General features: G+C 47.2%; 35 protein-coding genes across 35 annotated transcripts; 16 read left to right on the top strand and 19 right to left on the bottom strand.

Moving 5' to 3' along the window:
- Nucleotides 1-1,060: 1,060 nt before the first annotated feature.
- F4813DRAFT_378676 (uncharacterized protein) lies at nt 1,061-9,066 on the bottom strand (the record flags this gene model as incomplete). Its single annotated transcript, XM_049245359.1, has 9 exons — nt 1,061-1,143; nt 1,199-1,255; nt 1,324-3,449; nt 3,503-3,554; nt 3,604-4,998; nt 5,049-5,412; nt 5,462-8,159; nt 8,219-8,381; nt 8,430-9,066. The coding sequence occupies 9 exons, from the start codon at nt 9,064-9,066 to the stop codon at nt 1,061-1,063; spliced, it is 7,575 nt and encodes a 2,524-aa protein (XP_049103543.1).
- A 1,704-nt stretch (nt 9,067-10,770) lies between these two features.
- On the top strand, nt 10,771-12,453 carry F4813DRAFT_344927 (uncharacterized protein). The gene is made up of 4 exons (XM_049241703.1): nt 10,771-11,254; nt 11,313-11,435; nt 11,537-12,018; nt 12,074-12,453. The coding sequence occupies exons 2-4, from the start codon at nt 11,365-11,367 to the stop codon at nt 12,349-12,351; spliced, it is 831 nt and encodes a 276-aa protein (XP_049103542.1). The 5' UTR covers nt 10,771-11,254; nt 11,313-11,364; the 3' UTR covers nt 12,352-12,453.
- A 103-nt stretch (nt 12,454-12,556) lies between these two features.
- F4813DRAFT_164176 (uncharacterized protein) lies at nt 12,557-13,673 on the top strand. The gene is made up of 3 exons (XM_049239124.1): nt 12,557-12,765; nt 12,836-12,886; nt 13,001-13,673. Exons 1-3 carry the CDS (start codon nt 12,707-12,709, stop codon nt 13,623-13,625), a joined length of 735 nt encoding a protein of 244 aa, XP_049103541.1. The 5' UTR covers nt 12,557-12,706; the 3' UTR covers nt 13,626-13,673.
- An 899-nt stretch (nt 13,674-14,572) lies between these two features.
- Nucleotides 14,573-15,658, top strand: F4813DRAFT_398188 (uncharacterized protein; the record flags this gene model as incomplete). Its single annotated transcript, XM_049248019.1, has 1 exon — nt 14,573-15,658. The coding sequence occupies one exon, from the start codon at nt 14,573-14,575 to the stop codon at nt 15,656-15,658; it is 1,086 nt and encodes a 361-aa protein (XP_049103540.1).
- Nucleotides 15,659-16,286: 628 nt separating this feature from the next.
- On the bottom strand, nt 16,287-18,843 carry F4813DRAFT_344923 (nucleolar complex-associated protein 3). The gene has a single exon (XM_049241702.1). The coding sequence runs from the start codon at nt 18,807-18,809 to the stop codon at nt 16,770-16,772; it is 2,040 nt and encodes a 679-aa protein (XP_049103539.1). The 5' UTR covers nt 18,810-18,843; the 3' UTR covers nt 16,287-16,769.
- A 261-nt stretch (nt 18,844-19,104) lies between these two features.
- On the top strand, nt 19,105-19,762 carry F4813DRAFT_385252 (60S ribosome subunit biogenesis protein NIP7; the record flags this gene model as incomplete). The annotated part of the gene is made up of 2 exons (XM_049246226.1): nt 19,105-19,330; nt 19,425-19,762. The coding sequence occupies 2 exons, from the start codon at nt 19,105-19,107 to the stop codon at nt 19,760-19,762; spliced, it is 564 nt and encodes a 187-aa protein (XP_049103538.1).
- Nucleotides 19,763-19,924: 162 nt separating this feature from the next.
- Nucleotides 19,925-21,860, bottom strand: F4813DRAFT_164116 (glutamate 5-kinase). The gene is made up of 5 exons (XM_049239123.1): nt 21,759-21,860; nt 21,605-21,646; nt 21,197-21,495; nt 20,870-21,140; nt 19,925-20,814 (listed from the first exon to the last, which is right to left on the bottom strand). The coding sequence occupies exons 1-5, from the start codon at nt 21,784-21,786 to the stop codon at nt 20,069-20,071; spliced, it is 1,386 nt and encodes a 461-aa protein (XP_049103537.1). The 5' UTR covers nt 21,787-21,860; the 3' UTR covers nt 19,925-20,068.
- A 291-nt stretch (nt 21,861-22,151) lies between these two features.
- F4813DRAFT_378675 (peptidase M76 family-domain-containing protein) lies at nt 22,152-23,028 on the top strand (the record flags this gene model as incomplete). The annotated part of the gene is made up of 2 exons (XM_049245358.1): nt 22,152-22,718; nt 22,801-23,028. 2 exons carry the CDS (start codon nt 22,152-22,154, stop codon nt 23,026-23,028), a joined length of 795 nt encoding a protein of 264 aa, XP_049103536.1.
- A 242-nt stretch (nt 23,029-23,270) lies between these two features.
- On the bottom strand, nt 23,271-24,597 carry F4813DRAFT_385249 (Pkinase-domain-containing protein; the record flags this gene model as incomplete). Its single annotated transcript, XM_049246225.1, has 3 exons — nt 23,271-23,402; nt 23,467-24,447; nt 24,523-24,597. 3 exons carry the CDS (start codon nt 24,595-24,597, stop codon nt 23,271-23,273), a joined length of 1,188 nt encoding a protein of 395 aa, XP_049103535.1.
- A 578-nt stretch (nt 24,598-25,175) lies between these two features.
- F4813DRAFT_164036 (Tim10/DDP family zinc finger-domain-containing protein) lies at nt 25,176-25,974 on the top strand. Its single transcript, XM_049239122.1, has 2 exons — nt 25,176-25,605; nt 25,712-25,974. The coding sequence occupies exons 1-2, from the start codon at nt 25,519-25,521 to the stop codon at nt 25,868-25,870; spliced, it is 246 nt and encodes an 81-aa protein (XP_049103534.1). The 5' UTR covers nt 25,176-25,518; the 3' UTR covers nt 25,871-25,974.
- Nucleotides 25,975-27,519, bottom strand: F4813DRAFT_164029 (coiled-coil domain-containing protein 55-domain containing protein). Its single transcript, XM_049239121.1, has one exon. The coding sequence runs from the start codon at nt 27,321-27,323 to the stop codon at nt 26,103-26,105; it is 1,221 nt and encodes a 406-aa protein (XP_049103533.1). The 5' UTR covers nt 27,324-27,519; the 3' UTR covers nt 25,975-26,102.
- Nucleotides 27,520-27,522: 3 nt separating this feature from the next.
- Nucleotides 27,523-29,125, top strand: F4813DRAFT_344905 (uncharacterized protein). Its single transcript, XM_049241701.1, has 2 exons — nt 27,523-27,969; nt 28,055-29,125. Exons 1-2 carry the CDS (start codon nt 27,768-27,770, stop codon nt 28,825-28,827), a joined length of 975 nt encoding a protein of 324 aa, XP_049103532.1. The 5' UTR covers nt 27,523-27,767; the 3' UTR covers nt 28,828-29,125.
- Nucleotides 29,126-29,127: 2 nt separating this feature from the next.
- Nucleotides 29,128-30,595, top strand: F4813DRAFT_344903 (uncharacterized protein). The gene is made up of 3 exons (XM_049241700.1): nt 29,128-29,652; nt 29,732-29,940; nt 30,031-30,595. The coding sequence occupies exons 1-3, from the start codon at nt 29,426-29,428 to the stop codon at nt 30,519-30,521; spliced, it is 927 nt and encodes a 308-aa protein (XP_049103531.1). The 5' UTR covers nt 29,128-29,425; the 3' UTR covers nt 30,522-30,595.
- A 351-nt stretch (nt 30,596-30,946) lies between these two features.
- F4813DRAFT_385244 (KptA family-domain-containing protein) lies at nt 30,947-32,039 on the bottom strand (the record flags this gene model as incomplete). Its single annotated transcript, XM_049246224.1, has 2 exons — nt 30,947-31,684; nt 31,812-32,039. The coding sequence occupies 2 exons, from the start codon at nt 32,037-32,039 to the stop codon at nt 30,947-30,949; spliced, it is 966 nt and encodes a 321-aa protein (XP_049103530.1).
- Nucleotides 32,040-33,153: 1,114 nt separating this feature from the next.
- Nucleotides 33,154-36,564, bottom strand: F4813DRAFT_385243 (uncharacterized protein; the record flags this gene model as incomplete). The annotated part of the gene is made up of 3 exons (XM_049246223.1): nt 33,154-35,007; nt 35,214-36,424; nt 36,495-36,564. The coding sequence occupies 3 exons, from the start codon at nt 36,562-36,564 to the stop codon at nt 33,154-33,156; spliced, it is 3,135 nt and encodes a 1,044-aa protein (XP_049103529.1).
- Nucleotides 36,565-42,757: 6,193 nt separating this feature from the next.
- On the top strand, nt 42,758-45,687 carry F4813DRAFT_163757 (DSPc-domain-containing protein). Its single transcript, XM_049239118.1, has one exon. The coding sequence runs from the start codon at nt 43,232-43,234 to the stop codon at nt 45,620-45,622; it is 2,391 nt and encodes a 796-aa protein (XP_049103528.1). The 5' UTR covers nt 42,758-43,231; the 3' UTR covers nt 45,623-45,687.
- Nucleotides 45,688-46,555: 868 nt separating this feature from the next.
- F4813DRAFT_344888 (UAA transporter) lies at nt 46,556-48,807 on the bottom strand. Its single transcript, XM_049241699.1, has 3 exons — nt 48,266-48,807; nt 47,378-48,171; nt 46,556-47,299 (listed from the first exon to the last, which is right to left on the bottom strand). Exons 1-3 carry the CDS (start codon nt 48,475-48,477, stop codon nt 47,058-47,060), a joined length of 1,248 nt encoding a protein of 415 aa, XP_049103527.1. The 5' UTR covers nt 48,478-48,807; the 3' UTR covers nt 46,556-47,057.
- A 1,222-nt stretch (nt 48,808-50,029) lies between these two features.
- Nucleotides 50,030-51,287, bottom strand: F4813DRAFT_385240 (uncharacterized protein; the record flags this gene model as incomplete). The annotated part of the gene is made up of 2 exons (XM_049246222.1): nt 50,030-50,167; nt 50,220-51,287. The coding sequence occupies 2 exons, from the start codon at nt 51,285-51,287 to the stop codon at nt 50,030-50,032; spliced, it is 1,206 nt and encodes a 401-aa protein (XP_049103526.1).
- Nucleotides 51,288-55,736: 4,449 nt separating this feature from the next.
- On the bottom strand, nt 55,737-57,959 carry F4813DRAFT_163623 (uncharacterized protein). The gene has a single exon (XM_049239117.1). It carries the CDS (start codon nt 57,815-57,817, stop codon nt 55,964-55,966), a length of 1,854 nt encoding a protein of 617 aa, XP_049103525.1. The 5' UTR covers nt 57,818-57,959; the 3' UTR covers nt 55,737-55,963.
- A 537-nt stretch (nt 57,960-58,496) lies between these two features.
- On the top strand, nt 58,497-61,338 carry F4813DRAFT_163600 (RabGAP/TBC). Its single transcript, XM_049239116.1, has 6 exons — nt 58,497-58,689; nt 58,742-58,859; nt 58,914-59,075; nt 59,132-59,658; nt 59,738-59,880; nt 59,933-61,338. Exons 1-6 carry the CDS (start codon nt 58,667-58,669, stop codon nt 61,126-61,128), a joined length of 2,169 nt encoding a protein of 722 aa, XP_049103524.1. The 5' UTR covers nt 58,497-58,666; the 3' UTR covers nt 61,129-61,338.
- A 1,325-nt stretch (nt 61,339-62,663) lies between these two features.
- Nucleotides 62,664-66,669, bottom strand: F4813DRAFT_385237 (Pkinase-domain-containing protein; the record flags this gene model as incomplete). Its single annotated transcript, XM_049246221.1, has 3 exons — nt 62,664-62,929; nt 62,986-66,107; nt 66,425-66,669. The coding sequence occupies 3 exons, from the start codon at nt 66,667-66,669 to the stop codon at nt 62,664-62,666; spliced, it is 3,633 nt and encodes a 1,210-aa protein (XP_049103523.1).
- A 2,394-nt stretch (nt 66,670-69,063) lies between these two features.
- On the bottom strand, nt 69,064-71,754 carry F4813DRAFT_378670 (3',5'-cyclic-nucleotide phosphodiesterase regA; the record flags this gene model as incomplete). The annotated part of the gene is made up of 4 exons (XM_049245357.1): nt 69,064-69,996; nt 70,054-70,646; nt 70,707-71,558; nt 71,613-71,754. 4 exons carry the CDS (start codon nt 71,752-71,754, stop codon nt 69,064-69,066), a joined length of 2,520 nt encoding a protein of 839 aa, XP_049103522.1.
- Nucleotides 71,755-74,145: 2,391 nt separating this feature from the next.
- On the bottom strand, nt 74,146-74,820 carry F4813DRAFT_344874 (uncharacterized protein). The gene has a single exon (XM_049241698.1). It carries the CDS (start codon nt 74,529-74,531, stop codon nt 74,319-74,321), a length of 213 nt encoding a protein of 70 aa, XP_049103521.1. The 5' UTR covers nt 74,532-74,820; the 3' UTR covers nt 74,146-74,318.
- An 842-nt stretch (nt 74,821-75,662) lies between these two features.
- Nucleotides 75,663-76,169, top strand: F4813DRAFT_163461 (uncharacterized protein). Its single transcript, XM_049239115.1, has one exon. It carries the CDS (start codon nt 75,833-75,835, stop codon nt 76,085-76,087), a length of 255 nt encoding a protein of 84 aa, XP_049103520.1. The 5' UTR covers nt 75,663-75,832; the 3' UTR covers nt 76,088-76,169.
- A 2,946-nt stretch (nt 76,170-79,115) lies between these two features.
- On the bottom strand, nt 79,116-89,480 carry F4813DRAFT_385235 (ubiquitin carboxyl-terminal hydrolase-like protein; the record flags this gene model as incomplete). The annotated part of the gene is made up of 9 exons (XM_049246220.1): nt 79,116-79,960; nt 80,010-80,766; nt 80,854-81,199; nt 81,254-83,606; nt 83,661-84,384; nt 86,290-86,555; nt 86,616-88,251; nt 88,303-89,157; nt 89,214-89,480. 9 exons carry the CDS (start codon nt 89,478-89,480, stop codon nt 79,116-79,118), a joined length of 8,049 nt encoding a protein of 2,682 aa, XP_049103519.1.
- Nucleotides 89,481-94,416: 4,936 nt separating this feature from the next.
- On the bottom strand, nt 94,417-95,995 carry F4813DRAFT_344866 (uncharacterized protein). Its single transcript, XM_049241697.1, has 2 exons — nt 95,319-95,995; nt 94,417-95,242 (listed from the first exon to the last, which is right to left on the bottom strand). The coding sequence occupies exons 1-2, from the start codon at nt 95,799-95,801 to the stop codon at nt 94,865-94,867; spliced, it is 861 nt and encodes a 286-aa protein (XP_049103518.1). The 5' UTR covers nt 95,802-95,995; the 3' UTR covers nt 94,417-94,864.
- Nucleotides 95,996-96,135: 140 nt separating this feature from the next.
- Nucleotides 96,136-97,216, top strand: F4813DRAFT_163315 (zinc-finger domain-containing protein). Its single transcript, XM_049239114.1, has 3 exons — nt 96,136-96,530; nt 96,589-96,756; nt 96,860-97,216. The coding sequence occupies exons 1-3, from the start codon at nt 96,237-96,239 to the stop codon at nt 96,920-96,922; spliced, it is 525 nt and encodes a 174-aa protein (XP_049103517.1). The 5' UTR covers nt 96,136-96,236; the 3' UTR covers nt 96,923-97,216.
- Nucleotides 97,217-97,406: 190 nt separating this feature from the next.
- Nucleotides 97,407-98,642, top strand: F4813DRAFT_398164 (UPF0047-domain-containing protein; the record flags this gene model as incomplete). Its single annotated transcript, XM_049248018.1, has 3 exons — nt 97,407-97,874; nt 97,930-97,992; nt 98,052-98,642. 3 exons carry the CDS (start codon nt 97,407-97,409, stop codon nt 98,145-98,147), a joined length of 627 nt encoding a protein of 208 aa, XP_049103516.1. The 3' UTR covers nt 98,148-98,642.
- Nucleotides 98,187-99,701, bottom strand: F4813DRAFT_344861 (cleavage and polyadenylation specific factor 5). Its single transcript, XM_049241696.1, has 2 exons — nt 98,848-99,701; nt 98,187-98,790 (listed from the first exon to the last, which is right to left on the bottom strand). Exons 1-2 carry the CDS (start codon nt 99,383-99,385, stop codon nt 98,528-98,530), a joined length of 801 nt encoding a protein of 266 aa, XP_049103515.1. The 5' UTR covers nt 99,386-99,701; the 3' UTR covers nt 98,187-98,527.
- A 1,126-nt stretch (nt 99,702-100,827) lies between these two features.
- On the top strand, nt 100,828-101,828 carry F4813DRAFT_385230 (uncharacterized protein; the record flags this gene model as incomplete). The annotated part of the gene is made up of 2 exons (XM_049246219.1): nt 100,828-101,183; nt 101,234-101,828. The coding sequence occupies 2 exons, from the start codon at nt 100,828-100,830 to the stop codon at nt 101,826-101,828; spliced, it is 951 nt and encodes a 316-aa protein (XP_049103514.1).
- Nucleotides 101,829-102,442: 614 nt separating this feature from the next.
- On the bottom strand, nt 102,443-103,931 carry F4813DRAFT_344857 (uncharacterized protein). The gene is made up of 2 exons (XM_049241695.1): nt 103,149-103,931; nt 102,443-102,931 (listed from the first exon to the last, which is right to left on the bottom strand). The coding sequence occupies exons 1-2, from the start codon at nt 103,697-103,699 to the stop codon at nt 102,805-102,807; spliced, it is 678 nt and encodes a 225-aa protein (XP_049103513.1). The 5' UTR covers nt 103,700-103,931; the 3' UTR covers nt 102,443-102,804.
- A 2,834-nt stretch (nt 103,932-106,765) lies between these two features.
- Nucleotides 106,766-108,904, bottom strand: F4813DRAFT_163147 (uncharacterized protein). The gene is made up of 4 exons (XM_049239111.1): nt 108,542-108,904; nt 108,321-108,459; nt 108,041-108,258; nt 106,766-107,991 (listed from the first exon to the last, which is right to left on the bottom strand). Exons 1-4 carry the CDS (start codon nt 108,644-108,646, stop codon nt 107,188-107,190), a joined length of 1,266 nt encoding a protein of 421 aa, XP_049103512.1. The 5' UTR covers nt 108,647-108,904; the 3' UTR covers nt 106,766-107,187.
- A 960-nt stretch (nt 108,905-109,864) lies between these two features.
- Nucleotides 109,865-112,441, bottom strand: F4813DRAFT_163291 (uncharacterized protein). The gene is made up of 4 exons (XM_049239113.1): nt 111,924-112,441; nt 110,949-111,802; nt 109,972-110,897; nt 109,865-109,899 (listed from the first exon to the last, which is right to left on the bottom strand). The coding sequence occupies exons 1-3, from the start codon at nt 111,946-111,948 to the stop codon at nt 110,202-110,204; spliced, it is 1,575 nt and encodes a 524-aa protein (XP_049103511.1). The 5' UTR covers nt 111,949-112,441; the 3' UTR covers nt 109,865-109,899; nt 109,972-110,201.
- Nucleotides 112,442-112,465: 24 nt separating this feature from the next.
- On the top strand, nt 112,466-115,034 carry F4813DRAFT_344842 (molybdenum cofactor biosynthesis prote). Its single transcript, XM_049241694.1, has 2 exons — nt 112,466-114,025; nt 114,140-115,034. Exons 1-2 carry the CDS (start codon nt 112,711-112,713, stop codon nt 114,847-114,849), a joined length of 2,025 nt encoding a protein of 674 aa, XP_049103510.1. The 5' UTR covers nt 112,466-112,710; the 3' UTR covers nt 114,850-115,034.
- Nucleotides 115,035-117,754: 2,720 nt separating this feature from the next.
- F4813DRAFT_163114 (FYVE-domain-containing protein) lies at nt 117,755-119,466 on the top strand. Its single transcript, XM_049239110.1, has 2 exons — nt 117,755-118,438; nt 118,561-119,466. The coding sequence occupies exons 1-2, from the start codon at nt 117,983-117,985 to the stop codon at nt 118,942-118,944; spliced, it is 840 nt and encodes a 279-aa protein (XP_049103509.1). The 5' UTR covers nt 117,755-117,982; the 3' UTR covers nt 118,945-119,466.
- Nucleotides 119,467-122,152: the final 2,686 nt, after the last annotated feature.

Here is a 122,152-nt window from a genome sequence, read left to right as displayed (position 1 = left end):
ACTCGGTACCCGACCATTAAAGCCCCTGCTAGATATATCAGCTAGACCTACATTAGTTAGATTCCCAAAGATTCTAGCAAGGGGTTCGATCCAAAAATAGATCCCATGTCTGCCCCATGTCCACCCCATGTCCTGGACGCTAACATCGGTCCATTGTTGACGGGCAGTCGGGTCCAAGGTCTAAGGTCCAAGGTCCAAAGAGAAGCACGCGGTAATAGCTATAGCTATACACCACCAAGGTAGCATTTACCTAGTCTTGCACTTACATATACTTAGGCCTACTTACATCTCCTTCATGAACGTGAACAACCAATCATACCTGAATCATGCATGATCCTTATTACTGCACCTTTAACGGATAGCTGTGATTCCGAGAGAAGAGCTCGAGCCTCTATTATTATTATATCACTTCAACCTGATGGCTAACCATTCGAGTACTTCGTCATGTGTTTGGTCAACCGACGACATATTTTTAGCACCAGTTGTTTCAAACAAGAGAGACTTTTTCTGCATAACTCTGCTTTAACGGCTCAGTGGCTAATTGCAATCAAATCATCATATTGCTCCTTTTTTTTCGCCTTACTGTAACAAACTCACGTAAACTCACGTAACGTGAATAAGCTGGGTATTCCGTGCTGAAAAGTAAGCAAAACAGCAAACCAGCAAACCTACGAACTCTACCCCTCCTGGCTAGGACATCATCCATCGCAACGAAACGCAACGCACCGCACTATCTTGTGACGATTGCCATGTAATAAACCATAACTCGTACAATTAGACGTCCTAATCGTGCATGACTAGAATCGTCTGCCTCTCTTCCTGCTTACTCCAGAAGAATGTCCTTGTGTAAAGCATCATTCTGTCCATCCCTTAAGACGCCTACCACGCCAGTGCTATGCATTGTCTCTAGTTTACCTTTCCGTTTATCCGACCGGCCTGTCATCGCATTTTATATCATCAGCCGTATGTTACAACAACCCGTTCGTCGTAGCTACTTCTAATCGCTGCATTAACTTAAACGGTGGCTAAAGGGAATGTTTCGTAGTAACCCCAGCTTTACTTATACTAGATCACGGTCGATTTGCATGCTGAGATCTGTCAAGTTATCCATCTGTTCCGAAGAGCCGACCGACTGTTCCCAATCTTGGGCTTTGTCAGTCATAGTCCATGGTGGCGGTGGTAGAGTCGCTCCACATACCGGAACCGTCCTCTTCAATTTCGTCGACTGTCAGTCTAACCATCGGTTCCAAAACAACTATTCCAGAGTTAGCACGCAATAGGCCTAGCGGGCGACCTGCCGCCTTCCAGCATAGGAATTCGTACCTTGACGGAGTTCCATATACTGTGCCCTAAGACCATCATCAATCTCCTCGTTGAGACTAAAGTATGGCTCACACTTCTTGAGCACTCGGTCCAAAGGATCTATCGTGTATTTGGCTGCCTGCGCTGCCCGGGAAACGTACGTATCCCGTAGATACTCTAGACATGAGACAGCCAAACGCCTGACCACGGAAATTATTGCCTGCGACCTTTCAAGCCCCCCGCTGACCTCCCCGAATGTAGGTGAGGGTCCGTACCTGAACAGCTTCTCCTGTAGAAAGCTGTCTACATCATCGCTAACTGCATGGTCGATGTATCCGAGAAGTCCCGGAGCCCATTTCGGGATGTTCTCTAAGCTATGTAATCGGATGATGTCGCTTGTCTCACCCGTGTTTCTTGCCGCATTAAAGATATCTCGTTGGAAGTCAAAAAAGGCTCGGCCTTCTGCGTTCTGCAGGCTCCTGCACTGGTTGGATATATAGCCAATTAGGCGATAGACGCTGTCGTATTGAGTACTGTAGCGGCAGTATGTTACAGCAACGCGAAGGAAAGGCGACACAATATGAGAAGTCAAGTCTCCAGTGATATTAAATCGCAATGTCAGGTATACCCTGAAATCCATTGGCGGGGCAAAGCCCATGAGGCGTCTGATAATAGAATCGGTAGCCGCTGGATTCTGGTTGAGAGAGATGAGCTTTTCCGTAAAAACGTTTGCTTGACCTCTAGCCCAATCCCGGTATAGAATATTACACTCTTCGACGGTGAACGGAACCGGTTCATCTTGGAGGCCTAGTGATAATCGACCATGAGCATCCTCCGGGAACCTTCCCGGGCCAGGTACCAGATCTATGACTGCCATAAGCTCATCAATAAGGGCGATAATGTTGTCATAGTTGGGTGGTCTCGCCGACCTTCTTGATACTGTATTGAGCAGCCTAGCATATTGTGAGGGAAGATCAAAAACCTGGTCAACCGCAATCACCATGATAAGTCTGACCAGGAAGTCCCTATCTAGGAATGCCAATGATTCGTAGCGTCCCATTCGGGCGAATTCAAGCATGGTTCCAAAGTATTCCGACCAGGAATTAAGGCGTATGTGGAAGCTGTCCCAAAAGTATAGGAAGATATCTAAGGTCATATCCACTATACTCAAACTCCGGTCCACTGTGCTGGAAAGTATTATATCATCGTCGTCATCGAACGGGCCGTACTCCTCCGGAAAGGCGGGTTTGAGGGTTGAAATGACAAACATGAACATTTTCCCTATATCTTGACGCACGCCGAGATCTGAGTTCCTCTGTAGGAGCATGCGTAACGCTTCCTTGTGTTGGTTGAAATAATCGAAGAACGAGTAACAGCACATAGTACACCGTTGACAGACTTTGATTAAAAGATGTTTAAGCTGGTCGTAATCCGGCAAGTCCTTAGCTCGCGATGCGATTTGGTCTAGATGACCGAGCGCCGTCTGCATCGCTAGGTTTTCTTTTGTGTGTTCCTTTGAGCATGTGGTACCCCACGTATTGATGAGGACTTCGCACACAAAAGGCATGTGAGACGGATCATAGAGGCAATGGCGCTGAACTATTGACCAGTTATCTTCCTTGACTTGAGTCTCGAGGCTCCTAGGAAGATTGCACCGGAAAGGACCGACTTGACCAGATGCCCTTAAAATATCTTGCTCCTTCTGAAGCGAGGTAGAGCGCTGGTAGAATAACATATAAGCACTATATACCTTCTCGTAGGCAGCACCAGCCTCGAATTGTGGGCGGTAGTCTGGTCCTCCAAAGCAAGCGCTTTCCATCTGTGAGGGATCCCACGACGTAACTATTTCGTCGTTGAATTCAACCCAAGATGGCGTGCTACTTGCAGTTGGCCGTTCTCGAATATACGAATAGTAGTGACCGGACTCCGCGGTCCCTGAGTGCACGAGAATCCCTACTAGTTCGAACATGTCTGGCTCGGTACTACCAGAAGGATCACTTAAATGCTCAATAGTATAGGGCTGCATGTTTATCTTGTCTGGAAATGGAAAATAGTCGTTGATCTTGCTTCGTGTTAGAGTCCTCAGGCTAAAGTCAAATCTCTTCAGGTGAAAAATCAAGTTGTCGGGAATATCCTTGAGGCACGCTCTGCTTATATAGTTAGTGGTGTCGGTAATGAATATATACCACGCTAGACTTGCCTTTTGACTGCATCCACATGTTTGTCGCAATCGGAACACTTGTATTTGTTATCTAGAATTGTTAGACCAGTGCACGTTAATTAGGAACGGTAAAAACATACCTCCTTCCATGATCTCGCCGTCTACGTAGGCTTGGAGACTTTCCTCGAGACCCGCTTTGCCTTTGATGTCGCACTGGATCGCAGAGAAGGGCTCGATACGTTCCGAGATATGTTCGCATTCTTTAGACTTCACTTGCTGGACCAACTCACCACCATAAATCGACCTGAGCTTTTTCTTGTCGGCTTCCAAAGGCAGCTGTGCCTCCCATCGATCAAAAAGAAGACTATAAAATTCGTCCACGTCCATTTGGCTGTGTATATCAATAGGCGCCTCGTCGTAAGTCATGATCTGGCTAACACAGCCCGAAGGTTCTACGAAGCGTCGTCGGCTATCCTGGAGAAACGCGAAGAGTGTCTGGGTCTCGTGAAGTAATGAGTGCGGGTTTCGCACTCGCCTCTCAAGTATAAAGCGGCGGAATCCAACGTTCATAAAGAGTTGTGTGAAGAGCGAGTTCAAATAGCAAGTATTCGAAAGGTTTCGTAGCCCGGAATATCCACATGACGATCTAATAGCATTCGACCTTTCAAAAAGCTGCGGGAGGTCATACTTGTACGTCTCCATGCCATCCTCGGTAGGACGGAAAGACGTTAGTGTATCCAGGTCTTGGAGTAAACGGGTAGATAGTGCCACATCCTCTTTGATCAAGACGAGTATAATATCGTAGAGTATAGTTCGCGAAGGGGTGTGGAGAATCACCTTAGGCACCAGTTCCATATCTTCATCTTCAGGTGGAAAGAGATGCCGAGAAAATAACTCTGATGCGAAGCTAGGAGGGAACTGGATTCGTTCCCTTCTGGCTGATGCTTCCCTGATACCGACAATTAAGATCATGACAAGCCCATGTGCCACAATGTCCGTGTCCGGATGGGCTATATCCTCTGTAGTCGTGTGCGAGAGCAGGAGTTCCCCACATTGCCTGAGACAAGTGGGCAAGTCAACAATGCTGGAGTGCTGCTCGTTGAGCTTTTGAAACAGCTGAAAAGAGGTAGTAAACGTTTCTTCGCATTTGTTCGGTTCTTTAACAGCGAGATGTACCAGCTGGAATATAATAGGCCAGAACAGCTCGGCAAAATCCAACGCCCGCGCGCCAGGTACGGCACGTCCGTGTAGGCTCTTAGCAGTAATCAGCCCAGCGATGCTCCTCCTCACAATAGGACGGGGATCGTTAAGCACAAGGCGCTGGACTACCTTTTGCAACCCAATCTGATCCCGAAACCCCTTCCAGAACGCCCTACTCTTCGCACAGGATTCAAGCAGGGCTTCAAATGATCGGCTAATCAGTTCTATGCTGAGCTGGTTTGTTTGAGCTGAGGCAGCGCCCATAAGGATTGCTAAAAGCCTCTCCTGAAGGGTTGGGCTCAAGAGTTGTACCACCGTTCCAGTATCCGTGATTTCTTAGCATAGTTAGCCAGTAGTCCAGTAGCAGATTCACAATATTACGTACCTTCCAAGAGATGAATAAAATTGTCCACCAGCTCAAGACTTAGCTTGAGCTGAAGAGCCTCACTCGAACCTCGTTCGACAACCTCGGAATCACAAATTGCTGCAATGACTAGGGACATCGCCCTCGCCGAAGCATCGTGCTGGTCATTTGTCGATTTTAAATGGGTCTCACAATCCTGCGAAGATACCTGCATCACGTTGCTCTTGAGCCGTCGAGTACTAAGATATTCACGAAGAGCATGTAGTGCATATAGCGATTTGAAAGGCTGTCCAAGTGGGAAGACATCTCGATAAGAAGTCGCGGGATCTTCAAACGCCGTCAGGATTGAATCATCAGCCGGGAGCGAAACTAAAAAGTGATAGATCTAACGATATGTGAGCACGTTCCTAAATACTACGCAAAAAAGAGCTTACCTCTCTTGCTAGCTTCTCTTCCATGCTTAAATATTCCCATAGGTCCTTGAAGTGACTCAAGATCTCGATATCGAGTGGCGAGGCTCCTGGTTTTATGCGTCTAGGAGAAGTCGTAACGCCAGTCTCTTTCTTGACAAGGATCAGCCCGGTTTTTATGTCAAGTTCTTCTATCGACTTGCATATTGCGCTTTCTGACGGTGCTAGAGGTTGTCCACGATAATACAGCCGGTAGTTGTCAAATCCTGTAGCTTCGCGCAAACTAGCGAGTAGTGAAGCCGCTGTATTTCTGAGCCCGATATCTAAAGACTTTATATCTGTTTGATCATTACCATCAAATGATTGATACTTCAAGTCTGCAGATTCGCCATCGACCGGGCTAGGAGCCTGCAGCATGAGAGACCGCAAATCTGGCGCCGCAAAATGGGGCCTGGTTTGTAGCGCCTTCAGAAGCGCTATAAGAACCTGCAGGGATCTTGTGAATTGTAACTCATGTTCCTTATGTTGTTCTTTAGACGGTACGATCGCCGTGAGCTCGCTATCTCCATTCGAGTCGCCATCGCTAAATTCCTTTAACCTTTGGGCTGCACATTTGAGCTGCTGTAGGCACCTTTGCACTAGGGCAAAATGAACCCTCCTTGCGCGGTGAAGTGGATACGATAAAATTATCTTGCTGTCGACATAGATATCATCAACTAGCGTAGAAATGGCCGTTTCTTCAATGGTGTGACATGGAGCCGTCAATATCATCTGCCAAAGTAGTTCGAGCCCAGAAGACTTAACACTGTCTTCGTCATCAAGGACCATACCATTGACATCGTTTGCAAGAGGAATAATAGCTTCTCTAACGAACGCGAGAGAGCCCCCGCAGTAACAGCTAGGTGGTAGTTGAGGTAAATACTCTCGCAAGCAAGCATTGAGAAAAGGGTTATCTATGCGTGTTCTCTTGAGTGCCGCATTTAAGTCGTCCCAGGCAGCTTTTCTATCGTCCTGACATGCTGCGCCATTCCCGACCAAAAGATCCCAGAGGCGCCGGCCGAGCTCCGAATCGATGGTGGAACCATGGTTGATAATAATGGCGGAAATAATCCTTCGACGAGCATGGCCTATTGGATTTGCATAAACCGGAGAAAATCCAAGGTCTTTCGCATTAGCAATTGTAGATTCTAGTTCGTCAACCAGAAGCCGCGTCAGGTCGTGATCAGATATCAACATCTGCAGTGCCGGGGAATTACCCAAAAGTGTACTTAGTACATGGAGACTCCCCGACGTGCTTCGAGATTTGGCCGCAATATCATGCACACAACTCATCCATATGTTTTCACGTCCTGCCGGGTCGGGGCCTGAGTGTAAAAGAGCACTGAACTTCGACAAAGCAAAGTGGTGTATTTCTGGGTATAATACGGAGCCTTGGGGTCCAAGGATAGACGACTCTTGAAGTAACCGAACACATATTTTGTAAGGCGAAAGAGGGACCAATTGGTAAGGCAGTATCTTCTCCTGCATTTGCTTTGTAACCTGGTCGAAAAGATCACGCATGCAAGAAGAGAAAGACTCTATCGGTAGACTATAGAATTTCTCACACATATAGCTGAGACTTTCCGGCTCGAGGAGACCAACTACCTTAGACATCATGCGAACTATGGCATCAGAGATTCGGGGATCCTGGGTTGATGTCAAAGTTTGCCAAAGTAATTCTGTCTGCGTGGCAGTGTAAGTTTTAGTGACGGCTAGGAACCCAACAATGTTAAAGCTTGTTTGGGTAATCTCTGGGTGACACGTTGGTCCAAGAAGATAGTCGACGATCCCAGTTTTAACCAGATAACTAGATAAATATCGAAGGTAGGCCAAGTAGGGAATATCATCTCCTAATTCCTGACGTTCCATATACGTCCTCCATTGCACAACGAGATCTTCGCATAGGTGCGATGTTGCTGCGACTCTAAGTTGCATCTGACGTGATCTCACCAGCTTGCAGCATATGCGCATTTTCCATTCTAATGAGAGAGCCTCTTGTCTGAATCTGTCTTGAAGATCAGGATGCGTTTTTCGGTGGTCCCCGAGTATTTCGGCGGTTTCGATAGTGTCACCGAACAAGCTAAATTTAAAAATTGAGGTGAGACAACTAATGAGATCCATAGCCGTTCCAGAACCCAGATTGTTGGTAGACTTCTCGATCACGACGTCCATAGCCTCCGAGACCGTCGCGAAAAATTTGAGACCGAAGATCATGTTTCTCCTTGAGCGGTCAAGTACTGATGGAGAATAAAAGTTGGGAGGTGACAGCTTTCGATAGCTATCACGCACAAGGCTGTCCGTGAGGGAAGTGATTCCGGTAAGATTATCCATTACTTTCTTAGGACACCGCGTGAGGTTAGTCGTAATTAATTCAGTAAAACGGCTCAATTGAACCTGCAGGCCATCAATACTTGCTTGAAGTACGTCAAGAGGCTCTAAGATTCCCGGATGGTTCGCAGGGATGTATCCGTTAATAACGGTATGGCTTTCTTCCTTACCCGCAAGGCTGCCAAATAACCGAAGGAAGCTTGGAGATATCAAGTCAAAGTCGCTACTCTCCTTCTTTATGACTTGCAGTAGTGTTCGGCAGTCAACTAGGAGAAGGAATCCGGTTAGTCTAGCAATCTGCATAAACATCTGACTGACGATCTCCCGAGTGTGACTGGATTTCGACGAGCCGTGCCTAAAGAGGGAGCATCGTTAGTCAAGGTTATATTAGTAGCACGCTTGGATTATGCATACCGATGGCCTATAGAACAAAAAAGCTCAGGAAGAGCCTGCCAAAACTGTCTATTTTCCTGGTACGCCTCTACGACCATAGGGTAGAATTCGATGTGTGCGCATGATAGGTATGAATTTAGCCAATTATTTAGTTCGTGTAGGGCATCGTCTACATGCGAGGATTCTAGTTTAAAGTTAGAGCATTGACGGAAATTGGGAAATCTCGACGCACGTTGTCGAAAATAATCTGCGAGACGAACAACCGTCTCGTGATATGACTCCCCATCAGTATGATATGGAAAATCAAGCATGACAGCACTAAATTTTGTGACTCTTTCGACTGGCAGAAGCGTTATGTTGGGTTCCACATCGTAGAGCGAGAGGTCATCCTCGATTGGTGCTTCTGGACTATCAAGCTCGGACGTTGGTGACGATGCATCTTCGGCCGAAGGTACCTGTATCATATTCACCTCCGGTTCTTCGACGCTAACTTTTATACTATCTTTGCGGAATTGCGCAGGTGTGGGAGATGGAGGGGAGGAAGGCGTATTCTCAAGGCTGTCAGCATTCCTAAGGTTGATAGTGACCTTACTAGAAACAGGTTCGGCAGCAGGCTCTGAACGAGCCGGCGTACTCGGGGGAAGTTGCTCTGGCGAGTCGACCCTCATGATGTTAGAGTCGGAAGGGGTTCTTTCGTCGTCTGGGGATGGAATGGTTTCGACTGACGAGCTCCTAGAACCAGAAAGGGAGGTCCTACGACGTTTTCGGGAAGAAGAATCACCGTCGTCAAAAGGGTTAGGTCGAGTTGAGCAGGGCTCAGAGGAGACGGCTCGTTCTCGCGGCTCGGATGATCTCGAATCCTGATCCATCTGTACCTTGCTGACAGGGTCGGGAATGGTGGAAATCGTGGAGCTCCAGACAAAGCTTAAGGCGTTCGCGCGAGAAGGCTCGGCGGCTGCTGCTGGACTCCAGAATTAGCATGTGGGTTGAGGAAAGATAGGCGGGGTAAAACACTGGGAAAATAAACACAATAGAATAGACAGTAAGGGAAGAAAGAAAAGAATAAAAGACAATCAAAGGTCTATAAGGGGTATCATCAAAGTGTTGAAAGAAGGGAAAATGATTCTCGTAAACTGCAAGAACGATAATGAGAATTCTCTTAGTGTCAAGAAGCGGCCGGGGAATAAAACAGATAGGCACCTGTAATAGTTTGTGACGATAGAAGATAGAAGATAGACGATAGACGTTGGAGAAGCTCCAGTTACTTTGTTAGTGACGGGGACTTTTCTTTGGGACTCTGGCGTCAGCGGTGCGAGTGTGAGGGAAGCTAATGGTGGGGGAGGGGCATGTGGAGAACTTGGTTAGGAAGGCAGCCCTGGCAAAGTGGGAAACAAGAGCTCAGCTACCCGCTACAGTAGCAGCATTACCTGGGACTAGCTAAGAAATTGCTAATCCTAGGCAGGTGGGAGGTAGGGGTTCTTTGTCCATCTTTCCCCGGCGGCCAATCTCTATTGTGCATCGCGCGATCTCTCTCGAAGATTTCCAAAATCGAAAATTTCCAATGACGAAGCTTGAAATGTGACGCAAGGCGGGTTAGCCACTTACCTCACATGAGAAAAACAGGGACCAGCTCGAGGAGTGTTGTAATGCTTTAATCACCGTTGGAAGCTCTAATCATATAGATGACTGCCTGGGCAGGTTCGATGAATAGATGTAGGTATGCAATACGAACGCGAACAAGAGCCCCCTCGATGTACCTGATTGAATGATCAGAGTTCTCAATGAAGAGACGGGATGTGACACTGAACCAAGTGAATAGTGTAAATAATCGGGCAAGGCTGTGAGTTGAAGATTGCCTTGGGATGGTTTTGTCTCGAAAGAATACCTGGGTATATCACAATAGCTGTTGGATGATTAATGAAAAGTGCCAGAATTATTAGGCGACGCTAGTGTATCCTTGAAGTGGGGAAGATGTGCAAAAAGATGTACGTACGCTGTGCTACAATAGAAGTATTAACGTATCAGTGTGAATTAGGTAAGTACGAAATGTTGAGATAAGTGCTTTATACTACCTTAGGTACGCAACTTCTAATCTCTCAACAATAGGTAACAAACGTCCGGGAGGCCTGCGACCAGCTATGGGTAGGGCGTCCAATATCCGGATATGATGCAAGATTGGAAGACGTATGCACAACGGAATACGATGTAATTATTTTCCAAGCTAATCGTAACAAATTGTACATTGGGACATATATGTCGGTAGGGAAAGTCAACTTACTTTAGCGGGTCTAGGCTGCAGGGCCAGGCTAGATACCGAGGTTCTGGTCTGTTGTGTTGCCAGGCTGCTAGGGCAAGCAATTACATGTAACCTACATAGGTATGTAGGCGACGTCCTCCACTTAAATACCATGGATGTAATACCTTAGGTTAGGTACCTAGGTAGGTACCTAGTTAAAGTTCTAGAAATGCCTGCTTTTTAGGCAAATATTGATATGTACCTACACATGTGCACGCACGTAAGTGTATCAAGTGAAATCACCCAGATGTCTTTGCTTTTGGGGATTGTTTTTCTGACTTATAAAAAGCTATATCCTTCTTTTCACTGTTTTAGATGGTATTAAAATCAATACGAAAGATGCTTGAACATGGTCGCAAATATATATCTTTTGCCTACATAGGTACCTTAGGTATCTAGCTAAAGTACTTACATGCATACTACATACATGTAGGTACCTGAATGTATACAATGCATTTAATCATCCCCAGCTTAAATGATTTAGAGTTCCTCGGCTGTTCCTACACTATATAGTAGCCTAAAGTCTTCATAAGCTTGTAATGTTGAAGGGCGCATACGCATTTTGATGGGATAGCATATTCTAATATTTAACCGACATCAAACTACCTAACGCAAGGCACACGGTGAGTGTGCATAATATAGCTGCAAGCAGGGCCAATGGGTTTACTATCTTAGCTGGCCGAGTTAACCGTATTACATGTAGTGTACCCCCTATGCACAACAAAAGCGGAACAGGTGGGCTGTGAGGGACTTGGTTGCAGGTATTTAAAACACATATGGAAATATTGAAATACATACCTACTTACTTATCTTACCTAGGCAAATAATGGTGCCTAAGGATATCTGCATACCCAAGTCCTGAACATTAGAAATGGGATTCGATGCCCTATCAAGGCTAAAAAGTGCTCGAGTAGCCACGGAAGAGTATCTTAAAGAGAAATGGTAACTTTTCCATATTTCCCCTCCATCCCTTAAACGCCGCTTATTCAAAGGTCCTTACTATTTCCAATATTCGGGCGTCTAACACACGGTTTCCTTAACAGGGAACACAGAAAATCGCAAAGTTCTTCGGAGATAGAGGAGGATGTAGTCAAAGCCGAAAAAGAACGGCGTCGGCGGGAAAAGAGCGAGTTCCTCAACCTGGTTTTGGCGAAGATTACTAGGGACTCAGCTATCGGGATGCCGCCGTTGCAGTGGAATCTGATCGCGTCTCGTAGGGCCGTTTTTTTAATCACCACACTTATCGAGTTCGGCAGATTTGAATTGTCCAAAAATACGTACAAGTTGCTTGCTAAACATGTCGGCATGAGCCAAAATAGTGTCAGCCACTGGGCATTATGCGTGATTGATCGCGGCTTTAACCCTTCTTACTGTTACGACTTGATGAGTGATCAGATGGCACTTAATGCTATTGGTAAAAGCTACTTTCGAGTAGCCGAGATTACCCCAGAATTCATCCAAACATGGAGCTCATGTTATTATATCGGAGAGACGACGAAATCTCATGAAGAAATACAAAGAATAGGTAAGTAGGCGCTGAGACGAAGGCGCCTAATTCTTTTGCTAATATCGAGCTCTAGGAGCTGATCACATGTCGGTTCACCCACGATACAACCTCTTAACAAGCAATTGTCAGGACATGGCAGAAAACCTTGTAAGAGAGTTATGCGACGGCAAGATAATCAGTCAAGCCAAACTAAGCGAAGAGCTATCATTGGTGTCTCCGAAGATAGCCCTGGACTTGATGGTAGCGCGGTTGAGGTCCAAGATAGAAGTTTTAGATGAGCATGAGGATAGTGATACTGTGAAAGCAGATATGGATACTATCAAAGGACTATGGCAGAAAGTCCATCGATAATCAATATTGGATTTTTACTAATAACGACTAGTAAGATAGAGAAATATATCATACTAAATATCATACTAAATGTATAACCTGTAGAGTAAAAATAAGCATGCAATTTTCTACGACGACGACGACGACTTACAGCTAAAAATTTGTCTATTTGATATTATTTTAAGAGCTTAGACTCGTGCACAGACCAACAAACCCATATTAGGTTCAATAGGTGCAACGCGATTCCACTAACCTACATAGTAAGAAACTTATTTCAGTTTCTAAAACAGTACGAATATACTTCGCACAACAGCAGAACAGTATGGATCGGAAATGAATTGAACACTTTTTACGTTGATTCAGACTATATGTAAAGATGGAAAGGAGAAAGAAAATCGTCTATCAGCTAGACACGCCTTATTCAGCTGTATCATGGTAGGAAACACAAGCCTCCGGCTTTTCCACCCCAACATGTTGTTTAACACACCAATGCTAACGATGCCAGGCCTAGCGTGGCTATCGACGACCAAGAAACCATCTTAGAACTTCTATGCAAGTGAGTCAAGAGTCCCTCAGACCCTTCTCTCAGTCCATTCTCTCAGTCCATTCTCTCAGTCCAAGAATCTAGAAGAGTCATCTCTATGTCCCCCATGCTAACATATTAGAGTAGCTTGCTTACACCTCTGGGTCAGTACCGCTCAGAGTATGTTGAGTTGTCGAAAGGCAAACGCGATAAGAAACGGAAACGCAAAGTTTCAACTACACATTCTAAAAACGGCTCGCCTCCTCCTTCTCCGGGGTTAAAGTCGTATGTAGACGTCGGACTTACAACTGTCACGCGTCATCTACAGGAGTTGGCATCTAAAGCACAAGCTGTGGAGGCCAATTCGGACGACAAACTCCCTACTCAGGATATTTCTCACCACCCCTATTCAGCCATCTTCGTAGCCCGGTCTGGACAACCAAACGTTCTTAATGGACATCTCCCGCAAATGGTAGCGATTGCTTCAAAATCACATCCTGAACAGATGTCTACCAGGCTAGTAGGATTATCAAAGTCATGTGAGGATCGTCTATCTGAGTCGCTGGGTATACCCCGTGTTTCCTGCATTGGAATCCGCGAAGGTGCCCCTGATTCTAAGGCATTGATTGAATTCATAGCCAAGCATGTTCCTAACATTGATATACAGTGGATGGAAGAGGCGAAGAAAGCGGAATACAAGCCAACTAATATTAACACGATTGAGACGTTCGTTGGTACTAAGAAGCAGCATAACCGTAGACTGCCTGAGTAATGATATTATTTAGATATACATATATTTAAACAAGAGTCCTATCTTTTACTAGACGCTGGCCACGTTCAACAGCTAAATGTACCCGTCTAGAGAACGTCTTACTTTGGATATAGAGTTCCTTGCCTGGGTAAGATATGGAAATCAAAGTGATTATGTCCCCGTATGCCATACCAGATTTACAAGACCCTAATGATATAGATATCCGTTTCTATCAAACCATACCTTTCTGCTCGTCCAGACAGCCTTTGTCTAGTCGATTTCGTTTGCACCTGCGTGGGTGCCTGCATCTGCAAACACAAGTCTGAACCAGAGTACGTTGCTATATGCGTATCCTACTGATGCATTCAGAGCTAATCGCGTTTTAAATAAACATGTAGTAGTGACAACAGAAAGGGAACTAGTAGATACAAATGTACGATACTATTAAAAACATAGGTAGATTGCCTTAAAGGGGAGGAGCAAGTGAAATCTTAAGGTTCCTGCCTAGGTACCTAAGTAACCTAGGGATTTAAATAGTTGAATGCATCTAAGGAAGGAACCATATGGCTATCTTTCCTATTGTTTCCGAGGCGACGGCATTCATGTACAGGTTCGATTACCTATAGGTAGGTACCTAGAGGTGCATGAGGCAAGAACTACCTTTACATTATCCTCTGCCTGCACACATCCAACCCCATGTTTTTACAAGTCCTTAAACACCTTACGAGGTTTTGTTTTGACTTTCCCGTCCTTATCTTCTTCTACCGACCTTAGCAACTCTCTGTTGTTGAGCAAGTCAATCCCCCCAAACCCACCATTCTGTATTTTACCCCTTGCACACTTCTACTTCTTAACAACTCTCTGAGGCTGTCATAACCTAGTTCCTACAATTTGACCGAGTTACTTGGACTTTTTGTTTGTGATTACAAAAGAGCCCAAAGAAGAGACGAATTCTACCTACCATCAAGATGTTTGGACGTGGGAATATAGAGGACGCGAAACAGCTACAGGCTTCTTTCACACGCGCAAAATCACCTCGGCGCAATAAACGAAACCAGGATAGGAGAAATGGAATCAACACACGACAGGGAGGTGCCTTAGTGAACCATCGCCAGCAGCATAACCAATATGGTCAAGGCAGTAGTGTACAGGGACGTGCTCAACTGGGCTCAAGTTTAATAATTCACCCTCGAGGAAATGTGATGCAGCATCACCCTGTACGATCAACTCAGGAAGGTATTACCCCAACATCTCGTCCTCATGACATGTCTATGTCCCTCGGCACTATAGAGCCACAAGCTATTCTCACTGAGGGTATACTCCCTCTACAAGGTCCCTCCGTCTCGCAGAATGTAGCTCTTACGATTCCTGCTCCGCAAGAGACATGGCAAAAACGCCTTGCGTCCTCTAATGAAGAGGGAAATATTGCATCGAAGCGTCTTAAGGGCGGACCTACGGGGGGTTCGGCTCAACTGCAAATGCCAACAGCCAACAGCCCTCCTCCACCGCAGTTTTGTGGACAAAATTTTGGCCCACAGGGTGTAGATGGTCATTTCCAGACTGCTAAAGCATCGACTCCATCTCGCGATCAGCTGCAACTTGCTTATCCGACTCAATCCAATAATAATTTGGTGGACCCTACTTTAGCATACAGCTCCGATGCCTCTACCTTAGTCTCTCAGCGAGCCCCTTGGCACCATTACTCGGATTCTATACAATCCGAGATATCGATCCTTGATGAAGGGGGTGAGCCGATTAGCCAAGACGTGATGCAATTCACTACTAGGAACGAGGCTCGCCAAGATGATGATGTGGCCATGGGTGGCGTGGAAACAAGCAGCAAAGTCAAAGTAGGCCTCAAAGCTTCACGATGGAATCCCGACAATCCTAATCGTTATCCCGAGAAACATTTTCCTGAGCACTTCTGGGGAGAGCCCATGCGTGTTGATCCGCCAACTCAGGAAAAACGTGGTCCTTCCGTTCCAACCGGCCAAACTGTGATCAGTGGTATCTCCAAAGGACCCGGTCTCGCAGACTCTCGCTGGGCCTCATAAAGTCAACTAAGAGAGTCACTAGACCGAACCTCAGGTCTCTATTGTGGTTGTACCTATGTTATCACCAGCCTCATTTTATTTAGGGCTTCCAGCTATAATACCTCGAGTATTCCGTACTTCTGTTCATCTTTACGCGTATGTGAAAGCTTCTTTTCGGATTAATTCAGAACATCGACTATGAGGGCTTAATGATAACGACGACATGTAATTTTATGTATTTGAACTTGCGACCAACACCCTCGACTACCTACTCAGATATTAATGTTTTATTAACCGCTACTGCGAGACCCCAAAGCAATGACGAACGAACGACCACAGGCCAACCCCAGCAACCTTCCCGACACATCACTCAAACCCGGAACCCCTTTCTGCAAAGGCGAGCATACGATCATGGAATATCAGTTTCTTTTCTATTGACTCGACTCAACATATCTTCTACCAAGTTGGTAATAGGTAGCTCTCCAGTCGAAGCTAGCCGTGTTGTTTTCTTATTTTTACGTTGTTACGCAGATCATGAACTCGTGTAGTTTAGCAAGTCGCTTGTGTTGTTCGTATTTATGTGTGGTACTAATCAGGGGCTTGGGAGCACACACTGGACTTAGAGATGTCTACGTCTATTATATCACGCCTTAGCTCGACGGCCTTGTACCCAGAGAGTTAATAATAATATGTTATGAGCCACGATGCCAACTTATTTCCAACAGTGAAATTACAAGAATTGGCACTTTAAGCTAATAGGTAGAACGACATGGCGAGGGTAATAACGAAGACTATGAGCAACAGCAACCTCCTAACATGAGTGTTCAAAGTAAACTGTAAGCCTCATCGACGGAATCAATCGATCTTATCATCCATAATTCTCATACTCCTAAGTGGCAGATTTCACGCTAACTACCTAGGTAGGTAGGTAGGTAAAACGTAAAACGAGAATATTGAAGCCGTGCCACATGAGTAATGTTGTTACCTCCGATATCCACGTTTAAGAGGCCAAGATATACATCCGTAGGTATATATGCAATAAAAACGAGATTCATAGACGGCATTAGAGGCTCGACTTCACTTCGTACAAGGTATGTGGTATGTATTAACCCTCATCCTCTAACAACCCACCCTACTTCTCCGCCATACTCAAACTCTTCTCCACAATCCCCACGCCCCGTCTAACAGCAGGACAGTAATGCCGACGCAATATCTCCCCCTCCCAGACCGTCGCCGCAAACGGATTGCTCGCCTCGGCACTATCAGCCAGCGGGTTGAACGCACCGTCGCCCTTGCGCTCCTCCGTGTTCCACAGCGCAGCTATGCGGCGGCCATGCGTCCCCGCCACATCGGCGAGAAGCGCGAGTAAAGCCTGCGCCGACTTCTCCGGCACGTGCAGGGCGGCTGTCGCGAGCTGCTTTGCGAAAGCTGCTAGGCGGACGGGAGGGACCGAGCGCAGGTTCCAGTGGGGCAGGAGGACGGCTGTTAAACAGCGGATTAGTAGGACGGTGGTCGTCTGCAGGTTGACTTTGTTGTCGGATTTCCGGCTCTTGTCGCGAGCCTGGGACGGCTTGTCTGGGTCGGGGAGATGGAGGGATCGCGCGCCTAGCTCGAGGTCGGGGTGTAGGCTTAGGGGGTAGAGGGTCTGGTAGAGGTGTGTTGTGAAGAAAGAGAGGTCGAGATGTAGGTCCGCGCGAGCGTTATGTGCATCCTGGCCCGCAAGTAATGCGAATGCCGTCGTAGTGCAGAGGAGAGCTTCGCGGGAGGGGTTGCGTATGGGCGTGTCGTCGTCTTCTGCCTCGTCACCCTCTTTGTCTTCCGTGTCATCTTCCTCAGACGCGTTGCTGTGTCGGATAAGGTCCTTCAGCGCCTCGAGGAGGTCACCGAAGAAATTTTGGTTGATTAAGTGCGCGTATTTAGATAGACCTTCTAGGACGGCGCCCATGAGATGTGGCACTCGCATCTTAAGGATCCGGAAGTATGTACCAAATACGAGTTTTAAAGTTTCTCCCTCCATGCGATCCCGTTCTTCGTGCTGAACGAGTGCGTCGGCTGTGGCCATATCCTTTTGCAGCGATTTCTGTTCCTTCACGCGTTTTCGCTCCCGCTTGGTCCGGAATGCCCACTTCGACTTCGGGGTTTTGCTTGTAGGGCCGTCGTCCATACGTTCCACCGAGTCTTTCGACCCCTTTCCTGAAAAATCTGATAATAGATGTAGGTGGAGGAATAGGTTAACAACATTCTCATTCACTTGGTAGTCCTTGGCTTTCATCATCTTGGAGAGAAGCGAGACTGCTTCCATAGATGGACGACCCTCCTCATCTTCTTCGAATAGGGTTTCAAGTGCTTGAAGACACTTATTAAAGTCGTCATCGACACGCTTCGTACTCAGCTTCCCGACTAGTATCTTGACTAAGTCGGAACGGAAGTTGAAATGGGGCACGGCGGTTAACAGATTGCAAGCACAAGTGATAGCGACACTCGCAACGCCTTGTGCATGGCTGGTCTTCGCATGTTTGGTGAGTTCCTTTACATATGCCTGATAGCCCGAGATGAGACATGTCTCGTAGGTCCGCAACTTCCTCACGTCCTTTGAAAGCTTCTCCTCTGGCCCATCCTCGGCCACGGGTCGTATTCGATAACCAGGGATAACATCCTTATATACTGTGAGCTGTGTGGCCAAGGCAAGCTTCTGTATCGTTGGAATTCTGGACTGTCCAATCTTGGCTAGGGCCTTGAAGGCGCCAGTATTTTCATCAGGAGTCTCGTTGAGAATCAGAGCTATCTTAGCCAGCTCTTCTTTAGCTTCTAAGATTTGTTGATGCTCGGGTATTTGAGGCTCTTCGGGGGCCTTTCTCTCCTTAGCTTCTTCGTCCTCAGACACATCCTCGGCACCATCTAACCAATCCTCGTCGCTTTCAATGGTTTGGAAATTACTTTCTGGCGCTGACATATGCTGCACGCGCCCACCTGGTAGTTTTAGAGGAAGTCGAGTATTCTCTTTCTCCTTTTTCTTCCCTTTCCTTGCTTTAGTTTCATAGTCTTGCTCCAGGTCCCAATTTGATGCATTTGTTAAGAATGCTTTCTGGATCTTTGCACCAGACTTCCGAGACGAACGCTCATCATCTCCGGGCGGAGTAAGCTTCCTTTTCTTTACAGGTCTAGATGTCATTGTGAAATGTGAAATGTGAAATATTGAAAAATGTTGAAGTAAGATGTTCGCAACTTGTGAGATGCGATGCAGAAACTCAAAAATTCAAAGATTCGCAGCGGACCCCTGTCTATCGGGCCCACTATTTACGCAGGTACACCAATAGGAATATTTCCGCGGTATCTATAGTCTTTCACCGCCAAAATTTCCAAGCGGCAGAATATTTTCCTATGTCTACAATTCTGAAGTACGCCCCGCGCTCTCTTGTGTATAGCATTATCCAATTTACTTGGCGCATACATAAAATACCGTCAAGATGCGACAGCTTACAGAGCAAGAAACGAAAACGCTTTTCGAGAAGCTAGCCAACTATACAGGAAACTCGCTAAAGAATCTAATTGCGCCGCTCGACGACTCGCCCGACGCCGATCGCTATGTCTTTCGTCTGAATCGCGACAGAGTATACTATGTCCTACTCTCCGTCGCCAACTTAGCTACATCGATATCAAGGGATCACCTTGGGTCACTGGGTATCTGCTTAGGTATGCCAACAATGTTTACTTATAAACTTACCTCTTTCCATACGACACAAACCTAGTCAAGTATAGCTCGCTAACAAGAAATCGTCACGAACAGGCAAGTTCAGCAAGACCGGAAAGTTCAGGTTACACATAACAGCGCTGCCTATCCTAGCCGAGCATGCGCGGTACAAGCTGTGGATCAAGCCCAATGGCGAGATGCCCTTCCTTTACGGTGGCAATGTCGTCAAGGCCCACGTCGGCCGCTGGTCTGACGACTGCCCTAGCCACCAAGGTATCGTCGTCTACAATATGTCCGACACGCCCCTCGGCTTCGGTGTCACTGCCCGTAGCACCGCCGAGGCCCGACGCCTCGACCCAACCGGCATCGTATGTTTCAGGCAGGCCGACTGTGGCGAGTATCTCCGAGACGAAGACACCCTATTTGCGAGCTGAGCAGGCAAAAACTAGGTAGGGTGACGGATGTATGTATATACGAGGAGAGAGAAAGAAAAAAGGACGATCGGTGGCTTTTGGCACTAGAAGATGGCCTGGAGTTCGGAATTGGCTTGAGCTTTGTGCATTCAGGGGCGTTTGCGGCTGTCTACAAGTAACTCTCTATGTGACTTTGGTCTTTTCTACGAGACAATATAAAAAAGTTCTTGCGGCGGCCGATGATCTATCCCTTATTAAAATTTCTTTTTTGTGACCGTGTAACTCCTTATCTCCCTGCGCCGTCGGTCTATGCGAAGTAGCCAGCTTCTATAAGCTAATGTCGTTTTCGTAAGCGGCCACCCCTACGCTCTCGTTCACTTTGTCAAGCACGGGTGTTACTGGCCGACTCTCTCTGAGGAGCAAACTGATGCTGTCTCGATCGGCTATGTACTCGCTGTCAGCGTAGCCTAGCAGGGTCTCGATCTGCGTGCTTCGGTGCCCCTTAATTCGGGCGATCTCGGGCGCCGCATAGTTAACCAGTGCTCTCCCGATCTCGACCCCCGGACCCTCCCAGATTTTGCCGTCTAGTCCCGGTTCTGATCGCCTCTCTACGACCACGATGCGAACGGCTTCATGCTGCGCAAAGTTTCCCTCTACGTCTAAAACGCCCACCGGGAGAAGGCCGGCTTTGTCTGAAAGGGCGCGGTGAGCGCCAATATCGATGTAAATCGTGCCATGCGGTGCTAGGCCGTGAAGGATCCAGAAGTAGCGATCTCTGATCGGCTGAGAGAGTGGGATAAATCGCGTGTGCAACGGTGGTTTCTCTAGTGAGTTGAGGGCTAGAGATGCTGTAGACCTTGATAGAGGATCTTCGGCATCGTCATCTACCACGGGCGTATGTACAGACGATGTGCATTTCTTGCTAGCTTGTAAATAACGAACAATTTTAACAATGTTTCCCGGCGAGGATGATCGAGTGATGACTGTAGTGACGCCAGCAGACGTTGCGAGCCTAGCAGCAACGATCTTTGTGCTCATACCACCGGTTCCCAGGGAAGATCCAGCACTAGATACTGAGATCGCATTAATAATAAGATTCACCAATGTTCTACATGATTATAGCCTTACCATCCGCGCGGATTTCCCCAATATCTTCCACCACCTCTATGGGTTTAGCATCGGGATTTGTCCGTGGATTCTTGTCGTACAAGCAGTCGACATCCGTCATTAGAAAGAGGAAGTTGGCGTGTACCATAGCTGCAGTGATGGCTGATAACGTGTCATTGTCGCCAAACTTGATCTCAGAAACTGCTAAAGTGTCGTTCTCATTTACAATGGGTATAACACCCATCTCTAAGAGCTCCATGATAGTATTCTGGGCGTTTAGATACTTTGTCCGCTGGAGAGTACTATTAGTTGGAACACTTTCCTTGACCGCAAGTCTTCTTTACTTACATCAGCAATATCATTTCTCGTCAAGAGAATCTGAGAGATAGGCTGACGTAGATGTCCGAATAGACTATCCCATAGACTCATCAAGCGACATTGGCCAATAGCTGCGAGTGCTCGTAGCTTAGTTAGGTGCTTTGGTCTCTTGTCGATGTCCATCCGCTGAAGACCGACGCCAATAGCACCAGAGGACACGATGATGACCTTATGGCCATCTTTCCGGAGCTTCACAGCTGTCTCGACAATAAGAGTCAAAATCGACAACAGAGGTTCGTGTGTCTTCTCATCAACGATGGAACTGGTTCCTACGTGTAAGTTAGTTCAATATCGACCTATCCGCTTATGCATTGTTACATAAAGTCATTGTTCGGGGAATAAGAACTGAACCCCAAGACTTTGACGGCTTTGACTCACCAAGTTTGATAACCACTATAAGTGGCTTAGGGCCCTTCATATCTAATAGCACATTAGTGATGGCAGCTTCGAAACATGAGACTTGGGGAAACAACAGGTCGTTGAACAACCAATATCCTTTCTTAACAAATAAAAAATAAAAAGCATGACTTACAAGGCGTTGGCCCCCCTGGATCTGCCATGGCTGTCAAGGGCGTGTTGACGACTTACAGGGAATAATTCTTGTGGGGAATTATACGATTTACGGGTTTTGCTATGTAATAACTGTAATCATTGGACGGCAACCACAAGCTGAGAGGTCCTTTCCGCTTACACTTCGGTGGAACCCCCAGCCGAGATCGGAAATTCTAAAAAGGTATCTATGTAAAAGTACCTACCTGGTACCTATCTATTCCGTTATTCCGCGCTAGATCCAACGGACCGCAAAAAGATCGCGAGTTAAGGTAGCTGCTACCTACCCGGACCTGGAAATCGACAGCCGCCATTCCAACAAAGTTCACACACACCTTGTCTGAACTTCCAACGGCAGCAGCAAATCCATTCCACAATGCCGTCACAACCGCAACCGTCCGAACCCTCAAACCCCCCTCCGTCCCCCTCCCCACCCGCGTCCTCAGGCGCGCTCCCGCGCAACGTCGAGAACGACCCAGCACGAACCGGCTTCGACCCGCAGACGGCATGGTGGGTCAACTACTTCAAGATCCTGACGGGCGGCGTGACCGACGAAGGCATGTTCCACTACCGCGAGTGGCGGTACCGGGTGCACGAGGAGCGCGACTGCAAGCGGTGCGAGGAGTTCCGCGACTGGGCCTTTGCGCAATCGCCGACCGTGCGCTTCATGCGCGAGAAGGTCGAGGCTCTGAACGGACGTCTCGACAAGGACAACGTCGTGTGCCGCCGCTGTCCCGCCCGCCTCACAGACGACGGCCAGGTCCATCGGTCTTCGGGCGGGTTTAGCCCCGACCATGGCATTTTGATATGTGCCAATGAGGTCCGGAATCGTGGCCACTTGGAAGATACCCTGGCTCATGAGATGGTGCATGCTTGGGACCATTTGAGGTGGAAGGTCGACTGGAAGGGCGATAAGGACTTGAAGCATTCGGCTTGTACAGAGGTATAGTGCTTCTCTTTCCCTTTCCCTTTCCTTTCCGTGTTTGGTATGAAAACACGCGAGTTTTACTGACATTGTACTTTAGATCCGAGCAGCAATGCTGAGCGGCGAGTGTAGATGGGCTAGAGAGGCCTGGACGAGAGGGAACTGGAAGTTAACGCAGCAGTTCCAAGACTGTGTGAGGAAGCGGGCAGCACAATCCGTATTAGCTCGGCCGCGATGTAAAGACGATGTACAAGCAGTCAAAGTGGTGAACCAAGTATGGGACTCATGTTTCTCGGACACCCGGCCCTTCGACGAGGTTTACAGATGAGCGAAACCAATCGAAAAGCTCGCTTTCAAGCAAACGCTGTATTTATCACCTGTACTATAATTACCCTCCCGTCGGGAGTATAGCCAGGCGGCGAACAAGATCTGCGTCTGTAACTTCAAATAATGGTACGCAATAGTTCCCGACTCCCCTAAACATGCAAATTCCCCAACCCGATTAATCCATCGCCTAAACGCCTCGCCTTGCCTAAATAGGTATACATGTGAATTCATTCCATTAATTCGTCATTTTTCGCTAGAACGATCCTTCTTTTCCCTGTTTGAGGCGCGCTCTCCCCTGATGCAGTGCTTGACAATCCATGGATGCGTCTGGACCTGTTCCAACGGTATCCTTTTCTGAGGGTCAAGAACCAGTAGCTGTATTCCTGTGTTAGTGGAAATGTTTGTGCGTTTGAGGAGTTTGTGTTTAGGTAACACTCACCTTTTTAATAAGGTCCCTTGCCTCGGGACTAACAAACGAGGGGATAGTCATGTCTGCCTTCGCAATTCTCCTCTGCGTCATGACTGGTGTGTCCTCGAACGGTGCTTCTCCCACCAGAAACTCGTATGTCAACACACCTAAACTCCATAGGTCCACCTTCTCGTCGTAGTAGTTGTCCGAGCTGCCAGGCTTGATCATCTCGGGCGGGAGGTAATCAAGAGTACCACACATGGTCTGGCGACGACTATTTGGTGCGTGTACGCTCCAGCCAAAATCGGAGATCTTAATCTCGCCGTGAATCCCCATAAGAATGTTCTCCGGCTTGATGTCCCGATGGATGACATGCTTGCGGTGCAGGTATCTGAGGGCGCTCGCCATCTGGGCGATGTACTGAGAAGCCTTCCACTCGGGGAATCGCTGCTCCCTCCTAAGGTGCTTATACAGCTCGCCCTTACCCGCAAACTCCAGAATCAAGAAGACCCGCTTGCTATCGTGAAAGTGGCCAAATAGCTGTAGGATGTTGGGGTGCCTCAAGTTGCTCTGGATCTCGATTTCTCGCCGCACCTGCTTCTCAACCCGACCCTGCTCTAGCTCTTTCTTGTGGAGGACTTTCAAGGCACAGATATAGCCGCTCGTCCGCTCTCGTGCTAGATAAACTCTTCCAAATTTACCTTTCCCTAATGGCTTCCCAATCTCAAACATGCCAAGGTGGAACTCTTTTGGCAGAAATGGCTGATCAATAAGAGACGGCGACTTCCGCTCAACCAGTTCCTTTTCATCGGACGATGTCTTTGATACTGTACTGGCAGTGGGAAGTGGTTTTCTAGTAGGCGAGGGAGGTGGTGCAGCTTTATTACGTTGTGCAGCCTGTGATGGGAGAGTGACCGTGGTAACGGTATTTGCGCTCTGCGCTTGAAGAGCGACCTTAAAGAGGTTTGGACGGCTTGAGCTATGTGCTACTTGTGTTGTACTCCCAATAGTCTATACACACGATCACAATCACAAGTTAGTTGTCTAGTTTACACACCTAGGGAATATAGCGGTGATGGGACAAACCTTGGGTTTTTGATAATCATTCTCGTCATTGACGGATAAACGCCCAAATTGGGACTCCAGTGTTCGAGCTGCCATGGTTTCCAGCTTAGTAGGCCGCTCTATCATTGAATCAAAAGGTTTAGGGATGTATGAGGCTATTCGCTTGTCAATCGGATGACTTTCAAGAAATAGGAAACGGGGTTGATAATTGGAGAAATAAATGCTGGCATTGTTATTAGCAAATATCCGCTTGTTGACGCAGCAACCATTGAGATCCATAAGATCCATAATTAACCCCCCAAAATTACTGTGGTTAAATCCCTGTCTGGCAGGTACGTCCTAGACAAGGTAACCTAGGTGCTTATCAATATTATGTAGCAACAGCTATCCGTACCTAATGCAAGGTGCAACTCATTCATTTTTGGGAAAGTTTAGAGTCAATCAATTGATTGAATTGTCTTTCTGTCTTTATAATAACTCTACGTGCCTACCTACCTAGGTAAGTATTTTATACAACTTCTATTTGGCAATTCTGAGTCAGGTACGAGATAATTACAACACTGTTACAGCTGTGAATAAGCCAAACAAGGACCCTGTACGTACATAAGGACCGCTATCCAAAAAGTAGCCAATTAAATCTAACCAATACGGATTTACTGCCAGTAGAGCCCCACCAAGCTAAGAGGTGAAGGAACCTCTTTCGTTGGCGTTGGCGGTATATACCTATGTACTGGAGGTATTCAAATAGCGAAGCCACGTCTATATACGTCATAAGTGCTTAAAGATAAGGACCTAAGCCACAATCAATTGCCCACCACTACGAATACCTATGCCAAGACCTTTAGCACACCTGCAGTTACCTACTTCAATACCTAGTGTACCGTGCAAAATAATCAACGAAGCTTCAACTTTTTTGAGAAGCTTTAATCCCACCAAGATAATCCGGGACTCGCCACCGGCCACAACCGCGTCCGTATAATATACTTAGGCTACATAATCAAAGAATACATAGCCGCCATGGACTCCTCCGAATCTATCAAGGCCGAGGTCATCAAGCAAGTCAAGACGCAATACGCCTTAGAAAACGCAAGACTACTAATCGAGGTACGTATTGGACATTAGAAATACTCGCCCATCCACACCACATATGCCAATCCCGAAACCCCGTCTGAGATGGAAGTGAACTAAAACCCGATATGCCACCGTGCAGAAGATCAACGAGCACTGCTTCGAGAGGTGCGTGCCCAAGCCGGGCCCCTCGATTTCGAGCAGCGAGTCGACCTGCTTCACCCAGTGCATGGAGAAGTACATGTCGGCGTGGAACTCAGTAAGCTCGACATACATCGACCGACTGCGGCGGGAGCAGTGAGCTAGACGTCCGGTCTGAAGGCTGCATCGCACATGTCAACTCGCCCCTACTCGATGTACATTAGAATCCGCCATGTTGCGAACCGCAGCCGGCAATGGGAGGAAATGGAGGGGCATTCTCACGGTAGGGTCGGGACAGCGGATGCATAGAATGTACAATATTATCAAGGCCACTATATCATGACGGAGGATATCCCATTTCGAATAGGATAATGTGGACACGGGCACTCTGCTCACGACGTTTCTGCGGCAGCTTTCTTCTTGGCTTCTTCGGCCTCTCTCTTACGTGCCAGATATCTCTCGCGCGCGCTCGAGACGTCGGTCTCTGTCTTGCGGCTCTTGGACGCGCGTTCGACCTTTTGCCTCTCCTCTTCCTCCTCGGCTAGAGATCTCTTAAGAGATTGTTCCAATTGCGCCTCGAGCATGCGAGATTGCCTTTCGCGCATCGCTTGCTTGCCGCCAGAACCGACAAAGTTGCGAGATTGGCCCCGGTCGTCCCTGCGATCTAAGCCCTTGCCCGTCTCTTTTCGGGGATCTTGTCGCTTTGGTGCGCCCAGATTGAGACCTCCCTTCAACAGCTCGCGTTTATCCACCACTTGGCCATCTTCGTTGATAGCAATTTTACCGCCTTTCTCGTTGATTTCTCTTGCCACATCTGCGTCCGTCTTGACTTTCTCTTCTGACACGTCTTTGTCCTCTTTTGGCCCGGTCTTTGCGCGCTCTTCCGCCGCCTTGATAACTTCAGCGTGTCGTTTATCGCCCCTTTCTAGTAGATCCTTGTAGAATGCAGTCATGCCACCACCTTTATTTTTCTTAGCTTCCTCCTCCTCGCGCCTGCGCTCCTCTTCCTCGATGCGCCTGTTCTCCTCTTGTTGTTTCTTGTATGCTTCCGTGACAAACTTCTCCTTGTCCGCGTACTCTTCGCCCTCTTCCGCCCGTTCTCGTGCGATCTTCTTCTCTTCGGCAATTAGGGCGTCGCGTTTCCGTACGGCGGCAGATGCCATCAAGTTCTTCATGTACTTGGGCTTGCGCTCAATATCTTCTTCTGTAGCCTTCTTCTCCGGCTTTAGGGAATCGTAGACCGCATCGTAATCGTATATCGATGGATCCAACTCCTCAGCGGCTTGTTGGTGTTTACGCGACTCTAAGGAGCTCGACAGATCTCCAAACATGGAAATTTGGGGTTTTTTGCTCTTGCCGTTCAAAGATTTGGTAGGTAGACCATTTTTCAACTTTGGAGGGGGCTTCTTATTTGATTGATGGCCAGATGATACTGTTGTAAAGTCGTCTAGCTCTGATATCTCGGTAGCTTGAGGACCATCGGCTGAACCGTTCGCATCGTCGTCTGATCCATCATCATCGCCAAACATTGGTTTCCTTTTCGGGAGAGCAGGTTTCGAAGCGCCAGGCTTCTTAGCGAGGTTTAAGCCAAATGATAGCCCTGGTTTACTCATATTTGCGATGTCCAACCTTTGTGTATGAAAGGGTATTCCAGTCGGTGGTGAAGCTGCCTTTAGAAAGGTGGCGCGGAGGGTCCACTAAGGTATTACCTACCAGCTATGTACCTATGTACAAAGTAGACGCTAGGTTAAAGGATAGCAATTCGGATTAGATAAGATTACCTACCTCCATTCAAACGATAAATACATGTAGCGCATAATAATATAATATTCAGTATACTTCAGTATGTCGTATAATATCCCAAATAAGCCCCCTCCATTAATGGCAGTATCGACCCCGCCAATCATAAAGACATAAACCGAAAGTGGCATGTATCTTGTTGTATTTTCAAACGCTGCCTCCTTCTATTCTTCGTAGCTCATACTTTGCTGTATATTTCACCCACATTTTTTTGGTTTCTATGCATATATCATATATCTACGGTAGCACGCAAAGCTATGGCGCTATCAGAGACATACCGGTCCATCCAAAGCTGGATCACTCAACAGCTGGAGTACGAGGCCACACACGGTTCTCCCGCACCGCTGACAGACACCCAACGGAAGCTACTTGAGAAGCTTCAGATTGCGCTACCTCCTGCTACACCACTTCAACCCGAACCGGAGCTTGGAGATGCTAATTGGGTCGGTCTCCTATTAGGTATATTTCATTTTCATTTTCATTTTCATTTTCATTTTCATAGTTCAGCCCCGTCAAGTTACTTATAATACTAATGTCATTATAGAATACCGAGCTGCCCGTCAACGAATACCCACTTCCGTTCCCGGAGGTGACTTTAGTGAGAAACCAGGCCCAACTATATATGGGGTTCAGAGGTGGTATTGTCAAGTGCGCATCGATGAGCACTCGGAACCCTTTCCCGGACCTGATGGTGGCTCGTTCCCAGACGGAACGCTGCCGTCTTTCGTACGCAAGAAGGACGCCAAAAAGTATGCAGCAAAATGTGCTGTTGAGTGGCTCGGCGTAAACGGGTATATGCATCGACTTAACGTCGACGGCGTAAAATCCCCTCCAGTCCAAAAACAACCAGCTACACCACAACCTTCACCAGCTAGGAAGAAGCAGAAAATTATGCCATCTTCACCTGAGAATCCCGAGGCTTCTACTCCTAGCCCTCGGTCAAACAAAGACCCGGAGAGCCTTTTACCCAAGGGAATTGCCTCCACTTTCAACGGTGACGAGGTCTCGGCTGTTTTCGAAGTCGAGCGGCTTTGCACTCGACTCGGGTACTCTGGCTTTCCTCACTTTAAAGTCACAGAGGGCAAGATGGCCGGTTTCTATAGCGGCCTCCCAGAGCTAGGGACTCTAGCTCCAAAACTGCCCCCAGACATCGGTCACGTAAAGGATATCTACGGCAAAAAGGCAGTTAAGGAGAAGATCGCAGAGGAGTTGCTTGAGCCTCTACGCAAGCTAGCTGCACAATCTGGGAAGGCAGATGGGCAACCCAAAACAGGTTCGTTGCCAGTTAGAGATACAGAACCGCAGGTTCCGGCCTAGTTAGGTGCGAATCTGGCGAACTTGGTTGCTAATGTGACTGCATAGTGTGACCGGCGTCAGGACTAGAGTGTTGAAGAACATACATCTCATAGAGGGATCACGAATGTACCTAGCTACAATAAATTCAGCTTCTTCTGGCTACACATTGGAGTAGAACTATGGGCTGTGTGTTACGACTCTTGGGCCAAGACGATTCGGCATGACTAGCTAGGTTAGTTCAGACTCTCCTTTAAGGATAAATAAATGATGCCCTACCCCGTCATGAGCTTCTACAATTCTAGAATTTCTGACTTACACAACATTGCGTATATGTGAATACATTGACCCCTTTAACCTAGTTCGTCACTTGTTTAGTGATGTGAGTGAGTGGTATCTATGAACCATTGTCTAACTAAATACAAGAGAACTTATATATTTAATCCCCTTTTCCCAACTCGAGCGAAGCTCTCATCACATCATCAATCTTCTACTCCTATCCTCCCATCTCTACTGCCACCGCCGCAGGCACTATACTATTAAAGCCGGATCATCCGTATTCACAACCCCCCTAGGATCACGATACCTACCTTCCCAGAGACGTAACTTGGCAGATAGTACGATGAAGATCCCCAAATGCCTCACCCTCGGTGTTTTCTCTTGCCTGCAGGGCCTGTCCCTCGCCAGCGTTCAGCCGCAAATGTTCGATAGCTCTATCTGCCCGTGGTACTACATCCGCCAGAACTATCATAACAGCATGGATGTTTATACCATGGAGCTCATCGCTACCTGTGGTGTTACCGTAAATTCCGCATTGGAGTACCACACGAGCCTCCTGGATTTGGATAAGTAAGCTTATACTCTATAAATCCGGCATAGTTTGGAGAGACTTCGCTAACGGAGGTCTTTTTCCTCTTCGTTTATATAGGTGCTTCGTCAATAAAGACGGGAATATCAAGCTAGCTACCGTGGATATGGCACCCCTGGGGGGGTTCTCCAAGACGTGCTGGAGCTGCGGTCTCATGAACATCGGACCTCACGACATTACCCCTGATACGTCCAAGCCTATTATAGCTTGTCAGTGCAAACCCGAACAACCCAGCACTGATCGCTCGCGTGATGCGTCTTTTGAGTTCGGTAAGTCGGTCTATACTACCTCTTCCCCCGTATCATGCCAAAGCAGTCCGAATATGAACACGGGCATTCTAACCTCTCCCCTAATTATAGACGACGGAATTTGGGTCGACCCGAATGGCGTTATAGGATGTCTCGACCACACCGCCGACATCATCCCCTACTCCAACTCGAGCACGCCAAAAATGATCCCCCCGAACCTACTAGCGCCGCCTGCAACGGTAACCACAACGGTGATGTCCACGGTAGTGCAGAACAACACGCTCACCGACACCGCTATGGCGACGAACAACGCCACGGTCGTGAGCACTGCAACCGCAACCGCTACCATCACTGCCACCACCACTCTATTCAACACCGACAATCCCTCCTGCCCACCGGGGACCCAGGCCACAGTGACGAAGACGAAGAGGAGGAAGGCTAAGACGGTAACTAAGGTAGTCACCACGCCCTCCGTGAGCACGTATTTACTCACGGTTCTCGTTACGCCCCCGCCGCCTCCGCCTACGGGCAACATCGTCGCTACTATAAAGACGGAGACGACCGCGAAGGTATCTTTCACAACGGTCTATCCGAGGCCTTAAACAGAACGAGGTAGTCAGCCGTTCGGCATTGTGGCTTGGCTGTTTTGTGAATAGCAATGCAGCTCGGAACGGGAGGGGAGAGTAGGGTCTGCATTTGGGGGGGGGGGGGGGGGGGTCTGGCGTTTTATTCGGTTTTCGTTACTAGAGGAGGTATTTGGTTATCCACCGCGTGCCTCGGACGTAAGTTAGGTAGTGGCTAGCTTTACTTTGACAATTATGATGAGTACACATACGATCGTAATATCATTAATATCTTTTTTTACTTGAGACGACGAATCGATGTTAGCAATACGGTGAATGTAACAGCCGAGTCACAATAAGGAGGAATTAAATCCCAGGGCTTAGCATCATGATTATTTCTACGTGTACTTGACCTGAGTAACACATACTTTTCACGCGCTCATATTCTTTGCGTTGTCGAACATTCACTTTACCTCCCCCTGACCTCCCCCCCTTCCACCTCTCCGTCCTCCTCTCCCACCCCTTCCCGCGCCCGCGCCCGCGCCCCCACCCCCTCTCCCCTTGCCCACAGGCGCCCTCGCAACAACATCCAGCGGCAAATCCGCCACCTTCTCGCCATCGCGCCACAAGACGCCCACACCCTGCTTGCGCCCCCTAACTTCCTTGATATACTTCAGCGGCACCAGACCATCCTCGTTCCCATCCGTCAGCACGACCCCGTTCGCGCTAACCCACCACTTCATCCCGCTGTCCTCTCTCAGGCTCTTCTGCACGTCCGCAAACACAAGCAGCTCCGCATCGGACCGCATGCCGCTGACCACTCCCCTGCTAATACCCCCGCCAGCCTCGCCGTCCTCGGGCAGCAACCCCGTCCCGAAGTGCACGTGCTGCCGGCCCATGCGCTTCAGCCCCCCGGACGCCACGATCGCGGGCCAGAAGGCGAAGTAAGTGCCGTGGACGACGATCGGCGGCACGTTAGCGTCTTCCAGGGTTACGGGCGTATGGATGGCCTCGGCCTCGAGCGCGATGCTGTGGCCCTGGTTGGCGCGGATCAGCCACGCGGCCGGGTCGGCCGGCGCGCTCTCCGGATCCGTAGATGGGTCCTTGGGCTTCATGGCGAAGCGCTGCTTGGCGTTGTCCGCGACCGAGGAGCGGATCTCGTCGAAAGACGGGTTGAGCGAGCGGATGCGCGGCCATTGGATCTGGGCGTGTTAGCGGGTTGGACGGTTAGACTCGAATGGAATTATACGTAACCCCCTTTTACTCCTGGGCCAGTAATATATATATATATATATAGGGGCACTATAAGCAAGAAAAAGCAAAACTCACTACTTTATCCAGCGGCGCATACCCCTCAGCATCAAGCTTAATCCCCACGTTCTCAGCCTGATGTCGGAGCAGCGACGACAGCGCCTTGGAAATCAACATCTCGCGGCCCTGGCCCTTTGCACCTCCTCTTCCACCGCCTCCGCGTCGATCCCGTCCTCCTCTACCTTTACCCCTAAGAGCCACGCCCTCCATTCGCTCTGCGGCATCGGCGAACTCGTCGTCTTCCATTTCTGACCAGTTCCTTTCGCCCTTGGCGGCCCTTGGTTTGCTATAGCAAGCGCTTTTATTATGGAAGCTATGCGCGGCCGGCGGTACTGGTGTAAGCCGAGCCTGGAGAATGCGCAATGCCGGGTAGCAGCGGGAGCGTAGCCGCTTAACTAAGTATAGGCCAGTTAGAGCCAGAGTGCAGTGATGTCTACGAAGTGAATGAATATAGGAATAGGTAGTGAGGCTCTTTATTTATTTCACAACCGAGTACCTAAGGCGGAAATTGGCGTTACGATTGTTTGTTAATTGCTAGTGTTAGTGTAACGGGACTGTTGAGTGGCAAGTCTGTTAAGTGGTAAGTCTGTTAGGTGGTAAGCTGCATCGCTAAGCTGGGCTGCTAACTGAAAAGTTAGTACTTAATACCTAGTAACTAAGAGGTAAAGAAAGATCCACTCTCCCTCCGGTCTGAGTCAGCGAATACTCGGCTTATAGCATCAAAAAGAAAAGCACAACTCAGGACTGTTAGGAAGGTAAAACTTTTATATGCTCATCGCAAAAACTAAGTATTCATACATTATCCGCCCCGGTCCTCTGCCGACCTTATTTACATAGTACATCGGTATTCGGTTTACCGTCCCCAGCTCGCCTCCCGAGCACCTGTAATGGTATAAAGGCTCCTTTTCTTCCCCCAAGTCCGGCCCCCTCCGGTAACCTAGCCTCCCACACAAAGGACCCTTGGAGCAGCTGCTCTACGTGTAGTATAGTTGGTTGCTTTCCCTATTCACCGCGAGATTGAGGCATCGAAGAGCCCTCTCCTAGGCCACCTCGCCAATCCGTGCCCATGGTGTTCCACGACCCTTTTGGTGTCTTGTTCCCTAGTAATGTTGATTAATATACACGGAATAACGCTTGCCGTCGCTCGTCTTCGGGCAACGGCAGCTCAGAAAATTCGTAAGTTTTTCGCAGAGACGAAGGGGGTATTATACGAAATAGAAGATTCCCAAAAAAAAAAAAAATAAAAACAAAATAAAAAAACATCTAGCTATGCAGAACCCATGCTTGCGGGGAAATTCGCCCTAGCCCGGATGACAGTCTATTGTTACATTTGTCATGAGCGTATCAAGTCGTTACGGCATTATCGGTAGCCCCCCGTCGCGGGAGAGCTCGTGGTAATCATACTACCACGATTTGTTCGTTTGTCCATATTTCCGGATCGACTAATAGAAAATTGCCGTTGCTGTCGATCTTCAACCGATTTTTCTACGCTGTACGTTTCACGATCCGGCGTCGATCGGTCGAAATACCGGCGAGCCGTGCTAGCGAAGCCGGACGTCGATCCAGGGATCACTAATCTGCTGCTGAGCGCGGAAGCTAGCCGCCTTTTAGGTAGAGCCGAAGACGCCAAAGGCTCGGGCTCCTTTGGCGGTGCTGTTAATTGTGATTGTGATGCGTATTCGCGCGTTCCGGATCGATGCCCATGAACTTCGGTAATGGCGCGAGATGGTGCGCGGAACTGGCTTTGCTCGTCGTCTCGATTTATTGTCCCCCGACGGCCCCGGGTTAATGTAGGTTTGCGATCAGACAAGTCTTCAGGCTCTTCTGTAGTAGCACGTCGTGTTCTAAGTAGTGACGATTGCGATGTCCTGCGCGCTTCGTCTGGTTCTTCTGATCCACCTCGGCGGTTGCGAGATATCAATAGCGAAGTCTTCCGACCAGCACCGTTCACCGTAGTCTCGGTTGGGGTCGCAGGAGTTGCCGAATTATACCGTGGAGATAAAAAGGCAGACCCCAGCGTACTATTTCGTCTTTCCTCGATGGCTCGCCTCTCGTCGAAGCGGGGCATAGTTCTCGGGCTGGTATTAACCGAGAGGTTGCGATCCGCAACACTTTGCCGTCTTTGAGAGGCTATCCCTTGGAACTTTGTGATGGTGGGACTTGCTAGCAGTGGATTCTCTGGAGTCGGCGGAGCTACTTGCTGCTGTGGCTTCATCTGCGCCGCCCCCTCACTTAACGCGAGACATAATTCAGTGAGACTACGGCAGATACTATCTGCTTTTCGTCTTAGTTGGCGGTCAGTAATAGTGGTACCGCTGCCAATACTACTTGCGCCGCTCGCAATAGGTCCTGGTTGACCAGCGGTACCCATCATTGTTGAAAGTGCCAATGCATCATTGGCTGCTGCTTCGAGCGCTTCAAAAACTTCTACACTAAGAAAGTCCTTGGACTTAGTTAACGCCGAATGCAGTAATGGATGGCCTTCCTTCTGTGCATTATTTGCCTCGGACGTTTGTGCGGCGCCCCCAGAACCGCGCTTGGGAGAGGCAGATAAGGTTGTTGCGTTAGTGTGGGCGGTTGGGGGTCGTTCCTCAGACGCTCGTGAGATAGCTGCACCCGAGGTTGGAGGCAGCTTGCCAGTTAACTCAAGGCGGTGAATACGAGACTTGAGGTCATCGAGCTCGTCCCATACTGTTGAGGGAGCGGCAGTCGAAGCGGTTGAGTTGGTCCCCTCAACACCATGATTTGCATCGTCTAATTGGGCATCGTGTTTTTGGGATTCTGCTGGTTTTGGCACCAGTGGTGAAGAGTTGTAAGTGCGAGGGTGACTATAGTTGACATTGGGCTGCTTGAGTGAGGACATGCGAGACGGGAGAGCAGTGCCACTATCAACAGACGCTTGTCTTTTTCGATTGTAAGCAGATCCTTGGTCAGAAGGAAAGTCTTGAAAAGCTAGAGATCGAGGCGTTAATGGCGAACCCCGAAGGGCGCTGCCGCCTCTAGGTTTTGTTTCCTCAGGTAGTTTGTCTCTAGGTACTCCTTTGAATACTAGAGTGCGCGCGATTTTCTCTCCCGATTGATCATCGCCAAAACCTCGAGATCGAGAGGTCTCTTGATCCGACAAGCGTCGAGTCATTTGAGGAGGGGAAGCTGGATGGGATGACGAAGATACGCCTACAGAAAGAGGTCGTCGGCTGCTTCGTACGACTCGGGACTATACCCCGACGTTAGTTTAAGGTTGAAACGGGCGATCGAATATAAGGCTATTATGATCAAGTGTAGAGGGTATTGATTCCTATAGGGCGGGTGTATACGGGTGTATAGTCTACTAAAACCTTCGACGGGCGCTATGGTCGCGAGGTCACATTGACATAGATGCATGATCTGAAACAAGCTTGAGCAAAGAAATAGTCGACTTACCAGGGCACTTTGATTGTCTCCATAGTTCCGGTTGGCCTCTGCGCCGCGGCGGGACGGGTCCTCGCGTGCGATCTTGAGAAATAGATCGCCACTGTCATCGCCATCTGGGCGATCTCTTGCCGAGGAGTCAAGTGATGTTATCTGCGATTCATCGTCGAAACGCCTTCCTTCTAGCGCACGCAAAGTCCTATCGCGGTGATTTGAGTCGCCAGAGTCCTCGCTTCCCTCATACCCACGCATCGAACGAAGATTCATGTCGAGAACAAGACTCCGTCGTTCGCCGGAAGATCGGAATGATCGAATGGGTGGAATTGATGTTGTACCGCCCGAACTGGTAGAATTTGCGGGTGGTTTATAGGATACCGGTGGTCGTCTCGCCACAGAGTTTCTCCTATCATCGATCGCAGTCTTCTGAATGGTTTTTGGCAAAATGAGTTCACGTTGCCCGTGCGCGATCTCTTTACTTATCTCTTCTGTTTTTGGTGCACTTTGACTTTGACTTTCGTCGGACGCATGTATTCGATGCTTAGGCGAAGTTTCGTTTACCGAACTGCCTGAAAAAGGCGCGCGTCTGTGTCGCGATTGTACAATAACAACCGTACCCGCAGGATCTGTAGGCGACGTCGCGCTGGTAGTATTGCGCGTGCGCTTATTAGTAGCAGTAGTTGAATCTAGAGAAGCAGAGCGCTTTGCATTGATGGATGATGTCGATTTGGCGGTCGATTGGGCGGCGGGGGATTGGAACGTGGATGCCCGAGACCTTGAGGGACTTAGGTTTTCTGCAGGCAATTGTTCGGGTGAGACAGGTCTAGTATTATTTCTATTGTTATGCTGCTGATGCGCTGTCTGCGGGGATATTTTCTGCGCCGCGTTTGGCTGTGTTTCGGTGTGCTGATCGGGATCGGGCGAGACAGGCGAAACAGGCGAAGGCGGAATGTGGTGAGATTGCAGTAGCGAAGGTATGGTAATATGCTCTCTTTTTAGATCGGCAAAGCGAAAAGCAGGTAGTTTCGAAGAGCTGTGGTTTTGCCGGTGTGCATGGAAATTGTTATGTTTAGACGGTGTAGGTGGTGCTGTAATTGGTGGTGTTGTTGTTGTTGTAGTTGTATTGGTTGTGGTTGTGGTTGTGATAGCGGAGTTGGTCGCGGTTGTGGTTGTGTTTGTGTTTGGAGATAAAAGGGAGGATGCGGATGGGTCCGTTGTTGCTGTAACTGGGAAGCGCATAAATTATTAGCGGTTGTCGTTCTTACAGAAGTTGCCGTGCTGCACAAAAAAATTTACTACCATTGCGATTACCGCTATCAAAACGCAGAGAAGGATCAGAGGCAGTCGCTGCCTCTCCGGAATCCATTTTCTTCCCAATTTCTCTTTATTTCTCCTTATTGACACAACTTTTTTTAACCTTAGAAATTGATGCTGTTACTTGATAAGCAGGGTCAGCTATGCGCTAGAACTTCAAACTTGCAAGGGCTTCGAACAATGGTGTTTTTTTGCATAAATAACAAAACGATAAGCTCCATGGATTATGTCGAGGGTCGCTGTCCAACTCGGAAACTGCCTATTGGCGTGATACGCGAAGATATCACGATGGAGAAGAAGAAGAACAACCAAGAATTAAAGAAATATATTGTAAATGAGCGACTAGTGGTAAAGATGACCGAGATTTGACTCTGGTGTTAAACTCTCAGGAGAAATTCATTAGTTGAATCGGGATCCTCGATCATATTGAGATTTAGCCAGGGTAGGGAGAGAGGCAGAAGGTAGCAGCCCGAGAGTGCAGTCTGTGCCAGGGTAATGGGAAGGATAAGGATGTGGCCCATCGGAAGCTGACCCCATTAACATGTGTAATTAATAACGTACTTTACCTACATCCCTCGATCGCTCTATTCTCCTTTCCTAACTTAGGCTAGGGCGTACTGCTAAGCTAGAGACGTGTATAGAGTCGACTCGTAGATATTCGAGGTCATTCAGTAGATCGAAACCGCTAACAACCAGAGAGGAGGATATGAGATATCACGCATGGTAGTCGAGTGCCACTCAGATACATAGATGCATGGGTGATCTAATAGACGAGGTCCGTGGGTCTGGGATGGTACTACGTATTGTATCATCCACATACAATACAGTCGGGTCCGTCTGTGCTTCCCTTGGTGATCTCCCACAAAAGGATCTGCAGGGTGTAGAAAACTAGGTTAGGGGCTTCTCTTAATGAAATCCGCTTACACGTAACTAGATGAAGAACGACTACGTAGTTACGCTAAAACTCTTAAAGTAGACGAATTCTTCGCGTGTAGTTTATATGAGTTTATATAAGGTCTCTTACACTACCTATCAAGTAGAAATAGAGTGGGCGGTGTGCGTGGAATGCCGAATGACAATTCGGCCTTTGAAGTCATATTTAAGACAAAACTTAGCGAACTCGGCGAAAAAATACCAATCGTGACTGACGGTGGGTACAGTAGGTTTACTGCAACCAACCAAGAATGCCAATTGCTATCTCAGGAGGAGGCTGGACCACTGAGGTTCAGAGCGTGCCAGGTAGGTAGGTAGTCTACCTATACAAGGAAACGTGCGACAGCCTTAGGTATATTACTTCATTAACCTACTCTAGTACGACGCAGGTATGTAGTGTATAATCAGGGGCGGCTGTTGCCCATAGCGCGACGGGTTTCTACCATGTACATAGTCCGTGATCAAGGCGAAATAATTAAAAGTTATTTGGTAGTTATTTAAAATTCGCTACATACAGTATAATGTACCATGTAACTATACGTAGAAGTGTTGTCGTATTGGATGGAAATATCTATAGCACGTGTGAAATATAACCGGTTATATCTACCTAAATAACTTCAACCAGTTTAACTTGCGACTGGCTGGCTATTCTGTTCTCTCGAAAACTGAGGCTTCGGTACCACTTTATTCAACCCAAGGCATGATAGGCTGTGTTAGGTGTGCCGGACGTGTGCAGTGCACTATGACTATGACTATGTCATGTACATGTAGATGGTGACGTTAAATGTTGCTTTGCGGAGTCCTGCAAGAAATTGAATACATAGTTGTCTCCTCATGACCCTCTCAGACCCCCTGAATCTCTGCACGGTCCAAGATGATGGCCAAAAACTGACGAACCAATGTCGTTGATATTAAACTGTATTGGCTGCTAACGGGCCGCCGTGTTGTGGTGTGCTGTGCATTGCATCTCGTGCTGATACCTACCTAACCTAAGCACTAACCAACTGATGGCGGATTGATGCAAGGAATGACCTCGTGGATCATTGCGGGGTCATACTGTGTGTATACTGTAATACTGTCTAGTTAAATGTATTTAAGAGGTAGTTATTCCGTAGTTACATAAGTTATTTGAGAGGAATGTCTTGACGGAGGATTTCTACTTTCTACTTTCTACTTTATATTTTCTACATTCTACATTCTACATTCTACATATTAACTCTTTTACTAACTCCTTTTCCTTGACCAGTGCTAATGTTCGTTAAGGTCGCACCAGGTTCCAGACATCGGATGCGCACAATTTCGAAAAGAGTAATATCAAGTAATGTCCATGTACTATGTAAAAGGGATTTTCGGTCAATTTGCCATGGTCGATCACAAGTCGTTTGCAGCGGGGAGTCGCAGGGATACCCGGGCTTCTCAATCGTAAACCGCAATTGGCGTGCACCGCAAGCGGAAATACCAGGGCTTGAACCCCTTAGCCTTGAAGAAGATCAAACGCTTAGCTAAGGATATGAGGTCCGTGACAGCACGAGCGTCACCCATTTAATCAAACTTTTACACGATCTTTTACACGATTCATCAATATGTTTCAGGACCATACAAAAGTTGAGCCTCAGATTTCTCCTCTCTTCACGTTCCTACGTAAGGACGAGTGAAATTTTAACACCGTAATCCGTACATAGGTAGCTGCCCTATTAGCCAAGCAGCGTTGCGATATGTCTCGAAAATGGCGACAACTTTTTCGTGATTTAGCATAATACCGGATACTACCTAGGGAAGATCGGAACAGCTTACCATAATTATTAAACCATCGGACAGGGCCTTTCGTTTGCTAATCAATTTACTTGAAGCGAGGAGAAAATGAACGTCGGATCTATATTAACCTTAAACACATAGCCAATTCGTCACACGAAGCATCTTTTAGCCTGACCAAATGTACTATTAGTTTCTCATTCACAGATATAAAAAGGGTCTCGCTTTTTAAGACAGTCAAGAATAGAAACCAATCCCGGTCTTAATTCATGACACATGAGTGGCAGTCATCATCTTGGTATTTCTAGTGTTTCTACTGGATCATTGTTATCCGGTATATAAGTATTTTTAACAGAAATTACAACACTCACGGAATCACGACTTAGCAGGGAGTATATCTTACAAGGGATTTGTAAATTGAATATCCAAATGATTAGTGGAGAACCAGTCAAGGCTTTCCATTTCCAAATACGTTTATGGCTGCGATAGATTAGGTATTATAGTGTGAGAGTCAGATGTGAGAACAATACGGATCCGTAGAGCACAAATAATTACGAAATTGGTTAAGACTGGGACTACTGATAATTGGGAGCTCCTTGTCATATATGTCTTATATATGTCTTAGGGGTCTAGGAATTTAACAGGAAGCGAATAGCTTCAATTGTCAGCAAGTAAACACATAGTATTTTAGCATGCTGTCATAAAACGTCAGCGGCCTGGTACTGATATATTCGCGATAGGTATAAGGGTATCTCTGTTGGCAGTGTAAAACGCGCAGCCTATAAGCTCTGTCAAGAATTGGAAAGAGTTACACCTGCGGCAATAGCTGTAGTGATAAACAGTTGACGACTCTTCCCCAAGATCACCGCACCTTATAGTAATAACGCCCTTTAGGCTTCTATTGGATCCTTTACCTGAAAAGACAGTTTGCTTCCCAGTTTATAACTTAATATAAGCAATAAGCATATAACTCTTCTTATTACTAAAGCCTTGTTCCTATAGTGACTGGATCACAAATATGACCGAAATTTTAAGATATTGAAGATATTGGGAGTAGGATAAGATGCATATATGCCGTATCCAATGAATGCCTCTTCCCAATATATACGCATATGAAGCCTCAGTTCTGAAGACTAAAAGCTCAGAGCTACAAAATAAGCTGCCGAACGCTTTAGACACCAACATATTAATGATTTTGTTGGCGTTGAACGAAGATTAATTCGCATAGGTGAAAGATGAGGGAAGGTGAGGGATGGCACGGCAACAAGAAGGATCCGTCTACATACATAGTAAACGCCAGATAAACAAACGCTTTTAGCGCCACGGGAAACAGTCCTGCGCGGGAAGCATGTTCAAAACAAGCGACCTCCGTCTCTTGTATCCACAGGCAATGGAAGTTCAGACACGGAGGTTTCAGGTGTACCTTAGTTTAAAATAGTAGTGGTGCTACATCACCCGACCGTTGGATCTCTAGATCTGTTAGATTTATCGCCTGGAGGTATGAGTTATGAGTTATGAGGCTCTGTTTGATAGGTAACGTAACGATGTTAGGCTTCAAGACGGAGACTCTTATGCGACCTTTTAGTGAATTACCCGAGTTACTTTAAGCAAACAGTCCTAGTCATTCTATGTAGGTGGTGTGGATTTCATATTCATTACACACTCCACATACTGTTCAGTATATTATGCATTTTATTAACAGATTGCCCACGTGTCTCGACAGGGTTATAAAAAAGTTCTCGAATCGCTACGCATTGCGCTCGGCTTTAAATAGTAACAAAGAGACGAGACCTTTTTCTTCTTTTTTATCAAGGGATAATGATTTCAACCTTTGGTAGGACCGATCAATTGATTGCCGTGGGCACGGAGAAAAGAGAACGAATTGACCGCTCCGTCTCCAAGATGATCTTGCCACACCGTAACTTACTTAGGTAATCCTACAAACGAGCAGTATACTCGTCTAACAGAGGTTAGTAGCCGTTTGATTTTTAGGTAGGTCGGTAAATTCCGATACTTAACTAAAAACAGGTAGTGACGTACATATATTCGATAAATGAGAGGAGCAACAGAGGATGATAGTGGAAACAAATATACCCCGGGCATGATAATATTAATAAAAACGTATCTACATAGTCACTCCGAATATATCAGGATAGACAGATTATTCCTGATGATAACTCTATGATTCTGAGGAGTCGGCTACTTTTAACATCTCCCTACTTAAATAGTAAACAATCAAACATTTTACTGCCATGCAGGTGAATCCATATTCGAGAGCCGCTTGCGGCCCAGATCGTCATCCGCGCATCGTGGAATAGCGCCGCATTTCCACAAAATCCCAAGCCACCAGCGCCATTTCCGGGTTATGCTTGGCGTGGAACAAGTGATTGGCGGAGTTGAAATTATCAGCTATGAGGCCAAATTTGGCACTGCCGTTCTGATTGGTCGAGGCTTGGCGCCGACCGAGCTGCAGAGATCTATTAATAGATTAATTTTTATTTAATCCCTGTCTCGGCCGGTGTCTCGTTTCGCAAAGCCCATACCCCTGTTAATAGCAACCATTCAGAAGGCCTTGCGCTTTCAACTGTTAGCGGCGTAACAGGTCGCTCGCATATTGTTGACAATCGCAACTCACAAACTCGCATAACTCCGGTCGTCAAGAAATTGTACAGGTGTAATACGGCGCCAACAGCGAAGGGATGAATGACGCCGCGGCTGCGATTATTTAAGGCACGTTTTTAGCGCAGGTAGTTAGTAGTTGGTACTGTAGTTGGTACTATTGCGATGGCCTATTACTTTACAGCATTAGTAGGTATCCTCTGTACCTATATATTGTACATAGGTAGCTGCCTGTATGTAGTAGGGAATTATGGAGCTTAGAAGACCCACTGGATTGAGCTTGTTAACGCTTCAGGCCGAGGTCAAGTAGCGAACTTGTTTCAAACACTGCCTTTGTCCATAGTGGCTGTACCCCAGTTCTACTGCCCATGTCGGCCTTGCGCTAAGGCCAAGTGCTCCCTCTAGCGCAATCTCAATCCCATCCCAATCCCCATTCCATTCTTTCTCCTCCCCTCCAAATTCACCCATTCATCAGTCAACACACACAACAATTCCACACAATCCAGCGTCCTCCGTCCTCCACCGCATCCATCTGCCTTTCCCTCTTCTCTACTTGCGCCCACCCCCGGGTTTTTTTCCTGGTTCTTTTCCCCCCTTGTTCACTTGTTTCGAAAGGCCGCGTGCGAGAGTGCATAGGTACTGGTGTCTGTCTCTCCGAACGCTTGTCATCTTCCAATTAATTCTATCCTAACGATTCTCCCAAACCTCCCTTCGTATCGTACATTACCAGAGACGAACCCGTATCGCCAACCGCCGCACTGCCTACCTGCTACCCGCAAACAGTCCATTATTAACGTCTACATGGTACGCAAGGTAGTAGGTAGACTGTGTTGACTTCCTAATGGCTTCCGAATGCTAGCAATTTGAAACACAAAATACACCTACTCTCTCTATTCTATCTCTTTTAATACTTGACCGGTACATTCTACTCTTCTTAAGACTCTTCATTCATTGTTCTTTCTTGCCTTTTCGGCTTCTAGTGCAGTCTTACGCAGACCTATACTTTCTCCCCCCGACGCAACTACCGGTTGTCTACTCAGTGGTTCTCAATTATTGCGAAAGACGTTATGGGCGTGTGTGTCTCGGCCTAAGTGAGGATTATAAATAGGTGGCCAGACTCAATTTGTCTGGTGGTGACTACTGTGAAAGAGACGGAGAAAGCAATTTAGGAGTAAGAAAAAAAAGGATACAGCAGCGCTGTCCTGCACAAAGCATATTCAAAGTCGTTGAACTACGACATCGTTCGTTAACGGTTTGTTAATTGTGGAATTATTTACATCCATTTGGGCCAATTCACTTGCGACGCGACACCAATCGAATAGTCCAGGCCCTGAATACAGGAAAGAGGAAAGAGGAGATTGAATATAAGTGATAAAGAGTAGGAATTTAGGGAACGTTTCGTGGCGCTGTTAAAAATGCCTTCGGCCACCGCTAGACGAATGTACGAGGATCAAATACCCTCATTCATGTCCATATTCGACCCCGAGGCAGACAATAGTATTGACGAGAGGGGATTGGTGACTGTGGTAGACCCTAAGTTGATGGAGATGGACTCGTCGTGTGCACCTGGGCACCTGGCTGGTGGGTTACCACAACAACATGCGTTGCTACGGCCCTTACCGACAGATTCTTCGCACCGTCACCACGACAGCACTTCGACACAAAATTCCGAGTCTGCAGATTCTTCTCCCACAACAACTTTAACAACAGATACTTCTTCGCTTTCTGACCCGTCGCCGTCATCTTCTCCCGATTCACCTGTCAATCTAATACCTTTAAATTCTTTTCCGCGTACCAATTTTGGTGGCCTTCCATCCACGATGAACAACCTCACCGTAAATGACCCTAGCATCCGGGAGAGACCAATGACATCTCCTTCCCCCAGGCGAGCAAGGAACATGAAAGGTCTGTCTATCCAGCCGCCGTTTGCTAGCTCACTTTCTTCCAATTTGGTATCCGAACCTTCTTCGCCTTCCTTCATCAAGCCAAAGATTCCGGCCATGAAGCGAAAACCTAGCCAGCTTAGTTTGAAGACTGATTCAAACGGTCTCAATATTCGACCGACTATTCTCGAAGTTCCGGGCTCCCCAGCTCTCCCAGCTCTTCCACCGATTCTACAACGCAGATCATTGAAACACTCGACATCTTCGCCTCATATGCTTTCTGGGTTGAAGTCCTCAACTTTTGGTCCGGCCGGTGGCATGACCTTCCCGACTGTTCTTGAGCGCGGCACTTCGGGTTTGTCTGAAGTATTACGTCCGACAAAGCAGGGAGGTCACTGCCCGGGTTTTGATACCGCTATTCTTGAGGAGGATTCGCCCATTAAGACACAGCTCGCGAATCGTGCTGCGATGGACTTCGAACCCTTCATCGAACCGGAAAACAACGAAGACCAGAAATCGCCAGGATATCCTGACGGACCTATCGCGATCTATGATGACAATGTTTATCTCTACTTGGAACCTACCGCAGAGGAAGCATCGAAATTCGACGTGGTAATAAACGTAGCTCGTGAGGTGACCAACCCCTTCCAGGCTACAGGCAAGAATAGCCTAGAAGATTTGAAGATGAGCCAGATAGACTCGCCTGTCCCCGATACTGCTATGACAAACGACAGTTTCGCGACAGCATTCGAGTATCCTCCGTCGGGTGAGAATTCGGAAACACCAACAACTCCAAAGGGGAACTCGCTTCTTGAGCCTGAATACATCCATATGCCATGGGATCACAATACTGATATCGCAACGGATCTCATGATGCTTTGCGAGACGATCGAGAAGCGTACGAAAGAAGGAAAGAAGGTTCTCGTTCACTGTCAGCAGGGCGCAAGTCGCTCGGCTAGTTTGATCATTGCCTATGGTATTTACCAAAACCCTGGGCTGACTGTTAACGACGCTTACTACGCTGCGCAATCGAAGAGCCGATGGATCAGCCCGAATATGCGGTTAATGTACTGCTTACAAGACTTCCAGAAGCAGGTGGGCAAGAAGAGGCTCGCTCCTCGATCTGCTGCGGGACCTCGAAGCGGAAGAAGCCCCACAAAGCATCACCGTCTTACACTCTCCGCAAACGCGATTGATGTGCAACCGAAAGAACCGATGACGGCTCCATTGCCGGACGAGAAAGAGGGAAGTGCCAATGGCGCTAACACAGAACGTTCTCCGAGTCATTCCCGTGGAAAATCCACTCCGAACCTGGAATCGATATCTCCCGGCCCATCGTCTGCTCCATCAAGCTTCTCCTGGTCTGAAAAGGAAGATCCAAAGGATCCCGGCAAACCTGGACGCTTCAACTTTGGGGGCTCCCTTGAACCGCCTAGATTCTTCGAACCGACTCCGCAGCCGAGCCAGACATCCTTACTTCGACCGGCTCCGTCTTTTTTCAAGCCACCTCCGTCACCAGGGTTCTTCAAACCTCCTTCATCTCCAGGATTTGGTCCGAATGGTCCTTCGAGCTTCGGATTCAGCTTTAATTCCGGCCCTAGTTTCGAACAACGCATGGAAGAGTCAGATAACGAAGGAGATATACCGGTTGCAATTGTTCCGCCAGATGACGACACCCTTATGTCCCCTAGAGCCGAAATTATGACGGACAATCCTCTACACGACTCATATTCGGAGATGGCGGGCCTGAAATTTGTCGAGGTCCCTCCTACGCCCAGCGAAGGCCTCTTCTCTCCGCGACAGTCGATGTTTCCGAGAGATCCATTCTACCCGTTTGGACGTCCTACTCAAGTCGCCGATCCGAGAAGCCCTCCTACTAAGGGTGAGACGCCTATCGTTCGATCCATCGACGACGTATTATAGTCCTTCTAACCGTCGCAAGTACTTGATGTGATATGCGACGTATGCTATACGAAATTCACATGCACTCCGAGCCTAAGATTTACTTGGGATGAGCCAATAGTCTTTTTCATTTGTTTACAACTTCAGACCGTCACTTTGTTTTCCTACCAAGTTGTTTATTTTGTTGGAGTGGTTCAGGCAGCACCGGAACGGCGGAATCAAATACCCGGACGGTATAAGTTGCGAGGCCTCTCCTAAAAGGATTGGAGAAGCTCGCGCGGTTGGTTTTTGCGGCTAGCCATATGGAAACCCCGATTGGTGGTTTGGAAGGCGAGAAAAATACAAGGGGACGAAGCCAAGGTTGTACGTCAAGGAGTATTATTTGGAATACAGAACAGAACCGGCAAGGAATCAAAGCTGGGGCACACGAGGATCCCATCACTACTTTCTGCTTGGACTGGTCTTGTCTGCACTAGCAACTTGACCGGCCGGCTTTTCTTAACAAGGAGATCCAGCACGCGTCGACCGTCCCCGAATCCAATCGTCCTCTCGTTCTGCCTCTGCTTTCGAGCGTATACGAGGCGTATACTCATAAGCCATGACGACTGGAATCGGGATTAGTATAAGCTCGTACCCGAGGGTGCGGGCAGAGCAACGAGCAAGCAACGGCGTTCGAGGGAGTCTGGAAAAAAATTAGCTAATTCGGAGGTTGGGGACATAATGCGTCCTCGAACCTCCCCCATCTTGTAAATATAATTCACGAATGTCAATGGGAGACGCGCAGCTTGGCGTGTCTCGTTCATAAACTTCTTGTGTTGGTATTTGTGTATCAAATCGAATGTGAAAGTAATATTGGTTTGCTTTTCTGGTTGGCTCGCGATATCAGGACATAATGCCCTAAACTTGAGACGTGATATGTACCTACGTATTTTTAATCAGGATAATAGCCATAGGAGAAAACTCTGTTAAAGTGCTCTTCATAGGTCAGTCATACTTGAGTCTCTATTCAACTCACCTATACATACATGCAAACAAGTACCTAAGATAGCTTTATAAGGGATTAAAAGGGGGGAGACAGATGATTTCATCTAGAAATAGGTATATAGGTATCTATATTCCTCTCCCCTGATGCGCCAAAACTACCAATGGCACAATTCTCTAGCAAGCGCTTTTTCTTTGCCCGTCCTCCTCTTGTAGTTAATCTCCAGAGAGTATATACATATTGATATCCTTCTATATACAGACGTATAAGGCGGTGGATATACATACCTACCTACCATAACCAACCTATCGGCTAGCTAGGTTAGTCTAGTCCAACAAACAAACAAACAAACAAACAAACAACTAAATTCGACCAGCTATGCCGAGACAAAGACAGAGAATACCGAATACAACAAAAAGCAAGGCGAGGAAGGGCAAATCACAAAAGAGAATGCGGGTAGTGGAACAAGTAAGTTCATCGCCCTTTCTTCCCGCTCTCCTCAACAGCCCTTCGCTTCGCCGCCTCCTTGGCTAGTTTCTCCTGGCGGGCGATGGCAGCCTCGACGCCGATGCCGCCGAAGACGAGCCCGACGCCGAGGACTTGCATGCGCGTGAGGCGGTGGCCGAAGGCGACGACCGATAGGATCATGGTGAACATCTTGCGCGTGACTGTTACTGTGACCAGGAGGACCGAGGAGAAGGTGGAGAGCGTGTAGACTGTTGTTGTTGTTGTTGTCTTGTTAGTTTTCCGGTACCGATTCTTGCTGGACGGGAAATGGGAAGAGAAATACGTACAGATGAAAACCTGCCCGACGGCACCGCACGCCGCGAATCCAAGCACGTCAGCCCAGACACCCGGGTGCCGCGCCATGAACCCCAGCGCAGCCTCAAGCTCGCCCGCACCACCCGCAACATCGACGCCGAGCCACTCGCCGGCGCCAGTCCGCGCGAGCCACGGGCTCAGGACCAAGTACGCAGCCGTAACAGCGGTGCTCATCAGGTTATTCGCACACATCATCTGAGGGCCCGAATACGGCTGGAAGGCGCCGAAGATGTAATCCTGGGTGCTGTTGGTCAGGCCGTCGAAGAGGAGATTGATGCCCAGCAGCAGCAAGCCCCACGCGCTGTTCCCCCCGAGGCCCGCGCCGCTTTTCTTGTGGCTCTTGCCCGAGTGCAGCGTGAAGACGGCGACGCCGGCCGTGACGGCGGCTACGACCAGGTACTTGTACAGCGGATAGCGGCGGCGGAAGACGGTGACGTGGAGGAGCATGACGGGGAGTAGCTTGCAGCTCTTGGCAAGCAGGAAGGTGATGTAGTCGATGTGCGCGAGACTCGCGTAGCCGAAGGGGCTGGCGAGGGAGCTGGTGAGCGCGACGAGGAGGAGGGGCCCGAGGATGCGGCGCGAGGGGATGATGGGTGGGATGGCCTGTCCGCGTGGCGTGCTGGCGTAGAGGTACATAGCTCCCGTCGTCGCGGCGAAGAGCGACTGGATCGTGTTCAGGAACACCGGGTACTTGAACACTTCGGTCGCGCCAGGTGCGCCATGGGGTGTCGTCGTGAGTTTCTCTTGGAGGTAGGCCCAGGTGAGGCTGCGAAGGTGAAAAGCGATATGTCAGTCTTTATGCTATACCAATATAATATATCGTCATATCGTCATATCATCATATCCATCTCAATACGTACAAGGACCCATAGATACCAGCAACAGCAACCACTAACTGCGCTACGCCCGCGTCCTTCTTCGACGACGCCAGCGCGGGAGCTGCTGTTCTAGCAACGCCATTAGACCGCAGCGCTACATCGTCGTCATTCTTCTTTGGTGTCGAATTGTGATGCGAGATATACTCTGACAAAGGCTGTCTCTCGACAGGTTTGGCCTGCTTAACACGCGCCATGATATATTTATAGTACTATACTATAGTACTATAGATAGAACGAGTGTGGTAGAAGTGAAAACGCTGTAAACAAATGACTTGGCTATCATTCAAGTTAGCCGACTATCGAATCTACAAAACATTCCATAACTCTTGGGAAATGTGCAAGACCCTCAACTTAAAATAGGCGACGAGAGAGTTGGTTGGTAGTAACGAGCTTAACACATCAGCGCCTGATGACAGATTGGCCACTTACATAAGTACATGTAGGTGAGCTAAATACGAAGTACCGCCGTAGAATAACGGCAGAATTATGCTGCAATTATACTACATCTGCTAGGCGGTGTGGCCCGCCCCCTGCACTACATCTTCCACTAATGTACGGATTATACGATGATACTATAGTCCCGGCTGATCACCCATGGACAAAAGATAAAACTATAATATACCTGTCTGAATGTTACGCTTAATAGTCTGCTCTTACGTCAAACACCAATCACACGACTAAGGTGATCATGCACATGGGGGTTGTTGGTCAAGTTTCCTTTGTCTACTGCTAGATACTCCTTATCTAGACATCTTAGAACATCTCGATCCATCCCTCGTCAATTAACTTCAAGGAATGTTTACTGGCTTACTGGCTAAAGCACAATGCCGGTCCAATGCTGCTCCCCCTTCTTTTTTTTTTTTTTTTTTCAACGTCATGAAGAATCACTTGCAAACTAGCCACCACCATTCTTATGCTTTGCTTTCCGATACGTTGGCCATAATCATGGTATTGTTGATGTATTGTTGATCTTCAAGGTACGCTTACTATCTTGCCTGGGCAACACCACCTCCCAGAAGCCATCCCGCCGGCTCACTGTGGGAAGTGAGCACTATGGTATAGACGTATTCGAGATACAGTATGGTTGGGGTTTCTTTCGTGTTTTCTGACGTTAGGAAAGTGAGATATGATCGAGGGGTAATTTGTGTCGTGGATTAGAGGATAAAGGAGGGAGTAATCTTAGCACTATGACAAGACGAGGGTCGACGAGTCGCCTAAGAGATGGAGAAGTTACTGATTATGGCCGATGCGCGTGTTTAGAAGCATGGATTAGGTCGTATCTAGTACGCCGGGCGGGAAGTCGATACAACAAGGATGCTGACGCATGGGGACGGATGTGTCAAGTGAATAAGAGCTCTGCGAGGTCTCGCGCAGCACCCAGCCTGGGTATCGAAGTTCGAAATTGAGGTGTCGAGTGGTTGCCGGGAGTCTGCCGTGCATCAGGTGTGAGGACACGTGTCCGTAGAGGTGATGATTTCTTCGACAAAATATTAAGGAAAGGGGATTTGTGACAAGGCAATAAATGAAGTTTGCCTTTGGGTAAAGAGAAAATCGTCATGTCATATCATAGGAACCGTCCCAAAAACAAGGGACGTCAGCCTTGCGGCAAGTCAAATCTGAAGTGCCCCTTCAAAACGCAGGGTACGTCGCGAAATCAGGCCCAGCAATAGAAATATTCCAGATAGATGAATAGGTTCCTGGCCTCTCTGTAATGGCCATCACATCCCGTAACAGCGAGATGAGCCATTACTCGGCGGATTGCGATTGGCTGCGGCGCATCTTCTCTGCCTCGAGATTCTCGTAAAGAAGGAACAGCGCAGATTCGTTGGCTTTCGCAGTTCCCATTATGGTGAACATTCGCTCGCCAGTTTCGTCGTGAGGTGCCTGTGACATTTTCAGTCGTTAAGCCCTAACAAGACAGTTAGATTAGACTTACCTTGGCAATAGAAATGCGGGCGCCAGATGTCTTGCGGATCTCGCTAATCTTGCTTCCGGCACGTCCAATGATGCATCCAACCATATCTGCGGGGATGCTAATGTTCTGAGTCTGGATCTCTTCTCCATTCTCATCGTGCGTTGGCGGTCCACGGGTGGCCGCATCAGAGTCCGACCGCCGATTGTATGGACGCACACCCCCATTGCTAAAGTCGGCACCGTTTCCAGTTCGCATCACACGAGTGCCGCCGTAATCGCCTCTACTGGACGAGTTGCTGTACGCTACCCCGCCAGTATTGGAAGCACCACCAAGGGACCCCGCACCGCCGGGCGCGGTTCGAACGACAGGATTGTAGAGTACAGTGCCGGTGCCACGCTGCCAGTCATCGACTAAGCACTTGCAGATTTCCCAGACAGCTCGCTGAATGCCGTCGGGTGTTCCCTGCAGCTCGACGATTCTCTCGGTCGATTGCGGTAGCATTTCCTTCTGCGCGACCATGCGCACGCCGGAGACGTCTTGGATGTGCTTGATCTTTAGACCTGCTCTGCCAATGATAGTACCCATCTGATTGTGGGAGATGAGTAACTTGATTTCTTGACGGTCGGGTTGTACATTAGTGGCGCGCTGCGAATAGTAAGTGATCGGGGGACGCTCACGATGTGTTCCGCTGCTCTGTATAACGCCTCCCATTCCCACCGAGGGAGCGCCTTCCAACAGCGCGCGAGCGACGATAGAGTACGCTCTAGAAATGGATTCGCAGCCACCCGAAATGGTCAGAACACGGTCATGCACGCCTTGCACGACCTTGCTCACGCCGGCTTTGACCCCGGTTTCATCCCTCAGGTCTGCGACATTCTTACCTCCCTTACCGATTATGACTCCTGCTTCTTTGGAGGAGACGATGGCGCGAAGCGTCAATTGTGCTACGGCATATTCCTCGTCAGTCCTAGGTGCGGGTTCGCCATCCGGGCCTAAGCGAGGCTCGTTCTCATCAAGCTTCAGATCGCCCATGGATAGCGACGGCAGATCGTTACCATTCGGCGAGAGAGAGTCTTGGGCAACAGACATGTTGATGGGTAGGTTGTGTATGACGATGTTAGTTTGGGGTGGTATTTGCTATGTCAGCCGCGTCTGACTGGGTGGTTTGATCCGAGTTAATTAGGAACTAGCAGCTCCCAGTGTCTCCTCGAAGAGCTATGGGTGCGCAGGAGATCTTGTTGGCTGACACTGAATGGGGGCGGGTGTACGTAGAAAAAGTGGTACAGGAGTGGATTGCTGTAAGCTCCAGATCTGGTGGTAAAGGACAGGCTGCACGCAGTTAGCTCTGATAAGCTGTGTGTTGCTGCGGGGAAGGTATCTGTCAATGGTCATGTATGGGAAGGATGCGAGGCTCAGAAGAGGAAAGAGGGCCAAGAAACGGTTGAAACGAGATTGGCAAACAGATCTTATCTCGTCAGAGGCTGTTGCATCTGCACGATTTTGGCATGTGGTTGTAGAAAATAGAAATAAAGATACAGCCAATGCAGAACCATTAGGAAGAAAGGGTAAGTTATTATGCGAAACTGGGGCTTGAATAGGCGGGGCACTGCATACTTGACTGACCTTCCGCTGCTGTGTCTGTGCTGCGCAGTATGTCTTCAAAGAAATTCTTGCGTTCTAGCCGGGTCTGGTTGGTGTTGCGGGGTGGGAAGTTTTTTTTTTTTTTCTTTTTCCTTTTTCCCCTCTACTGTTCTTCTCGCTTGTTTCCCTACCTAGGGTCTTGCTATCACAATCCACGCGAGAACGGGGACGTTTTAGATTTTTAGATGGAGACAGGGACTGCAGTCGACGGTTGGGTCTCGGCAGGCCGGCCAAGGTGGCCTAGTAAGTATGTAAGGTAGGTAACGGTGCGTTTGACCGGGGTTGGATAAGCGGCAATGGGTTCTAAATAAGGAAATAGGCCAATTGCGACAACTAGTACCGTATGTACCAGCGTGGGCTGTGTCTCTGGTGAAAGAAGTTGGTTGGTCCAGATAGGACAAAGAAGAGTGAAGGGGGCGTTCGAATGTATGGGAAGAGTTTAGTGGTTGAGGGGTGAGAGAAGGAAAACGACGAGGAGGATGAGGATGGAGAGAGGGGAAGGAGGTTGATAGAAGTGAGGTTACGGAAAGGTTGTATGTATGGCGGGAGGGTTGGTAAGGAGGAGATAGATGAGTTTGGATTTTGGTCGAGGCGAGAAAAGGTACGGAGAAGGAAGTAAGAGAGAGGGAGACTGGGAAGCAGGATTGAAGAAGGAACCTGGAAGCGTAGGCGACTAAGAGGTAACAGGCCTAAGAGGTAAGAGGTAAGAGGTAAGAGGTAAGAGGTATGGAAGTCTCGACTACTATTATGTATGGTAGACTACAATTTAGGACAAGGTTGGGTGCAGCAAGCACGTTCTTGCGTCGGTAGTACCTACTATCCAGCTAGTACCGATACAATACCTAACGCACATACCTTACCTACACGGTTCATCATAGGTTTAGATAGAGAAGGTACATTCCCACGTAACTCTATTTTGCGGGCTATCGCCTACACATGGGTATAGGTATCCTACCTTACCTAGGTACCTATGTATGTACCTAAACTCCATACGGCATTTCTCATGTCTTTCTTACTTAATCCATCTAAGTCAGTTGCCAAGACACCAAGGCGCTTACACCTATATAGGCATATACTATACATATACTATATACTATATACTACCTATGTAAGTAGGTAATGACGTAATAGCACCTCGTTGACGACGGCAGGCCTCGTAAAGAGCATATGCAAGAACAAGTAGACTTTTTTTAAGTCGATATCGCCTATTAAAAGTTAAAGATGCCTCTAATAGTATGTACATTAGCATCAGTAACCGTGCCACCTGCAGAAAGAGACGTGGGGAGTTCGGATAGAGAAAGAGGGGTTCCTTATGTAAATCCCTGGCATTACGTACTTACACTACTCACGCGCATTCGGTAAGCAGGCAAGCAGACTCGGGTCTGATGTATCAACTAGCTGATTCCGGTAACTACCTATGTAGGTAGTTACCCAAGTAGCCTATATTATTCCCGGTAACACTTGAAAGAAACATTCCAGGGGGGTTCACTTAAGACGAAAAACCAAATATGTTGATATGTATTGGTTCAAGTCTCATGATCGAGTCTCAATGCGCATAATCGGAGTCTTCCGTATTTAAGTACCAGTTGTAAACAACCCAAACCTTCCATGGTACCTGGACTAATGAAAGTTAATACTGCACTCAGGTAGAAGCATGATAGGTACAAGCACGGGTATAGGCACGCACACTTCCATTTATGTACCTAAGGTACCTTTATACCTATTACCTAGGTAGGTATACATGCATTTCTCCACTTTTCTTTTGAACGCCTCACTTTAATTCACCTATTGATTGTTTCTTCAACGCTTTTACCACTTACATTGCTACATACCACCAACTATGGCAGCAGTTTCCGATATATATTCCTATTTGTAACGTGACAAGCGACCCTACGCAAAGGTATTGGTGTATTAGTTTTGAAATATAACTATGTCTACATCATAAATGATAACTTGCATATGGGTCCCCGTGTAAGTCGACGCTATGGCATGTTTTTCCTTCCAAGTACCTATCTCGACACATTCAGTTTACTTTTAACCTCTATCGCCATATATTTAACGATTTATCTTTCTTCGTAGAAGCCTGGTAAATAAAAGCCATATGTTAATTTGTAGACTCGTTAGTCTTCCTACATGTAAGAAAACTGTACCTTGTAAGGCAGCATGGGATATTTGAAGTCCATATCACAACCTCTAGTGTCCTCTACCTATGTAGCTTCTATCGAATTCTCCATCAAGGTACGAGTCTCTGCCTGCCATGTGGGCCCAGGGTCAGTGTATACCCCAATCGTATTACATATCAGGCATGTTTCTCTAACAAATATCCGGTTTTTACATCCCCGCGGCGTCAAGCATAACATTTTACATTTCTCTTATAACAAATTAATTAGATATAAGCGTTGAATCTCATTTCCTCTCTCGAAAGTATAATACTACACTGATATCCTTGTTGTACCACTAGTATTATAGGAGAAGGGAGTTGGTAGCAACGCATTATCAGTGATTAGCATCGAGATTCTTTGCAAAGTCTAATATTACAAGCCGAACCTAAACATCCGCGGTGAGCGAGATGATTATTATACTACTATAAGGTGTCATGGCAATTAAATCCTCCCTGCCATCCTATCTATGTAATAAGCCTCAAGATGTTACAGAAAAGGGGGACATAACCTAGGACACATTTGCTATGAGAAACTATTTCAGATGCAGTCCCTTGAGTCCCACACGACTTGGATTTACCATGAGTATATTAGGAACAAAAATAATCACTTCTGTAATCTGTATAGACATGTATGGGTCGACAACCCCCAATCCTGACAACGTGAAGTTGGTTATATGACAGTACCGACCGAAACAAATACAACAATGGCCTCCGCGACTCGGACCCATCGTTCCAATTGCAAGGAACGGTTCAAGCCTCCATAATGAAACCGTAAAAGTTCTCGATGCCACCCAATAAGGGGGTGAGCCATGTGGTATTGGCTCCAGAGTCACAGTGTAATGGCAGCCCCAAGGCGAATCATACGGCTCGCCTACTTTTTTGACATGCAAGTCGGAACTCGTACCGCTTTACGGTTGGTCCTCCGTACAAATCGAGAAACGCCTAGGTTGGGACAATGTTAAAATTCGAAGAACCCTTGTAACCAGGTGTCTTTCTCATCGAATCATCGAATGTCAGCCTTACAGGGTAGACGAGACTAAAACTTGAAAACATTGGTTAAAGGCTTGAGAAGTCATGTCCTTTTAGTTTGATAAAGAACACTATATTCATAGCTTGCTATTTACATCCTCGAAAGGTACATTATCTACTTGCATATCAGGTACACGAGGCGTTATTCATTTATCGATTAAAAACCCGAGATCAAGCCGGGGCTCGCTAGCAAGTTGATTCAGGTTGCTCACTAATCTCTCGCGAGTAGGTCCGTAAAGAATAAGCTGCGATATGCATATGTTGTGTGACTCGATCCTGCATGATTCCTAGGGCGGCAAAAGCGGGCAACGAGTTTACATGAGAGTGAGAGAGAGACCGGTTAGACGTGTCATTAACAACAGCATACTCATGAAGTTCCATTCCGCTGGACTGGCCATACCCCCCATCCAACGTGGCAATTAATGAGGCATCTCGAGTTGCCGAGGAGAAAGCCGCGAGGAGCTGTTTGCTGTGAGACATGTTACTGGGAAAAGGACTCTAGAGTGAGCCCCTTTGTCCACAAACCATTAATTGGTCAGCCATAAAACAATTGAAGACAACTATTTGTTGTCTGCTGAGGGGTAGTGACTTCTAAATCTTATCATGACATTATGTGCTTGGAGATGTTGGCGTACGGCTGTCGCCGTGCAGCTTACGATCACAAAACAATACCACGGTGACCCCATGTAGTTGATATTATCCGCTTTTCGGTACTACTCAGGGGCGGCGACTCGAAAAGCAACGGTAAATGCTAGAGAGTATCCAGCGGTGAAGGGCTAGATCATGGAGATAGGCGAACATCCAGCGTTGAATTATTGTAATCGATTTGGAGACCGATGGTTAGGGTTAGAAAGATAGGAGCTTGTCTGCTTTAGTATTTATTCGTAGTGCCGATTTCGATATACGACTGGCTGTTGTCGGTGAAGCGTGAGACTCATCTTTGTCGTAGGGTATTCTCATGCTGTAACCAGAATCTCTTACATGCTAGATGCCCCCAATGGTCAACCCACCATTCACCGAAACTATCTTCGACCTCGTAATCGACTTTCGGTACCCTCTCATTACGTTTCAGGCCACAGATAATGCACGACTTAGGGGCAGTCGGTACCATCTTCTCGGTATGAATCTGTATTAATTCTGAAATTTCCGGAATCTTCAGTTGCTCTGTCTTGTTCTTGATTGATGAATTAGCAGCAGCCACTGCAGACCGAAGACGACCTATTTGTTCCTTCCAATCGGTTACAACGTCAGCTACCTCACGGTCTTCACGTGCTGCTTGTGCCTTATCTACGCCAGCGAGCTTCATTCCTTTGCTTCCCGCAGCTGATATGGACATCCTCTGTGCGAGAAACTTGTCTCTATGCCACCTTAGCTTGCGACCGGCGATAATACGCGCCAGAACCGTTGCTAGAGCTAGATAGCCCTTGAGAAACTCGACCGTCTTCGGATCTGACAGAATGCGGTTTTTTACGGGAAAAGGTTGTCCGCTAACAGGTTTATACAGTGACGTGTTCGCTTGGGCGAAAAGTCCCGGGAATACCGACAACAATACTGATGGAGGAGGCACATTAGTTGGTGGTAAGTCATCACTCGGCTCAGTAGTCTGCTTGTCAGTCTTGGCATCAACAGGGTTCCAATCCCAAGACGAGCTTTGAGGCTTGGACACTATCGGTGGTACCCGAGAAGTGGTTGGTTTAAACTGAGCCGGTTCTATTGAGTTCCAATCCCAATCTGAATTGGTATTAGTGCTGGACTTCGTTTGCTCATCAGGAAAGTCATCGAATGCGCCCCAATCATCGCCCAACCCATCGCTCCCCGCAGATTTCTGGGCGTCAAGGGTTGGCCATGCAGTCGTTGGCGACGTTTTCGGATCATTCGTGTGCGACTTTTCTACTATCGGCGTAGCAACAGCAAGCCCAGGGAAGGGATTTCTTTCTTGGAATGACGGGGATCGTGGTGCCTGCGGATAAGAAATGGGCTCGGTCAAATTCAAAGGCGAAAGCATTCGAGCGGCTTGTGGCTTGGTAGTCTTTGGAGGCGAAGAAGAATCAATTGATAAGAGGTCCGGCGCTGCCTGCACAGGAGAGACAACAGTTTCGAATTCTCCGAAGTCCTCGTCGTCTCCTTCTTCATGCTGCTCTCCACCAAAGTCATCGGCATCGAACAAGACATTGGGATTTGAATCGGAGGCTTTCTTTGAAGTTCCCGAAGAAGCCGTATTGGATATTGTTTTGACTTGCTTAGATGCAGTTTGCGCCGATGACGAACCGCCTGCCTTGCCTTGTGATATAGCTAAATTGTTAAGGTCGAGTAGATTGTTCGTTATGAGATCTATCGTCGATGCCCGTACAACTCTTGTCCGTTGTGATGTCGGATTCCGCGGCTCCTTAGTTGTTGGAACCGACAGAGAAGTCGATGCTGCTGGGGGGATAGGGGGCTGATTCGCACTTTCTGCCACCTCAAACTCACCCCAACCATCGTCATCATCGTCATCATCCTTGAAGTTCGGCTGACTAGGTTGCAACGGGGTGTCTACCCATGTATTTGCGCCTAAGGGCTGTTGAGTATTTTGCAGTTGGCCGCTCCACCGGGCCGGTCCGTTGTTCCATGGCTGAGACGCGGAGCTTGTATGCTGTAACGTACTAGTGCTAGTATTCGTTACACTACCGACTCCAAAGGAAAAGGGATCTGATGTGAATGGGGAAGCCTGAGCGGAGGTCTTCGGCTGATGCTTTTTGGAGGGACCCTCCGATGCGTCCTCGAAGGCAGCAAAGAGATCTGCGGACATATCACATAGACGCTAGGACTGATTAGTTAATAAGCCTTGTAGGTATAACTAAAATAGATTAATAAAGCACATTTCATGCTATATTCGTTATGCCAGGAATGAGAAAAAAGTAAAGGAAGTATCGGTGTTGAGGCTGAACCCGAGAATCAGGGTCTGGTTAAGCGGATTTGATCGGTGACAGGGATTTCCGGCAAGCTTTCGGGCAGAAAATGCACTAACCGAAAATAGTAGGTACTATTGACTTTTTGTCGATCGTACCCAGCTCAAGTATCCGAGTACCTTATGTAAAAAACAGGTACCTTAGGTACATAAAACTTGAAGGTCTTAAAGCTTTATTTCTTTAAAATTAATTCTGGGTAATTAAAATTCTTTAGGTTAGATGCTTCTACTATAAAACAATCAACTGCGCAGTAAACTCCGTGATGCTTTAGACGATTTTATAGGCTCTCATATAAAAAAGCTGCATACACTTGTGTAAGCCAGTAGCATTTATACATATGCATCTATATACTTTAGGTACTTACTGGGTAGACTCCCTTTAGAAGAATGCCTACTCTGAAAGAGGTATGTATGTATTTGTATTGCTTTAGCGGTGCATTAGCGTCAAAGCAATTAAAGCTGACGTAACATATAAATCGACTTAATCGCGGGGTTTCGACTCTTATCAAACCGCCACCTCCAACACTCTTCTTAACGGCTGTCAGCTGGCAGCCAGCCTTTTCCAACTTCAGATCAGTCTCTCCCTTAGCCTTTCTCCAATCAGCATATCAGCATATCAGCATATCAGCATATCAGCATATATCAATTATCATAATAGACAATCCGAATAGATAGGCTAGAGAAATCATAATGAGATCCTTGGTCGAGTCGACGTGAGTCCACATGTTTCCCATCAGATATTGTTCTCAGCTGATACCGCCGTAGCACACGATGGCAAGAGACTCTAAAGCATAACACTAGCCTTGCAGATCTGCAACGAGCCGTTAAGGACAACGGCCCGAGAAGCCCCTGCATTTTGGGATGTAGGTCTATCTGCTGGAAGGTCTGTTGCTCTTAGAACTGAACACCCTGAGCGGAATTGACCCGAGACATCCAGGTCTTCTTACTCACCCAGTCTACTAATATCGTGGACTGGTCCCACGACATTTCCGAGTCACGAACCACATACTCATCTCTGAGAGATCATTTCTTAAAATATATAAGGCACCCCGAGCATCTTACAGCCGACTCCGTCGACCCCTTGGCAGATGATGCCGATGTAAGAGGGTCCCTCCAAAACAAGGAACCTAGATTATTAGTATTAACTTGAGTTAGTCACCTTGGAATACCCTCCGCCATGATCAAGCACTTAGGGCTGAGATTCTTCAAGATGTTCAACGCCTGCCGGACGAGCCGTTCTACCACCAGCCTGAGATACAGACGCTCATACTGGATATCCTTTTCGTCTATTGTAAACTTAATCCAGGCATAGGCGGCTATCGTCAGGGCATGCATGAGCTTCTGGCGCCAATTGTCTATATCGTAGAACAAGACGCCATCGACCCGGGCGATATTGCTTCAAGCGATTCAGTCGACCCAATAATGCTGGAAATCTTAGACGCGTCTTTTATTGAACACGACGCATTCGCTCTTTTCTCGAAGGTCATGGATCGTGCAAGGCCATTCTATGAAGTTACCGAGTCGGCAACAAATGAGCCGCTCACAACATTTAATCAGCAGTCTACTACGTCCTCTATTGTCGAGAAAAGCCAATATATACACGAAGTTTGTCTATTCAAAGTAGACCCCGAACTCTCAACTCACCTTAAGAATATTGAAATTTTACCGCAGGTTTTCTTAATGTGAGCTGCTCTTTCATTCCTTTAATTTCCCTTATATAAAGGGAATATTGTTAATAACGAGTACCACACTTTATTATAGCCGCTGGATCCGTCTCTTATTTAGTCGCGAGTTCCCCTTCAGCCAGATGCTCGTACTTTGGGATACCCTATTTTCCGTGGATCCGTCATTTAGACTAATCGATTTGGTTTGCACAGCGATGTTGATTAGAATTCGATGGGACTGTAAGGCCCTAATCTCTTCTCCCGTATGATTGTATTCTAATGCTTTTGATAGTACTCAATGCGGACTATACTGTTGCGTTGCAATTGCTACTTAGATACCCACCTCCGCAGCAATCACATGGACCACATACATTCATCAACGATGCAGTCTATCTTAGAGAGCATCTAGACTCAACCGGAGGCTCTACGCTTATAGCAAAATATACCGGAAGATATCCATCGCCTTTAGGGGCTAACTATGAAGCATCTACACCTAAGGGGTCAGCTTCAAACATACGGCGGAAGTTAGCTGGTGCTAGATCGCCTTTATCACCGGCTCGCTTCAAGTCACCGCAGGGTGGTATGGAGGCATTGCTACAAGGCGCTGCTAAGGGCGTACTCGAAAGAGGAGAGAAACTCGGTATTAATCAAGCAGTGCGCGATGCCATGGTAGAGATACGCCGTAACGTTCAAGAAGCTAGAACCTCTATGAAGGTAGGTAGGGATCTCTTAGGCGAACCAGGCTCGAGTACGACGGTACGAGCCGTCGCAATGCTAGATCGAAGAAATAGGCGCCTAGCAGCGTTGCTTGACGAGCCCCTCACTAGTTTGAAGGGTCTTGCAAGTTCCGATCTGGAAGACAGGCGGAAATGCCTAGATGCTCTCGAGATTGCTGCTGCGAAGATACAATTCATTAAAATATACCTAGAAGACTCTACCTTGGATCTTCCAGACGAGGAAGAGCCAGTATCGTCGACATCATCTGATACACCCACAGGCGGCGGCGACAAACTCGACCCCGAGCCTCTAAGCCAGGCGGTTGCAGCAATATCTCTCGACGCGCCAGCCCAAGCAATATATCCTCAAAATCCTGAAAACACAAACCCCTTGTCGATCATGTCGTCCCTACCGGATCCGGATAAAATGAACATAGATAATGATCCATTAGGCTCTGGAGCGTCAGCAGCATCAAGAGTAGAGAAGAAGCTGGAACGTCCCCAAGCCCCTATCCCTACACGGTCCACCCTCGCACAATCCTCCTTCTCATGGATGCTGGAACCCGACGCCGCGCCATCATCTTCCTCTCCCTCCATATTCCCTTCAAACCTACCACCTATAGAGTCATCGCACCGCAAGAGACCGTCTGCGAACGCTAGCCGCGAGCGCACCGCGTTCCTGTTTGGTGAGGTTGCTGCCGACGAAACTGGAAACGCCGTGCTGCCGGGGGATATCTTTGGTATGGAGGAGATACGGAAGGGGAATAGTTAAGGCGGGGTAGGTGGGCTTGGGGTTGTAGTTTGGTAGTTGGACGGCTTAGGTGGATATATGTATATAAATATCTAGCCTGCGGACATAATGTAACGATATTGATGTGACTATATGGATAAGGAATGTATATTAGGTGTTTATCTATAACTATCATGTATAGCTACGAAGTATGTACGGGTTTCAAGGAACACGACGTTCTCGTGATTAATATCATATCCGACTCCAAGTACGAGGTGTATATCTGATATAGTTGATGTATCAATATCTTATATTCCCCTTGGCTTCTCGTCACGCCGTCGAGTTATCAGGACAACCACACAAGAGCCATACCTAGTCTTCCCTTTTCGAGTAAACAAAGGAAAGGCAAACCATAAATTCGACATATACCTTAATGTTATTGATGCCTTACGACTCTTTTACTTATCTACAGACCTAACCACCTCGGCCCACAGCTCTCCAGTCACGTCCCAGCACCTCACCCTCCAGTCCAACCTCAGTGTATCCCGCACCCAATGCAATACGCAGACTACGGTTGACTAGAGGTGACTTATTAAAGGAAAATCCCCCCCCAAAAAATTACTCGGCACACTCTACGGGTAAAAGTGCGACGTTGAAATTGCAAATTGAATAGAAACTTTTAGAAATAACTAGTAGTTAAAAAAGCTGCTCGGTTATTTCTAATTCACTAGGTTAGGTTAATGGTTTATGTAGGTAGTTAGTTTTAACTTTTTTTACGTAGGAGACGGTAAAGCTGGTTTGAGTTCTAGATTCATATTGATAGACGTGCGGAGATATGTAATATATAAATGGATAGTTTGCGAACGAGGTTATTTCCAGTCGAGTAATCAGTGCTTTAAAGAGGTTGGATATTAATATTTACAAAAAGAAAATGTATATGTCGTTTTTGGTGTGAGGGTGGCTGTAACAACGATTTTTAAAAGGAGGGAAAAAAGGGGGGTTGGTTTAAATCAGTCTCCTCTAGTCAACCGTAGCGGACATGGGAAGATAAATAAAACTAAGACAAATTTAAGCTGATACGGCAGACTTGTGAAACCCAGCAACTAGAATCCGGAAGTAAAAAAAAGCCAGTTATTCTTTGGTTTTTTATGTATATCATGTGTGTCAATGTCATAGAGCTCTGTCAAAGAAAAGGAACTCCGTACCGGAAGCGTATGCTGATTTCCACCGCCAAGGCACGCTGACTTGCTCTAGAAACAAATACCTAAGATGGGGAACATAGACTCTGCGCCAGTCCCATTCTGCGTGTTTTCTTGCTTGCTTGATTCCGTATTTTATAGATAGCTCTTTGTGTTACTCTTCCTAAACCCCTCGTATAATCGCAGTTTTTTTTTTCTCGAGAGCTGGGTATCATGCAGTAAATTGTCTTCATTCCCCAATTCTGTGCTGTGTGCTCTGTTCTCCAACAACAGTCTAGCTAGCCCATAAAACCAACCCGGCCGTACAAACACTTCCTCCATCGTATCCCCCTAGTCCCCATGGGACAGCCCAGCTGTTCATCCCCTATCGTCACATCTTCAATCCATCTGGCACCAGGGATGCTCAAGCACTTGTTCGATATCGTACCGCCGCGTGAGATCACGATCAAGCATACAGCGGATGAGGTCAATGCTCTCTTCGCTGATTACAAATGGCACTCTTAAATCACGGTCCATTATCTCGTCGATGCTGTAGAATGGGTTCTCCTTGTAGATGATGGTGTAAAGCAAAATTCCGAGAGCCCATACGTCTTGTTCTTTACCGCCATACGGTTTCCCTGCTAACACTTCCGGAGCCGCATAATCTAATGTAAATTTGGGTTAGTCGATATACTGAATATTGACGAGAAGAGTGACGTACCAATAGTGCCTACGAAGACGTCAAATGGCCCATTCTTGATGTATGCTGCACTTCCGAAGTCGATTAGTTTAATGTTCCCCTCGCCGTCTAAAATGACGTTTTCATCCTTGATGTCACGATGAACCACTTTCGCTTTCGTGTGGAGATGATGTATCGCCCTGGCGACCTGGACAAAAATGCTTCGGCATTCCTCTTCTTCCATGTTAGCACGGAGCTCAATGTAATCAAAGAGGTCCATCCCTGGATACCCGTGAGGCGCCATTTCGATGTAATAGTTTGTTTCATCCTCGAAGAAGTCCTCCATCTCTACAATGTTAGGATGCTTAAAGCCATCTCGTCGGAGATAATCCAAGACATGTATCTCAAGGGGGACTGTGCCGAGGCGTCGATCTCTGGTCCACGTATCAACAAGAATTCGTCGCTTTGTCACATACTTGAGCACAACCTTCTTCCCGCCATTGTACTTGTATCGTGCTAGTTTCACTTGGCCGTAAGCACCCTGGCCCATGTCTTCAAGTATGACGAAATCATCGATAGTCTTTTTACGCGCTGGAGCGTTAGTTTGAGACGGTGATGATGATAATGATTGTTTTTCTGAAGCTTTAGATGCCCCAGTGAGTTTAGCGGCTGCATTTATTGCAACAACTTTAAGCTGTTGCGACAACCCCGACGCAGCGGAGGTAGGCCTGGACTTTGACTCTTCCGTATCCGAGTTCATATCCATCGGTGTATGCGCCGGTGTCTGACCAGGTGAGGGTTGGTGTAAAGGAGATACTGCCCCGGACAACTCTGGCGATTTAGAATTGGGAGCGGCTGATGACTTCACGTTGGACGTATGCAAATGACGAGAATAGGTGATCCATAACGCGTAAACCACCTCTGATTCAATATCGCTTTCGTTTCCCTGTGACTCATCATCGCTCGCACCTGAATCGTTGCTGGAGTGCTTTTCACTCTTTACTACTCTCATCTGAACGTCGATCTTTAACTCGGTGCCGTCACGGTGTTTCGCTGGGAGCCCGTCGGGATTTAGGAAAGTGCTAGTGGCATCTGGTCTGCCATCTTGTAAGGCCAACAAAGTAGACGCTTTTCTGAAGCTATGTTCAGGCACTACGATGCCATCTTGAAGATGAACCCCATCGTGATCAACCAATATTTCGAGAACCTTGTCGAAGTCCGGAATCAGGTTAGCGATCGACTGTCCCTCTGGCTTTTCATAACCGAAGAGGGCCCCACAGAATGCCGAATTCGAGCTCTTGATTTGGAGTGTATCCGGAGAGACTACGATAATGCCGGCAATATGGGGAAAGCTTGAAACCCGTAGCTCAGTCTGACCTCTCGTCTGTGCGACTACGGCAGGAATATTAATTTCCCCCCCATGTCGACAAGTAAAATACCTGCGTTTCGCAATTTGAGCATAGTCTATTGCGCCATATCTAGGATCGATACCTTGTCGAGGAATGCGGGGGATCAACTTCCCGATATCCATGCCTGGCTGCAGGTTTTCATCTCCCCATATTGGACCTGTGTTTCCGGAGACCTTGATGACAATCCCATCGTCGTCCAGACTCACGAGGGCAACATCCTCGTGAATTTCTTCGAGGACCCATATCAACCCTACCCTCTTCTCCTTAACCCACAGACTCGCAGAACCCGTTGCCCCGTTGCGCTTTTGTATAGGGACAACGTCACCACAGAGCAATACCCCTCTTGACTTTGAGCTGCGATGATTCCCACCTCGAGATTTAGATGGCATAGCATCTCCGCTGTGCACAGTCTGCGCTCGCCGGGCAGGTGTCTTTGGAGGCTGGGATCTGGAGTTTGGTTTACTTAGCAATTGTGCCGTGATACCCCCACGGCCCCCCAATAACGACGAGCCAACCGAGGGAGCAGGTTGCGGTACAATCTGTGCAGGTACCTGCCCCGCCTCGTCATGATCAGCGCGAAGGAGTTTGTTCTCTAACCAAGCTCGTCTTTCCTCTTGCACAACTTCCAAGATCCCCATCTTCCGAACCTCTGCTTTTGTCACGCCAAATACTAAACAAGCCAAGTCATTCGCAGCCAATATCGTCCATGGGGGTTTGGATTCGGTTGTGAATATGGCCTGTGCTGCTGGAACCCATCGAGCTGCATGGCCATGGACCACAGATCCTAGAGACCCAGATGCGCTGAGTGATGAACCTATAGCTAATGGCGGAAGCATAGGAGATGCTAATGCTTCGGGATACCCTTCTGACGAGCCAGCAAGGAAAGGCTGCGCCATGGTATCTATAAGCTTTTGCTGCCTCTCAGCTGTTCCTACGTCCGTAAAATTTCTCATCAAGCTCGGGCGTCTGGATATAGGAGGAGACGTCTTAGCCGTGGTGCCGCTCTCATTTGTCGGCGTTCTTGATGAGTTCTCAGAGTCCGGTTGCTCTTGAAGGGCATCTGCTTGTTCCGACAGTGTCGTGCCCCCTTCGCCTCCTATACGCTGTATAGTAGCATCTGAAGTTTGATCCACGGTAGGTCCTCGGGCAATTGGAGATACAAGCGGTGTTACGAAGGACTCGGGGCTGCTTGTCCTCGGTATGAAGTCCTTCTCGAAAACGTTACTCTCAGAGACTTGAGCGGGTCCGGTCAACGGGCCTGGATTAAAGGAAGAGTTGGCATTTGGCAAGTTCCCGGCTCCAACCAGCTGTGCCCTAGCAAGAAGATCAAGCATATGCTGGGTTTCGATATCGCCGGAGACCCTAGCTTGGGCGCTAGCCATGGCCGCGTTCGACGATATTGCCCACCCCATGCGGTCTTTCATGAATTCTATAGACCGTTTTAGCACATTTTGACGGTTGTGTATAAAGTCCTCAGATTGGTGGGCGAAGGAGAATGAGTGCAGGGACTCGGATGGAAAGCGAGACAGGTCTTCGGAGAAGTTGGGAGACGAGGGGCCCAATAACGGGGTATGATGTCCTGAAGGGAGCATCATAGACATCGAGGTGGAGCGAAGGAGGCCGGCAGACGGACTTCGCGAAGATACGGCGCTCGAAGGCATCGTAGGAGTGCGAGGAGTGGGATGCTGACGGATGCGTCGTAGACCAGAGATACCTAGCCCATGGTCATGTTCGGTAATTATGGGAGATCTGTTGCTTTAACACAAGCAAGATATTAGTCACTTCAGACCCTAATCCAATATAATGTTTCAACTTGTGAGAATTTTTGGTCTTATTTTCTCTCCCGAGCTCCCTTTCGCCTACTTTTCTTTTTCTTTTTCTTGTCTCTCTTTTGTTTTGTTTTTTTGGCGGACGGGAACTCTGGGGTATATGTAATAAGGCGGCTGAGTAGATGCATGTGACGTTGGCGAAGGATATGTGCGTGGGTTAAGGGTAACGGCATGCCTCTCCAGTATACCCCGTGTATCTATTCTCGGATCTTGGAGACATTACCGCCTTGCGCTAGAACGTACCTTGTGATTTGGTCAGATTCTGCCACGCCTGACCCGGTGTCGAAAGAAAACCTCAACCTCGCTCTCTCAGGAAATTCAGCCACAACGGCGAGATTCCCAGTGCTGCGGTTCTTGGGTATTCGCAACGGTGCAGCCAACTTGGTACTCCTCGTGGAGCCTCGGCCGCGCTGTGGTTCTGGGTCTGCATCCTGATGAATGTTCTCGGCGCCTTGTGGATAGGTAGTGGGATCAGTGGCCATGGGCATGAAGATGATGCGTCCTTTCAACCTCGAAACTCACCACAGTCCTGATTTCCACCATGAATACTTTTCATAATTGACGAACAGTAATAGAAGTTGTGCTACGGCCTGCGCGCGCAATAAGTCTGACCCGGTGACTGAGAATGAGGCAAAAAATAAAATATAAATGAGAGGATAAGGATAACGAGATACTGTTGGGAGGTACGGTACCGTAAGGCACGCAGGACAAGGCAGAACACGCAAGGTGCTTCTGTACAAAAGAAGTATCTAAGGCGAGGTAAGCTGACAGCCAGCGGAGACGGGACTGCGGGGTTATTTTAATCAAGACTTTTTAATCAAGACTTTTAATCAAGACTTTTAATCAAGACCTCGTCTAGAATTGAAAAGAGAAAGGAATGTTTTGAGACGGTGGGAAATTCCTTCCCTCCCCTCTAAAACACCAGCTAAACTTTGCTACCAAAGGTTAGGTACCTCATACATTACCTCAGGCTGCAAGCTCGTTAAGGTTTGGGTTGGCAGTGGGGGTTAAGTCCGGTTGCCGACTGTCGGCTACTACATATGTACATACATACCTACATACATAGGTAGGTAGCTGCTGCTAGCAACCCAGATTTCAATCAGATGTTACGGTACTGGTCAGCTGTGGCGTTTCGGTATTGTTGAAAGCTGGGGAACCCTTGACAGCTTGTTGATATGTACTTAGGTTGCGCTTTGGTCTTTGCGCACTGTCTTTTATAGTATTATTATTTATTATTTATGCATTAGGTATCTTAAAGAAGATTTGGCGTGTGAGATAGGCTATTGAAATGTTGAAGTATAACTCAGACAAAGACGACTTACATGGTTTAAATTTTAGCATGTTTGCATACTTGGTATGTATAGGTAGCTCGGCATTATGTATGTACATCCGTACATTACCTATGTAGATGTGGGGTTTCAAGTATCTGAGCCATGTATGTGCATAGTATTCCGTACCTAATAACAAATAACATTCGAGTCGCACAACTAAAAGATGGTCCGAACTCTCAGGGTCTTTATACGTAGGGTCTTTATAGGGTCTTTATAGGGTCTTCTCAAGTACCTAGGTACTTAGGTAGTACAAGCTCTCCAAATCAAAATGCGGGTAGCCATATTACCTACGAACACCTTTTTGTTTAAAGCTTCATTTCGCTATTCTATGTACATAGTACATTGAGGTCTTTACTACCTTAGGTACATGTATATTCTCGATATACATATACTGTATTTGTCATGTTCGTATTGGAATATCCCTCGGAATATCCTTCGTGCAGGATATTGCCGAGAAATTCGAGGCTCTTGATCAAACATCGAACAAGCATTGCATGATGACTATGATGTCAGTCAGCAGGGGGCACACACCAATGTCTCCCATTATTGATTGGTCCGCATCGTATTAGTCGTATTAGTATTCTTACAGAACGCGCCTCTAGCGGCTGCAATAGGTCATAATATATAACAGCAATGACGCTGCTCGTGTACATAGTCGTCGACCTTAAGCTAGCTTGGGCTGCTTGGGCTGTACGGTAGACATACGATTCAATAGTGGATTGATTTCCTGACTTTAGTCTGATCGCTTGCATGCAGCCACTTGCAGATATCCATAGATCGTAACTCATGGGGGAGGAGTTTCCCAGATCATCTTCTAATTCAAGTAAGAGATTTTCTCGCCTAGTACGGCACTATGAAGCTAATCTCGGGAGTTCTCCCTCTTCTTCTTTTCAACCCCTCCTTTCTCCTCATATATTCATACATTTAATACTATCAATACCCGGTATTCGGGGTCTAACAAAGATCACATCATTTTACAGATGTGATAAAAGTACTCCATCAAGAATTACCACGCAGGCTCAACTCTGCCTTTGTCTCGAGGACTTCCTTTGAGCCGAAAAAGGTGTCTCAAGTATTCCTTTCCCACCTCAAAATGTGAACTCCGCCGCAAGACCCATTCCCCCATGCACGTTTCCTCCTCCTCGGAGGCCGAAGGTCCCGATCCTACACCGACCCTATTTCCTGAACGCCATGCATGCATCTTTGGTAATATAACCCCCCCGCCACCTTTGGTACCCTCCCTTCTTAGGGTTACTAGCTCTCCGCTCCCTAAGCCTAAAACTTTTGGTAAACCACCAGAAACGCGGAGTAGTCGCCCTCGCCCTCGCCCTCGTCCTCGTCCCATACCCGGCTAGTATACAATATATACGTGTGAAGAGCAATATGTTATCAACTGCTATTGCCTTACACAATGCTTCGTTTTATGGTCGCGGTGTCGTCTGACTGCGTGTATAAACTCGCAAACGCGTACCGATGCTCCCCTATCTTCTGTCCTCTGTAGTTGTGTCGTATCTCGAATTATTTAACCACTAGCTTATCATCCTAGTAGTTTCAAGAACCACCGGATGACGGTGAACTCGCACCCTTATTCCTCCGAAAAAAGGTTGAGACGTTCATTCTAAACCTGCTAGGCTTCTTCTTAAGCGGTATTTCCGGTTTGAGTGTATTTCCATTAGAATCCTCCTCGGAATTGCCCGACTCAAGACTCTGCATAGGTCCCATCGTGCGGTAATCAGGTGCCATGACTTTTGTAGCGGGAACGCTGCCAGGGCGCTCGAGGGACTCTTGACTGACGATGCTAGTACCTTGAGTACTTGGCGAGAGTGGCATCTTACCGGTAGTAGCACTAGTAGCTTGCGACTGCCAGTCCCCTGGAGGTACCGAATTGCTCCCGTCTGTCGTCTCACTACAACGCTGTTTCCCATTATGGCCAACTCTATTTTCTGGGTCGGCAATGCTGAATGGGTCGGTATCGAACGGAATGCCGTTTATTTCTTTATATCCTCTTCGGATATCGGGAGTCTGATATGGCTGATCGGGCGGTGACGAGCCTGCTGTCTTCATTTCAGCATGGCCTGAGACCAAATGGCACTTTGTCGGGTCTATTCGGAAATTTTCGACACCTTCTGCCTGAATAGCCAAGCCTAAAGCACGGGGTGAAAGGACACCTTCTGTAAATATTCTTCGATGCTCTTCTTCCATTAGCGGAATCTCTTGTACGGTTTTCTCAAATAATGCCCTGTTTGTTTCGAGCTCGTCAACAGTATACTGCATCGTAGGCAGCACATCAGCGATCCCTTGAAATAGAGGAATGGCGAATATTTCCATGAATTTTATTTGAGCCTGAGCTAGCGACAGAAAATCCTTCTTAGGACGCGAGATGAGCGAAGATTGAATACCAATATCACTTTCCATCGTTGCTTGCCTAGAGAATTCGTCGCAGAGGATATACATCCATTGGAGTGCTGCCTCGTATTTTCGTGCCTAGCAATGTCATTAGCTGCTATGCAATTTCATACAAGAGACAAACATAACACGTACAACATTACTGATGTCGGCGCATTTTATAATTAGGCAGCATATAAGCGTTGTCTGTTTGTCTATCGTTTTCCCGCTCCAATTCTCAATTGGCTCCTTTTTCAGTTCCTTTTCAAGGTTTTCAAGCTTGGTCATGTAATCGAAGTGCACGCCCATATCTGTTGCTAGAATTGAGCTGATCATAAGAGTGCGCATTTTCGTATCTTCAAAGACCTTTGGCCAGTACCTCCGGAGGATTTGTGAATAGGCTGCGCAGTGAAAGGACTCGAGAACAGACCGGTCATTGTACAATTGTGCCAGGGGCGCATTGAGTACAGTTAAGAAGCCGTTATTTACACCAGGATGACCGACGTCATGACCGATCGCCCCTATGAGAAGGGTTAAAGCCTCAAAAGGCCTGATTAGAGTAACGAGTGGACACGTTTTGATTGACCCAGCGGACGATCTAGGGCGGAAGGGATATGGCGGCAAGGCTCCGATGTGAACAAGGAAATTAAATGTAGCCTGGAGAACATCAACAGCGTGGCGAAAGTTGTGATACGGTACGAAAGTATTGTAAGCAGCTCGTGTTGCAACCAGAAAAGTTGTTAACTGCTCTATATTCGAGGAGGGGTTAGCAGTCACAGCGCAGCGAGTATAATGGGTAAGTCATTTACCTGTTGGTATTCGCCATTTTTCGAGTTCCGGCATGGAAAAGGCATGCTTAAACATGAGGATGGCCGCCATGAGGAGAGAATCGTCACAGAAATCGTGGGCAGAAAAATGCCACCTCCCAATAGCCCTGGCGATTTGAGACCGGCGGTCGGATGGAACATTAACCTTGACATTTCCAATGCGATCTTCAGCCTCTTCACCAGAATGGCAAATCCCTCTCATTAACCCAGATACCATAGCCTCTCTAAGGTACGAGTAAGGCTGCTCCTCGTGCACACCTACCCATGACCGTTTACGACCCCTCCGAACCTCCATCGCTGCCTGCTGTTCCCTAGCAGCTTCTTTGTGCGCACGGTACGCATGAACTTCGAGAGATGTTAATGTTTTAATATGTAAAGGGCTGGCCATTACATCTACCGCACCAGAGTCCAGGCACTTTCTTAATAGGGCGCGGTTTGTTAATGATCTGCCAGTCGCGCCTGGCATTTCTGAAAGGTAATCTGCATAAGCTGGCTGTGGAGGGTCATCGTTCGTACCGTCATTCGCTGGCGGGGTTCGTAGTAGAGGAAAGCTGATGACGGGAATGGGCACAACTAATCTTGAGAGGCTTCTCAGATGAGTCTCGTAAACAATCCGCTCCAGCAGTCTTAATCCATACAGCTCTTCTTCCAAGTGGCCGTCCTGCGAGGCCTCAGAGAAAGGCGAATGATCTCGTTCGGGCGGTAACGGCTCTGACACTTGCTCGTCGTACGGCGTGTCGATTAGTACAAGAGTCGGTTTAAGCCCTACCATGGACGTATCTTGCAAGTGAAACAGCTTAGATATACAAGCAGGACCGCTTGCACATACGTGTACTGCGACATATGTTAGTTGCTTGCTTAGAGTAGAAGCTTATATCGAGAACTGACCATCACCGAAGGCATCTAGTAAGAGTCCCAAATTATCACCAAGCTCGCCAGATTCCGGCAGCCCCGAGCTCTCAGAGCCTAGTGATCGATCTTGGAGTACATTACGATCCACGTAAATCACATTACAAGTTGCGCTATCCATCACGGCGGACTATGGCATCCAGTCTAGAGACCGGAGCACTTCCGCCAGGGTAACCTGTCGTCGCAATTGTTGTCGCAACTGAAACTAGCTATGAAAGCGAGCAATTATATGGTGAGAAGTAATCAATTGAGTCGGCAATGAAAGATGAAAAATGTCTTAGCCCACAGCTATTTTAGTATATCGTAAGTGCGACGGGAACGTTGATAGTTGACGCGCGAAGGTCGTACTCGAGACTCGAGGATTCCTCGATAGGCTAGCCACTCAAATTAAGTCACACCTCAGAAGGAACCATCTAAAAGGTCCGGAAGACGAAGGGCGCATACGATCAGCTCGGGTGCGATATAGTTATTGGTTATGGGGAATCGAAGGGAGATGTCGAGAAAGGGTGGAACGGATTAGTAACATAGGACTCGGGACAAGCGAGGGCGCACATATGTGTGTTCTATGGTCGAAAACGTGTAGATAGAGCCGAAAAGATGAAAGAAAAGGTGGTCGCGCCTCACACCCTACTGCGAGTTCGTCTGAAGGGAGCGACGTTACACTCTTAGCAGGAACGATAATGCGTTTCGCAACGTCTGCGACCTAAGTCTCTAACGTGTATAGTGGTGTTTTTTTTCTGGTTTTTCTTCTTCTTTTTGCTTTTGGTTTTATTTCTTTACGCCGTGGGAAGGGTTGGACGCGGTGTTTAGGTCAAAAATACTCAATACCTGTCAACTTGGACATAGGTGTTTCGAAATTGGTCTAGTAATGAAGCCGGGAGACTGGGCAACACAGATGTTGTTGATGAGGAGACGACAAGGAAATAGTATACAGGCAGGTGTTGTACGTGACGTTTTGACAAAAAGTAAAAGCAGGGGAGGGCGTTAGGTATTTCGAGGTAATCAAGGTAACAAGCAATGACCAGAAGACCAAGAGATGGGAATTGAAAAGGGTGTAAAACTAGAGTTCTTCCCCCAATGTGGATCGTACAATAGAAGGAAAGAAAAGGAAAGGGTAACAAGTGAAGTTCTGCGATTAATCGGGTGTCATTTTTAGTGCGACGGCAGTGGAAGCTGCTTGCTTGGAATCCCAAGGCCCACCGCGTGTTGGGTACATGTGTGTACTTAGTACATACAGTACATACATGTACAGATGTAGGTACGTGGGCACTAACTGCATGTGCTAGAAATCCAGCGGTACGTGTACCTAGGATCGTAGTGCAATAAATGGGGCCATTAGGGTGGTTGGTATAATAACGTGGTACCCAGGTTAACCCGATCTGCCCGATGTTTAAGTCAGTCGCTGTGGATAGCTGCTATGTCAGTGTCTGTCATGGAAGAACTCGAGACATTATAGAGTATATAACGTACCTAGGTAGGCTTCCAAAAAGCAACTCCGAGGTTCAATTATAGGTGTTGTAACACGCAGATAGAATGATAAACTATAGGTAGGCGATGCATACCTATGTACATACCTAGGTTACATACCTACCTATTCGTACATGTAGGTATCGCTAATGCAAATCGTACCCCTCATACCACAGCAGATACTTCCTTCGACCTGCCCTCTTAAGAGCCATGTACACACATGTACAAATTACGTCCTGCGCACATCTTATGATTAGGCGCTACTTTTTCCAATACACAATATACCTACACATACACTCGCTCACTAACCTACTGATGTATATCTGCCCCGTGCGGCTGATTGAATATCGGCGGCTAGGCAATCCGTACTGTACCTTGGTAGCCACAACAAGAGGAATACGGTATGTTAATAATTACCATTATCGTAGCCAATAGTAAGGACATGGCGAAATTGATAGTGGAAGTGATGAATGTAAAAGTGCCCACATCGCGATGGAGTTTCGGGGCTGCCGTCTAGAAGCTGTGGTCGAAAGGAACCGACTCAGGTCTGCTTACGTCTTTGGTTCCCTGCGTGTGCATCGTAAGCATAACCCACCATAAAGCATCAAGCTTCAGCGAGTGATAGAATATGACTGGCTGAAACAGTGATATTCCCTGCGCATGGTCCGGGAAACCCCTGTCTGACCGGGCAACCACGAGGAGCCTTGGCGGCCTTTTTAGGTGCTTCTAGCCAGCTTCGAAGCCTTCCAGAAGCCTGATAGAAGCCTGTAGCGAACGGCCTTGGAAATCTAAAGGAAAAAGAGGAAAAGTGGGGAAAGCGGGAGAGGTGGATTAACCAAGCCAATAAGATGCCCAACACTAGACCCGTACAGTACGTATGCAGTTACACAACACGCACTTTTTACCTTTTTAGCTTGTTCGCCTTTCGACGATCATTCATCAACTCATGCAGCTCGCAACCCTCGCAACCATTGAAGATCCATTGATTCCGCTCAGATTACCTTTGGGATTACCTTTGGCTATTTTGGCTGCTTGGGCTTCCGACACGCGATAACAATTCATTACCAACACGTATTCATAATCCATTCAGCATAAACGAATCCAATCATCCTCTTAATTAACTCTATCTACCTAGGTATAGGTACCCAATACATATTTAATTATATTTAATTGTAGCCGTTGAAGCAGTAGAGCGGTTATGTCATAGCAAGAGATTTCTTATTCCCCATATGTAATCATACAATAGAAGAGCAGACGATGGCCACATGGTTCACACGGCTCTTCATGTGGCCAAAGTTCGTTTCTAATTCTGGTTCTATCCAGATTCGCCTCTTCTATGTTCGTATGTATGCAGGGCATTAGGTAAGTTTGGGCATCTGAGATGATGAACGCCTTAGGAATAAGTAAGGCTAGGAGTAAGTGACTTGTCATTTTTGCTTGTGTTTATCTACAGCAGCGAGGTTGCCAACGAAGCGACTTGCTAATGATTACATAGTTTTTGATCCTATGTTGTATTATTTGGTTACGGAAAAGCATGCGTAACATATGTATTGTCGTCAGTGCGTACGGTGTATATTCCTTGCCTATCGCGTCTATTGCCACGTAAAAATCGTATGCGGTTATATGCAGAGGAACTATCGAAAAACAAGTCAGTGATAATGCTCAAGCTTATAGGAACGCATTTCGGAGATAAATGTCAAATGTCATTCGCCATTTTACAACCTTTCAGATGCAAATTGGCAGTTGAAATAAATGCGCCTCCATTTACAACATATTTCATATTTACAGGCAACGTATGTTATATTATTCGAGTGGTATACTACTAATCCTGATAATCACTTACAAATAAATAAGTGCATCACTACCTAACTTAGATATGTACCTAAGTGGGTGTAAGTGGATGACCTGGATGATGTATGTAAGTGTTTGGTCTCAAGTCGCAAATCCTCCAGAGTTGATGCTAAAGTTCTTGGGAAGTATCTAAATGTACCTTTATTATCGCCGATGATAAAGGTGACAAAAGTCGTACATCGTTTTACGTATTCAAGCTTTTAACCGCATGTCTTCCCATGTCCTCCTCTCGGTCCCTGAATTAACAATACCGAATCCCTGCCCTTTCTAATGTCTCTGTATGCCTTTTTACGGTATTACTAATAGTTACTTCCGGCTGTGTAACCCCCAAACAGCAACTTCGCCGCTTCCTTTTGGTGACCTTCCCCTTACAGTAGCATCCTCTGTAACGGCAAGCGCCTGTTGGTTTTGCACCAAGCCCCACACAGGCAAAACACCACAAATCGAGGTCTCGGATCTGTTTTCCATCACCCGTCGCCCATTGCCCTACTGCGTGCGGCATTGCACGGCCCCCACATCCGTCTGCTTGGTTTCAATGTAAGAGCCCTAAACCAACCTTAAAACACTTGAAGATGCACATAGTTATATGTATATAACGTATATATAACGTAGTTCTACCTTTTCAACTTGCCTGCCTCGGCTCATGTTCGTTCGCGCGACTCCAGATCGCATACGATCTTATCTTAATACCTACGCCATGTCCCCTTTGGCCCTTTTTGGCTACTCAGCTACCCAGCTACCTTCTATATCTAGTCGGGCGCCGCGACCGGATTTACGGAAGCAACGTGCGATTGACGAACCAACAAGGCTAAGCAGATCCAAGCCTGGCCTATCTCAGTCCAAGTTAGCCTTCGTCTTATAATACAATAAGATCTACATCTATGTATTGTACAGCTTACCCTTACCCTGTCATTATCCTACTCTTATCTATCATCATTTATCATCATAACTATACTAAAACTGCAGGGTCCCTCCGAGAAGCGTATTCCCAGGTGCTCAGCCTCATAAAATATCTCGAGACGCGGCGCCTACGTCTAATTGTTTCACCAATGGCAGTTCAATTGACGTCAATTATATTCTTGGAACTCTTCACTGCCCCTATTCGGGTCAGCCGTCAACAGCCAGCCTTACTATGATCTGTTTTCATTATTTGCCATCCAGGCTCGTGAGATATAAAACTTACTCTCGGATCGCCGAAATCTCCGCGGCTCATCCGGGGTTACATTAAAAAGGTATCTTTTTTACCGAGCCTTTGATGACGCTAGCTCGGGAAGTAATAGAAGCTTCTGACTGCTGCGAATGATTGTAAAGTATCATAGCATTGCGATCTCACAACACATATACACGTTCCAATTTATACGGGATATGCCGCACCTGGTTCGGTTGCCTGGTTCGGTTGCCGCCTCGCTCTGTCCTGATTTAACTTGGCTCGAGTCCGCCGCAGCCAAGAATATTCCCGACGTTAGCAAGGCTTCTGCCCGGTACGGCAGGTTGTCGTCATCTTCTACCAAATTTCCTGCATTGCTTCGCCCGTCAACGCGGTTTCTATATTTGTCTCAGCTCGGCGCGCCGATAGATGAATAGGCATCGTGCGATTAGAGTCGTATTCCTAGTCCCGCGACTATGATCGACAATCACAACTGAGAAGGAGCCTTAAACAAGACATAAGACCGATGCAGGCCGGGGACAAGTCTATGGTTTTTGGTTTGAATGCTCCCCATTGTTTTAACTGTGGCTCATTGAGTATCGTGTAGCCTCTCGATGTGCTATCTGGGATTGAAAGTTCCCAGCTGATCCGACGTGTCCCTAGGATGAGCGTCTTTGAAGAACAAGCGCAGATGCCGAACGTTCGACCAAAGTAGCAGTAGAAACTACCGGTCGTGAGATTCTATTCTCGAACGATCTGTACTTGAAAAAAACTACTGACAACAAATCAAGAGCTCAATTTGCCAAAGCTTTCCAGGTTTATCGCTCATCTATGAACGTCCGAACTGAGCAAGCCTCTAAATACACAGACAAGTACTCCAAATTGCGACAATCTATTCATGCGAAACTTCAACGCTTACCATAGTCTACCTTGTCTCCCCATTTTAAGCCTGGCCTAATTTTAGGCTTCCACCAAAACCATCGTGGCACCTCACGTCCCGTACAGTCCTAAAGGGGGTCGCGCGGGCCGGGCTAGCTGAGAAGGGGACATATGCGATTACCACAGCAAGGACCTACAGAAACTTATGTTCCTTTATCTCCATCATCGTGCTGCCAATTCGTAGTAAAGTCTGTGGGACATACTTTGCACTAGGTACTGGAGAAGCCGTTGCGTCCTGCGCCAACAAAATTCACAGCCGGCCTAGGCACAGGTTGGGACATAGTCGTCTCACTAAACGCCGATCACCATACGCAGGGACGCAGTCGTGCTGCCTAAGCCTAAGTTTATACCCTTTATGTGAACACAAGCCATCATGACCGTCTGTAAAATTGTCACACGAGGTACCCATACCAACAGATCACATGAGGCTAGAAATCAGCTATAATAAGAAACGAAATAGCCGTGGCCCGTATATAAATAATATCTTGCAATCATATATAAATACAATAAACAATCAACTTGGAGCTGTACTCATAATATACATAAGAAAGCCTCTTAGGCAACCGCATTTGCCCACGCCGCGAATCATACCACGGTACAAGGCAACTCGTAATCCGGACAGGCGCCTGGATAACCAGCACAGCTCTTCTGCACCCTATATGGTACGTATACATCATATTGAGGCTCTAACCGTTCCTATTGGTTCCTTAAGGTGAGGTCCTGTACGACGTAGAATTTCGGGTGCCAGAGGTTGAATATGGGCAACTAATGTAGCCTGTGGCATGCTCTTGAAGTGGTCATGAAAATCTTGGAATGGGATATTTATTTTAACCACAGCTTTCGGCTTCAAGGATGTTCACTTCAACGTTTTTAAAATTTGATAGTTATACAATATTAATTTTCTTCTAATTTAAACGTCTTTAGCAGTGGTGGCTACCTATGTAGTATTTATTCCAGGTCTGCTGAATTCAAGTCATAATCCCTCATTACGATTTTACACCTTCGGTTTTTAAGACATCTTTCACTTCAAAGATCTTGCCCGGAAGGATAGTTCCTTCGCTTCGAGGTAAGCCCTTTAGTTTATTTGTCGAAGGCTATGCCCTGTAACGAACCTACTCATTAGGCGTCATGGCGAACACAAGGCTACTAACCATAAAACGCCGCAGCTCTTTTTGTTGAAGGCTTCATATTGTCTCTATTTGATCTGTTTGTTCGTATCTACATTGTATAACTCGAGCACAATAGCGGTAATGAGCTCTATTACGCCCTGGTTTTATAATATCCTTTTGCCGCTTTTGAAGCCATAACCTAGGACGAGAGCAGAAAATCTCGCTGTCTTGGGTAGGTACCCAGGTAGACGGATATTGATTAATCTACTCGGCGCACCTACGCTTCTCAGTCATCTCGATCCCGCTGGCTAACAAGAATGCACAGTTACTTCATCCTTCCAAGTCTCATAGAAGTCTCATAGAAGCAAAGCATCATATTTATTCATAAACATATATACAAGGATTGACGCTTCGTTAGAGACTCTCTCTTTACCATGGCACTAGCAACTCACACAATGAACCGACAACAAACGCCGCTTCAATGCGAGACAAAGACAGTCAGTCTATTAACTCCGTGAAAGCGGTAGACCCATGCCATGTTATTTTCGCCCTCGGAGCCCTCTAACCTGCTAACCTGGCAAAAATACTTGACAGGGCATGCTCCGCGAGCCCCTCAGGCGCCCTCTTGGCTCTCCTATGAGACCAGCTGTCATTCCGTAATTATCGTAATGCGTGCTGGCCATATCCGATAAGAGGAATACTATGTATGTATGCTATATTGTTTCCATTATAGGAAACTATGGCAGTTCTATCTTGAATGCTCCATGCTATGCCGTGATCGCATAGACGCGTATTCCGTCATGACCTTCGTGAATTGCCAGTAAGCCATTGCTCACTGGCTAATGTACTCTAGGTATCAAGGGTTTCCCTTTCCCTATTCATGTATTAGGGCAAAGATCTTCACTTGGAAGACTCTTGGCTTCGTTGGCGTAGTGCCCTGTTCAGACACCAATAATCAATGCCGTCTAACTAGGTGAGCTTAATCTTTTCGTCTTCACCAATGTGGATTTCCGCTGCATCTTCGGAACCCGCATCATTCTCACCCTCGGGTGCAACTTTGTGGATCGTGTTCTTCTGATCCCAAATCTGGTGCATATCGTCTTGGGTCATTTCACCTCGGTAGTCGGGGGGTGGAATATCACTATACGAGGGCAGATTGGTCTCGGGTTGCGACAGCTCATAATGCGACATCCCCGGATATTCTGGCTCGTGGTCTGGCTCGAAATCCATCTCACGGGGACTAAGCACCCGTTCATCACCAGATGAATCGTGTTGTGCTGCATCCGAGGCCGCATCCGAGTCAAGGGGACTTTCCGAGGGGGGGTTTTCAATATCCGCGATATCGTTAGGCGCAAGGTTGTCAAAGCTCCAAGAATTACCATTTGTGAGCGGTTGGAAACCTGCTGGTTGTACTGTATCTTCGGTTAGGTCTATGCCCTCATCCTCTTCGATGCTTCGGTGGACATCTTCGGAGGGATGCTCGAGGACATCGTCGATGGTCTTAATGTCCCAGCTACTATTTGTGTTATTCACGATAAAGCCATTTGTCGATTTACCACCAGTGCTTCCGCGCAGGTGAGTAGCTCCTGCTCCTTGTAACGCGCTCGACGACCCAGTCTGGGAGAAGCCTTCGCCGAGACGCTGATCTTCCCCCGAATCAGGGAGTTCGCTGTCGGAACCATCACCTTGGAACCTATCCAAGATTTGCTGGAAGCGAGGCCCACCAAGGGGGATCTCAGATCGTCGACGATAGAACAGCAAATACGCAGATGAGTCGACAATTCTATCAGGAGACGCTCGCGATACCGACGAATCTAGAAAGTTTAGCAATTATACAACAGAAACCAGTTGGGCAATACATACCATTATACGTGTACCAGTGGCCGTCCACGAAGTTCTTCGCATGAGCAGTGTAGTGACCGCCTCCTAGGCCGCCCCAGTGGCAGTCTACTCCGATCAGATCGTAAACTTCCTGTTTACCATCTTCCTTTTGGAGAACACGAGAAGTTATGTCTAGATTCTCAAGAGGGAAATCGACCAAAACTTCTAATTTGTCTCTTCTGAAACCACTAGAACTAAATCTCTTCAAATGAATGACGAGAATGTCTGGAGTCTTCCATAGGTCAAATTTCTTGCTAGCACGCCTGTGTTCCTTGCAGCGAGGGCAGTACCACATATCCTGTTCAGAGAGGATTTCTTCTCGCTCAAACTCGTCGAGACATGCCTCAAGAGAGATACCGTTCTTACGACTCCTAGTCCGAGCTGCTTGGGCTTTGTCTAGCTCGGGGTCGGGCAGAGTCTCACAGGAAATCCATGTTGCGAGCGAGTTGTCATTGGCTGGTGTGCTACTATCAGTAAAGTTGCGATCGTAAGCCTCGTCAGACCAGTCGATAATGAGAGCTTCTCTGAGGCGGATTAAGGGACCTCCATCGGGACCAGATTCGCTCATATTAAATGATTCTTCCAGTTCTATGCTGTGATGCTTCTCCTTTGATTGGCGTTGTTGCTGACGTAGCTTCTTCTTAACACTCTTGCTGTGGTTCTTGAACGTCTTATGTTGCTTCTGTTGCTTGTTTTTGCCTTTAGCCCGTCCGTTCTGCTTAGAGCGGTGGTGATTCGGCTGGGTATATGTCAGTACTGAATTGGGACGATATCTTTTTGTAGACTGAAAGTTTAGGCCGCCCCTTTGGGGTTGGTTGGAGCATACCTTAATGATCGGGCTAGCATCCTCGTCATCGCTTTCGTCTTGCATGCGTGTGTAGGACTGATCAGTACTTCGTCGCGGCGCTTCGTCTGAACTGGACTCTTCATTAGAGGCCGTGCCGTTAGTTGCATTATCGAACTGGTCTTCCGATGAACACTCGGGTAGAACTCTGGTCGAGAGCTTTGGATATTGCCTGTCATCATTGATGCCGCTCATGCCAGTCGGTAACCATGCTCCCGATTCCGAGTAATAGCAGATATCAAACATATTCTGAAGAATGGAAGTGAGGAACGACCCCGGTACCATCCAAGCTGGCTTCTTGCGACAGAATTGCTTGCCCGAAGGGTTGCTGAAAAGGAGTTAGCAGTGTTTTTTAACCTTACCAAAGAACTATTTCACATACCTTCGGACTTCGCCATCTTTCATCTGTACGTCAACCATGTCATCCTCACTCTTAACGGATTGGGCAACGACCCTACCTTCATTAGAACCTGTGTCAGAGCTCATCCCTATAATGTCGATATCAGTGTTATCGGACCCCTCCGAATCCTCCCCACGTGTAGATAAAGGATGTTTTGTTAACGTTGCAACCTTTTCTAGGACTTTGCGGCGAATAGCATCCTCGCTCTTAGCTTCGTCGGGCGTGATAATAACAAAATGAGGGGCGCAGGCCTGTACCCATCTACCCTGGTGAAAACTGGATTTTGAAGTCGCTGGACGCCGGTGGAAGACGGGAACAAGCAATCTCTCAGCTTGCTCGTCGTTCCACGAGGCCGAGGCATTGTGCTCCTCCTCATCGACCATGGATCTGACTGCTACTCCGTACTTCTGCTGTTTATGCGGTTTAGCCCCGTAGTTTGTAGGCTTAGCCTCCAGCTCGAAGAACCAAGCATTGTCGTTGTGTGTAATCTCTTCCGAGGCGCAGGAGACATCAGTATAATACTTATAGAACCTCCCTTTCCATTCTTCCGCGCCAAACAAGCGTTCCGCCGGCACGCCGGTTTTGGTAGACAGGAACTCCTTTAGAGATTTGATGCTGGCATGCTTATCAAGCTCGACTCTGATGTCGACTGGCCGATCATTTAGGGGGAAGAACTTGACGGTATGACTCCATTTATTTTCCACAGGCAGAGGTAGGGTTAGATTATTGAACGGGTCAAATGTGATGCTAACCTTCCGACATTCCGGGCAAACGAGTGTCGATTTGTATAAGCCAGTGAATAAATCGCCTATGACGGAGTCATCACGTTTCTTGGTAATGTCCCATACTTTAGCTGCCATCTCTCGGATTGCGGCAGGGTCATTAACCATTTCATCGGTCGAGTCCGGCTTCTCGATATAAGGCTTCTTCTTGATCCGACTAAGATCTTCTTGCAACCCATCCAGCAAAAATCCAAGAAACTCCTGTGAGTCTTGCTGACCATAACCCGAAAATCCCGTAGAATATCGACCGATTGTGGTTTTAAATTGACGGGGCGAGACGGAACCCGGCGACGAGTCTTTATAAAATTCCTTCAGTAAGTGGGCATAGGCAGCAGCCACGTCGCCATTGTGAGAGAGGACATTTTCCTTATTGAGTTCTAATTCCCACTCTCCCGAGAGGAAATACTTAGTCAATTCCTCGACGCTCCTGACGCACTGAAGGGCCGCGTTCATGTAACATGTGTTACCTAAGTTTGCTAATCCCACGCACCCGGGGACCTTACCAGACTTTGCTCTACCACGTGTGAGATATCCCTGAGATACTGGACTAGTGCGTCCGCTTCTAGCGTTCCGGCTTTGTACGGTTAGATTGGTAGAGCTATTTCTAGATGGTAGCGATGTTCGTGCTTGAGAAGACGTTAGGGTCGAAGTCCAAGTAGAACCGCTTTCATGAGGGTCTAAGACAATGGCTTGATCCTGCGCAATACTGAAGTGGCCTAGCGTTTTGACGGATTTCTGATTTGGCTGATCTGTTCGATCAGCGAAATCGACGAGCTCTCTTTCTGACTTTCTCTCGAGGGCTAGAAACGATTCGACGTCCAAGAGAAGATGGTTCCAGGCTTGGGAAGTGTTAGGTTTCGTATCATCTTGAGAAGCGAAGAGAGTGGGCACTGCATTACCTGGTGTTTGGCCAATAGGTGGCTGCAAAACGCTCCAAGCTCGAACTCTTTGTGATAAATCTATTCCCGTCACTCTTTTTGCCTGTTTCAAGAAAGTCTGGAAATTTGTTGAGCGACTACGTGCAAGTCTTGAAGGTGGCGGGTTCGTGGCCTTTATGGTTGCTTCGGTCGGCAACTCGCTATTGGCAGACCAGAGTCGATATACCGCGAGTACAGGCGGATGCCACTCCCACATAACATTTTTGCCATCGTCTGTTGTAGCATGTGCCAAACGGAGAATAGGTATTTGGCCCTCTTTCAACCCGGGCCATTTAATAAGAAGATCCCAGGCATCCTTAGGGAGAGGTTCAAATTGTTCCGAATCGTAACCCGGCTTCAACCGAACGAACTTTTTCTTTAGAACATCTACCACGCCACTACCGACACAAGGATCATCTATAACCTCTTGAATGATATCCGAGTTATCTACTGGTGGTATCGAAGCCCAGTCCTCGATGGTATGTTTTGGTGATAAATCGTCCGGCACGTTAGCTAGCCACAATTTTGAGACTAAGAAACACTCCTGGCCTTCTGTAAGTGGGCGTGTATTTTGCTCTTCCACAAACACTCTGATGGCTTTCACATGGGCCTCTATAGATTCTGGTGGTTGACGTGCTTGAAATTGTGAAATTAGCCTATGCCGCCTAATTCTGCTTGTACTCGACCCACATGGTGATATGTCCATCGGCTCAACACTTTCCTCAGCCGTCGCATCGGCATGGCCATTTACTGGGGGACCTGCATCGGTTGCAATATGACCGTTAGCAATATGACCGTTAGGTTGTTCGGATTTAGATGTGTCCGGAGCATCGGATGGTGGCGCTGCAATCATATCGACATCTTCAGTTGCATCTTGGTCTGCAATATCTGCAATATCAGGTTCCATACTGGAAGCGCGTCGTTTCAACGGGGAGGAGGCTCTATCTGGGAATTCGGCGGCACCGCCCATGACTGCACGATGGTAAGTGATTTTGGTAAACGGTGAGCTGCCTCTTCCAGAATATATATTAGAAGAGGCGGAGCTAAGTTCGAGCGTTGGGTTGTCGGGACCACAGTCGCTATCGATTGTTAGTGCAGCGCAGGCACCAGAGGGAGAGCTCGCGGCGGATGAGGCGTATTCGGCGTAGCTAAGGGAGCTGGTATTGGTTTGTAATCGAGGGGGGAGACTTGATGCCGGAGGGACAGAGTTAGCTCGACGGGAGTTGGCGGTCAAGTTGTCGAAGGAAGAAGAGTAGAATGAATAGTTCGGATCGGCGTCTAATTCACAGGATGGTAAAGGTGTGTCCGAGGAATTGCTACTGTCTAAGCTCTCGTCTTTAGAAGTGGATTGGCGGTTTGTAATCTTCCGTTTCTTTGAGGAAGACGTCTTGGCGGCGAGCTGCCTTGAGCAGCTCTGGGAGAACGGGAGAATCAGTGGTAATATGGTGGTAAAAGGTTGCGCTTATGAGCAAGAGATCGTATGAATGTGTAGGAGGAATCTTACACAAAGACACTAAATGATTGTTCGCCTGACGGGAGAGGTGTGTGCTCATTGGTCGGTCATGCACTTTTAATAAGGAAAATCTGAGTTTCCGGGCAGACAATCTAGTACTTCTGACAATGATGTCTAATATTTGCTTGTCAGACAAGTCCTGAAGTCTGAATTCTGAATTCTGATTCTGTATACGTTAAGGTTAGGATTGGTTGACTTTTGATTTGGTCCAATAAGTCAACTACCAGAATATTCTATTTCTTGTTGGGAGAAGGGAAAAAGGAAGGCGAAATTCCTTTGCCTCGAATTGATGATGCACGCAAATTATGTTGCGTCGTTGTGCTGGAGTGTGCAGTGTGCAGCGTGTAGTGAGCAGTGCGCAGTGCGCAACAGCGGTCAGTTCTCTGTGGGCGCTTTGCTGATTGGCATCAGATACTTTGGGATTCGCCTTAGAAAAAATTGTTCCAATGGAAGGCAGCAGCTACGGTTACACTCCAAAGGTAAGGTAGGTACCTAGGTAGGTACAATACTTTCTTTATCAGCACAGCGGGTACAAAGGGCACAGATTTACACGTCCTGGACTGGACCTGCCACTAGTTCCAATTGGCAAACTCTAGCTACCCGGGTACATTTACCTTTCCATGTGTCGTGTTACATGTAGGTTAGGTTAGGTATAGGTAGGTAGTCAAAAAGCCACTAAACACAGATGCCTATTCCTGTGGTTATTGTGACAGGTGAATTTAGAAACCCGTGTATGATCAAACGCCAAGCGTGTGTTGTCCGATCCAAAACGATTATACCAAAATCGGAATAAATCCAAGAAACAAGGGCAGATGTGGAGCGTTGCGTCGTATGAATTTATGTATGATGTAGTTAGTTATGTTATTTTAGAACAGCATGGAGGGGAAAGGGCTTGTACAACACAAAATAGGTTATTGTTACCGACGTAAAGACCAACTGACAATTGACCTTAACTCAACACTAATATTAACAACTACCTAAGATTAGAAGGTACCTAAATTGGAAAGTGTACTGATATTTTGTTCTTTTGTACAGGGCAAGAGCTAGGCACCTCCCAAGTAACAGAATAAACAGACTAAACAGACTAAACAGACTAAACGGACTAAACGGACTAAACGGACTAAACGGACTATATACACCGTATTTCTAGGCACATTGTCTTAGTCACGTACTGAACTAAAGTACCTAAAATAACCTTGAACAACTTCTTTTTTTAAAAGCTTATCTGAATAACCCTATTTCTCGTTTAAAGGTTGCAGGTGGCTACGTGCATCATCACAAGTAAATACCCGCCATTTGTAGCTTACCTAACCTGAACCTATATGGACATGCGGACATACCTATTGAATGTACCTAACTCCATGTCGAGTCTTTTCAAAGCCCACCTACCTGTTTACATGAGTCATCATGTACCTATGTATTTTAAGGACTCTCCTCTAAGCAGCCACCGTCTCTAGTTTTATGCGTCTACTTCTATGGAATTGCCCCCCAGGTCTCAAGTTCTTTCTTCTTCTTCTCGGTCCGACGGCACGCAGACTAGAAACCAACAACAAGACATTCCCCGCTAGGTAATTTCTAGAGAAAGTCCAAGAAACACATCATATATCCTAGGTACTCACGCGATTTCATTTCACTTTGAAATGTATCGTACTAGCCTTTCCAGGCCAGGAACCAAATATGCTGTAAATGTACTATGCAAACAGATGGGTATAGCACTTTGCGTTCTAATTTCTACCAAACGCTTCCTCGCAAAATTTCGTCTCAAAGCTTGGAATCTATTTCCTCAAAGTCTCTGATGTCCCTAACCGGACGAGCTCCTGGAGTCACTGAAAGTCCTGCTTTGAAGTCCCGCACATTTCGTATCAAGACTGGCTCTGTACCATTTGACCAAAGCGTAGCTGTGTCTCCGTTTGTCGACTCCTCGACTTCCTTCGCTTCGGGGCTAACACCCTGAGCGATGAGCTGTACGACTAATTTTGCCCTGGTTGGTGATGTGGGCTGGATATAGGTTGAGTAGAACTCTATCATCTCTGACTTTGTAAGCTCCTTAACTTGGGCTGCATCTCGTTGGGCTGTACACATGCTGTTAGTTGTTTATGATGACGTATGAGGGAATAATGATGACACCATACCTGATTCAAAGTCATAATATTCATTGCTTATGTGCGTCCAGTGACGACCAGTCTCCTGATCCAGATTCTTTAACTTCTCAAGACGCTTAATTATCACGCTCCTCTTGTGACTTTCAAAGTCCGTATCGCTCATATTTTCTAGCGAGCTTGTCTGTGTGGCTAGGAAAGAGTTGATTCGAGATTCTAAATATTCGGTAGTGCGCTCGCTCTGTATTATAAAGCGGAACCCATACGTAGTAGCAGAACTTCGAAGGCCACTGAAGACAACATAGCCAAGCTGCTCTTTGGTCCGTAGCTGATCAAAAGCCGGCTCGTGAATGATCTGGTCAAGAAGTTGCGTCTTTGCACGAATCAGGCGATCTCCTTTATCGCCGATGTGGAGATAATACTCAATGCAGTGATTGACGTTCGCCGGGTCCTTGAGGGTCTTTTTGAAAACGTAGTTTGACCCTGGGGGGAAATCTAATGACCGAATGATACGCCACTCCTCCTTTGGTAGGACTCGGGGCTTTAGTATCTTTTCGATCATGTCTGTTAGCTTGAGGGCATCCTCCTTATACACGTTTCCGTGAACATAAGCCTCAATATGCAGCTGTGACATGATCTGCTTGTAGAACTGTCTTACGTCTTCGGCTGTAATTCCGGGCAACACGGCGACTAGTTGCTCAACCACGTAATCGTGTTCGGACGTAAGCCAGGACACGTAGTCGCCAATCTGTGTGAAAGGCTGTTGTAGTTCGCAGTTCTTGTAACCTCGAGTAAGCCTCTCCTTGATGATCTCAAATCGTTCGTCCTTGACCTCGAGGTCCCGCATAGTAATAAGAACTTGCTCCAGTAATACAGGCAGTTTATCATTGTAACCGGATACCTCGACGAACAACCCTCGAGAATCAAGGCTGACATTGTACTGCAGCCCAGCAAGCTCGGCATCATATGAGTATTCCTCTAGTGCGTCCCTTACTAAATCCGTGAACAACTTCGACTTGACTGAGTTATCTGCAGAAGCAAATATGGTGGGGTTCCTGATGCTGACGATTAAATTCGCTTTCGGGACCCAGAATGTGTCATCTTTCTTGTACCACGTTCTCGCCACTTCATCATCTCGGATCACTCGAGGCGCTAGAGCTGGCCGCTCAACTTCTTTCTTCTCCACCTCAAGCTTTGTCGGGATGAATTGGTTCTTGTGTGGGAGATGCAGAGCGGGAAGGCGGTCCTCGGAAGTACTATCTAGGGCCTTGGCGATCTCGGCGAGAAAATCCTCGGGGATATTCTCAGCCTTATATTCTGTTCCGTACCACTTCTCCCTCTGATTCCAACCTCCCGGGAAGTCCCGAGACACGATGGTCATTCTAAAGTTATCGGGTCTCAATAGTTCTACCCCTTTAACAATAGCTTCCGGGTCGAATTTTCGTAGGCGGCTTTGGCCACTGAGTAGCCACTCTCGGGGCAACGGCTTTTGCATCACAGCACAAATCCTACTTGTGAAGCGACTAGCTGGTGTCTTTTGCTTAAATTTGAAGTCCACATCCGCCATGCCCTTCTGCTCGTCGAATATCCATTCTTGAGGTTGTGTTTGTTTGAGAAGTGATATGTACTGGAAGAATACTTTGACGACCTCTCTATAATGTTTTAGACCCTACATTGGAGCATTAGCAATCCGTGTTCCCAAATGACTAGGATTATTTACCTCTTTTGTCAGCCGGATCTGACAGTCGAAAATGCCAGGAGTACCGGGGCATATTTGATATGCACCAGCGCTGAGCGAATTGGCCCACCCCTTCGATTTTAGGTACGCCATTATACTGCCAGGGCCCTCGTGGCCAATTAGGTGGCTAATATACCGACTCGGCTGGGTTTCGTAAAGATATTCTTCGTCCAAGAATGGAAAATAGAGATTAAGCTCTCTGGAATCCATGACTGGCTTTGCAAAACATTGCATAGATAGGAGCTCGCTAGTGAACGGTACTTCGGTTTCCCAACGATTCTGTGGGAGGTTCTTATTTGGTACGCCAGAGAATAACTCGGCAACCCATTTCTCAAGTACGTCCAGCGGTTCTCGGCCCAAGACGCAAAGCTTCATTCTGTTGGCAGAGTAGTGCTTTTCGTGAAAGTCTATAAACTTTTGCCGCACATCTATGCCTTTAGATTCCGGCTCAGTCTTAAGCACCTCGAAGTTACCGGTCGAGAAGTGGCAATAAGGATGCTTGGGGTTAGATAGAGACTTCTCTAGCTGGTGGAGGCGCCACTGATCGCTCTGCAGATTCTTCTTATTTTCTGAGTCGACAGCACGTAGCTCACGATCCAACGTCGACGGGAGGAACAGGGGCTCGATGAAGAACTGAGCAAATCTATCTAGGCCACCGAAAAGGGGAGACAGGTTTGTCTCGGAAGGTTCTTCGCCATTACTCGGCTTCGCGGCAATATCGAAGAAGTAATTGGTCGAAGTGGCTCCGGTATAAGCATTCGAGCTCCCCGAGTGAGAAGAGAGGTATACGTTATACGCATTCTCTACCGGATATTTTTTCGTACCCATGAATAGAAGCTAGAGTTCATCTTATCAGCTAGGGTTTAGATTGGATCCTGTCCGACGTGACCTACATGTTCCACGGCATGTGCCATACCCGGCATATCATCTTCATCACTGAAGTTGCCGACATTAACGTCCAATGCGGCGCTGGCCTTGTCCGTTTCAGGATCATGGACTAGCAGCGCCTCAAGTTGGTTAGATAAACGTATAACACGGTATTTCCGGTCGTCTAGCGAAGGAACCTCCAAACAGTCGGTGACACGCTCGACTGGTTGCCGTAGGTGGTCCCGCATCACGACGCCTGACGTAGGTGCGTCCTGCGACGTTGTGGAGCTCATGGCGAATGATTAGAAACGGTTAGGAGAGGACTGGGGGTGTTGTGACACAAAGTCCAGGGGGGATAAATCCAGATATTCTAGCAGTTCTAACAGTTCTAAGTAACGCCCGGCTCGAGGGATCTGAGCGGGAAAAGGAGACCTAGGCCGATGGTGGATGAGCGTACGACTTTTATCCAGACGTCGAAAGATAGGACTGGGTGACAAGGTAGCGTCTGTGCAAATCGCTTTCGGTGGAGACGCTAGCGTAGACTGAGACAAGGACCAGGTCCTTCCAGAGGATTGGAAAGAAGTCTAATGTAGGAGGAATTCGCCTCGCTCTGTCTGGGAAGGCTCTGTCTGCTGAGAAGGTCCTTTCTTAGCAACCGTCTAGAACGATCACCTTTCGAGGCCCGTTCGTAACACGACGTTTGGAGTGCCACGAATCGGCCCGCAGTCTTAGTCGTTCGCTACACTTGCCGATCTGCAGCGGCAACCTTCTGCCGATTTTTAGAGATGTTGTCTATGTCACTCTAGGAAGGATCTTGCAACCCAATCAGCAACTCTACCAAAACCTAGCAATAACGCAACCGTGAAACAATATTCTAGACGAACAAGTTTCGATGACCACCTTTAGAGTTGGATTACCCAGCGGTGAGACTGTAAGAGGAGCGAAGCGTTCTTAAAGGAAGTCAATTGGCCTCCAGATGTAGTTAATATAACAAACCTAGGCTTTTACTATAGCCTCCCGCCCTTTGTTCTCGTGTCGGTGACTGGGGTTTAAGCATACGGCAGTGTAGAAGACAAAACTGTGCCTCAACGACAAGGCTACCCTAGACCTCAAGTACGGGAGCTGAGAACAAATATATAAAGAAGGGAGGAAAGGCTGACTCGAGCTGAGATCTGGTGGGCGAGACTCCAGTAGCGGGCTCCGCTATTGCCAATATTAACATGGGTAGATAGATTCACAAGGGAAAAGGAGCAGTAGAGGTATAGATCGACGATGGGACGCTTGTGATTTCATGGATACTCATGTACGTTATGGGTCGGCATGCTTAATTACTTACCTATTGAGAACTGGGCTCGGATATTGGCTGAGAAAGCTGAGATGAAGAATTGGCGATGACGAGATTGTTAGGACCCTACAATTGGGCCGCAATTAGAATAGTGTTTGAGATTTCATAATAATAGTACGAAAGGCATAATAATATGTGTTGCATCCGTCAACTGAGCAGGTGACGTGAAAACGAGCCAGTGATAAGGCCCAATGTTGAGAAGAGCGGAGGTCAGGGGGGTGAGGATGAGAACAAACACCGTGGGTAATAGACATTTTTCTTACAGGAAACTAGTCGATGAGGCATGTATTGCTGTAGCTACCCAACGCATAAGTACCCTAGCGTTGAAATGCGGTCTGGGGTCTGATCTGGGTTGGGTCTGGAAGGACGGGTTAATAGTATGTTCAGTTGAAAATCCGAAGGCCGGTGACGTACTCCTTGCAGGACAGCGGTCGTTGTTGAATTAGCAAGGTGTGATCAATGCCTAGATATCCAGAGAATTATTAGGTCCGGCTTTGATATAGTATCCGACGCGGGTTGGGAGAAAAAAAAATTGAGATGCAGTAGCCGCCCGGAAGAGTAACCCCGAGTTTAGAGATATACCATATGGGATGTATGTATACGTCTAGGTAAGCAATGTGCGTCTTACTAAAATGTTAAGGCATGTATTACGATATAGGTATATACCTAGGTCAGGTATGTATACGTGCTTTAGGTTTTATATATATTTATACTGTGTAAGAGGACAAAGTGGAAGAAACGAAGAGTCAGAGAATTAATATATATATATATATATATATATATTAAAAAATAAGTGCGACCAACACGCATATACAGCACATGAAATGAGTTGAGCACGCCTCACTATGTGTTTGTAATGGAGGTATAATACATACAAGTAGGGATTGGTACATAGGTATTCGAGCGATGGCAAGCGGCGACGGTGATAAGTGCATGTATGTAGTATGTAGTATGTAGTATGTAGTGTAGGTTAAGGAACCAAAAACCAGGAGAGAAAGGAATGTGGGGGAACAGGGTCCATATTGGCTTGTCCGTACGGGTGGCACGGGTCGGGTGTATGTATGTAAGACTTAAAAGTTGTACCTAAGTACACTACACGTACCTACCTAGGTAGAATTTAAGGTGTATGTGGGATGTGGGTAGGTTAGGTACCTTGTATGACCTTATCCCGGGTATGCAGATACCTATCAAACGTATATAAGCACGTAACCTCCTAGGTTAGGTTATGAAGTCGGATTTATATATTGAGATAGGTAACCTAGGTAGGTAGGTATATTGTATAGTTATATTGCAACATGTGACGCATATTTAACTTAAGGAGGTAAAATTTAAGGTATCCCAATTTTGCCGAATCATTGTACCAGCTTTTGTTTGGGTACCAAGTTTATGAACCAAACCACATCTCTGTCAAGGATGGACTAAATGCAACTTTGGCCTAGGAGGCTATTCGCTGGTAGCGACTAGGGTTTTATTAGAAACGCGGTGAACGTAATTGTATCTTGGAACTTTCTGTTCCGCTCTTATCAAAAGAGAGAAAAAAACCTCTCATTGAAAAGGGCCTCGAAATCTCGGAAGGACATCATCTTTTTGAACAGCATCGACAAATAGCAGACGAGAGGAGAAATAACCTATTTGCTGTTGAGTACCCTTGGGGCCAACAGCCAATAAGTCTAATCTAAGGTTACTCCGATTATTAATTATGGGTTACCAATCAGCAGCCGTAAGATCTCGTTAAGTTGTACATATAATAAACTTGGCCTCTTGTCATCATGAAGAACGCGAGAGGTTCTATTATATTGAGTTGAGTTAAGACTTCTCATGCTGCATAGCGTGTAGTTGATACACACGATGAATACCCAAGGTAAATATTGTGTGGGGGGAATATTGCATTAATAAGAGATAGCTCTCTGGCTTATCTGGGTTACCTGGTTAGGCATGTATTAGTGTGATGATCATTTCTCGGCCAAGCCAGAATTGCGGTTAGGGTCCTAAACTATTGGCTGTCCTGCTATCTAGGTAACCTAGTCTTCATATAAATATCGTGTGTATTAGTTTCCTAGGTGCCACCTGCAATGCGCGGCTTGCCATTCAAGTCGAGCCAACTCTCGCTGAAACCATAAGTCTCATCGACTGATAGACTAATAGACCAATGGGCCTATGTTCGTCACTTTGCATTGCGTGATGCTAAGCCCTAATATGACGTTTCAACTTTGAACATTTACCTAGTATATGGTCTGCGGGCCAATAAACAAAGTGGAAGACGGGATATATATCCAGCTAAGGCAATGTGTGGAACCTTTAGGTTAGAAGATTTGCGACAGGTTTGTTCCTTTCTCTGCGGTTAGGTCTTCTTTAGAAACCTACATGCTCCCTCGATATAACAACAACTTGCTTTAAACATTAGCAAGACTTATTATTCCTAGAAATATTCCTAGCCTCTAAATTATGATACTAAACCGTAGACTATCCCTTGGCTTAGAACTTAGTGTACATCCCTAACCCTAGGTAATCATCACGCCTTTTCCATCTCCTTGTAGGCAATCGAAATTCGTAATGCTCGAGATAAATGATAGCTAAGAAGACACCAAAAGTATTTTTGAGCTACGAGGACGTTAGCAATCTTAGTTTCTACTACCCTACAAAGCATATAGAAGGAGTAGGTAGTTTTGGAATAGGAGACTCTTTTCTACTAAGGTAAGGTAGCATCAAAACTTAACAACCTATCCTCCACGTTTCTGCATGGATTGCCGCAAATCAAGTCCCGGGTATATTTAAATATTTCCGGTTGGTCCAAGATCCTTGTTTTTCAGCCCAACCAAGTCCGAGATACGTCGACGTGTACAATATGTAATAAATCAGACTACCTACATACATTATAGGGATATATAAGAAAGTTGCATATAGTTTCAGACTTCTCTCTCCGAACAAACTAGTCCGTCTTTCTTGGTTCCTATTAGACGGGGTAACGTGTACTTAGAAGAGCATATATCATGATCAACAGTCCAACATATGTAGTTCAGCACAGTTGTAACGACGGGCTGGTCTTAATCTCAGGCATTCATATTAACTTGTATTATGTGCAACAGCCTCGTTGTCTAGCCCCGTACGTCGCACTAACCGCGCGGCCGTTAGGAGCTTAAATTGTATATACGATATATCCTGGATCCTACCGCTGGCAGCCCTGATATCAGATATGTACGCAGGAGGCGGGAGCTGTACATCATGAAGTGCCATGCAATCTTCGTTGGTACACAGACCGCTTGGACCTGACTTGGACGGCTGGTGCTCTAGAGGGTATCCAATAACCGTTTGATAATTCCCGATACGTGTCCACTTTGATATTGATTGTGATGATATTCTACAAGCATTACACATCTTCGCTGAAAGCCGCGGCTTACACCGTCCCATGCTATCGTGGAAACGCTAACTAAACTCAACCAGAGCACAATGAATTGTTTACCCGACTCAATTAGGTACCTACGTAACTACGTTATACCTCGTAATAAGACACCATGTATTGATTAGGAAGGATGCTTCTGTGCTGCTTGCTAATTTGCTACTTCACAACTTCACAACTTCACAGAGGTATCTATTCGAGTAGATCTGTATGATATGTCGTATAATAACAGCACATGACCATACTATCGAATCATACGGGGGGCGGTTGTCGATCGTGTATTCAGTCTACGCGTATGCGACATGGCTTGAGTAAAAATCGATTGGCACGGAAGCCTACATTATACTTGGGTAGTGTTACCACGGGTATGTACAATAATCGAGGTTGCACTACGATCGGTACGGTCTTTCATTTCTCATAGGTAATCACCAGCACGAGACAATTCATGATTAAATACGAAAAATGGGCAAGGATTGACCACTTACGTGGGGTGACCTTGCTTGATCGGCTTAGTCCTAGGATTCTAAGAGATAGGTTTCGATATCACATCTCCTTTCAGGGGTGAATCTACCTATAACAGTACCTAGCGCTAGTAGCCACCCGTATATAATCCCTCTAATTCTGCGTGTGAAGTCTGCCCCAGAGATCCACGTATATAACGCTATAGCTAGGACGGACAAAGAGGATAATGCAAACAGGTACGTCTTGTGCTCCTTTTTGGCTCTGCTTAGTAGATCTATCCAATTAGATAGAATTGCCATATTCCGAGAGCATGTCAACGTGAATAATTTTGCAGTGAAGAGCAAAATTGCCCATGTGGCAACATATCCGATGTACTTGCCTTGGCCCTGAGAGTGAAACCACATCTAGAAACTAAGGGCTAGCACATACCATTATGTAAAGCAACGCCTGTAAATAGACACTATGCGCGGATTTTAATTTGTTGGCCGCTTAGGAGCATTCTTGCACTGAGAAATTTTATGGCCCGGTCTGCCACAGCGATGACAAGTGAAGTCCATGGGCTGTCGTTGTGAAGTACCACCTCCTGAGGATATGGATAATGGGCCGCCAGAGGCAGGAGATGACTTAACACCATTCAACTTAACCTCCTTCTTCCTCCGTTTCTCGGCAAACTGCTTAGCTTTAACTTGTTCGGCACTTCTCTGGCTTTTCAAGGCTGGACGAGATGATTCCGACCGTCCTTCCGACTTTTGGCCATAAGAATGTCGGCCACGTTCATTATCTCCCGAAGAGTCGTCAGAGTCTGACTCAGAGCTAGAATCGTCACTTTCAGACTCGCTGTCCTTCGACACCTATACGTGGGTAAGTTACATGGATAAGGGATATGGTATACACATAGAGGACGTGATAGAGGAAAACAAAACTCACCTTCTTGTTATCCATATTATACCGTCTAACTATTGGGGTTCTCACGTGCGAGGCGTCAGTTGATTCAAAGTCATCAAAGCCAGCAGCATCAGAGGCATCAATATGGGAATCAATCTGTGCAAATCCAACTTGAACTACATGCAGAGGTGTTTGTATTCCACGGTTAGAATTTGTTGTCTCCTCTGGCATGTCAAGCACCCAATATGCGTCTCCCAGCTTAGCAGCATTTTGTACCACAGCTTCCTGGCGCTTCCTCTCCTGATCAGCAATCGCGGCTTGTACTGCGGATTGGTCTATATGTGCTAGGGAATTGGTATTATCACGCTTCGCTGGATTGTGCGACACCTTACGTCGCTTAGAGGCTTGCTCGTCTGGAGTTGACGTGGCGGATGATGGGGAGGAGGGCGAGGCGACAGCTCTTTGCATGAACTTCATAGTTAGTAGTCTTGAAGACATGCTTTTGGGGGGCGTTGGTGTCGCCATCTTGTCGCGACTCTACAGGTAGCTTTCTCGAGCAAAGTTTTATGTATAGGTATGGATCGTATGGGACGGTAGGATATATTCAGTAGTGCTCTTAAGAATAAATGAATGGCCTAATGGATAAGGATATTAGGTCTACTAGGCGCGTCGCAAGGAGGGCCGAGGGAACTAAAAGAAAAAAAGAAATTGAATGCAAGTACGGACGTTGTCAAATCGGCTCTTTCCACCCTTGTAAAAGAAAAAAGAATCAAGTCAGGTAGGTACATATGTACTATGTACCTATGTAAGTCTTTTAATTGATTCTTCCATACGTGTGGTCCGAGCTCCCGAGAGCCAGTACCTAATCATCGGCAGCTGGCCATCAACCTCAGATCATTATAATCATATTATAACCTCTTTAGATCAAGTCGCCTCAATTAACGACCACAATAAGCCGCAATGATTTCGCGATTGACTATTCAGAGGTCTCTGCAGCTCCCTCAGCGAGCATGTGCGACTCGACGCACTTTCGCACTCTCTGCCCGCCTTCTTGATACCACGAACCCTGTCGCAGCTAAATCCGAGACTACCCCCGAAACCAAGAGCGAGGAGGACTCGTTGGGAGTGGTAGAGAATGAAGAGAGGGGATTGACGCAGGCGCCAAACCGAACCGATATCTGGTCGAGAAGTCAAAAACCCAGGGCTGCGGCCATGACAGGCCCGAGATTCGAACAGACAGATTTCTCCCTCCAAGTAAGATTTGCACAACGCTTGTCCACGACCCTACAAATCGTAGCTAATAGTAGTTCAGCCTCAACCGAGAGCAGCTATTGATCTCATCCACAAGAAGCCAGTCGAATGGACCCACGACCGAATAGTGGCATGTGACGGTGGAGGGGGGCCGGCGGGACATCCTCGAATCTTCATCAACACAGACAAGCCGGAAATTGCTACTTGTGGCTACTGCGGTTCTCCATTTGTGAGTTCGATCTCTGATATAAAACTATTATCTATCTATCCTTCCCTGGAGAGATGATAGCAGATATATTTCGCATGAGGGAATAACTAATCAGTGTTTCCAGGCAAACGAACATAACAGAGAGCACCTAGAATCACTACCGCAGACCTCGTATCCTCTTGCATAAGGATAGACACTCGCCCATCAATGGTAGCCATGGAGTGGTACTGAATTGATATTATATAATTCTCAAGTCTACCTAGGCCGAACAGGAAGTCCATGCAGCTATGTACATATTATTCCGACTGCTGAAGTATTTAAAAATGCTTTACAAAAGTCACCACCTGGTAAAAGCACAACATAAAACCTCATACTCCCAAATTTAGCTAACTACCTGTTATGCTAAACTCTTTGTTAACCGACTTAGATTTATTCCTTCACTCATTGGTTGATTTATCCCCAAAGGCTAAGATATACGTATCTCTTAGTTAAGGTTATGATACGTAATACTTTATGTAGCAATTGCATAACCGGATCAAGACAAAGGTACAAGACCGTTCAAGTGCATGTATAGGTAGTTAGGTATGTAGTCTCCAATTGAACCCGCAGGGGGAGAAGATTAACCCCACCAAAGCTGCAAAGCAACACCAAATGCAACAACATTTATCGCCATGCCGTCATCCACATCCAAACCCACCACCACGTCTTTTTCGCACAACTTCTTTACCGTACTTTTCTTACTCGTGCTCCTCGTAGCTTTCTTCCCGAGTCTATTCCATTACATATCCACTCTCCCCCTCGCGTATCTGTATCCAGCAAGCTCATCTTCAGCCACCCCACCCCCACCCGCGCCAACCATGTCCTGGTTCCAGAAGCAGTTCACGCTGCCCCCACGCTCGCGCGGCTCCTACCTCATCACCGACCACGTCGTCAAAGAGATCCCCGAGATCAGAAACTACAAGGTCGGCCTGCTGAATCTATTTGTCCAGCACACGAGTTGTGCGCTGAGCTTGAATGAGAACTGGGACGATGACGTGCGCGCTGATATGAGCGATGCGCTAGACCGCATAGCGCCTGAAGCTGGACCCAAGGGAGAGGAATTGTATAGACATAGTGCTGAAGGAAGCGATGATATGCCCGTAGGTTATATAGAAAGCCTCTGTGCCAGGCGGGGGAAATGCTAATAAAGAAAAGGCACATATCAAATCGGCACTCATCGGCGCTAGTGTTACAATTCCTATAAAAGACGGAAAACTAGTAAGTCGCGCAACTCCCCTTAATTAAGGAAGCAATGTAGCTAATCTCCTTCCTATAAGGCAACGGGAACATGGCAGGGAATTTGGTATCTCGAATTCCGAGAGGTGAGGCATACGAGAAAGGTTGTAGCGACCATTCAAGGAGAGAAGGCATGAATTCAGATAGAACCAGAATAGAGACATCTTGTGCCTTGCTTTTATTGCATTTTATCTAGCTCGTGATCGGTTCAGATGCTCCCAGCTCTCAAGGCCACGATCTAATTCCTACGCCGTACGCCGTTTCGTCGCACCTTATTTCAATGCAAAAGCACACATGAGATGGCAGGCTATATGGTGCTCGAGATAGCCTCGATGAACCCTACCTAGGTACTCATGATCTCCTAGCCTTTCCAGGCCCGGCGCCAGAATTAACATCTTCATTACTGTCCTTAGACTTCCCGTTTCCAGAACCATTGGCTCATTCTCCGTGCGACGATTCCTTCCTGGAGACACAAGGCCCCGTCTGTTGATATGTGGTCACCGAATAGCTACCACAACTAGTTGTGGCCATTCTCTTCCTTGACGTCTCTCATATCTTCATCGCCTCCGGCGAGGACTTTTGTTTTGAGGTTGAAGCCCTCAGGGCTTGCTCCGGGCGTGGCAGCAACCACCTCGCCGTGTTCGTTGACAAACTCGAAGTTATATCGGCTTAGGAGGTGGGGGATGGCAGAAAGCTGGGGTCCGTATCGGGCGGTGTTGTCGTAAAGCTCGAAGAGCGGCACGGCAAGCAGCTTCATGTTCTTCGGTACACTCAGGACCTCTGGGTTAGTCTATGGTTAGCGGTCTGCACATTAGGACGGATGATGACTTCACGTACTACTCTTCGGTAGCTGAATGAAATAAAGCTTCTTGCATTCCTTTGGTCGCGTGACGTGGGCCGGGATGAAGGGATACATGAACGTCTCGAAGTTGGGCCTCCACCACTGCGCGAGACAGTCTCCGACTTGCCAATTTGCCAGCTCCTCACCCTCGCCCAGCTTGCCTACCGGCGCCAATCGCTCATCTAGTCGGGACTTGAATCCTTCGATCTCGTCGTCCTCTGGTCGAAGGTAGTCACCTGGTAGCTTGAAGAATGCGTTTGCTATCTGAAGCATCAGAATATGAGGATGATTGTGCTCGTGGCAAACAAGAATGCCTTCGCAGGTACGACGCATTCCGTGGGCATTGTAGTGCTCCTCGAGGCGCTTCAGCCGTGCTATAACTGAAGGGTCTTCTTCTGGTTGCGTCTCCTTCACCCCGAACGTGTAATTGGAAAGGGGATACAGTCGGATCGTGTTTGGCTGGTTCGAATTAAACGAGAGGGGGATTACGGGAGGATATGCGCTCTGAAGCGCCGTGGCGGTAACCGTAGACATGGTGGGCTAGAATGCAACTTCAAAAAAAAAAAAAGATGTCAGAAAACTTAGGATGCTATGTATCCTTAAATCTGGAAGAACCTATAGTACATAGGCACAGAAATAATATGAATAAAGTCCTAAGAGAGTATTATGCCTAGGGTAGTTGAGCATGTAGGCGGGATTGAAGTTGGTTAAGAGAATGTCTAGGTTACGGCGTTGTCAGGACGGGGAGCTTGGATTCTGGAGCTTGCGTTAGCAACGCGCTACAGATCCGAAATCGATACCGTTAGGCGTTCTTGACTAAATTCCAAATCAAGTAGGCGGTGACGAAAGGTAAGCGTTAGTGGTCATTGGTTCAGATCGATCCTTCTATGTATATTGATATACAACCATCAAGGTACCCAATTATTTGGCTTGATTAGTGAGCAAAAAGTCGGTACTTAGGTACTTGTCTCTATGTATTGTACAACGTACCTACCTACCTTACATTAATGTGTTTGTCTTCAACACCGTCCACTAACATCATTCATAAAGGCCAAGAAAAGACCACAAAGGCAAAGAAAACTTGATATTTATTAGAGTCGTATACACTATTATATCTATCTCGCCCGCAGAAATTATCTCATAGACTGCTGACTTCAAGAGGGTTAGTGGGATCTAATCTCGAATCTTACCTAAAGATTCAGCCATCGAATATTAAATCTTCTACATATAATAAAACGACAGGACCTACTCGCAAATAAGCATTGAGCCAAGTAGGGTTATAGGTAAGCGCCATGCAACCTTTAAGGTAACAGTAGATGATGCTAAAGGAGTCCTACAGCTAGAAAAACCATGTTCCAAAAGTGTATAGCAACTCCAAGGAGCGTCTAGTAAGGCTGCAGGCCTGCTCTGAGACAAAGTCTTAATGCCATGGCTGTGTAACCAATCGCAGCTGGTTATTGGCACGGAAGGATATGATATGACAAGTCATCCAATCTAAAACTCAACAGATACCTACATACCGATAGCAATTTCTAATTCGGGTGCGGCTGAACTGCGATGATTTCCTAAGATGGTGTGTATCGTCTTACACGTTTTACCACTATACAGGAAACCCCCAGGCTTTACATGATCCTAAGCTTAAGAGTATAGGGGGGCCATAGGGGCCTCCCCATAATCGCGCCCGACCCTATATCCAGAAATGCAGTTTCCAGCCTCGTGCACAATATGGCCCTGGTAGTATGAAACTAGGATAGAAGCGCATCTAAGGAATAAAATGGCCCGTTTAGCGCTGTTTTCATGTTTTGGTCCCTGTGGCTGTTTGGCTAGGAAAGGTGTCATACATGAATCCCCCTCTCCCACCGTCCAGCCTACTCCACAATCCTGTTTCCTGATTTTCAATTCCATTTCTTCATGTTTATAGCCCCTTTTCTAAGTAACTGTATATATTATACCTTTCTAGCCCCGAGTTTGATAGCATGGCTTTGGCAACCGGCACTTCAGTACTGCTAGGACCTTTGACAACAACTTGGGCGGCACCGCCTGCTTGCACTATCGCGGTTGCAGGTTGCAGTACATGTTCTTATGGATGGCTAGCTCAAACCTGCGCTGGGCTTGATGAAGTTCGCGACGAACCGTCGTGTTGGCCTCCCAGGACCCTGGGGGCAACAACACCGGCGCAACCTTTCTTCGCATGGGGCATATACTCACCGGGACTCGTATGTCCTCAGGGATACACGACGGCTTGTTCATATGATGGCGAGCGGAAGACAGGGGACTTTAACTTTTACTTCAACGCTGAAGAATCAGAAACAGCTATCGGTTGTTGCCCGCCGTAGGTCAAAACAACCCTTCTTAAAAACTCGATACTAAAAATACGGAAAGGGGATATGCCTGTTCTCGGCATGCTGCGGGCCATACTTGCATCACGACATTGACCTCAACTACGGTCCCGACTGTGACATGCGAATCCGGGACTAGCGCTCATTTTGAATACGTGACGATACCTTACGCTGCTGTCGACGTTAGCACTATCCATGTTATCTCGACTTTTACAGTCTTCGCCCCTTTATTCCAGCTTAACCACCAGGCCTCTGACCTCCCGAGTACCACGGACAAGGCAGCCGACTCGTCTATTAGCAGTGCAATATCCTCTCCGCCGTCACAGATGTCAACAATACAAGCTTTACCGACACAATCATCAAGTGCGCAAGGTCTATCCGCCGGGGCACAGGCCGGTATAGGTTTTGGCGTTGCTCTTGGTATTATTCTTCTAGGAATTATAGCTTTCTGCCTGTTTCGATCAAGAAGACGGAAAATCGGTCCTCAACCTATCGAATTACAAGGCGTCGGACAGGAGATAAAGTTTCCAATAGGGTTCTACGCGCAAGCTCCTGTGGTCGAGCTTGAAGGCAATTATGGAATCAACCAGGGGTCTCACCAAACATCGACCAGGCCTTTTGGTCAGGTCGCAAAATAGGCTGTGGTTATTATATTTTGTATTAATGGGATTCAAATACGATGATGAATGACGTGAGGCAATTTTCAAATTATCTGGTGTTTTGACAATTATAGCGCCTGTGCTATACGCCAGGAACAGGGTGTTGTGGTAGATGATTGTGCGGGAGGCTTTTACAATTCGTATATGGTTTTTTATCCAATCGTCCTTTACGCTGTATCAGTATTTATTGTATTCAAATACCAATAGGCTCTCCGGGGCAAGTATAATAGGGGCTAGCTCGATCTTCGTGTTGCCGTACGGAATAAGGGGTTCACTTTAAGAGAATATCCCATAAATATCAAATAATCTAGGACTTCTTACTATAGCTATACCAAACATTCTATCAACATAGAAAGCCCGCACATGAGACACTTAGGATCCTAGCAGCAATATGTTCCGACTAGAGCTTGGATTACACATATTTATTTAAGATGACCTTAATCGGCAGGACTTCACAGCAACGGCATAAATTATGGAAAGTACGCTTAGACTGTTTATAGAAAAGGGATTAAGAGCATTGGCCGGTATACGGTCATGTTTGAATCAGGTAGGTAAAGCAGACAGACCAGAGAGTTAAAGCTTGAATATCCGAACAGGAATCGATGGCTGCTTTATAGACATTATTAACATATTAAGACTATAAAGGAGTAATTTGAACGCCGAAAGGCCCAAAGCTCTTCCCTATACTCGTTCCAACCACAAATATTTTTTCCTTTTATTTCTCACAACTCTCGTTGCTATTATATCCCCTTCGCCAATACGGCCTAGGGATAATTAATATGTTTAAACATCTAGGTGGAAACAACAACATTGCGAAGAGCCTCCCACGATATGTTTCAACGGAGGTAAACAAAGCTCCCGTAAAGTTACGACCCATGAATCCTTCGGACCGAGTCAGGTGAGATAGAGCCAACTCAATGTGACATGGTGGTCATACCAGAAGAAACTCGTAATCCTAAAGTAGCGTCACCGGAAGTGTCCCATCAGGCGCCGTGCAGTTCTCGACATGGTAGCCGCCCAATTCGCCGCCGTCGACACAACCCATAGTTAAACTACCGTTCGCAATACCCGTATACGCAACCCTAGATAAAACATCAGGGAAGTCTCCACGACTAGGGAAACGAGGTGGGCAGTCTACAAAGCAAATGCTCTCTCTAGTAGCCAGCACCAGCATTGGACTTATTTCTCCCCCCACGGAAGACCGTAAGGGGGTAGATAGTAGAATTAGGCTAGAGAAAGACTCCAGACGGACGGGAAAGGGGGTTAAACAGACGCAAGAAACAACATCTCAAAACTCACAGGCGTCCAACCTCATCGTGGCAAAACCACGTCTGGTTCACGGTAAGAAACCGCTCCGCGCGGTTAAACGCCGCGCCCGTCGCGATCGTAAACCGGTGCTTGCCGTCGGAGTCGCGGCGATCCGCACACGCCTGCCACGACGCATCGTCGACCCAAGAAGCCGGCTGGCCGCCGCCGCCGGACAGGTGGCCCAGCGGGAACGCGCAGACCGTGTACACGCCGTTGGCGGCGTTGACGACCGCAAACGACATGGACATCAGCTGGCGGGGGACCAGGCCCCCGTCGTCTTCGCCCTGGCCCGGCAGCGCGGTGTAGTTCCCGTAGCTGATGAAGCTGAGGCTGAATGCTGTGCTGGCCGATGCGGCTGCGCAGTCGGAGTTGCCGGCGACGGACTGTGGGGAGGGCGCGGCGGAGGGGGGCATGGGGAGGGGGATGGGGATGGTGCGGTTGATGGCACAGTTGTGGGATGGGGGTAGGAGGGCTTGGGACTCGCCGATCAGGGAGAATAAGGGGAGAGTGATGCGGAATAGTGAGTTTCTCATGGTTTTCATTTCTCGTTTCTTGTTTCGCTTAGTGCTGCTGGTCTCAAGCTTGGAATATCTTCTCTATAGAATAGGTTCTCTTAATTACCTAGGTAGGTAGAAAACAATAGTGGATTAAAGATCTATAGCTACGGGCTCTCTACTCTAGCTTCGTCTGTAACGCTCTTCCATCAGACGTAATGTTAGCACCATGTCCACCCGTTACCCTTGCCCACTACGTTGCAACCGAAGAGTAGGCCGGGGGCGGCCTCATCGCGACATGATCAAAGCCTTCGACTACGGCTGCTATTTGCTGGCAAATACCAAGACAACTCCACTAGTCAATATTAACTACCATTTGATTGAATTACCCAGAACCATAGAATGGGCAAAGCTGGGGTGCGGATTTATCCATGCTTAGTGTAGAGCCGTAGATTTTATCCACGACGACAGGGAATTTTGCTGGGCATGGCATGCAAGGGTTTCATTCACAGATCGATCCAATTAGATCGTCTAAGCTGCTCATCATAACTCTAATTCAACTTTATATATAACCGTAGCGATGCTATGACGTCTATTAGCTATGCCTCCTAATTCTTTCTCTCCTGAGCCCTCCAATATTTGAAATGTTGCAAATATCTCAACATATTTTACTCCCTAATCGACGGGAGCATCACTTAAGAGACAACTCTGGGACCTTAACATCGGGGTGGCAGTAACTCCTAGCGCCGCTTCACAGCCTGATTTTTTCCTCGTTTCTTTTCTTCTTGGCCTGTTTTGTGATACTGCTCTTGAATTGAATACAGCATCGCCGACACCCCTGTTTGAATCCTTATCCGACAGAACACTTAAGACCGAGTGCTCGGAATGTTATGGCTGCATAGAGTTAGGGCGTACTTTTTGCAGTTTGTACGGATGAAGGGATACATGTTCCCATTTTCTCCGGTCGAAATGAGGGATTCTTGTGGCGCACCGGGGAAGGCCGAGTCGAGGCAGTAGACGAGTTGGTGAGAACTGCCCTATTTCAACTAATGTGGTATAGAAAAGGGAAGGCAACCGGGTGCCACGTAATTGATAATATCTACTATCCGACGCGAAGCAACTTCGTAGCAGCGGAACGTAGAGATTTCGGAAAGAGTTGGCGTCTATGGTCTTTAGGTTGTACGCCCCATCGTGTCGTTTTCTCTGGCAGACTGGATGAAAGCCGGTTGGATACGGCTGGTTCGGGAGACGGGACGCAGACAGGTACCGCAGGGTCGGCGACTTATTGTCTACCTCCTAACGTACGTAGTCGAGGCAATGCCCAGCTATAAGCTATAAGCTTTCTTTTCATGGCGAGATAATGACATGTCATTTTATTTTATGCAGGTGTTCGTCTGAGTCGGTTCTATTTACCTCGGGATCTATGCTCCGGGATCTGAAGAAAAGAAGAAAAGAAAAAGGGGATGTTATAGCCCTACAATTTTAGACCGGCAACATATGCCCTGGAGGATTCTCATGCATGTGCCCCCTTTCCGTATCGATCGGCTAGGTACATCGCAAGGCTGAGAACGATGTAATGGCTTGGGCTACGTAGATTGTTCGCATCGGAACTTAGCCTCCCGGGAAGTCCCTAGCCTTAATGACCAGTATCATACAGAGATACGTTCGATCCCATACTAGAGGACCCTAGAAGGCGGGCGAGCGCATTGTCCCGAATATTTATACTAACCACACGGGTGCTATGCCCCCTTCTTGTAATGCCATGCCGGACGAATCAGGAGGGGGAGAAGCAGAAAAGAGAAAGAAACGGTGGCGTATGAAATAAGTCGCCAAGACCGATTACAGCGGTCGGTGGATGCAGGACCTATATTGTCACGCCTCTCGGTACGGGGAATATAGCTGTACTCTAGACGGTGACACCAGGCCTGACCGCGACACCACCGCGGTGTTTACATAATATTCTCTAACACCACAGCGTGATGGCTTGGCTGATAAGGACTTTTGCATACCGGCAACGCGGGCTAGGCCAATCTCAAGGTGTGGAATCAACTCCGAGCTGACCTGGCCCTGTCAGATTCATCGGGGATCACGGGTATAACTACAAGATAGCCGAGATACGACCTACACCGGTTTGAATGTACAGAATACCTTCTACGCCGTCTTTCGAGACCGGGAGAATCCCAATTGCATTGTCGAGCCATTGCTTTCGCCTTGAATCCCGAGTATCGAGCAAAGAAATAAATATTATATTGGCAGCTAACCTATATAGGTACGTACGCAAGTTAGTCTCTATGCCTTAGTAGACGACGCGACCCCACGCGTTCTAGGTCTCATAGGCCCCAACGATGTAGATCGATCGACAAGTCTCGACCTGAGTAGAAGAGACATTACATGTATGCATGCAACGAACGGCGGAGTAGGCGTGGGCTAGGAGAGGGGGGGGGGACGGGAAGCCGGGGCTGGCGAGTCGGGGCTTGCTGGGAACAAGCGCGCTGCCGTTAGGAGCCCTTTTTGTCTTGCCAAGCCTGCGCACTTCACGTATGACATGAGGGGATGGCACCTGTTGCGACCCGGATACATTTTTAATATAAGACAACTGGGGTGCGTGGGGGTGATAAAAAGAGGTACCTAACCAAGGGGAGCAAGGGGAGCAAGGGGGGCTCATATAGATCCGCACGCCGGGTAGGGGCATCTGCAAGCCTAGACGCCGTGTAACAGCAACCCGGCAATCTCGAACGTCAGACCAGGGTAAGGGACGACGTATGAAGCTCCCATGATGGGGGTACTAGTGGCAGGCAGGGAGAGGGATTTTTTAAGATACGTGCATATCCGGTGCTGCGGCCGTGTTCTGCATATGCAGGTGTGGTTCTGGGATTATAACCTCATACAAACGACTGACGACGCCGATGCAGCGTTTATAGGGACGAGAGAAACACGAGATGATCCGTCATGTGCCATAGCATGAGCACATATTCTAGTTTCCATAGTTGCGAGGGCGAGGGAGAGAGCGAGAGCGAGAGTGGCTTCGATGAGAATGAGCTCACTATCCGTCTGTGTTCAGCCCATTTCTGAAGACGATTACGATGGCGTAGTAAATTATGCTATGACGGCCCCCGCAAAGCATGGGACGGAAGAACCTGCATTGGCTGGAAAGGGGATGGTGATGCATTTGGATCTGTTATGAATCTGTTATGATGAGTATACTCTACTCTAGAGGCAGATCGGGCGTGGTCATGTTAATTATACGATGGGTTTCGGGCTTCCTATCGGACATAGCCAAGGAGTGGCCTGATTTCTTTTTCATATGGACATCTACAGGTGCGTACCTAGTTACATTACGGTAGCGACAGTTGAACCACCATGTATACCAGCCAACAGGTAACCCGCCTTCCATATCTAGGAGGCAATGGAGGAAAGCCAATAACAAAATTTCGCAGATCGTGGCTTACCCATAACATGAAAACCCATCGCTTCATCCTAGTGTAACCCTTCCAGCCCAAATCATCGTAGCTCAGCTTAGGGGGAACTGTGTTGGTCTAATGCCGCTTGCTTGGCTTCTCCTTCACGTCTGACTTTTTTGAAGACGAGGAGGAGGAGGACCCGTGGGCAATAACCACACCAGATTTATGGGATTTGTTCTTTTTGTCGCTGGAACTCAACCCTCGAGGAACCTCCTTCTTCTCCCTTTTCTCTCGGTCTTCCCGTCTCTCCTTATGCCCAGAGGTCCGAGACTGGACCGTCTCATTTTCTGATACCCCCTCTTTGGTATAATCAACCTTTAACTCACGGCCGTCGCACTTGTACCCGTTAAGCCGCCGAACTAGCTTGTTGGCTACTTCTTCGTTTTGAAATGTGACGAGGGCATAGCCTCTATTTGATTCTTGGCCTTCCGTTAGTGGTAGGTCAACGTGCTGAATTTTATCAGCATCGGATCCGGCTTTTTTTCGGATGAGGTCTTGTACCTGGTTGAAGGTAACCCAAGGTTGAAGCTGCTTCACGATAATCTTGCGCTGCTTTGTGGGAACCATGCCATTTGAGGAATCACTGGGTCTGGCTGATATAGATTCCGGGCTGGGTAAATTGCTATACATGGCGTAATCGTTTCCGTGATACTCACCCATCTGATATTGCTGTGAGTAAGCTGCCTCAAAAGGATATTGTACCATCGTAGGGGACGAAACCATGGCTGTTTGGTCTAAGTAGCTAGTAGTCGACGTATCGTAGGTATAGCAGTTAGACGCCTCATTATAATCATAAGGCATAGCTACAGATATGCTGTAAGGTGTGCACTCCATTGCGGAAGTGGTTACGTATGATGAAGGGCTTGTGGGAGATGTCCACTGTAGAAAGTTAGTTGGCCTCTTTTTGTCTGGGTTGGGGGATTCTTACCTCCCCATATCCTGTCGCGAGCGGCGACATCAGTGGCGGCGTACTGGCCGAGTATTGTGTCGAGGGAGGCGTTCTATACCTCGGTGTATGGGAGATTTTTGAGGTGGAATTTCCAGTTGCAGAGACACCCACAGGTTCTCTGATCATAATAGGCTCTGTGGCATTTTTACCGTCTGCTAGAAGTGCTCGACCGTTGAAGACACCCCCATTAAGCAAACCTGTAATCGATTATCAGTTAAATTTTTACTAAAAAAATGTTTGACCTAGGACGTCAACGTACGAAGAGCTGCATCATAATTCTCCCGACCCCGAACCGAGACCCAGCCAGATGTACTCTCGTTGAATACTTCAACTCGCTCAACGGCGCTCACGGTCCGCACATGGTCTTTCAGCTGCTGCCAAGACGTTTGCCATGGTAACTTTTACACATATTATCAGCACGAAGAAGCTGTATAATACAGATTGCAAGATGTAGATAACATCAATTCATGTTGGACTTACGTTTGAGACCAGAATATAGTATATGTTTGTTTGATTTCCTGGTGGAACTTTTGTTTGAATAGTCCCATTGATGGGGACTTGATGAGAGAAGGTATCCGAAGACATCGTGAACGGACAGCTGCAGCTTTCCAGACTTTACTCGAAAATGTTTGGTAGGGTGCACCCTTGATGAGAAAATCGTGTGGAACAAGCACAGCAGTATGAACGATCTGATGGGGCTCTTTATATGTTGCACGAGGTTTCCTATGATCTAAAATACGTGCTGGCCAGGACCTGTTTTCTTCACTATCGCCTAGGGTCACACAGAATAGCACTGCTGCCTGAGGGTTTGGGGGATATATTAGAAGCTTAAACTTATGCAAGAATACCTTTCAAGATAGGTCGTTCCGCGTCAGGTACATCCAATAGGTAAAGGCTTTCTTTATCGGTGACATGCATCATCGATTAGGCGGATATTTCAGCGAGTGAAGAAAACCATGGTTATAAACATAGACATATTGTTAGAACGTAGATATGCTACTCTGCATAGTCCAATAGGATTTTGGCCGCCATTGATCACGGAGGTACGCTAGCTGCATGAAGGAGACAGCCAAACCAAGACGTTGCTGGGCATAATGAACCCTCATATTTCGTCCAAGGACCAAGATCTGGAATCGATCGAAGCTGACGAGGCATTGGCAGGTGACTCCCTTGCCATATTGTACCCGGTGACTGGGGTGATCCTAATACTAACGTTAAGGAGATCATCCGTTGGATGAGATCTAGAATGAGTGTTAGCTGAAGTGGGTAACTTGACGCAGTACGAAAGGAATCTAGAAAAGGACAATCTCACCTATCACGACGACTGGAGTTAAACCCGAGGGCTTGTTAGATTCCACCGGCCTGGATAACTGTAGCCTATGTCTTTTGAGGCTCACGTACCTCGGGATTCTCAACGCCAGCATCCAACTATCTGTTGTTTCGACTTTGATGGTCAAACCACGCATTCTGCAGCAAGGGCATCGTGGAGGTGGCTTTTTTTTGCATGACTTTTAATGCTCGTTAGCTATTGGGCTTTTCTTGAGCGGTGACTTATGAAATACTCCTACATAGTACAATGTTGCTACTTACTAGACTTACTAGCGGCAAGTTGGATCGAATATCCGCGGTTGGCAAACATCTCGAAGTAGATTGCCTCTCCAAGAACGTTTTCTTGCATGGGTAACACAGCAAGGGTTATGCCTGCTGCCCGTTGTTGGCTGTTGCGCAACTTAAGCCGCCCACCATCTCCAATCTACCTAAGAGGTAGCTAAGCTATTGACTTGGCAGACGTATTCCTAACGGCAATTTCATTTCGAAACAACGATGATTACCGAATCCTAAGATGATTTGTTAGCCATTGCTCATAGACCGAATGGTCTCTTTTTTCTTTTTCCTCGTTAGCGTCTTACATTTGCGGTTTGGCCGAATCTCCGTAGCAGATTTGAACTGATCGTCACGCAAACAGTACGAATATCTGGAGGCACCTTGTATCTTCGACGTGACTGGACGACTACCTAATTATTGCATTCGGAATAGTTGACATTGCCCTCGGAACTGAGCTGAAAATTATAATCCCACGGTTCCGGGTGTCCTGTCTCATATCTCACTTGTTTGAGATATGATAGAATATTTGTGTAGCTTAGTGCGTGATGAACTGGAATGTATCATCTGGCTCGCTAGTATCATCGTCCATGTCAATTAGGATGCTGTCTTCGGCATCCTCTAAGGGTGATGCGGGCCTTAGTGATGACCGCATGTCCATATCGTCTCTATAGCTAATGGTGTTAATGGGTGCAGAAGCATCTCGCCAGGGAAGGATTTCTCCATCGGAATCTGCAAGCGAAACCATTATGCAGGTTGCGCTGTCACTAAAGAAAAATGCAGGAGATTCTGATGTTGCTCCCAGCCATGTGGCGTACGTTTTGTTACTAGTCGTGCCTGGAAGCCGGTGTGCTAAGTCAACCAAGCGCGGGCCGTGGCTTAAAGGATCCCAGGCGAACACGAGATTGCCGTAGCTATCACCCTCGCACCTTATGAGGAGGAGCTCGGGCTGCATAGGGTGCCATTCTAGTTTTGTTACATTGGAATGATACATCAGCACCGCCCGAAGATCGGAACTAGAAACATCCCAGATCCAGATCGTACCTGGTGCATCTTCTAGCCTCGTGGCCAGAAGGGACGAAGAGCAGTCGAATTTGGCAAAATTACAGCCTGACACAGGTTCCTGAAGGCTATTCAATGCTGTCCATTCGGGGGTCACCATCTGGGTGGCTTTGATGAATGCTGGCGACGAGAACGATGCAGTATTTGGAAATGTATTTTGCTCTTGCCAGATCTTTCCAGTTAACGGAGACTGTCACACAACCCCGCCAAAGGGGCGACTTACTTGTAATGTATCTTTCGGTTGGACAACCTGAGGATGCCGGAGCCGCATGGCTTCCACCATAGATGGAGTATTTAGGATGCATGTGCAAGCAGAACCGTTAGCAATTGCGACATGTCGTCCATCTGGGCTCAGAGTGACTAGTTTAACACCTGCACTATATTGAAGGCCCATGTCCTGAGATTCGCATGGGAGGGGACCTCTCCAATCCTTGAAAATGTGGCCGTCAGAAGTGTAGAAAAGGACCCTGGGGGCTTGGGCAGATGATTCCCACACCACCAACCACCTCCCGTCTGGAGTCCAAGCTAATCCTTGGGCATCGATGGTGTCAGGATACCAGGACCGCTCAATGTACCTCGTTTCTGGCGAGTGTATGCTAATCATGTCCTTGCCGGAAGACCTTGTGAGTAACGCAAGGTGATGCGAGCTCGCCCGAAAGGAGTATCCCTTCGTCGCAGAGGCGGCATTGTAAAATTTGGGGTTAGCAATTTCTACTGCTTTTGAGCTTGCAAGATTGATAACGGTTAGCTTGATGCCGAAAGGCGACCAAATGCAAATTTCGTGATCAGCAGCTCCAAAATCGACGAAGGTAGGCTTGGTGGCGGAAGAAGGAATCCTAACGGTTCCATGAAAATTGCCGTCTCGGGCCGAAAATACATGTATCTGATCGACAACAGCCACTAATAATCGTGTGGAGGAAGGCGACCAAATGAAACTTGATACGCCGCCCGTGAGATCTGGTGGTAGTTTGATGCTTCGTAGGACATCTAAGGACTTGATAGCTCGTACAACAATACTTGATGGCAAGAGCGTGGCAATGAGCTCGCCATCTGGGCTCGGGTAACAGTGAGGCGATGCTAGCGGCTAGAATCAGTAGCTGGCTTAGGGTATTGTACAATAAAATTAAACAGAAAGATGACAGAAAGATAACAGAAAGATAATGGTTTGTTATCGTATAACTTAGGGGTGAAGTCCTACACTGAAGGGCTTTTGAAAAACGCATGTTATGATGGCTATGTCTCTGGTTGAGTTAGTTCCGGGTTTAATGCTGGTTATTATACAGCTTGACAATGAAACCGGTCAGAATTGGTTTCGTGAGGGTACAGTCATAACCACGTCAACGCACGGCAAGGCACGGCTGCCACAGCTTAGGATGATCAGCCGCAACCACCACAACCAGTTAACTTGTCAGCTCAAAAGTAGTTGATAGGGAACTGTTTGATAAGACTTGATGATATGACTTGATGATTGGTCAGACGTTGCGAGCTCTCAGCTTTAGTATGTATTAGGTAGGTAGGTAGGTATTCAATTGGGGGGTTTGGAGGAGGACTCTTACAATCTCGTAGGCTGGTACCTAGGTGCTGTATTTGTGGGTAAGGTATGTACTATGTACATAGGTATGTAAGTGGCAGGTCCACTATTTGTTGACTTTCAATTGTAATAGGTAGGTAGGTACATGGCTAATGTGGTTTTTATTTTATTATTTTTTTTTTGGCGGGTTAGGGATTACATAGGTCCTGATCCACCTTCCTCATGCTTGTCCGGCTTTGGTCTTTAATCCGTTGCTTACTCATCTTAGTTATACACATCTCCGCGCTTGTGGCAACGCTCCGGAACCTTGAATTATAACATCTATTGAAATCGCTCAAAGGCTAGTATATGGCAGATTTCTCAATTATTGTCTTATATACAAAAAAGGGAAACCAACATGGTCATGATGCCTTATTCCCCGTAAAATCTTGATTTAGTAGGACATATCCTCAATATGACGTACAGGGCTTTCCCGCCTCGTTGGGCGCGGACCGTATCGGAGGGTCTGCAGCCCCGGTTCGGAAAATGTCGCACTGAGCCTCTTCGACGAATCACTACTGCTGCTGCCGCCGCCGCCGTTCAGACCATACCGGAGCCGGCGAATCCGGTTGAGACGCCAACCGTTCCGTTCTCACGCCGCGAACTGCTGAAAGATGCAAAGCCATTCTCCGATTTTCTTACCGACACTTTTCATCGACAGCACGACTACTTGCGCATTTCGCTTACGGAACGGTGTAATCTTCGGTGTATCTACTGTATGCCAGAGGAAGGCGTCCCTCTCTCCCCTCCAAAGGAACTACTAACAACGCCGGAGATTGTGATGCTGTCATCTCTATTTGTTTCCCAGGGTGTGAACAAAATCCGCCTCACCGGCGGTGAGCCTACTATCAGAAAGGATATCCTATCTCTGATGGAGCAGATAGGCGCCCTTCGGTCACACGGCCTCAGACAAATCTGTCTTACGACTAATGGTATAGCTCTTCACCGAAAGCTGGAGAGAATGGTGGAGGCCGGTTTAACGGGTGTTAACTTAAGCCTGGATACGTTAGATCCATGGCAATTTCAAATTATGACCCGGCGGAAAGGATTCGATGCCGTGATGAAAAGCATCGAGAGAGTCTTCGAGCTGAATAAGCACGGGGCTGGTCTTAAGCTTAAGGTCAACGCGGTTATCATGCGAGGTATCAATGACCGAGAGATTATTCCTTTCGTTGAGATGACTCGAGAGAAAGATATTGAAGTGAGATTCATCGAATACATGCCATTCGATGGCAATAAGTGGAACAAGGGTAAAATGTTCAGTTATACCGAAATGCTGGATCGTATTCGCCAGAATTACCCCGGTCTCGAGAAGGTACGAGATCACAAGAATGATACCAGCAAAACCTACAAGATCCCCGGGTTTGTGGGTAGGATTGGTTTTATTACCAGCATGACACATAATTTCTGCGGAACCTGCAACCGTCTCCGCATTACAAGCGATGGAAATCTTAAAGTTTGTCTTTTTGGCAATGCAGAAGTCTCGTTGCGAGATATATTAAGGGAATCCAATGGCGGCGATCCGATCGACCAAGAAACTTATGAGGCAATGAGGACTATAGCGATGGACAGGCGACGGCGAATATCAGAAGAACCAGCTTCCTTTGGCATAGCACCTAATGAGCGTAAACTCTTGGAGGTCATAGGTATGGCTGTAAAGAGGAAAAAGGCTAAGCACGCGGGCATCGGTGAATTGGAACATATGAAGAATAGGCCCATGATACTCATAGGTGGGTGACCACTCCTGGCGCGCGAAAACGAACCCTCGGAGGATTGCGGCCAGGTGCAAGTCTTGCTTGACTTGGAACGTCTAGGAGGACTCGAACTGAATGGTTATCTGGCAGATTCGCAGCAATATATCCCAGCCAATCGCTCTCAAGTTTCGGCTTGGGATACTATCAAAAATCCTCCTGTCGTACCGCTTGCTTCTAAGCAGCTTTCCCCTTGGCTGCTTAAAGTGCCAACCCGTTTCCTTAATGGGCAGCAATTACGATGCTTCTCACTTAGCAGCTCACGACCTGATAGGAAGCATGACACAACTAGATTGACACATGTATCTGAGTCTGGTTCTGCCCACATGGTCTCTATCTCAGACAAGACACCTAGCAAGAGAGTCGCCAAGGCAGCCTGCGGCGTCTATTTTACAACCGAGTTGGCATGCAAACTCATAAAGGAGAATCAAATCAAGAAAGGCGACGTTCTAGGGGTGGCTCGCGTGGCCGGTATTATGGCTGCAAAGCGAACATCTGATCTCATTCCGTTATGCCATCCCATTGCTATTACCAAGGTCACCGTAGATCTTGTTGTGCTCGAAGAAGAGGATGGCAAAAATGGTCGAGTTGAGATCGAGGCTACCGTAGCCTGCGAAGGCAAGACCGGGGTGGAGATGGAGGCTCTTACGGCGGCTTCTACAGCAGCGTTAACTGTATATGACATGTGCAAGGCGGTAGATAAGGGGATGAGCATCCAAGGGTTGAGAGTCATTCTAAAGGAGGGGGGTAAGAGTGGCCGTTGGGTAGATGGAGCCCAAGATGACTCGATAGGACCAAACTAATAGGATCTATACTTCAGACCTTCATCATGAACATATGTAACTATATTATACACGCATAATATGCCACTTCTACCATTCCTACTAATCAGCTGGCATGTGTGGGTAGTCACCCCATCGGTATTATTACGCCAATATCGAATGATATTTGCTTGTGAAGCTCTTGCAGGAGAGGGCTACTGAGTAAGAGTCGTCTGCGGTTGTGTTGCGGGGAGTTTAAGTTGAGACACCAGCATTAACCCCGCCATTGCTGCCGGTCACTGAGTTGGAAAGCCTTTGCCAAGCATGGGTTAACCTGAAAGTGAGGGCCAATCATACCTCGGCGATAACAAACCCGAGATTCAGGTCCACTTTGAAGACCCTTTTCCCACTATATTCGGGGCTATCGCCTTTTAACTGTGTGGATCCTAGAACCTTGTCCGTAATATGTATCATAAGAAAAGACGCATAGGTCGAGAATCCAAGAGGCCGTGATCTTCAGAGATCTTGCATATCGCTAACTAGCGGGGTGATTAAAACCAAAGTATATATATACACTACCTATACCTATCCGCGTATACTCGACGTCACAGCGTGTAAGCCAACGAGTATGATGTCAAAGCACGAGGCCTGCGTTATCAAGATCCATTAGTCTGTCAGACATAAGCGATGCTTCGGAGCCATGCTCGTATACGAAGTACAGCGCGAACAAAAAGGCACGTGAAGTTGATGATTACAACAGGCGAATCAGCACAGAAAGTTATTGCTATTGGACTGTCAGCCATACAAAGTGCATATAATGTGCATATAATGTGCATATAATACATTAATTAATTTGGCGGTCAAGCAGACCCCCGGCTCCTTAACTCGACAACCCGGACACGGTTATACAAGAGCTGGAGCCTCGACTTTAAAGCCCAAGCATTCCAAACGCACTCGCATTAGTGAAGTTGCAGCCTCCAATCAGCGAAGACTGAAAGATAAACCTGCAGAAGCGCAAACACTGTAACCGGACTGTAGCGCTTCCATCGCCGCGTTAAAAAGAAATATTAGACTACATGTGTACTAATATATTGTCAACAGTGCCATCTCTATCGGACGACGTGTTACTGATCTTAAAAATATTCGAAAAATCTCGATTTGTTTTGCCACCAGGAAATAAAATAGCGGTCTATCGGTTTGTATACTCTCTATTCCGTAATTCTTAAAGAAAGGATTTGACTTAATAGGTAACTACCTACTCTATAAAAATGATATAGTTATGTGCACGTGAGGAAAAGAGAAACAGCACTGCGGGAGGTCGGATCGTGGTGGAGTCAAGTCACCAAGGGCCTAGGACCTACGGAATACATACATATGTAGATCTGCATTGCCGTCGTCCGACCGGATCTCTTGAAAACAACGCAAAGTTAAGTCTTGACAAATGTCAACTTCACATCGTGAGGTCACCGCAACAGGCCTCCCAACTTCTTCATCGACGCATGTAGGTAACAATCGATAGACACTTACAACAGTATACAGAATACCCACCTACTGTGAGCTACGGTCTGTTACATCGCGATAGATTGCACCCAGGTTAGTCGTAGTAGTGGTCGAATGGAATAGAGGATGGCTGACGCGCCGACGTGCCACACAAATTCCTATAATAAACAACGTCCTGCACGTCAACTGTAACGGACCGCTTGCTTTTTTCCTGGGAATCGGACTCAAGGTGAGTTAATCTTGATGTAGGAAGAACGATGAGATGATTGCTCAAATTAGTATCACCGGCCACTCTTCCACTCGTCTTGGGTGGAATACATGATTATTTGCTGATGATTGCGGAGGGGTATCCCACAATGTCTTCTACATCGTGAAATAGATTGTAAGGAAATGAAGGGCTGGAAGGGTCCAACAGGAAAACCTAACGTAAGTTAACGGATTTTGAACCGCCGAAGATCGGTATCCAGCGACCTTGGACAGATTGGGTAAGGGGACAGGCGAGCAAGCCAAAACAGATACTGTGCCGGGCCATGGGGGCGTTTGGGCTTGGAGGGGAAGGATGAATTTGAAGCGGCGCAACTTGCACCAACTCTAGATTGTTTGCATATTTAGGTAGTTAATGATAATAATTTGCATTAGCCAGGATATCCTTAGCCTTGTTGGCGTTATAAACTTGGCAACAAGAATGATGCAGCGTAATAGTCGCGAGGGAAATCAATGCAGTGGAAAGAAAAAGAAGTTGGGCAGGGCAAGAGTATGTAAAAGAGTAAAAGCCAAGTGCATTTCGAGTATAAACACAGTACGAATTGTGTCTACCAGACTTAGCTAATTCAACTAGGCCAATCAGGATGGACTCAAATCCTACGTAAGTGGACGCCGCTTGATGTATCGAGGGGTTCCCGGCCCACCAAGTGCCACCCCGGTGCCACCACGACCGGTCGACTATTGCGTCGGGGAACTTCTCTCTTTAGTGCGGTTCTTGGAACCTAGGTAGTAGGTACGAAGTACGTACTTTGCTACTTGACAGAAGGTTATTATCATCCCTCCTCCCCTATTGTATCTTTTTGTCCTCCCTTACATATCATATCAATCATATCGCCTACCTCACCTTTTATCTTATGCAGCAGGTATTCGCTCTGATGCCTCAGATCTGGTAGCCTGCGAATCTTTAATGCCTTCTACCTTCTACCTTCTACCTTATCACTTATCTCTGATTTAAGCTTACCTTACCTCACACCCTTATCACAAGCGCGAGGGGAACTATTCATCCTCCAGTCACCACCCGTGCAGCCACCTCTTTTTAGAGTTAGAATCGAGCCTTCTAACACACCCTTCTGTCCAAGTCATTAGCTTCCCGATAATAACCTCGACCGCTGATTAACTCAACTTTACGACTCGTACAAAGTCAAAAGTTGGGACAGACCAGCATTATTTATTTTGCCTGGTCTTAATAAACTAAAAATTTCTTTTTTGGGGGGAGTCTTTGGTTGAGCAATAATTATTACACAATAATTTGGTTTTGCGACGGCTTACTCCGCTTATCGCTCTCTCAACATTCGCCAACTTTAACCTTCCCTATTTTACTTTTATTATTCTATCCTACTTGACCCCCTCGAAAAACACTACCGACACCGTGTCTTACACGCTGGATTCCGTGCGCGGCTGCGAAAAAAGGATGGCAACCGACTTCATAATGCCCAGGCCAGCTGAGCAGCCGCAGCCGCAGCCGCATTTCTATCCTTATCGCCAAACGCCTACCGCGCCGTCGCAATCCCCGACCTATCCATCTCAAGGATACCATTCTCAACAGATCTCGCCCTTGAGCACCTCTACCAACGCCTCGCCTACCTCCCCCAAACCGTACCATCGTCAGCGTTTACGACCGCTCTACATGCCCGCGGTTTTAAGACCGACCGAGCACCCCTACAAGATTGGGAGGAAGACGGAAGCACAGGAAGATGATAATCCGGTATCGTCTAACAGCAGCTTCATCAGCTTGACCGGATTGGGCGCTCTTAGCCGATTGAGCCGTCGTACTACAGGTGACAGCGGAAAGTGTGTAGATGATGATGAATGGGACCTGGATATGTTTCCAAAGCCGACGGCGCAACCCACGCGGCAGCACTGGAAGGTAAGTCCTGATCGGCAGGCTGTGTCTCAGATATGCAGCCTTACAGACTGCGACATGTCAACACATGACCTCATTCAACTTCTATGGTATTACAAGAATTCCAGCTGACGTCGTAAATTTAGCCCGACCCGGAATCAACTATCTGCGACGAGCCCTCCTGTATGCGCCACTTCAACTACTGGACACGCCGTCATCACTGTCGGAAATGTGGCAACATCTTCTGCGATTCGCACTCGGCATACGATGTTCCTCTCGATCAAAACGCGAATTATAACCCGAGAGGCACTCCGAGCCGCGCATGTTCTCATTGCTTTTCAGAGTTCAGAGCGTGGCGTAGTCGGACAAATAGCCAGGCTTCTAGCGACACGTCTTCTACCGGTAGAGAATCGCAAACCGCACCTACGAGCCCAGCCGCTTCGGCCCCGACGGCAATCCAAGGTCAGCATAGCCATCATCAGGAAATCGCGATGAGCGTTCCACGGGACTGGAACTGGAGTACCTTCTGATGGGGTTGGAATCGCATATCTCCGTTAGGGATATAGATATCTTTTTTCAGATACGGGGGTATCTGCGAATCCGGATTCGCCCTTACATCAACTTCTCAGAGAGAATTCTCCAGGCCTAATTAATGATACACGAGACAACAGATCTAATCACGGCAACAACTTTCCCCGCAACAACGGGATATACATACAACATTCACATAGACTAGAAACTTCCAGGATAGACTGGAACTACGGTACAGATGCATATTTCTGCTCAAATTTCATGCATTGCATGATGGTATCATTGTTGGATTTCTTTTCGGCCTACGATACCCAACTTTCGAGTATACTAATTTCGATATCGAGTTCCATTGAGGGGCAAGGGGGAGGGGGGGAGGTTATGCCATTGGTGTGGGATGCATCAGCGGCAAGGTGACTACGGGCGTTTTTTTTTCTTTAATGGCAGAGGGATCGGTCGGGTAGCGTGCATATCACGGGCATTAGAAAGGGATCTTGTTTAGCCCCGGCGTTTAGGTGTTTTCAATACGCATAGTTGAGTCGCATGGTTGACATAGTTGAGTTGAGTGCCCAATCTTCGGGCAGCTCGGTTGCAAAGCCGTTGGCAATAACGGAGGATTTCCACCGAGTAGATTGATTAATCCGAGTTGATTTTTCAGATCACGATTTACTACCTACTTGGGTTTCTAATCCAACGCATGGACTGCAGCGTTCGTCATTTATGATGATAAAGATAAAGATGAAGTGTGGTAGCCTTCTTTTATTTTAACCGCTATACTACTCCGGGACAGTGCCGCAGCCAATCTCGGGCTCTCAATGACACCCTTCCAGCAATATCCCAGTGACGTCCCAGCAGCTTAGCTACCGTACTTAGCGGCATGCCTGCTTGGGTTTACCGGCATGGTACGCAATGACCTGTGCTTGGAGGGTCGGTGAGACTCCGAAGTGCCTACCTGTATAAACTCGATCTGAGCAATCGAAGATTCCCATCAATGTTAGGTACATACTTTTGTATACCTACTCTCGTATAGGTACATAGGTACCTACCTAAGGCAGGTAGCCATGTTCAATGTAAAAGCCGAAGGCGGCAAGTCCGACGCTAGCCCTAGCACGCTGCGCCGACGCCAAAACCAGGTTGGCGGATCCGGCTGTAGCCGCTAAACTGCCTAGCTCTTCCTTTTTACATATGTAGAGGGAGGGGAGGCGACACCCCCACATAAAACGATACCCTTTCTGCCTTTACTCCTGACATCCGAGGCTGTTGCCACGACAAAACCTTTGACGCGCGAGAGGCTGCGTACCTATACATAGTGGCATGTTATGTACCTACCTAGGGACCTACATACGAGAGAAAACGCGTCTGCGGGATGGGCCTGACTACATGTACATAGGTGCCTAAACTAACTAGCGCGGAGGCGCTACTCTTGCGGTTCCTATCGGAGGCAGGCTGGCCGCCGCCGATGCCGGCACAAGCGGATACCTGCTTCGGCGCCGCATCTCCGCGGCTTTCCGGAACGCCCGTTTAGTGTCGGCGGGGGTCGTGGCTGAACGCTAGACAGGGGCGGCTTTTTCGCCACTACATATGTACCTACGCAATTAAATGTAGATGCAGGTAGGTATACCTAGGTAATTGTTGGAGGTGGCGCAACACTGACAATATGTATATAGCAAGTACGTAGGTAGCTGCTGAGGTGAGATGATTACCTACCTATATAGTAGAAGGGGCGCAGGGTGTATTCTTAGGCCAATCTCGAGTGCTAGGCGAGCCGGTGTGGCGGAAGTTGAGGCCCCTTGCTCGGGGATAGCTTCATCGGTGTGTGGTTTTTTTTTTTCGATGACGGCGCTCGGTTGTTTTGCTTCGGGTGCAAAGTTCGGTAGTCTGTAGACGGATGGCTAGGTAGTATGTAGACAGGGTTGTGATGCCGATCCAAGTCGGCGTGGTGGCGGTGGCGTAGCGATGGCATAGGGAAACGCCCACGTGGCCCCGTCGTGCTTTACAGCGGAACGGAAGCTAGCTTGATATATTAAAATAGTCTTGACTTAGAGTTATGCCCGAGTGTAGCATATGCGCTGGTCCCGACGAAGTCTTCAGTACCTAGTCAACGGGAATACTGTTAGGGAGTACGTACCAGGCGGTATATCTAATTCGGGATACCCTCTTCATGTTTCGTACGTAGCCGTGGCGGTTTTGTCTTAATTGTCCTAGGCAACGTAAAGAACCGAGTTGCTACAGTTATCTCTTACATGAAATGCCAAGCGCTATAGTCTCGGTGAGTTTCTCGCCAGCCATTAATCATGTAAGTCATGTAATGGCGTTGAAGGTCAATATGAGATACGCTTTGAGGTATCTTCAACTTGAAGGGCTGATTATAAGGAGAATCAGCGATATTCTATTGAATCAATCTAATAGCAGAGCTAGTCATACGTAACTGGTGTCCCCATTTCAGAATAAACTTGAAAATAGCTGTCGAGTGACTGGCACATAACAGCTGTCTCTATGGCGTTTTCAATGTTCGTGGCACTATATATGGTTACAATCCTAATAGCAATATGAAGTTATAAAAGGTACTACTTGTGCCTCTGATGGCAAGCTATACCGTATCAAAGTTCATTGATGCTTTAGTCCAGAAATTTAGCGTCCATCTTGCTTGCATAAAAGATGTCCGCGATATACTAACTAGGGCTAAGTCAGAATACGCATTGTCACACCGCCTACCTTGGTGTTTGGACTCTTTCACAGTTGTGACTAATGGGATCTAATCGCCCTATTATCAATTGACTAGAATACACTACTAGCTAGGTAAGTTATTGCTGTAAGACTAATGAAGCCTGATTTGTAGTACCAGAGACAGGTATTCTAATAGACTAAATAGACAAGTCCCTACACGCAGAGCCCCGTGACTACATACAAATACTACCTCTTACCCGCTGTCAGGGTTTCAGATGAGACATCTAGAATCCTGACAATTCAATACTAATTTCCTATGTGAGTAGAGTCACAGCCCTATATCTCCAATATATACCATCATCGATGTATTCATGTAAATCCGATTACAGTTAAAATCTTACCTAGGTAGAAAAAAAAAAAAAGGGGGGGGGGGGGGGGGGGGGCCCCCCATAAGAATAGGTTTTTTTTAAAAAAACACAAAATTTAAATTGAAAAAATAATTTAAGGGGCAGGGAACAATGGTGAAAGAGTCATTGTGAAGGA

The sequence above is a fragment of the Daldinia decipiens genome, assembly GCF_022478715.1.
Source record: "Daldinia decipiens strain CBS 113046 unplaced genomic scaffold F4813scaffold_3, whole genome shotgun sequence".
Classification (NCBI taxonomy): domain Eukaryota; kingdom Fungi; phylum Ascomycota; class Sordariomycetes; order Xylariales; family Hypoxylaceae; genus Daldinia; species Daldinia decipiens.
Note: the sequence above shows the minus strand (reverse complement) of the source record. Positions and strands in the feature narration are given on the sequence as shown.

Excerpts from the sequence above, each read along its gene's own strand:
- F4813DRAFT_344927 (XM_049241703.1), top strand. The coding sequence starts at position 11,365 with ATGGGATTCGATGCCCTATCAAGGCTAAAAAGTGCTCGAGTAGCCACG. Across the intron at positions 11,436-11,536 it reads GAGTATCTTAAAGAGAAATG|GGAACACAGAAAATCGCAAA; the intron begins GTAACTTTTCCA and ends TTTCCTTAACAG. Across the intron at positions 12,019-12,073 it reads TGAAGAAATACAAAGAATAG|GAGCTGATCACATGTCGGTT; the intron begins GTAAGTAGGCGC and ends ATCGAGCTCTAG.
- F4813DRAFT_164176 (XM_049239124.1), top strand. The coding sequence starts at position 12,707 with ATGGAAAGGAGAAAGAAAATCGTCTATCAGCTAGACACGCCTTATTCA. Across the intron at positions 12,766-12,835 it reads CCTTATTCAGCTGTATCATG|GCCTAGCGTGGCTATCGACG; the intron begins GTAGGAAACACA and ends TAACGATGCCAG. Across the intron at positions 12,887-13,000 it reads ATCTTAGAACTTCTATGCAA|CTTGCTTACACCTCTGGGTC; the intron begins GTGAGTCAAGAG and ends ATATTAGAGTAG.
- F4813DRAFT_344923 (XM_049241702.1), bottom strand. The coding sequence starts at position 18,809 with ATGACATCTAGACCTGTAAAGAAAAGGAAGCTTACTCCGCCCGGAGAT.
- F4813DRAFT_164116 (XM_049239123.1), bottom strand. The coding sequence starts at position 21,786 with ATGGCAGATCCAGGGGGGCCAACGCCTT. Across the intron at positions 21,141-21,196 it reads CGAGAAATGATATTGCTGAT|CGGACAAAGTATCTAAACGC; the intron begins GTAAGTAAAGAA and ends AGTACTCTCCAG. Across the intron at positions 20,815-20,869 it reads TGGGGAAATCCGCGCGGATG|TATCTAGTGCTGGATCTTCC; the intron begins GTAAGGCTATAA and ends ATGCGATCTCAG.
- F4813DRAFT_164036 (XM_049239122.1), top strand. The coding sequence starts at position 25,519 with ATGGACTCCTCCGAATCTATCAAGGCCGAGGTCATCAAGCAAGTCAAG. Across the intron at positions 25,606-25,711 it reads ACGCAAGACTACTAATCGAG|AAGATCAACGAGCACTGCTT; the intron begins GTACGTATTGGA and ends GCCACCGTGCAG.
- F4813DRAFT_164029 (XM_049239121.1), bottom strand. The coding sequence starts at position 27,323 with ATGAGTAAACCAGGGCTATCATTTGGCTTAAACCTCGCTAAGAAGCCT.
- F4813DRAFT_344905 (XM_049241701.1), top strand. The coding sequence starts at position 27,768 with ATGGCGCTATCAGAGACATACCGGTCCATCCAAAGCTGGATCACTCAA. Across the intron at positions 27,970-28,054 it reads TTGGGTCGGTCTCCTATTAG|AATACCGAGCTGCCCGTCAA; the intron begins GTATATTTCATT and ends ATGTCATTATAG.
- F4813DRAFT_344903 (XM_049241700.1), top strand. The coding sequence starts at position 29,426 with ATGAAGATCCCCAAATGCCTCACCCTCGGTGTTTTCTCTTGCCTGCAG. Across the intron at positions 29,653-29,731 it reads AGCCTCCTGGATTTGGATAA|GTGCTTCGTCAATAAAGACG; the intron begins GTAAGCTTATAC and ends TCGTTTATATAG. Across the intron at positions 29,941-30,030 it reads TGATGCGTCTTTTGAGTTCG|ACGACGGAATTTGGGTCGAC; the intron begins GTAAGTCGGTCT and ends CCCTAATTATAG.
- F4813DRAFT_163757 (XM_049239118.1), top strand. The coding sequence starts at position 43,232 with ATGCCTTCGGCCACCGCTAGACGAATGTACGAGGATCAAATACCCTCA.
- F4813DRAFT_344888 (XM_049241699.1), bottom strand. The coding sequence starts at position 48,477 with ATGGCGCGTGTTAAGCAGGCCAAACCTGTCGAGAGACAGCCTTTGTCA. Across the intron at positions 48,172-48,265 it reads GCTGGTATCTATGGGTCCTT|CCTCACCTGGGCCTACCTCC; the intron begins GTACGTATTGAG and ends TCACCTTCGCAG. Across the intron at positions 47,300-47,377 it reads CGTCGGGCAGGTTTTCATCT|TCTACACGCTCTCCACCTTC; the intron begins GTACGTATTTCT and ends CAACAACAACAG.
- F4813DRAFT_163623 (XM_049239117.1), bottom strand. The coding sequence starts at position 57,817 with ATGTCCGCAGATCTCTTTGCTGCCTTCGAGGACGCATCGGAGGGTCCC.
- F4813DRAFT_163600 (XM_049239116.1), top strand. The coding sequence starts at position 58,667 with ATGAGATCCTTGGTCGAGTCGAC. Across the intron at positions 58,860-58,913 it reads GTAGGTCTATCTGCTGGAAG|GTCTTCTTACTCACCCAGTC; the intron begins GTCTGTTGCTCT and ends CGAGACATCCAG. Across the intron at positions 59,659-59,737 it reads TTACCGCAGGTTTTCTTAAT|CCGCTGGATCCGTCTCTTAT; the intron begins GTGAGCTGCTCT and ends ACTTTATTATAG.
- F4813DRAFT_344874 (XM_049241698.1), bottom strand. The coding sequence starts at position 74,531 with ATGACAAGTCACTTACTCCTAGCCTTACTTATTCCTAAGGCGTTCATC.
- F4813DRAFT_163461 (XM_049239115.1), top strand. The coding sequence starts at position 75,833 with ATGTATTGTACAGCTTACCCTTACCCTGTCATTATCCTACTCTTATCT.
- F4813DRAFT_344866 (XM_049241697.1), bottom strand. The coding sequence starts at position 95,801 with ATGGCGACACCAACGCCCCCCAAAAGCATGTCTTCAAGACTACTAACT. Across the intron at positions 95,243-95,318 it reads ATAATATGGATAACAAGAAG|GTGTCGAAGGACAGCGAGTC; the intron begins GTGAGTTTTGTT and ends ACCCACGTATAG.
- F4813DRAFT_163315 (XM_049239114.1), top strand. The coding sequence starts at position 96,237 with ATGATTTCGCGATTGACTATTCAGAGGTCTCTGCAGCTCCCTCAGCGA. Across the intron at positions 96,531-96,588 it reads AGACAGATTTCTCCCTCCAA|CCTCAACCGAGAGCAGCTAT; the intron begins GTAAGATTTGCA and ends ATAGTAGTTCAG. Across the intron at positions 96,757-96,859 it reads GCTACTGCGGTTCTCCATTT|GCAAACGAACATAACAGAGA; the intron begins GTGAGTTCGATC and ends CAGTGTTTCCAG.
- F4813DRAFT_344861 (XM_049241696.1), bottom strand. The coding sequence starts at position 99,385 with ATGTCTACGGTTACCGCCACGGCGCTTCAGAGCGCATATCCTCCCGTA. Across the intron at positions 98,791-98,847 it reads CATTCAGCTACCGAAGAGTA|AGGTCCTGAGTGTACCGAAG; the intron begins GTACGTGAAGTC and ends AGACTAACCCAG.
- F4813DRAFT_344857 (XM_049241695.1), bottom strand. The coding sequence starts at position 103,699 with ATGAAAACCATGAGAAACTCACTATTCCGCATCACTCTCCCCTTATTC. Across the intron at positions 102,932-103,148 it reads CACGATGAGGTTGGACGCCT|GGTTGCGTATACGGGTATTG; the intron begins GTGAGTTTTGAG and ends TGTTTTATCTAG.
- F4813DRAFT_163147 (XM_049239111.1), bottom strand. The coding sequence starts at position 108,646 with ATGTCTTCGGATACCTTCTCTCATCAAGTCCCCATCAATGGGACTATT. Across the intron at positions 108,259-108,320 it reads GAATTATGATGCAGCTCTTC|GTTTGCTTAATGGGGGTGTC; the intron begins GTACGTTGACGT and ends AATCGATTACAG. Across the intron at positions 107,992-108,040 it reads TCGCGACAGGATATGGGGAG|TGGACATCTCCCACAAGCCC; the intron begins GTAAGAATCCCC and ends AACTTTCTACAG.
- F4813DRAFT_163291 (XM_049239113.1), bottom strand. The coding sequence starts at position 111,948 with ATGCGTTTTTCAAAAGCCCTTCAGT. Across the intron at positions 111,803-111,923 it reads TTTTTCAAAAGCCCTTCAGT|CATCGCCTCACTGTTACCCG; the intron begins GTAGGACTTCAC and ends TCTAGCCGCTAG. Across the intron at positions 110,898-110,948 it reads AACCGAAAGATACATTACAA|ATCTGGCAAGAGCAAAATAC; the intron begins GTAAGTCGCCCC and ends TTAACTGGAAAG.
- F4813DRAFT_344842 (XM_049241694.1), top strand. The coding sequence starts at position 112,711 with ATGACGTACAGGGCTTTCCCGCCTCGTTGGGCGCGGACCGTATCGGAG. Across the intron at positions 114,026-114,139 it reads TAGGCCCATGATACTCATAG|ATTCGCAGCAATATATCCCA; the intron begins GTGGGTGACCAC and ends GTTATCTGGCAG.
- F4813DRAFT_163114 (XM_049239110.1), top strand. The coding sequence starts at position 117,983 with ATGGCAACCGACTTCATAATGCCCAGGCCAGCTGAGCAGCCGCAGCCG. Across the intron at positions 118,439-118,560 it reads CCACGCGGCAGCACTGGAAG|CCCGACCCGGAATCAACTAT; the intron begins GTAAGTCCTGAT and ends TCGTAAATTTAG.